General features: G+C 40.9%; 9 protein-coding genes, 2 long non-coding RNA genes and 3 other non-coding genes across 21 annotated transcripts; 6 read left to right on the forward strand and 8 right to left on the reverse strand.

Moving 5' to 3' along the window:
- Positions 1-8,684: 8,684 nt before the first annotated feature.
- LOC127785864 (DNA-directed RNA polymerase subunit beta-like) lies at positions 8,685-10,854 on the forward strand (the record flags this gene model as incomplete). Its single annotated transcript, XM_052313226.1, has 2 exons — positions 8,685-10,216; positions 10,404-10,854. Coding segments are annotated over 2 exons (1,764 nt in total), but the record flags the coding sequence as incomplete, so codon positions are not given.
- On the forward strand, positions 10,636-13,445 carry LOC127785865 (photosystem II D2 protein-like). Its single transcript, XM_052313227.1, is given in 3 exon segments — positions 10,636-10,678; positions 10,754-11,077; positions 11,080-13,445. Coding segments are annotated over 3 exon segments (780 nt in total). The 3' UTR covers positions 11,493-13,445.
- Positions 13,033-13,120, reverse strand: TRNAS-UGA (transfer RNA serine (anticodon UGA)). Its single transcript has one exon. It is a non-coding gene; the product is annotated as a tRNA-Ser (tRNA).
- Positions 13,446-13,860: 415 nt separating the features above from the next.
- Positions 13,861-13,931, forward strand: TRNAG-GCC (transfer RNA glycine (anticodon GCC)). The gene has a single exon. It is a non-coding gene; the product is annotated as a tRNA-Gly (tRNA).
- A 433-nt stretch (positions 13,932-14,364) lies between these two features.
- TRNAM-CAU (transfer RNA methionine (anticodon CAU)) lies at positions 14,365-14,438 on the reverse strand. Its single transcript has one exon. It is a non-coding gene; the product is annotated as a tRNA-Met (tRNA).
- Positions 14,439-21,163: 6,725 nt separating this feature from the next.
- Positions 21,164-24,284, reverse strand: LOC127753063 (uncharacterized). 2 transcript variants are annotated; one of them, XR_008012464.1, is made up of 4 exons: positions 23,824-24,284; positions 23,108-23,172; positions 22,949-23,008; positions 21,164-22,080 (listed from the first exon to the last, which is right to left on the reverse strand). It is a non-coding gene; the product is annotated as an uncharacterized LOC127753063 (long non-coding RNA). The 2 variants fall into 2 exon arrangements; XR_008012463.1 differs by having other exon boundaries at positions 22,949-23,005; positions 23,824-24,282.
- A 7,747-nt stretch (positions 24,285-32,031) lies between these two features.
- Positions 32,032-34,905, reverse strand: LOC127786451 (uncharacterized). The gene is made up of 3 exons (XR_008019974.1): positions 34,889-34,905; positions 34,690-34,798; positions 32,032-34,136 (listed from the first exon to the last, which is right to left on the reverse strand). It is a non-coding gene; the product is annotated as an uncharacterized LOC127786451 (long non-coding RNA).
- A 1,580-nt stretch (positions 34,906-36,485) lies between these two features.
- Positions 36,486-40,284, reverse strand: LOC127786450 (pentatricopeptide repeat-containing protein At4g31850, chloroplastic). The gene is made up of 2 exons (XM_052313862.1): positions 40,164-40,284; positions 36,486-39,922 (listed from the first exon to the last, which is right to left on the reverse strand). The coding sequence occupies exon 2, from the start codon at positions 39,897-39,899 to the stop codon at positions 36,660-36,662; it is 3,240 nt and encodes a 1,079-aa protein (XP_052169822.1). The 5' UTR covers positions 39,900-39,922; positions 40,164-40,284; the 3' UTR covers positions 36,486-36,659.
- A 3,142-nt stretch (positions 40,285-43,426) lies between these two features.
- LOC127752811 (protein NETWORKED 1D-like) lies at positions 43,427-52,147 on the reverse strand. The gene is made up of 6 exons (XM_052278229.1): positions 51,934-52,147; positions 51,217-51,282; positions 50,819-51,123; positions 47,109-50,134; positions 45,159-47,000; positions 43,427-44,839 (listed from the first exon to the last, which is right to left on the reverse strand). The coding sequence occupies exons 3-6, from the start codon at positions 50,916-50,918 to the stop codon at positions 43,706-43,708; spliced, it is 6,102 nt and encodes a 2,033-aa protein (XP_052134189.1). The 5' UTR covers positions 50,919-51,123; positions 51,217-51,282; positions 51,934-52,147; the 3' UTR covers positions 43,427-43,705.
- An 8,583-nt stretch (positions 52,148-60,730) lies between these two features.
- LOC127752787 (homocysteine S-methyltransferase 2-like) lies at positions 60,731-63,793 on the forward strand. The gene is made up of 7 exons (XM_052278196.1): positions 60,731-60,968; positions 61,660-61,716; positions 61,800-62,026; positions 62,175-62,304; positions 62,752-62,955; positions 63,031-63,102; positions 63,371-63,793. Exons 1-7 carry the CDS (start codon positions 60,792-60,794, stop codon positions 63,509-63,511), a joined length of 1,008 nt encoding a protein of 335 aa, XP_052134156.1. The 5' UTR covers positions 60,731-60,791; the 3' UTR covers positions 63,512-63,793.
- An 881-nt stretch (positions 63,794-64,674) lies between these two features.
- On the forward strand, positions 64,675-68,580 carry LOC127752788 (pentatricopeptide repeat-containing protein At5g61370, mitochondrial-like). The gene is made up of 7 exons (XM_052278197.1): positions 64,675-66,130; positions 66,621-66,700; positions 66,779-66,892; positions 67,118-67,396; positions 67,502-67,615; positions 68,109-68,181; positions 68,281-68,580. Exons 1-7 carry the CDS (start codon positions 64,741-64,743, stop codon positions 68,316-68,318), a joined length of 2,088 nt encoding a protein of 695 aa, XP_052134157.1. The 5' UTR covers positions 64,675-64,740; the 3' UTR covers positions 68,319-68,580.
- Positions 68,581-75,003: 6,423 nt separating this feature from the next.
- Positions 75,004-79,793, forward strand: LOC127785775 (type I inositol polyphosphate 5-phosphatase 4-like). Of its 4 annotated transcripts, none has more exons than XR_008019880.1 (13): positions 75,004-75,410; positions 75,565-75,664; positions 76,023-76,100; positions 76,286-76,373; positions 76,482-76,586; positions 76,942-77,493; positions 77,646-77,781; positions 77,920-78,110; positions 78,209-78,317; positions 78,531-78,679; positions 78,753-79,180; positions 79,246-79,337; positions 79,416-79,793. XR_008019880.1 is itself a non-coding variant. In XM_052313170.1 (11 exons), the coding sequence occupies exons 1-11, from the start codon at positions 75,384-75,386 to the stop codon at positions 78,997-78,999; spliced, it is 1,782 nt and encodes a 593-aa protein (XP_052169130.1). In that variant the 5' UTR covers positions 75,004-75,383; the 3' UTR covers positions 79,000-79,793. The 4 variants fall into 4 exon arrangements, 1 of the variants encoding a protein (XP_052169130.1); XR_008019881.1 differs by having other exon boundaries at positions 79,274-79,337; XR_008019879.1 differs by having other exon boundaries at positions 78,753-79,337.
- Positions 79,794-84,057: 4,264 nt separating this feature from the next.
- Positions 84,058-90,776, reverse strand: LOC127752487 (pentatricopeptide repeat-containing protein At1g03100, mitochondrial). 4 transcript variants are annotated; one of them, XM_052277884.1, is made up of 4 exons: positions 90,412-90,776; positions 87,021-89,485; positions 85,823-85,951; positions 84,058-84,868 (listed from the first exon to the last, which is right to left on the reverse strand). In XM_052277884.1, the coding sequence occupies exon 2, from the start codon at positions 89,479-89,481 to the stop codon at positions 87,166-87,168; it is 2,316 nt and encodes a 771-aa protein (XP_052133844.1). In that variant the 5' UTR covers positions 89,482-89,485; positions 90,412-90,776; the 3' UTR covers positions 84,058-84,868; positions 85,823-85,951; positions 87,021-87,165. The 4 variants fall into 4 exon arrangements, with proteins under 4 accessions (XP_052133844.1, XP_052133842.1, XP_052133843.1 ...); XM_052277882.1 differs by having other exon boundaries at positions 84,058-84,407; positions 84,495-84,868; positions 87,021-90,776; XM_052277883.1 differs by adding an exon at positions 86,529-86,597 and having other exon boundaries at positions 87,021-90,776.
- A 566-nt stretch (positions 90,777-91,342) lies between these two features.
- Positions 91,343-93,637, reverse strand: LOC127785788 (FCS-Like Zinc finger 8-like). Its single transcript, XM_052313182.1, has 3 exons — positions 93,456-93,637; positions 92,527-93,333; positions 91,343-91,973 (listed from the first exon to the last, which is right to left on the reverse strand). The coding sequence occupies exons 2-3, from the start codon at positions 93,288-93,290 to the stop codon at positions 91,898-91,900; spliced, it is 840 nt and encodes a 279-aa protein (XP_052169142.1). The 5' UTR covers positions 93,291-93,333; positions 93,456-93,637; the 3' UTR covers positions 91,343-91,897.
- Positions 93,638-106,009: the final 12,372 nt, after the last annotated feature.

Below are 106,009 nucleotides of genomic sequence, written 5' to 3' on the forward strand. Positions count from 1 at the left end.
TTTTGGTCCTTTTTCGTATTAATTGTGATGCACTCTAGTCTTATTTACACTTCATCTCATTTGTTAGTATGATCCAAGAAAATTACTGTATGGCTCGAGTTTGTCCATGGCATAATCTGTTATAATGTATCATTTGATGAAGATGTACAAAACATCACGTTGCCTAGTTCTTCTTTTGATTGTTGATCTAATTATTGGGCACATCATAGCTGAAAATAGGACTTGATTACTGATTGCACAAGGTTTAAAATCTTTCTATCTCATGGCCGTTGAATTGTTAATCTTTTCCCTGTACACATGATTTATTTTCTAATTGCAGCTCAAATTCATAGGTGGTATGTTTTTCCTTCAGGTATAAGCTGCACAGTAAGAAGAGCAAAGTTGGCAATTTACCTTGAAGGAAACTCATGATAAATGTAAATCAAGAGAAAATTGCTATAGGTCTCTCCAGTTGCTTCCATGCTGAGTATTTTAGAGATGAAATAACACTCTTTGCAATTCTGTGGCTGGTGGATCAATTAATACATGTAAGACAGATACTAATGCATATTCCAACTTTTCTACATAACATTCAAAGTCGATCTCTATCCAAAAATAGAAGGTACAAAATCTTCGTTAGGTCAAGCTTTGCAGACCCAACTAAGTTGTTCAAGGTCTTTTTGAAGAAGCCTGAAGAATCAGTGGGAATGCAATATTCAGATCCAGAAGGGCTCCACAATAAGAGGTATGCCATTGATTATTGATTCAGTTGATCTTTGGGATAACCAATACATTTTCTAAAAAGCACTATGGCATAATACACTACTATCTGATAAGAATAAGACTAAATGGATAAGACAATGTTTCCTGTTATGCCCCCACACCTCTTCTATGGTCAATGATCCCTTGAAACATGAACTTACAAAGCATATTGGTGTTGATGCCTCCTTTACCCGGTCTCATTGCCATCAGAAAACAATTGCTCTTCAGTATTCCCTTAGAATTGCAAGTAGCAGTTTTTTTTTCACTAAATCGCAAACTCGAGAGCATCATCGGCTTCCTTCATTTACTCAAACCAATGCTTCAGATCCTCCCCTTCCACCTTGAGTTTGAAGGGGGGTGTTAAGTATATCAAACATTCAAGCACATATCTTGTAGGCCCATGTGGCTCATGAGGACTCTGTATAACATCATCATCCCTGAGGGATAATGGTCTTTCTCAAATCTCCAAGGTAATTAACAGACCTTAGAGGGAGCAAAATACACCATGCTAAAGTAGACGATCAGGTTATCACTGTAAAATCAAAGTGTTTTTGATTATTATTCTGTGATGAACAATTGGACATTGGAGATTATTGGTTTTGTTATTTGGAATCTATTCACGAAGTGGTTTTGGAGATGATTGGATTTTACAGGTGAATCGCAGGATCGTCATTTTATGTGACCGGTCAGACCGGGTAGTGTGTGCCGGTCAGACCGGCGTGTAATGCGCGGTCAGACCGGCGCAGCCCGCGGTCTGACCGGCCGACACTGTGTCGGTTTCGGTTTCGAGTTGTTTATTTGGATATCCGAGTTTATTTTATGATTATGACTTCTAGATGGATACTATACGTATGTAATACTATTGTTTGCTGCTAATGAGTCAAGTTGGAGATAGCTTGGTCTCGGAATATGGTTTCTTTGTTTATTTCATGTGTAGGTGACTCGATGTCTCGGGAGAGTATTTGCGGTGATGGACCGGGAGTCAGCTTGGGGATAAGATGACGTCCGTGGTGGTCAGAGATCATGCGGGATACTTAGGCTAGAGTTGATGCACGTGGTTGATGGAGATTCCATATGGCATACAATGGAGTTATTGTGTGCGTATGGATGCGGAGTCGAATTTGGAAGGAGTCCAAATTTGGTACGATTGGTTATGTAAAGTTTCTTTCTTGTACTAGAGGGTTTACTAAGGTGTTTAGAACTCCTAGTATGAGTTTGGTTCGTGGCTTTAGGCTGCCTACCTCATGTATAAATAGAGGGGGAGCGTGAGGCCTCCCGGTATCGCTTTTGAGAGCAATAGAGTTGAGTTTTGAGTTAGGGTTTCGAGCTTAGTCGAGATTTTTGTAAGGAGTGCTGTTGGTGCACTTCAAAAACACAGAGAGAATCAATAAAGTCGTCATGTACTTTAAGAGTTCTTTGATTTGTGTTTCACCGGGTTTCAGCGGTCTAACCGGCGATCTACCGGCGGTCAGACCGGCGACAAGCGGCGGTCAGACCGGTGGGAGCACGGCGGTCAGACCGGCGGCGGCGACAGGCGCGGCAGGCAATCTCGGCGGTCAGACCGGAGATTCAACACCGGTCAGACCAGCGGCATCCACTCGGTCAGACCGGCAGATCAATCTCGGTCAGACCGACTTCCGTCGATTTCGAGGGTAACTTTTATTTCCGCTAAAAGTTTTCGGTTTTTGGGTATACCAACCATTCAACCCCCTCTGGTTGGCTTAGTTCTTGTGATTCGATCCTACAATCACCCCTCATGGTAACCTCTGCACCACCAGGAATTGTACCTTAAAATATAGCAAATGAAGTGAATTACCTTTTCTAAATTCAGGCACAAATGGAATCTCTATGTGTAGTTACTTTATTGATCGCGGTTTATCATTGACTTCATTGTGAACTGGAGATATGCTTTATGTACCAGTATTTTTACTGCCTATTACAGAGAGCAGTGCGCATCAATATCTGTATGTGGAACCTATAATTTCCTATTCCTTTTTGCTAACCGTGGCATTCTTTAGATGTTTTGCTGGGGGATGCATTCGGACATCTTAGATAAGTGGTCTATAACTACATGTGTTCCTACTCATAGTCATATGATTCCTGATATAAGGTAGAGAAAGGGTCTAGGTTCTTAATTTAACAGATGGATAAAATTATTTCTTACTTAAATGTAAGGTGAATGTATTCCTGTTTAGGACTTTCTATAGGCAGGTATTAGAGCCAATCCCTTGGGATGAGCTTTTAATTCATTTTTCTATTCATCGAAAGGGACTGTGTGACCCCAAGCAGTCGCTATGATTTTGGATAGCCAGGGACAAGATGATGATGAGACAATAATTACACAAAGTTAGCACTAGTGCTGACCATAAGAATTTGATGAGATAGTTTCAGCTATATCTTTGTAGCATCAGTCTACTATTCAGAGTTGAGGTATTGATTAGTGCTTGACCATCAAGCAGGTGGTACTTTCACAGTTTCACATGTTCAAAAACAGACGAGTCAACAAATGCCAGCTTACAGTGAGAACCGGTCAACCTGAACATGTTTAACAACTGTAAATGATCTTGTTAGGGATTTACCAATTCGAGTAATCCTCCAATATTAATGGGTACAAATATAGAACGATTCCATGTCATTCCTTGAATAAGAAACACATGAGGAACAATGATTCAACTAAAGTACTCCAGCATTAGGAAATTTCAAGTTACTATTTGCATGATGAATCTTTTTTGCTCTGCTGAGGAAACAGCAACATACAGACTTAATGGGTAACTGGGCTAAGCTAATAAGATACATTAACCTGAGGTGAACGTCGTAGGAGATTGGGACCCCATGAGAAGTGCGAGCGAGTAAAAGTAAATTCAACAGGATAAGGAGAGGGAGATGAAATTCTAGAGAGAGAAAATACGACCACGTTTGTTTGTGATTACGCATGTGCGCCAAATTGCATCCGATGGATCGGAGGGAACATAAGCTAAAACAGAATCTGAGAATTCTTGCTGGTCCATAACAATCTTTTCATATTAATTGTCATATGCTCCAGTCTTATTTATTCCTCATCTCATCTGTGTATGATCAGAGAAAATTAGGGTGTGACATGAGTTTGCTCTGTGCATGCGCTTCTTTGACATGGTATACGTTTTAATATATCATTTGATGAAGCTTATAGCAACATTACTTGATTGCCAAGTAGTTCTTCTGGTGTATAGATTGTATATCTAATTACAGTTCATAGCTGAAACTGAGACTTGATTACTGATAGTCTTTTTTTTTATGGATTACTGATAGTCTTTCTAACTCATGACTAATAAATTGTCATAATATTTTTCACTGTACACATGATTTTTCTTTTTATTACAGCTCAATTCATAGTATCTGGTACGTTTCTTTGTATTTCAGGTATAAGCTCCACAGTAAGAAGAGCAAAGTTGACAATTTGCCTCGAAGGAAACCAGTGATATATGTAAGTCGAGAGAAAGTTGCAATATGCCTCTCCAGGTACTTCTGAGGATTTTAGAAATGAACTAAGACCTCTCTGTAATTCCATGACAGGTGGATCAATGATTAACATGAGACAGATACTGAACTTAAGGTAAAGAACTACATATACCAAGGTCTGTTATACATACCATCCAAAGTCTCACCAAAAACGGTGGAATGTACAAAATCTTCATTAGATCTGTTTTAGAATGCTTTACAGGCCCAACAAAGTCTTCCAGACCATTTGGAAGGAGAAACCTGATGGAACAGTGAAACGAGATATTAAGATCCAGAAGGGCTCCACAATCAGAGGTATGTGTTGATTATTGATTGAATTGTTCTTTGGATAACAAATAACAGAAACTGAAAAGCACTATGGCATAATACACTATCTGACAAGACTAAATGGTTGAGACAATGTTTTGAATTTTCAAACCGTTTAAACCCTTGACCCTAGATGGAGCAAATACACTGCTAAAGTAGATGATTAAGTTTTACTCAGTTATTAGTTATCTAAAACCATGATTCAACCACTGTCTGCCACATCAGCGTTTGTAAAATTTTGTAAGAACTTTCTTTGTATGTGTATCATCAGTCTGCCGCATCACTATATTTGTAACTGCAACCTATAACTTCCTATCCCTTTTTGCTTTTGCTTGAGGGGATACAGTTTGACATCATAGATAAGGGGTCTATAGTTGCATGTTAAGATACGGGGTTCTTGTTGACCTAAATAAGGTAGAAAAAAAGGTTCCAGGTTCACAATTTTAAAAAATGGATAAAAATATTTCTTATTAAAGTGTAAGGTGAAAGTATTCCAGTTTAGGACTTTCTATAGGAAGGGATTAGAGACAATTCCTTCATGGAGCCTTTTTAATTTATTTTTGTTGTTCATCCAAAGGGATGGTGCCTGGTACACCCGAAGCAAACTCAGATTTTGGATTACCATGGGCAAGTTGATGATGATGAGGCAATAATCGATTCCCCCACTCCTTCTTATCACTTTTCCCATGATTTCCTCTCTCAATTCAGCTCTAATTCACTAGATTTAATTGATTTCGATGATGGCCGTTTGACTAGCTTCCCCCGGCCGTTTTTATCCCAAATTTTGCGGATTCACTCCAATTTTGAAAAAAACGGAAAGAGAAGATCGAGTGGATGAAAACTCTCAACTAATTTTGGAAGATCGAGAAAGAATCAATCTGGTTTGGTGGGGAAGATCAGCTCCGGCATCGTAGGGCACAGGACAAGACTGCGTTGCGGAGGTTGAAGACGTCCCGTGGCTTCACTTATGGACTAGGCCAAAGAGATGCAAGCTGATTGGAGGGAGGTAGCGGACTGAGCTAGGGCTAAAAAGAAAGGAAGGAATAAGCTTTCGACCCCAAAACAAAGCAAAGATTTAATGTTTCAATTTAGAAAAGATTTTCACATCTTATACTACACCCTTCGTTCTAAAATATGAGAGATTTTGGACGGATGAGACACTTCTAGTACAATGAATCTGGACAGAGAGCAAATTCAGATTTATTATATTAGAAAGTGTCCCATCCGTTCAAAATCTAGAGATTTTGATGTTCCATCCGTCTAAAATCTCTTAGGATAGAGTATTAGATTGTACTCACTCCTGGATTGTTTTTATTTTGGTATGAAGTACAGCCTACAGGTGAGGGTGTGTTTGGTTGCATGCATGAAACCTGGCTCGCACGCGTGGATGCAGTAGGTCGCTGTTTGGTTGCCTGCAGCTCGCTCCCAGCCTGGTCGAGCGGATGCAAAAAAATCCCCCACAGCCAGGCTGAGCAGAAACGCTCAAGTTGAGCTTCGCTACTCGGCCAGGCCCGCACGATGCAACGCGCTGCATCCGCGCATGCAGCGCCCCGCGCCCGCGTGTGCAAGGGCAAGCGATGGGGTCACCACTCCGCCCCTTGCTCCTCCTCATTTTCCCCCAGCAATCGACATGGCGACGACGAGCTCTGCTAGAGGGAGTGGCGCCCGACGAATCCAACTTGCTGCTGCATCCCCCTCCTCTTCCCACCGTCTCCCACCTTCAATATCCGGCCACCGCCTTGCCCACACGTCCCCGCTGATGGTGTGAGCACTGCCAGATCCAACTAGTGGTGAGGCGGCAAAAAGCTTGACGGTGACGAGCTCAGCGGAGGTCGCGGCGACGAGGACGGCGGATCCACCTTGCTGCCGCATCCCTCCTCCTCTTCCCATCGTATCCCATCTTCAATCGTCGGCCACCGTCGTATCCCACCTTCTTCTGTGCCGGTCAGATCTGGAGCAGAGGAGCGGCAAGCGGCGGATGGAGAGGAGCGCAGGAAGATGGGTGGAGGAACGGCGAGCGGCGGGCAGGTGGGCATGCATGCGGCTGCGGGCGGACGGGAGTTGATGACGACGAAGCGACGGCTGCAACGCCGATCCCCTTCCTTTCTCTCTTTCGTTTCTTTTTTCTCCCCGGGTTTTCTGTTTTCTTTTTCTTTCGTTTCTCACTAGCAAGTACTCCAGCAACAGAGAAGTCAATGTATGCAGAATTACTACTGATAGATTAATTAGTTCCACCGGTTCATCTAGCTTAAAGAAAACCTAGCATAGTGGCGGCCTACGCAGATTGCACGCTAGTATCATTATATTTTCTCTCATATAATAACATATATGTTTTCTTATTATATTATTCAAATATATTAAAATAACATCATAATTTTAAATTTTACAACAACTTTACGAAACTACAAATGTGTAATATTCATATGGTATTTTATATACGTGTTAGTTATTAATTATTTTTAATAGCGAGTTTTAGTTATTTGTAAATTATATATATTCCTACTCTAGACTGGTCTTTTAATAATTCTTTTTTTAATTCCGAATTATTTTGTAAATTGTATTTCTATACTCTACTTCTAATATTCCTTATTTTTTAATTACGAATTTCTATTTTTTTTCTTAATTGTATACCTATATGGACTCTATACTCTACTTCTAATATTCCTTATTTTTAATTTTAAATTTCTATTATTTCCTAATTGTATTTCTATATAGACTCTATACTCTACTTCTAATATTCCTTATTTTTAATTCTGAATTTCAGTTATTTTCTAATTGTATTTCTATACGGACTCAATGCTCTACTTCTAATATTCCTTATTTTTAATTCCGAATTTCAGTTATTTCCCAATTGTATTACTATATGGACTCTATACTCTACTTCTAATATTCCTTATTTTTAATTACGAATTTCAGTTATTTCCTATTTTTTTCTATATGGATTCTATACTCTACTTCTAATATTCCTTATTTTTAATTCCGAATTTCAGTTATTTCCTAATTGTATTTCTATATGGATTCTATACTCTACTTCTAATATTCCTTATTTTTTTAATTCCGAATTTCAGTTATTTCCTAATTGTATTTCTATATGGACTCTAGTCTCCTCTTCTAATATTCCTTATTTTTTTAATTTCAAATTTCAGCTATTTTCTAAATTGTATTTCTACATGGACTCTGCCTTTTCTTTTTCTCCGATTAATGTGAGAATTTCTAGGCCATGAGAGCGAACGTGGAGGCTCATTTTTCTATTCCTTTAATAATATAACTAGCTGGGTGGCCCGCGCAATTGCGCGGCTAGCACCTATACAAAATTATATATTTTTATATGATAAGGTTTGAAAGAACAAACCCTATCATTCCTGTGTTTCTAATTTTATAATTTTACACCAGTTGCTACCCGTTACTTCTGTTATCTCATTTTTTATTTGCTTGCTTGATCTATTATTGTTTCTATTCATTCTTTTTGGAAACTTCTAAAATTGGATCTTATAGTTTTTAGAGTTTATCGTCTCATCGGGCTTCGTTTTTATAATTTATAGAATTCCTGCCAAACGCTGCCATTATACTTCTCTACGGCCCGTCCACTGTCTGTTCTCTTTATTGTCATTGTTATTTTAAAAATCAAACATAATTATCATTTAGGTTCATTTTATTAGTTTCTAGAAGTTTCGTCAAAACGTCAGCGACTTTGTCACTGTACTCTAATACGTGTACTCTAATACGGCTCGCCCGTTGCCTCCATTCTTTATTCTCATTGAGATTTTAAAATCAAACATGATCATCATTGGGGTTTATTTTTTTTACTTTTCAGAAGCCCAAACCTTTTAAAATTGGACCTTATAGTTTTTATAATTTATTGTCTCGTTGGATTTCATTTTTTATAATTTTTAGAAATCCCATGAAACGTTGTCAGTATACTCCTCTACGACCCGTCCGCCGTCTATTCTTTATTGTCATTGGGATTCTAAAAATCGAACATAACTATTGTTGGAATTCTTTTTTTTACTTTCTACGGTAGCTTTGCCAATGTACTCCCGTACAACCCGCCCGCTACCTCTTCTTTTTATTGTCATTGAGATTTTAAAAATCAAATATGATTATCATTGAGGCTTAAGTCCCGCCAACCGCCTTGACCGGTTGCTTCACTTACTGGATCTTTAGCTATTCATGCGAGAATTGATCATTGGTGGGGATCCGTAGAGAGTCCATTTTATGAAATATCTGAGAAAGCAAAGAAAAAAAAAGAGAGACAGGTGGTTTATTTATCACCAAATAGAGATGAGTATTATATGATAGCAGCAGGAAATTCTTTGTCCTTGAATCAGGGTATTCAGGAAGAACAGGTTGTTCCAGCTAGATACCGTCAAGAATTCCTGACTATTGCATGGGAACAGATTCATGTTAGAAGTATTTTTCCTTTCCAATATTTTTCTATTGGGGGTTCTCTCATTCCTTTTATTGAGCATAATGATGCGAATCGAGCTTTAATGAGTTCTAATATGCAGCGCCAAGCAGTTCCGCTTTCTCGGTCCGAGAAGTGCATTGTTGGAACTGGATTGGAACGCCAAACAGCTCTAGATTCGAGGGTTTCTGTTATAGCCGAACGCGAGGGAAAGATCATTTCTACTAATAGTCACAAGATCCTTTTATCAAGTAGTGGGAAGACTATAAGTATTCCTTTAGTTACCCATCGGCGCTCTAACAAAAATACTTGTATGCACCAAAAACCTCGGGTTCCGCGGGGTAAATCCATTAAAAAAGGACAAATTTTAGCGGAGGGGGCTGCTACGGTTGGTGGGGAACTTGCTTTAGGAAAAAACGTATTAGTAGCTTATGTGCCATGGGAAGGTTACAATTTTGAAGACGCAGTATTAATTAGCGAACGTTTGGTATATGAGGATATTTATACTTCTTTTCACATCCGAAAATATGAAATTCAGACAGATACAACAAGCCAAGGCTCCGCTGAAAAAATCACTAAAGAAATACCACATCTAGAAGAACATTTACTCTGCAATTTGGACAGAAATGGAGTTGTGAAGTTGGGGTCCTGGGTAGAAACAGGCGATATTTTAGTAGGTAAATTAACGCCTCAGATAGCGAGCGAATCGTCCTATATCGCGGAAGCTGGATTATTACGGGCCATATTTGGTCTTGAGGTATCCACTTCAAAAGAAACTTCTCTCAAACTACCGATAGGTGGAAGAGGACGCGTTATCGATGTGAAATGGATCCAGAGGGATCCCCTCGACATAATGGTTCGTGTATATATTTTACAAAAACACGAAATCAAAGTTGGGGATAAAGTAGCCGGAAGACACGGGAATAAAGGGATCATTTCCAAAATTTTGCCTAGGCAAGATATGCCCTATTTGCAAGATGGAACGCCTGTTGATATGGTTTTCAATCCCTTAGGAGTACCCTCCCGAATGAATGTGGGACAAATATTTGAAAGCTCGCTCGGATTACCAGGGGATCTGCTAAAGAAACATTATAGAATAGCACCCTTTGATGAGAGATATGAGCAAGAGGCTTCAAGAAAACTTGTGTTTTCAGAATTATATGAAGCCAGTAAACAAACAAAAAATCCGTGGGTATTTGAACCCGAGTACCCGGGAAAAAGCAGAATATTTGATGGAAGAACAGGAGAGTTAGCGATCCCGGCTCTGTGAGTTCTTTCTTCCGTGATGAACTGTCGGCACCAGTCCTCCATTTTTTCTCTGTGGACCGAGGAGAAAGGGGGCTCAGCAGGAAGAGGATTGTACCATGAGAGAAGCACAGAGGTCAACCCTCTTCAAATATGGATTCTGGCAATGCAACGTAGTTGGGTCCTCATATCGATCCGAATGAATCAGTCTTTCTACAGAGGTCAATCTTTGCCTATTAGGCAAGAGGATAGCAAGTTCGAAATTCTGTCTCGGTAGGACATGGATTTCTATTACTATGAAATTCATAAATGAAAATGAAGTAGTTAATGGGAGGGCTACCATTATCCTTTTTCTTGTATGTGTTCCTAAGAGAAGGAATTTGTCCATTTCATGTTTCGAGGTCTCAAAAAAGGGCGTGGAAACAGATAGAAACTCTTGAATGGAAATTGAAAAGAAATGTAGCCCCAGTTCCTTCGGAAATGGTAAGATCTTTGGCGCAAGAAGAAGGGGCGACCCATATCATCTTGACTTGGTTCTGCTTCCCCTCTTTTTTTAAGAATACCGAGTCGGGTTCTTCTCCTACCAGTATCGAATAGAACATGCTGAACAAGATCTTCTTCATGGAAACCTGCTCGATTTAGATCGGGAAAATCGTACAGATTTTGCAATTTCATTCTTTGGCCCAATCGTTGTTTTTGTTTTCGTATTCCTGATTTATCCACTGGGGCAATCCGGTTGGTTCTTTGCGCCGAGTTTTGGCGTAGCAGCGATATTTCGATTCATCCTCTTCTTCCAAGGATTTCATAATTGGATGTTGAACCCATTTCATATGATGGGAGTTGCCGGAGTATTAGGCGCGGCTCTGCTATGCGCTATTCATGGGCAACCGTGGAAAACACTCTATTTGAGGACGGTGATGGTGCAAATACCTTCCGCGCTTTTAACCCAACTCAAGCTGAAGAAACTTATTCAATGGTCACCGCTAATCGCTTTTGGTCCCAAATCTTTGGTGTTGCTTTTTCCAATAAACGTTGGTTACATTTCTTTATGCTATTTGTACCGGTCACCGGTTTATGGATGAGTGCTATTGGCGTAGTCGGCCTGGCTCTGAACCTACGTGCCTATGACTTTGTTTCCCAGGAAATCCGTGCAGCGGAAGATCCTGAATTTGAGACTTTCTACACCAAAAATATTCTTTTAAACGAGGGTATTCGTGCGTGGATGGCAGCTCAGGATCAGCCTCATGAAAATCTTATATTCCTTGAGGAGGTTCTACCACGTGGAAACGCTCTTTAATGGAACTTTTGTTTTAGCTGGTCGTGACCAAGAAACCACCAGTTTTGCTTGGTGGGCCGGGAATTCCAGACTTATCAATTTGTCGGGTAAACTACTTGGAGCTCACGTAGCCCATGCAGGATTAATCGTATTCTGGGCCGGAGCAATGAACCTATTTGAAGTGGCCCATTTCGTACCAGAAAAACCCATGTATGAACAAGGGTTGATTTTACTTCCGCACTTAGCTACTCTAGGTTGGGGAGTAGGGCCCGGGGAGAAGTTCTAGATACTTTTCCGTACTTTGTATCTGGAGTACTTCATCTAATTTCCTCCGCAGTCTTAGGCTTCGGTGGCATTTATCACGCGCTTCTGGGACCGGAGACTCTTGAAGAATCTTTTCCATTCTTTGGTTATGTGTGGAAAGATAGAAATAAAATGACTACAATTTTGGGTATTCACCTAATTTTGTTAGGTATAGGTGCTTTTCTTCTAGTACTCAAAGCTCTTTATTTTGGCGGTATATATGATACCTGGGCTCCTGGGGGAGGAGATGTAAGAAAAATTACCAATTTGACCCTTAGCCCCAGTGTTATATTTGGTTATTTACTAAAATCCCCTTTTGGGGGAGAGGGTTGGATTGTTAGTGTGGATGATTTAGAAGATATAATTGGGGGACATGTATGGTTGGGTTTCATTTGTGTATTTGGCGGAATTTGGCATATCTTAACCAAACCCTTCGCATGGGCTCGCCGTGCATTTGTATGGTCTGGAGAAGCTTACTTGTCTTATAGTTTAGGCGCTTTATCTGTCTTTGGTTTTATCGCTTGTTGTTTTGTCTGGTTCAATAATACAGCTTATCCGAGTGAGTTTTATGGACCTACTGGGCCAGAAGCTTCTCAAGCTCAAGCATTTACTTTTCTAGTTAGAGATTAGCGTCTTGGAGCTAATGTGGGATCTGCCCAAGGACCCACAGGTTTAGGTAAATATCTAATGCGTTCCCCAATGGGAGAGGTTATTTTTGGAGGGGAAACTATGTGTTTTTGGGACCTTCGTGCTCCATGGTTAGAACCTCTAAGGGGCCCCAACGGTTTGGACTTGAGTAGGTTGAAAAAAGACATACAACCTTGGCAAGAACGACGTTCGGCAGAATATATGACCCATGCTCCTTTAGGCTCTTTAAATTCTGTGGGTGGCGTAGCTACCGAGATCAATGCAGTTAATTATGTTTCTCCTAGAAGTTGGTTAGCGACTTCCCATTTTGTTCTAGGATTCTTCTTTTTTGTGGGCCATTTGTGGCATGCAGGAAGAGCCCGGGCTGCTGCAGCAGGATTTGAAAAGGGAATCGATCGTGATTTGGAGCCTGTTCTTTACATGACCCCTCTTAACTAAGATTTTCTTATTTATACCTGTTCTACTGTTTTTTTCTGTTCTGGCTCGGTTATTCTATCTAGCCGAGCCATTCATTCCTTTCTATGAAAGAAAGATAAGGGGACAGAACAAAAAAAACAAATAAAGAAACAAACGTATTCAATACGCAAAAGAAAAGAGAGAGGAAAGCAAAAGGAGAGAGAGGGATTCGAACCCTCGATAGTTTCTAGAACTATACCGGTTTTCAAGACCGGAGCTATCAACCACTCAGCCATCTCTCCACAGCCTAATCCTTATTTTATTCCTACAAATAGAACATAGCCATACGAAATGACTCACTAACCTCTAGAAACATCTCAAATACAAATCCCTTTTCGATATATTTCTGTATACTGTATCCATGTATACAGGATCCGCTATATCCGCTTGTGAAATAAAGCATAAAACCCCCTCAACCCCATATCCAAATAAAAAAAGTGGTGAGTAATAAGTTTTAAAGAGAAGAATCAATGGATTCATGATTAAACCCCTCCTACTTCTTGTATTTTATTACAATTTTGATTAAGTGAGGGATCAAATATAATATGTAGTCAACTTTATTTGATGGTAACTTGGAGGGTTAGAAATATGACTATTGCTTTCCAATTAGCTGTTTTTGCATTAATTGTGACTTCCTCAGTCTTAGTCATTAGTGTACCCCTTGTATTTGCTTCTCCTCATGGTTGGTCAAACAATAAAAACATTGTATTTTCCGGTACATCATTATGGATTGGACTGGTCTTTCTGGTAGCTATTCTAAATTCTCTCATTTCTTAAATGTGTTTAGTATTTAGTAGCCCGATACAAAATAAAAAAGGGCCGTTTATTCGGATTGTGAGACGCATTAAAATGCAATTTGCGCCCCGAATTGATTGACAGACAATTAAATTAATAAAAAGAAAACTCAAATAGAAAATGAAACGGTCGACCCAGACATAGACGGTCGACCCAGGCGGATACACCCTATAAAGTATAGGACGTAGCGAGCGTAGTTCAATGGTAAAACATCTCCTTGCCAAGGAGAAGATACGGGTTCGATTCCCGCCGCTCGCCAGCTTAATTTAGTAAGGTACTATGATAAAAAATTTAGTCTACTTTTATTAAAGTAATAGGTGTTAGTCTAGTACCGTACCCCTTTACTATCTTAGCCCCCTTTGCACCCCACTCAAAAAAAGAGCACTACAGCGGCGGGAATCGATCTCGGCAACAGGGTTCCCTAAACCGGGGATTCACCGAAACAAACAACCAGCAAACAGCTTTTAAAGGGAAGGGAGATAGACTGTGCCTTTCTTTCATTTATTTTTTCTTTTCTGCAAGGTAGGGGGCCTTGAGAGTTCCTCTTGTGGTAGCAAGTTACTTCGCAACCTGCTCAATTTGGCCTTATAGGGTCGGGAACTAATGAATAAAAAGGGTTGGATACCGCCCAACCACCCAGCCCTCTACCATATCTAGACAAATAGAATAGTCCTTTTATACAGACTGCTAAGTGCGGAGACGGGAATCGAACCCGTGACCTCAAGGTTATGAGCCTCGTGAGCTACCAAACTGCTCTACTCCGCTCTGGAGCGCTGGAAACCGGTGGACGAAAAAGGTTGAATACAGGCCTCTACCATGTCTAGACAAATAGAATAGTTATTTTATACAGAATGGAGCGGGTAGCGGGAATCGAACCCGCATCGTTAGCTTGGAAGGCTAGGGGTTATAGTCGACGTTGGTTGATTATTATTAACGTCTCTAATTCAAAACCGAACATGAAATTTTGATTTCATTCGGCTCCTTTATGGGTATTCTCACCACTTAACATCTAAGTCAGCTTTTTTGTCTGAATGGAACCAAGGCTCTCTGCTTTCTAGATGATCCCTAAAGAGTAGGAGATAGAATTTTGCCTAAATCTATCTAATCTAATTACTTCATTCCCTAATTTCATTTAAGAGATCCTGAGGAAAAGAATTGGGTTTCCATCGAGCTGAAACAATATGCTGATGGTTCTAGTAAACCAAAACTACCGTTTTTTAGCTATTTGGCTTCCATTTCCTTTTTTAACAAAAGAAGATTTAGTTACGATTGGAAATAATGATGGACGGCCTGCGCAATTGCGCGGCTAGCATCAATTTAAAATTATTTTTTTACACATGATTTTACTTAAAATTACCAATCCCATGATTCTAATAATTTTATAGTTTTTAAAAGCCACGTCAGTCGTTAGCCCTTACTCCTTTGTCACCTTTTTATTTGCTTACTTGGTCTATCACTACTTCTATTCATCATCTTTATAACTTTAAAAATTAGGCATTATAGGTTTTAGAGTTCATTATCTTATTGGGTTTCATTTTCATAATTTGTAGAAGTATCGTCGAACATCGCCAATTTACTACTCTACGGCCCATCCACTACCATCTCTCTTTATTATCATTGAGATTTTAAAAATCGAATATAATTATTGTTTGTGTTCTTTTTTACTTTCTATAAGTCTCGCCAAATCGTTAATGGCTTCGCCACTGTACTCCTCTACAGCCTACCCGCTGCCTCCCCTTCTTATTGTCATTAAGATTTTAAAAATCAAACATGATTATCATTGGGGTTTATTTTTACTCTTCATAAGTCCCGTCAACCGTCGTGACCATGTTGCTTAACGGCATGCCCATCGTCAGTCCTCTTAATCGTCATTAGGATTCTATTTGAGGTTTTGTTTATAGTTTTTAGATATCCCATCAACCACCAGCACTCTACTCCTTTACATGCCTATTGCTTCTCCTCTATTTATTGTCATTTGTCATTGTTGTGTTCTAGATGGACTTTTTGTTTATAAAAAATGCATATTTTTCATCTCGATAATTTTTATTCATACAATATATTCCTACTTGAACTCTTATAATTATTTTTCTATTTTTGAAATTTGTTTTATTTGTTATTTCGAACTTTAATTAATCTCCTCATGTGTTCTAGATTGTCTCTTATTTCAATAGTCTTTAATTTTTTTTTACAAACTTTAGTTATTTATAAATTGTATTATAGTTGAGCTCTTATTTTTATTTTTTCTATTTTCTGAATTTATTTTACTTTTTTATTTCGAATTTTAATTAATCTCGTATTGTGTTCTATATAGACTATTCTTTTAATATTTCTTATTTTTATTTACAATTTTAATTGTTACAAAATTGTATTCCTACTTGAACTCTCTTTTTTTATTTTTTTTTCTAATTTTGGATTTCATTTGATTTTTTATTTTGAATTTTAATTAATATCGTATTGGTTTCTTATATGGACTCTTCTTTTAATATTGCTTATTTTTAATTTCGAATTGTAGCTATTTTCAAATTGTATTCCTACGTGAACTCTTCTTTATTTTTTTTCTAATTTTGGGTTTTATTTTATTTTTATTCCGAATTGCAGTTATTTTTAAATTGTATTCCTATTTTGACTTTTTTTTCCTAATTTTGGATTTTATTTAATTTTTATTCTGAATTTTGATTAATCTCGTATTGGGTTCTTATGTAGACTCTTCTTTCTATATTGCTTATTTTAATTCCGAATTTTAGCTATTTTTAAATTGTATTTCTACTTGGACTCTTCTTTTCTTTTTCTCCGATTAATGTAGGAATTTCTAGCCACTACAGCGAATATGGTGGCTTCTTTCAAGGCTGCCCGCGCAATTGCGCGGCTAGCACCTATACAAAATTATATATTTTTATATGATAAGGTTTGAAAGACCAAACCCTATCATTCCTGTGTTTCTAATTTTATAATTTTACACCAGTTGCTACCCGTTACTTCTGTTATCTCATTTTTTATTTGCTTGCTTGAGCTATAATTGTTTTTATTCATTCTCTTTGGAAACTTTTAAAATTGGATCTTATAGTTTTTAGAGTTTATCGTCTCATCGGGCTTCGTTTTTATAATTTATAGAATTCCTGCCAAACGCTGCCATTATACTTCTCTACGGCCCGTCCACTGTCTGTTCTCTTTATTGTCATTGTTATTTTAAAAATCAAACATAATTATCATTTAGGTTCATTTTATTAGTTTCTAGAAGTTTCGTCAAAACGTCAGCGACTTTGTCACTGTACTCTAATACGGCTCGCCCGCTGCCTCCATTCTTTATTCTCATTGAGATTTTAAAATCAAACATGATCATCATTGGGGTTTATTTTTTTTACTTTTCAGAAGCCCAAACCTTTTAAAATTGGACCTTATAGTTTTTATAATTTATTGTCTCGTTGGATTTCATTTTTTATAATCTTTAGAAATCCCATGAAACGTTGTCAGTATACTCCTCTACGACCCGTCCGCCGTCTATTCTTTATTGTCATTGGGATTCTAAAAATCGAACATAACCATTGTTGGAATTCTTTTTTTTACTTTCTACGGTAGCTTTGCCAATGTACTCCCGTACAACCCGCCCGCTGCCTCTTCTTTTTATTGTCATTGAGATTTTAAAAATCAAATATGATTATCATTGAGGCTTTTTTTTTTACTTTCTAGAAGTCCCGCCAACCGCCTTGACCGGTTGCTTCACTACCTACCCGCCATCATTCTATTTCGTGTTTTATTAATAGTTTTTAGATGTCCCATTAACCGCCACCACTCTACTCCTTTATAGGTCTATTACTTAATTAATCACGTCATGTGTTTTAGATGGTCTTTTCTTCCAATAGTCTTTATTTTTATCACCAATTTTAGATATTTATAAATTGTATTCCTAGTTGAAATCTTATTTTTCTTTTTCTAATTTTAGAGTTTATTTTATTTTTTATTTCGAATTTTAACTAATAATGTACTGTGTTCTTTTAATATTTTATTTTTTATTTTCAATTTTAGTCGTTTTAAAATTGTATTCCTACTTGAACTCTCTTTTTAATTTGTCTAATTTTGGATTTTATTTTATTTTTCATTCCGAATCTTAATTAATCTCGTATTGGGTTCTTATATTTACTCTTATTTCAATATTGCTTATATTCAATTCCGAATTTCAGTTAATTTTAAATCGTACTCCTTGCTGAACTCTTCTATTATTTTTTTTCTAATTTCGATTTTTTATTTTTTTTATTTTGAATTTTAATTAATCTCGTATTGGATTTTTATATGTACTCTTCTTCCAATATTTCTTAATTTTAATTCCGAATTTCAGTTGTTTTTAAATTGTATTCCTACTCGAAGTCCTCTTTTTTCTTTTTCTAATTTCGAAATTTATTTTATTTTCATTCCGAATTTTAATTAATCACATATTGGGTTCCTATATGGACTCCTCTTCCAATATTGCATATTTTTAATTCCGAATTTCAGCTATTTTTTTTATTATATTTGTTATTTTTAAATTGTATTCCTACTCGAAGTCCTCTTTTTTCTTTTTCTAATTTCAAATTTTATTTTATTTTTATTTCGAATTTTAATTAATCACGTATTGGGTTCCTATATGGACTCCTCTTTCAATATTGCATATTTTTAATTCCGAATTTCAGCTTTTTTTTTATTGTATTTCTATTTGGACTCTTCTTTTCTTTTTCTCCGATTAATGTGGGAATTTCTAGCCTCCACAGCGAACGTGGTGCCTCCTTTCAAGGCTGTTTTAATAATATAATAGATAGATAGATAGATAGATAGATAACCTTTTTCTTCTTTTTCGTACCACTGATTCGGTGTGAAAAGTTGGCCGACTTATTTTATGTAGATAATAGAGTGATTTTGCAGTATCATTCGCATATGTAAGTGAATATTCAATTGGTTAAATCAAAATACTCTTATTATTTGTTATATATATTGTAGAGGTAACCTCACCCAACTAAATGAAGAGGTAAACAACACTCACATCCATGCAACCAACCAAACAAAATCCCTTTCAAACCGTATCTCTCATACAAGTAACCAAACAAAATCTCATACTAGCCTGGCTAGACCAATGCAACCAACCAAACAACTGCATATGTATACTCTTAGCCAGATCAAACTCAGCCTGGATGCGAGAAATGAGCCAGGCTAGGGGAATATGGGCAACCAAACACACACTAAAGAGATGCACTTCACTTCAGAAAGGATATATGATTGGTTGCAAGCTGACCAGTTCAGGCAACAACGACAACAAATTGAACATAAGAAAAAAACGACAAGAAATCGATCTTTGGAATTAAAATTCTTCTATCTGCAGAAATTGGAACTTCAAATTTACAAAAAAAAAAAGAAAAAGAAATTCTACTACTATTACGTGACTCTCCATTTCCAACCTAAAAGTCTCAGAAACCCTCCACCTATGGTGTCACACTTACTTTTAGTTCGAATCAGACATTCTGTTAATAACATCAAGCTTTTAAAATAAAATCTCAAATATTTAAATAAAATTGGTTGCAGCCAAACGATGCTTTTTTTCAGCACAACTATATACATTTTTTGGAGGGGCTCATAAAAAGTAGGATGTGCTCCCTTCAAAAAAAAAAGTAGGATGTTTGGACACATGCATGGAGCATTAAATGTGGATGAAAAAAAGTTAGTTGCACAGTTTGCATATAAATTGCGAGACGAATCTTTTAAGCCTAATTACGCCATGATTTGACAATGTGGTGCTACAATAAACATTTGCTAATGATGGATTAATTAGGCTTAAATAGATTCGTCTCGCGGTTTACACACGAAATCTGTAATTTGTTTTGTTATTAGTCTACGTTTAATACTTCAAATGTCAGTGGTGGACGCAAGATTTTGAAGATGGGGGTACAAAGTTATCAAATCGTTGTTCCATAAAGAAACTAAAGCTTAGTAGTAGGAAAAGTAATGAGCAAGTTTTTCTTGCTACAACAAATAAAAATAGAAACATTTTAAAATAGCTAAAGATTTGCGCGTTCGTGAAAAGAATAGCTAAAGAAAAATTAAATCTTGGAGAAGAGATACTATGTTTTCATCCCAAACACTCCATAGAGATTTTTGCACTACCATCTAACTCTTTTTGACTCCTCTACCATATAAATTCAGATATGCACATTAATCAAATTTCCTAAAAGCAACCATCAATTGAATCAAACATGAACTACAGGAAGAATAGTTGGGAGCCTAAAAAAATATATGATACGAACACATTCAATCCATTGAGCCATGAGGTTGCTTCTCCAGTGCAGCGGCTTGTCGATCAGCTGCTTGTTCTTGGCTTCTCTCCGTGACCACGAGCAGCGCCTGCACACGGCTGCCATTGGTTGGTTGTTCCAAACCATAGGAAGGCATACGATATCTCGGTATTCTGGTTGTAAGCCCCATATACAAACCAGAGATTCAAGGTCATGAGACGAGATCGATGAGCTTGAGGAGCTTGTGTTGGTCTGCCTGAGCCGTTTTCTGTGAGTTGTATTGTAATTTTAGGCTAGAGAATAGCTGTTTTGCCCCAACTAATGATATATATACAGGTAATATACCTATTAATCCAAAGATTATTTGTCAAATTTTTTGGGGGTACAGCTGTACCCTCATGTCCCACACTAGGTTCGCCCCTGTCAAATGTGTGTCCGTGTACATTAAAAATTTTTTTTTGCCAAAACAACTAAACACGGCCAATTGGTTGCAAGCTACAGCTGACAGTCCAATCACCATGACGACACGAAATCTATTGATTTTCGAGGCTTCATGTCATTTTCCTTGTCGGTTGGATACATTACTTGGCCAACCTAGGGGATAACTAAATGTGATAACCTCTTGTCTCTTTTATATGTCGTTTTCATATGTCGTTGTTCTTTAATTTGAAATCATCAGTGAAACCGTTAACTTGGATATTTGTACATCCTCGAGCCAAAAAAAGTTCTTTTTTTTCCAAAGAAAAGTGTATGTAGTCAACCTATTTGGCCTTAGTTATTTTTAAGAATTTTTTTTATAAAAATAATATACAAAGTGTTTCGTTACAAATACTTTCATACAAGTTATAAGACTTATTTATATATAAACGGAAAAGGGAATTTGTTGGTCAAAATTGTTTTCTGTTTATTTCGTGAAAATCCTTTCCTGACCAACAAATGGAGCAATTTTTTTGAAGCTCATGTGACGCCGCTCATCTGCACGCTTTGGTTCGTTTCAAGCTCACGTGGCACGTGTTGACTGAGTCCAAGTGCAAATATAGGCTCAAGAAAGGGCCTTTCTGTAATTGTGTTTGTAATCTTGGACTCTTGGTCCTCTTTCATGACCTGTTTAGCTTTTGCATATTGGGATTGTGAAACCGACCTGTTGTATGATCATGATGGTGACTTCAGTTTTGCAATGTCATTCCTGGTCGAACACCCTGAAAGAAGCTGTAAAATAAAAAACCTGTATGTCGTTGTTGCTGTTACCACATGAAAGCAAAAGGAATCATCGTTAGTTGTTTACTAGTGTGTTTCTTATTCAAGGAATGATATGGAAGTTGGCTACTCCGCAATTTGTGCACGTTGATACTCCAAGATTTCTTGAAATGGTAAATTCCTAGCAAATTCATTTACAGTTTTGCAATTCATGTTCACGTTCTGGATTGAAAGCTGGCATTGGTAGAGAGACTTGAGACATCACATATGTTTTCACTCAGCAATTGGACAAAAAAAAAGGTCAGGTGAAGTTGCGAAAAGCACCACCTGCTTGATGGTCAAACATCAATCACCACCTCAACTCCAAAAGCTAAAACTGTCTCACCAAATTCATATGGTCCTCATCTTGCACCTACGGATCTCCTTCACCACCAATGACCATCATTTGCCCAAAAACGTCCAAAGAAAAACATTCATATTAGTGCAAACCAAGAGAATAACCAAGTGCTGTCAGCATCCAATTAAGTACTCAGTACTGTTCTCAGCTACCACAAAGTACTGCGAGAGAACAAGGCACTCTGCGGTTCATCTCTTTTTTCAACAAGAACCACACCAAAAAATATATCAAATAAATGAACCAGATAAAATCATGTTAATCTTGTACCATAAGCCAGGCCCAACGAAAGTTAGGACTCTTTGGCATGGCTCCAACCTCTAGCTCCCTTCTTAGCTTGACCATTGGAGTTGGAAATGCATTTTCTGAAGTTTTTTTTTTTTGGAAGAAGGCAAAAGCTTTGAGGTAAAGATTTTTTTTTTTTTGAAGTTTGCACCATAAAGTGGCCCTTAAAAACCAGAACAAATAAGCATTATATGGTTAACCTTGACTTGCGAACTCTGCCACAAGGACAACAAACGATTCTCTTGATGTATTACGACTCTATCGCATCTGAATCCTCCTGCAATAACGCATTCAAAAGAAACAAATGAACAATCTGCATGAAAAAAAAGTGCCCCAAAATTCAACCATCCTTGCATGTCCATTGGTTTCAGTCTTAATTGATGTGAAAATGAAAGATTCTCCTTTGCTTTCAGGTTATCCAAATCTCTAAGCATTTGGTTGGGCATGTGTATTAGGCACAGCCCCTTTGGATGAACAGATAAATGAATTGAAAGTTCCAAAAAGGGATTGGCTTTATCCCTCTGCCTATTGAAAATTCTAAAGTAGAATGTTTCACCTTAAATTTAAATAATTTACCCATGTTTTGAATTATGAACCTAGAACCCTTTCTCTACCTTATAGCAGGAGTATCATGCTAACTGCATCCCTCAAGTAGAACATCCAAAGAGTGCCAAAGGTCAGCAAAAAGGGGCAGATACAGTTGATGCGCACTGCTCTCTGTAAGAGGCAGTAAAAAAGCACTGGTACATAAGGCATAACTCCAGGTCACGTCAATGATAAACTAGCTACTCTTAGAGATACCATGTACTTCCGTCAAAAAAAGAGATACCATGTACTTCCTCCGTTCCAAAAAAAATCAATTTAGAAAGAGATATGATCTTTCATAGGACAATGTAAAAACACTGAGGTTACCAACGAGGGGTCATAGGCAGTTAGGCACAACTTTGACCATCTACCGTCGCATGGTGTATTCATGGTGTATTCGGTACATCCAGGATCAAGGATGTAAAAGTTTTGAAATTCAAAAATATTGTCTTGGCCATTTAGTCCTATCAGCCAATCAAAATAAATATTATGTCATGGAGCCTTTTCAGTTTCTAACATTGGTTTTCTACAATATAATTCAATCAATAATCAAAGCATACCTCTGATGGTGGAACCCTTTTGGATCTCAATATTGGCACTCCCACCGTTCCATCAAACTTCTTCAAAATAAAGGTTGCAAAACGGACACAATGAAGATTTTGTACTTCTTTCATTTTTGGGGAGAGAACTTTAGATGTTATGTAGATTGTAGAACAGACCTTGATATATGCAGTTTCCCCCCCATGAAGTTTAGTATCTGTCTTGCATGTATTAATTGTTCCACCTGTCATAGAAATGCAAAGAGGTCTTATTTCATATAAAAAAATCTCAGTATGGAAGCAACCACCCAGAGAGTGTTGCAACTTTCTCCTGACCTACATATCAGAGATAAGGTGTAATCATATTTATGGGCGCGTACTAACAGATGAAATATGAGGCCTAAATAAGGCCGGAGTACATAACAATTATGAAGCATAAATAATTTTTCAAGCTCTGTTTTAGTTGATGCTCCCTCCTAAATGTTAACCTTGTACATTCAAGAAGATTGAAATGATCAAATATTGTCCCTTCCAAACCAGGATCACATTTTGGAGAGTTTGCATCAAATTCTTTAGCCTACTGCCTGCTAAACTCCTTTTTGCCGGGATGGCTGTCCTAGGAGAGACCATCCAATGGTATTAAGATTGCCTAGTGCTAAACTCCTCAATTTAACCTAGACTAATTCTGTTTGCTTGGGAAGATTTTATCCCAACCAGGATTAATTAATTCTTCCGATACAGCCATCGATGGCGCTGGATCTGGATCTTGTTTGCTCCTCAAGACCTCAACCCTGTGTTGCACATAACACTTGCTGCTGGTAGAACAGCAAGAACAGAAGCATATCCACCTTGCGGAAAGAAATCAGAGGACAGAGGAGGAGACTGGAGAAGCTGACCTGGAACCCTTGGCGGCGGCGGCGGCGGCGCCCGCCATGATGCCCTCGCCGCCGGCGTCCTCCACCGTCTCGGGTTGGGCGGCGCTCTCTCCTCCCACCCCCACGTCGCCCCGATCCTTCCTCCGCCGCCGCTGCTGCATCTTCCATCTGCTTGACAACCATAGAGACATATCGTCAAACAGATGAGAGATAGATAGATAGATAGCTCAGTCTGAATCAGCTATCCCGTAGTACTCCAATAAACAATTGGTGCCATATACTAATATACAAATTAATCAACCAAGAACCAGTCAATGATAATTGATAAACAAATGCGAAATTGTGTGGCATGCAGATCGATCGAATGGACAGCAACGACGAGGGGTGTGGGGTGAGATTCCATTCCACCCAACTCAACACACACCACCACCACCTGCTGTGCTCGACCTCGACTCGATCGAGTTCGAGAACCCCAACCCCAACTACTCCCATTCCTGCCTCCCTTGCGCAAAAGCCCTAACCCTGCTCAACACGGCTCTTGTTGGTGGGCCCCACCCAGGGGAGGTTTTAAACTAAACAAAAAAAAACTTGAGCCAATCAGCATCCTTCTCGCCCTTCGCCAGTAGGACAGGCAAAAAGCAGCTGCAGCATGTTTGGGATGCCACGTCAGCAATTCTAGCTACGACTACGAAATCCTCCAGCAAGAAGAAGAACGCACCATTTCATTTCCTGAGGCTTCTTTATCTCCAAACTCTCCAAAGGCCCGGGCTCACAACAACATCACCGCTACAGTGTACAGGATCGGAGCGCCGCCGTATCGAGTCGAGATCCATGGAGACCTATCAGCCAGGGCGCCGCCTCGCCGCCGACCACCACCGTCGCGGCATCCTCGCTGCAGGTAGTACAAGCTGCTACCCCTACGCCGCTAATCCCTACCGCATGGCGCCGGCGGCGAGCTTGTTGCGCCACGTCGGTGCGGGCGGCGGCGCGATGAACACGGCGTTCACCGAGACGACAACCAACGGCGGCGGCGACGCCTCCTATAGCATCGGGCCAAGCTTGAGCTTGCGCCAGCACCACACCGGTGTGGGCGGCGCCGGCGACCGGACCACGGTGTTCGCCGGCGGCGACGCGCTCGCCGCGAACTACCCCTACAGCTACGCGACACCGGTTCCTTACTCCGCTCAAGGCTGGCACCGCATCGGTGCGGGGGGCGGCCAGAACACGGCGCTCCCCAACTTCGACCACACCTTCGGCGTGCTCGCCCCTTACTTTGCTGCGGCGGATCTCCATCACATCGGTGGAGGTGGCGACCACAACACGGTGTTCTTCCCCAACATCGACGACCTCGCCATGAACGCTTTCAGCCTCGCCGCACCAAACCATTACTCTGCTGCGGAATTCTACTACAACGGTGCAAGCGGTGAGCAGAACATTCAGGAATTCTACTACAATGGTGTGAGTGGTGTACAGAACATGGTGCCCTCCAATGTGGGCACCCTCACCGCGAACACTTTCAGCTTCACCACACCGGGCCATTACTCTGCTACGGAATTCTACTACAACGGTGCAAGCGGTGAGCAGAACATTCAGGAATTCTACTACAATGGTGTGAGTGGTGTACAGAACATGGTGCCCTCCAATGTGGGCACCCTCACCGCGAACACTTTCAGCTTCACCACACCGGGCCATTACTCTGCTACGGAATTCTACTACAACGGTGCAAGCGGTGAGCAGAACATTCAGGAATTCTACTACAACGGTGCGAGTGGTGTACAGAACATGGTGCCCTCCAATGTGGGCACCCTCACCGCGAACACTTTCAGCTTCACCACACCGGGCCATTACTCTGCTACGGAATTCTACTACAACGGTGCAAGCGGTGAGCAGAACATTCAGGAATTCTACTACAACGGTGCGAGTGGTGTACAGAACATGGTGCCCTCCAATGTGGGCACCCTCACCGCGAACACTTTCAGCTTCACCACACCGGGCCATTACTCTGCTACGGAATTCTACTACAACGGTGCAAGCGGTGAGCAGAACATTCAGGAATTCTACTACAACGGTGCGAGTGGTGTGCAGAACATGGTGCCCTCCAATGTGGGCACCCTCACCACGAACACTTTCAGCTTCACCACACCGAGCCATTACTCTGCTACGGAATTCTACTACAATGGTGCAGGCGATGAGCAGAACATCGAGAAATTCTACTACAACAGTGTAGGCGGTGAGCAGAAAACGGTGTCCCCCAACATGGGCACCCTCACCACGAATGCTTTCAGCTTCGCCACACCAGCCCATTACCTTGCTACGGAATTCTACTACAACGGTGTAGGCGGTGAGCAGAACATCGAGGAATTCTACTACAATGGTGTAGGCGGTGAGCAGAACATCGAGGAATTCTACTACAATGGTGCAAGTGGTGAGCAGAATATGGCGTTCCCCACCACGGACACCCATGCAGTGAACATTTTCAGCTTCGCCACACCGGCCCATTACTCTGTCGAGGAATTCCACCAAATCAGTGCAGGCGGCGAGCAGAACATGGTGTCCCCCAACACGGACAACCTCGCCATGAATGCTTTCAGCTTCGCCGCCCCGTTCAATCACTCTGCTGCGGAATTCCTCCACCACATCGGTGCAAGCGGCGAGCGGAACACGGTGTGCCCCAACAACGACACCCCCCTCACCGCGAATGCTTTCAGCTTCGTCGCGCCAGTCCATTACTCCGATGCCAATGCAGACCTCCTTCTCCATGTGGTGGATGCCGGCGGTGAGCAAGACACGGTGGCCGCCAATGTCGACGTGCTCGGCATCCCACCAGCACCACCATCTCCAGAACCGGCAAGCATCACCAATGCCACCGTGAAGAGCGTGTGGCGGGAGAACTACATGGAGCAGTTCAAGCTCGTGGTCGACGCGCTCAACCAACCTCGTCGCCACCTCTACATCGCCGTCGACATGGAGTTCGCCGCCGACGCCGCCACCAACATCCGCCGAAGGCCGGTAACCTCCACCGGTTGCTATCATCACCTGCGCGAGTTTGTGAATCGAGGCGACATAGTCCAAATGGGGCTCACATTCGTGTTCGTCGGTGACGGCGAACAATCCTCCTCCTCCTCCTCGCCGCTGCCGATAACACTAGAGATCAACTTCAAAATCAACATCAAGGCGCGCAAGTACAACAAGAAGTCGATCGCGTTCCTGTCCCGTCAAGGCCATGATCTGAGGGAGCACCGGAGGAGGGGCGTCTCGCCGCGTCGCGTCTACGAGGGGCTCCTGCGCCACCTCCCCTTCGGCGATGGCCGCTCCGTCACCTGGCTAGCTTACCACGGCGACTACGACCTGGGTTTCCTCCTCCGCCTGCTGCAACGCGGAGGCCGCCGCCGCGGAGGCGGCGATCTCCCGTGTCGGCTAGCCACGTTTCTGCGCCGGCTACGGGAGAATTTCCCGGCGTTCTACGACGTCCGCGTGATCAGGCAGCTGTTGGAGGATCATGGCTTCAGCGGGAAGCTCACCGGGCTCGCCGAGCACCTTGGAATCCGGCGTACCGGCGGCGCCGCGCACCATGCCGGCCCCGACGCGCTGCTGACATTGTCGTGTTTCTTCAAGATCTTCAGATCCCTCTCAGGACAGCAGCTGCATCAGCTGGATGCTCGGCGAGGGTTACTCGCTGGGTTAGAGGAGTGGAACATGGCGATCAAATGTGCTCGCCACATTGACGATCGCACTAGAAACATCAAGGTGATCGAGGTGGTGGCAGAAAACCTCGGCGAAGAGGCGCGACGAATCGGAGAGCTGGTGGACAGCAACTTCAGCATCATTGGAGTAGAGGTAAATCAGGTAGTAATCCATCCTCGATTGGACAGGAAGGCTTATGAAATGGTCATCGCGTTCATGAACCCTGAAGGAATGTTGGCTTACGGGCGTGCCTGGAAATTCTGCATCAGTCGTTTCACGTCAGACAATGGCAATGTACTGAATCTGAAACAGCTTGCTGAACTTGTGCAATCTTGTGGAGCAACCGATAACCCTGATGTATCCTGGGTGACATTCCACGGATCGGATGTGATCTGCAGACTGATCAGGTCAGCCAATGGTGGTGTTATTCCTTCATCGATCAGCGGAGAGAGTTTCCTCCCTAGCTTGTATGATGTCGCATTGATCGTTCGTCGATTCCTTGGCATTGGCACACTCCCTACAACCGAGCGCAATGGAGGTATTTTTGATGTTGCTCGAGCGCTGGAACTGAAGGCCAACGAGGCCGACAAGGAGGCAGAGAGGGTTCTTCTTACTCTGAGATGCTTCATGAGATTGGCAGAAATGGAGTCGGCTGTCCAATGGTAGCTTGTGGCGAGCTGCTGCATGCTGGAGCGTTCAGTGTGCAGTGGTACCAAATCTTTGCTTTTTCTTCTTCTCAGACTCATACGTGTGAACTTCATACATATATATGTTGTAACAGTGTGATTTTGTAGCTTTAATTTGTGCTTATATGACTTTCCTTACAACTTGTACAAATTCCTAGCTTGGAATATAATAATAAGGGTGTACATACGTGAATTGCTCTGGGTTTGTATGCTGGTGAAAAAGTAGAGATTAATTGGATGTTGATGGTGGATGGAAACGAAATGCATCATGTTGCTCTTCCGTTTGGCTGGAACATGTTGGCATCTGGCATCTGCTGTTCGATCTCTTCGTAGCTTACAGCCCTTACCTTTTTTTCTTTTCAATGGAGAATTGCTGCTGGAGCTGCCCAGCAAATCGCTCGACGGTGGAAGATGCATGATCGTTCAGTGTGGTACCGAATCATTTCTGTCTGTCAATGTTGTCAGTGTGGTTTTTTAGCTGTTGTTGTGATACAAAAAGGAATTCTCCTTAAGACTCATTCGAGTGAACCTCATATGTTGTAACAGTGTAATTTTGTTGCGTTTGTGCTCATATATGCGACTTTTTTTTCTTCTTCTTTGAAGACTCATACAATTTTTTAGCTTTAAATAGAACTAGCATAGTGGCCCGCGCAGATTGCGTCGCTAGTGTCATTATATTTTCTCTTATATAATAGCATATATGTTTTCTCATTATATTATTCAAATATATTAAAATAACATCATAATTTTAAATTTTGCAATAACTTTATGAAACTACAAATGTGTAATATTCATATTGTATTTTATATACGTGTTAGTTATTAATTATTTTTAATATCAAATTCTAGTTATTTGTAAATTATATATATTCCTATATGGACTCTAGACTCGTCTTTTAATATTTCTTTTTTTTTAATTCCGAATTTTCTGTAAATTGTATTTCTATATAGTCTCTAGGCTCTTCTTACAATATTATTTATTTTTATTTCTGAATTTTTATTATTTATAATTGTATTTCTATGTGGACTCTAAACTCATCTTTCAATATTTTTTAATTTTTAATTTCGAATTTTAGTTACTTCTAAATTGTATTCATATATTGACTTTAAACTCTTCTTCCCATGTTTTTCTTAATTTCGAATTTTAGTTATTTGTAAATTGTATTTTTATACGGACTCAAAACTCTCATTTTAATTTTATTATGTTTATTCCGAATTTTAGTTAGTTTTAAATTCCTATATGGACTCTATATTCTACTCCTAATATTCCTTATTTTTTAATTCCGAATTTCTAATTTTTTTTCTTAATTGTATTTCTATATGGACTCTCTACTCTACTTCTAATATTCCTTATTTTTAATTCCGAGTTTCTATTATTTCCTAATTGTATTTCTATATGAACTCTATACTCTACTTCTAATATTCCTTATTTTTAATTCCGAATTTCAGTTATTTCCTAATTGTATTTCTATATGGACTCTAGCCTCCTCTTCTAATATTCCTTATTTTTTAATTTTGAATTTCAGCTATTTCTAATTTGTATTTCTATATGGACTCTAGTCTCCTCTTCTAATATTCCTTATTTTTTAATTCCGAATTTCAGCTATGTCTAAATTATATTTCTATATGGACTCTGCCTTTTCTTTTTCTCCGATTAATGTGAGAACTTCTAGGCCATGAGAACGAACGTGGATACTCCTTTTTCTATTCCTTTAATAATATAATAGATTTAAATGAGTGTTTGTTTGTGAATTGCATGTTGAATAGCTTCATATTGATTGTGAAAGGGTAAGAGACCTAATATGTAAGTGGAGAAGCTTCTTACCTCATTTACTAGCTTTTAAAGTAGGAAATGCCTTGGTTATGATCCAACAATGTACTTGTTTGTATTGTATGTATGCGCAGATGAATGAGGCGAACGAACTGCATCAGTTTGTAGATGACATTATGAATAATCAACTGCGAGGTGAATGATGTTTGGACCTTGTGGTCCGCTCTGATTACAAGTGAGCAGAAATGCTAGTCGCTAATATGTTGTTAGCAAGCACAATCTGATGCAATCTGTAACAAAACACATCAGTTGTTTTCTTCGACATCTGTCTGAAACAGCGGTCATAACACGATCACAGAGACAGATTCGTAGCAGTGCAAGTTTTCGCGCCAATTAGATGAGATAAACCATATGCCTCTTGTCTCTTTCAAGTGCGCTTGTTATTGACCTCAAATCATCCTGGATTTTTCACATTTTGGTCCTTTTAAAAAGCTTATTTCGCAAATAGACCCCTGAAAAAACTTATCCCAGAAATGGTTCTTTTTGGGTGCCAGAGTGGCTGGCGCCGTCATCCAACGGGACGGCGCCAGCGTCCTCCTGCCACCGTGGCGCACGCGAACCGACGTGGCAGGAGGAGGGCGCCAGCATGGCTGGCGCCACCCCAGGGAGGAGGGCGCCAGCATGGCTGGCGCCGCCGCCTCCATTCCTGTTTCTCTCTATGGAGTTGCAACGGTGTCATTTTTATTTTATTTTTTCGGATTTTTTTTCACACTCAGGATCACGATACAACCAACCACAAAAAAAATTTAAACTCGAACTACCACTTAGCTAAGTCTGAAAATAGCTAGCATACCACTTAGTCTACTTTGCACCTTCACTAAAATTAGACCATAATTCCTTTAGTAAAACCCTTTGATCAGCATGTTAAACATAATGCACTCTACCACTATATGAAATTACTTAATCTAATTTAAAATATAACCACATGAAATGACATATATAAGTTAAACAGTACATAGAGATGCAATTTTTTTTATTTTTATTTCATTTTTTTGATATTTTTTTCACACTTAGGAGAACATAGGAACCAACCGTATAAAAAATAAACTCAAACGGACAAAATATATGACTTGTAGAATTTTCCAAAACTCTACCGAAACGGACAAAATATGTCATCTATTAAAATAGGCGTAACTTTCTCATACGGACTCGGAATCAGGCAAATAATATATGCACGGACATCTACAGAAAAAGTTACATCCAATTCTCCCCTGCTTTGCCGGGTGCGGTGATATTAAAACCTCCAAATTCCGCTTGCAAGATTGTGTTTTCGAGGAGAGAAGTTTTTTGGTAGAGCTTTGGGAAATTCCACATGCCACATATTTCGTCCGTTTGAGTTTATTTTTTACATGGTTGGTTCCTGTGAGTTCCTAAGTATGAAAAAAATATTAAAAAAATAAAATAAAAATAAAAAAGTTGCACATCTCTCCTTTGCACTAGTTTGGAGAGAGAGGAGAGGAGAGGAAAAATTCTATATGTCACATATTATGTCCATTTGAGTTCAATTTTTCTATGGTTGGTTCTTGTGTGTCCCTAAGCGTGAAAAAAATATCAAACAAATAAAACAAAAAAAAATTCGGGGGGGAGGGGGGCGCCAGCCACTCTGGCGCACTCCCCTTAGCCACCTCAGCATCGCCCTGCCACGTCGGCAGGGGGACGGCGCCAGAGAGGCTGGCGCCGTCCTGTTGGACGACGGCGCCAGCCACTCTGGCGCCCCAAAAAGGACCATTTTTGGGATAAGTTTTTCTAGGGATCTATTTGCGAAATAAATTTTTTAAAAGGACCAAAATGTGAAAAATTTAGAATCATCAATATCTCCCTTAACTCGTTTAAAATCTATACCCATGAAATATTTTTTTAAAAAAAAAAACTCTCCCAAAGACAAGTTACAAGTGCAGTCAACCTACCCACGTTAATTTTGGCCATAATTATTTCTAGAATATAGATTTTCTCATAAAAATATTACCATACAAAATTTTTTTGTTGCAAATACCTTCACATGTGTTATCATATTGCATTTTGTGTATTTTTTTCATATTTATGAAAAGGGAATTTGGGTGTTGTAACTATTTGGAAAGGGACATTTGGAAAAGTAGAAACCTTTCTCAAATCTCAACCTTTCCAAGTGATCTCAGTTCACTTGCAAGTGTCAGTCAAGTCAATCGAATGAAACATTGGATTTAGGCGAATCATAGTTGGACTATTATAGTATTATCCTTTTTTTCTGAGCGAGTAGGATATTCTGGCGGACTGGTGGGGCCGCTAGAAATCCTCTCCTCTCCTTTTTTTAAAAAAAAATCTCTTCCTCGCGCGGTTACGTAGGCGTGGGCGCGCTCGTGTTTGCCGTCGCGTCGCGTCGAGTCGCGCCGCCACCAAACCAGAAAAACGCGCCCGAGTCCGCCTCACTCTGTTTCTCGCTTTGGATGGGCGCGCACACACACTGTTTCTCGCTCCCCATCTACTACCTCCTCGCTTTGGATTAGGCTGGAAATTTCATCCCAATCTTTGATATCAAAGCAATGCATGCAATACTTCTCTTTCTCTTCCTGAAATGATTAAAAATTATATGTTGATAGGGTTGACCTCCTGAGAACCTGGATGATCTCCAAGGCTGGAAACAAAAGGGGATCAATTATTATTTAAACTCCTAATAACGAAGTGCATAGCTTTTCGACAACACAGTGCATAATTTCCTGGCTTACTCAAGCTGAGTACTACATAAAATAGAAGCAAGCATTTGCCTTCAGATACAAAATTCAGAAGCAAGCATCAGCAGACACACAATTCAGAAACAAAATTGAGAGTGAACTGAAAGGTGTACATTTGAGTCCCAGTAATACCTATACAAAGAATTTGCAGTTTTGAAATTTAATGGATGCGAGGTTAGGCACACACAAGAGGAAAGTGCACCCAGCAGCTGCTAGGAAACTCAACAAATTTCTTTGTTCAGAGAACATAGTACTACTATGCAGTTTCAGTTATTAAACCTCCTTTTTCTCCCTTTTTAGATAAAAAAAACCATTAAACTTCTATAAGTGGTGTTTAGCTGTGATCAATGGTGATTAGCTGCAAAACTAATCAAATCATCAAACTGAGGAACTTGCATCTGACAGCAATTCAAAATTTTCTTAAGACCCTAGTCAATATATACTCTATATACAGAATAGGTGCAGATGATATACTCCCTCGATAATGGCAAGATGGAATTAAGGTGCTCGCCACAAATGAAATGGTGAGGCTGCATTAGACAAAGCAAGCAATCCGATTAATCCTTACTTATATGAAGGATGCATATAGACGCATGAACATATGCATAGCCTGCCAAGACATTATATTGAATAGCATGACAAGATAGGCACTCAAATTGGCATTGCAGTGCGTAGAAACAAAGCAGAATAAAGTGAAATAACTGATTATATTAATTTGTGTGTTCCCCATATGTGAATTGGCCAGACTTACCCATCAAGCCTAGGTTTTATTCCAGCCATAACAGTGTACACGTCCTTCCATACATATCACCTATTATTGATCACCTCCAAGAAATAATATACTACGACAATTAGTCTTAGTAAGGAGTTCTTTATACTTGTTCAGGCTTACAGTAAGGAGCTCTTTATACTTGTTCGGCGGCATAGGGGCTAAAGCCATCAGTGATCAATGAGACCTTCGCCACCCAGCGGTACTACTGTCAGCTTAGGAATTGTTTTTAGTTGCTAGCATTATGGCTGAGCATGATTGACATTATGGTTTTTAGAGCATAGGCAAATGCCTGTGGAACTCTCTTAATATCACGAAACATAACAATGACAATGACCATAGTTTGTTAATTTGGAAGTCATGACCAGAGTATAGAAATCAAATGTCAAAATCAGTTTACTCTGCCATAAGCCTTTCCTAGGATCGGGAATAACCAATAAACTTTTAATAGAGGGTGAAAATCATCATTTTAACTCTGACCTGGTTTTTGAGAAGCATGCGCCTGAGTGTTGATTCCTAAGTGGCATACTTTTAAAATTGCATCTATAAATACCCACAATTCTACATCATAGTGGATACATAGTTGCACTCAAATCAGAACTATATGAATCATCATTAGCTGATTGGTTCACCTTGACAAAGGAACATTAACCGAATCTACAATAAAAATGTAAGTGAGTGCAGCCTGGAGGAATGTATGCCATGTCAAGGGCATAGAACTGATATTGCATATCAGCCGACAAGGCTGGGCAGGGCATATCGCCGAAGGATATCCAGTAAAATAAATAGAATTAAATATCTTTGCCATCTGTAATAATATGCAATTACGAAATATCTCAAGATATACACAGGTGACATGAATCTATATAACCCGAAGATGTAAACAGTTGATCAGAAGATTGACACGATATTACTTAAATTGAAGATGATGGCATATATGTTATTTAACTTACATAATCCTAGTTTTTAGCCCAATGCTTGAAGTCAACCTGATCAGTTAGTAAGAGTTGTGACCGCATAAAACTATTTGACAGCAGCAGACCATGCAAACAGCTTAACATGATCTATTATTCAAGAACATCATTATTAGCCATCAGCAGGTTGTATAAGGTCCAAAACAAAAGGGAAAGAGACCCAGAGAAATTGTTTCAGTACAGAGAGCCAGGAGGATTAACCTGTTACTGGGCATACAAGAGATCAAGACCCTGACCTTTGTTGTTGGTTCTTTGGCATTGTGATAGCCACGAGTCCATGTTGGCTGGTGATCTGCTTCCTCACTGTGCCGACAGCTTCCAGGGACGAACGGTTTGAAGAGTCGCCTGATAATGAAATATGAAACATGTCAGAAATTTTCTTCTAAAAATACCTCGGGAAAAAAGGGCATAACTGCATCACAGCAACAAGCAGACCAAACTGTTTAGTGGCAGGTGTCTAGGTGATCTCCAACTGCAAACAAAGCAGGGCATCATTGACGCCCAATGCATGAGAAAACAAGCAAGAAGCAACCATGAGAGGAGTAAATTTTCCTTGAATCAAAGTATACAACATCATTTTGTAGGCACAATTGGCAATAGCATGCAGAGGAGTAAATTTTACTATGCTTCATTCTTTTGCATCTGTTTTTTTTCTCGGTCCATGGATCTAAAAGCTCAAATTGTTTTAGCATATTGAAGGAAGGAGATGCTACAACATACCTAGAGAACAGAATATGTATGGCTTTATTGAATCTGTGATGTCCTTCATCATGACAAGAGAAGAGTGCTGGTTAAAAAGAAGCAATACGCATCAACAACAACTTCTGCATATGGATATACCACACCAAACGAATGAAAAACACTCAAGAAGTTAGGTCACTAAAATCAATAGCTTCTTCAGTTCAATACTGAACTCCAAACGCATCCTAAAGGGGACATCCATAACAAACTTCACAGATGCACAGCTGTTCAACTAGAGCTGCAAACTTCTCTTTAGGTAGGCAAGATACACCTTTCTTTGAATTTCAACGGGAAAAAGATCAAGAAGAGCTTGTTACCAGACAAATTTACAATCTAAAACCAGAAAACAAAACTGAGCACCACAAGAAAGCTTTGAATAAATAGATCAAGATGAATGTTCCCTAGTAGTAGCTTGAGTTTGGAACAAAAAAACATTTGATCAGGGTATATCAAGGTATTACGAATGTCAAATTGTCAATTACTTCAGTTTAACATGCAAGTTTACATTCTCATGATCAACAGCCCAACACCGTAAAATATAGAAATATACCATGATGAACCCCAAAACAAAGAGAGAATATATCATAGATACAACGAGAAAATATAGTCAAACAAATTGGCATATAAGCAAGATCAACAAATTAATCTAGAGTTCTAGACTCAAGAGAAATGAAAATAAATTCAGAAACTTAGCGATACTTTTTCTAGTAAAAATCACCGTAAACTTACAGATTAGACACAACCAAACTAAAGGAAATAGTAAAATTGAATTTGCATTGGCTGCTCATTGAAAATTTGCATGAAGGAAATTGGCCATTCCAGTGTTGTAATTATGGTCTACAAGAAATGAGCACATCTTTTGGCCCAAAGTGTGCAAAATGCTACCAATTCACTATCATGTGAACAAAGAAACTTTTGGAAAGGAAGCAGCTAACTGCATTTCCATGTATTGCAACAATAAAGAACCTTCTCAAGCAGTCCATTGGCAGTGCTATATCATATGAGAAAAAGGTGAATCAGGGAAAAAGTTGATTGTTGCTAAGCAGCGTAACACTGTGAAACTGAACCATTAGCTCAACTTCCTAAAGATGCGCACACATCAGTAAACCTATACAGGCAGTGAAACTGAACTATGTCACAAGCATTTGGCTGAGGAGACATACCAGTAGAAAGAAAATGAGCAATGTGCACACAGATCAGTTGTACTTGAACCACATATAATGGATGGACTTGATAAGAGTTTAAAAACTGTAACCTCACAATGTCAGTTAAATTGAACAGATGATTCAAGTGATCAAGTCAGCTATGTATTGAATAATTTTCTTCCATCAAGTACAAAAATATAGTGTAGAACAAGAACCAGCAGAACCCTCAGATATACTGAAGTGGACTATCTACAGTTGATCCTTTTCCTTTTATAGACAAAACTATACAGAAGAAGTACATTCAGTCACTAACTAGTTAGTCACAGCTGATTTGGGAGCTGCATGTACGTGCTTGAATTGGGTAGGCACCCGCCAACAATCATCCGACCATAGGCAGCATAGGCACTATCAGTACTGCCGGAAACACTGTATCCCCTAATAAGAGCGTTATACGTGAAAACGTTAGGCTTCCAGCCTTTCGTCAGTAGCTCTTCATACATTTCCCCAGCTTCAGCAGCCTTCCCTGCTTTTCCTAAGTGGAGAATTAGTGAATTATAAGTGTACAAGTTCGGGACAATTCCCTTCTTCTGCATCTCATTGAATAGAGAAACTGCTTCCTCTAATCTTTTTGATTTTCCAAGACCATCAATGAGCAAATTGTAAGTAATTAGATCAGGTTCAAGGCCCATCACTAATAATTGCCTAAAATATGTTAGACCATCATTTAACTGTCCTGCCTTGCAGAGTGTGTCAATAATAATCGTGTAGGATTTTATATCTGGGTTTATTCCCTGGTCAACCATATCCTGAAACAAATGACAGACCTTCTCTGTATTACCAGCTATTCGATGTCCATTCAGTAGTATATTATAGATAGTGCAATTGGCCTTGCATCCATACTCCAGCATCTCATTGAAAAGATTTTCTGCATCTTCTATCCTTCCAGCTTTTAACAGGCCATCAAGAAGAGGGCCATATGTGCATGGTGTGGGTGAGAAACCTTGGCTCATCAAGTTGTAGTACAAATTAATAGCCTGCTCCAACCTTCTTGACTTTACAAGACCTGAAATGATTGTGTTATAAGTAACATAAGTTGATTCATATCCCTTGCGATGCATCTCTTCTTGAACTTTTAGCATTTCCTCTATCCGCATTGACTTTCCCATGGCATCAAGAAGTAAGTTGTAAGTAAACTCATCTGGACCACAACCGAGTTCCTTCATTTCAGCAAACAAGCCTTCAGCAATATCTATTAGGTTTTCATCAACAAGGCCACAAATCAAAGAATTATACGATCCAGTTTTTAGTGAAACTCCAAAGCTCTTGAACTTTTTGACAAGTTCATGTGCTTCAAGAGCTTTCTTCTGCTTACAGAGATGCTTAATTAATGGGCACAAAAAGAAATCATCCAAGGTAATACCACTTGATGCTATGATCTCAGCAAACTCAATTGACTTTTCGGTGCCAGCCTTCTTTAGTATCCCTTCCATTAGTGAATGGCATGAAGACCTATCTGTTTTGGAACCAGGTTGGAGGAAGTATTCCTTGATAATATGCAGAGCTTCCTTCATCAGTCCAATTTTCACAAAACTTGGGAGGATAGTACACAGTGTTGCATAATCTGGAATAAGAACCTTCTTCATCTGACAAAAAATACTGAATGCCTCATTATATCTTTCTTCTTTAACAAGGCCATATATAACAGTGTTGTAAGACGAAAGATCAGGTATGCATCCTTTCGTAGTCATACTGTATAGCATATCAAGTGCATCATTAACTGCCCCGTTTTTGCAGAGACAGTCAAGAATCGTATTGTATGTTATCAAATTAGGAGGATAATTACTGTGGTACATTTCTTCAAGCAGATGCATTACCTCCTTGACTTTACCTTCCCTTCCCAATCCTGCCAAAAGTGTATTGTAAGTCCCATCTGTTGGCTCTAGATTCATTTCTTTTAGTTGATAAAAGATCCGCCAGGCTTCATCACCCCTGCCTGCCTTGTAGAGTGTATCAATCAAAGAATTCACGGCAAGAACATCAGGAACACAATTATTTTCAATCATATCATAGAAAATCTTCACAGCTTCATCAAATTTTGATGCCTTGCTGCAACACTTGATCATCATAGTGTAGGTGATAGTATCCGGAGAAACCCCCATAGCTTTTAATTCATGAAATACCCTTTTTGCCATGCCAAGTCGACCAGATTTGGCAAGACCAAACAAAACAGCATTACCAGCAACAACATCTGGAACAATCCCTTTGCTCTTCATTAGTTCATATCTTTGTATTGCCTTTATAGATTCACCAGATTTTCCATAGTAATTTATGAAAAGAACATGCGTGTAACCATTTGGTTTAGGTCCATGGATATCCATATATTTAAACAGCTCTAAGGCATCACCAAATCTATCAGCTTTAAGAAACCCCGATATCAGCGAGTTGTATGAATACTGCTCAGGCACTATACCCTTTTGTTTCATCTCATCAAACATTTCCAAAGCTTCAAAGACCCTCCCAACTTGGCACAATGCATCAATAACTGCTGTATAAGCAACAACATTGTCATTGTACCCATCAGCTTTCATTGCATTCCAAATTTCCATCACTGATTGCGACTCACCACTGTCACCAAACTTATCTAACAGAGTAATGTAGGTCACTCGATCAGGTTTTTGATCACTCTTTTTCATCTTCCAAAAAACATCCTTGGCATCACTGATACGGCCAGCATCGCAAAGAACCTGTATAAGCACAGTATGGGTAATGACATCCGGCTTACACCCCTCATTCTCCATTTTCGCAAGTATCCGATAAGCTTCATCGAATCTTTTGGCTTGTCCAAGAACTCGAATACAGATGGTGTAGCTATACACATTCGGCTTCACGCCATGAGCCTCCATTTCACGCAACAACCAAAGAACCGTCTCGACATCCCTCCTCTTCCCGAACGCCACCATCAGCACGGAGTAGGTTCTCACACTAGGCACAACACCATCCACCATCATCACCTTATAAACCTCCAATGCCTCCCTATCAAACCCAGACTTCACAAGGAAATAAACCAAGCCATTGTACGTGTACGTGCTCAAGACGATCCCAGCCTCCTTCATAACCGGCAACGCCACCGGCGCGCTCCGGAGTCCCCCCTCCACACCGAGCCCTCCGAAGATCGCGGCGAACGTGCCCACGTTCGCCTTGACGATCTGCCTCTGCATTACGTCGAACACCTCGGCCATGTCCCCGACCCGGCCATGGTCGCGCATGAGGTCGAGCATGTAGTTGCACGACGCGGTCGTGTGGGCCACCCTGGGCCGCCGCGCCGCCGACCTGAACCGCTCCAGCGCCTCGGCGGGGCCATCCGCCGACCTGAGCGCGTGGATGACGTCCTCCGCCGCCCTCCGCTCGTCGCGCGGCGGCGCGCGCGGCTGCGCCCGGGCGCGGCCGATTCGCCGCTTACTGGGCCGAGACGGCGATACTCCAGGTGAGGAAACCCCCGCAGTCCTCGACGACGGCGGCGACCCGCCGAGGACGCCGGAGCAGCAGCAGACCTCCAACATCCGGCGAGCAGCAACAACACCACCTAAAAATTCCCAAGAAGCACCAAGAAACCGAGAAAATTGCAAGAAACATCAGTGAGAAAAGCTGCATATACACAACAGGGGCGAATCCAACTTGAGACGAACAAACAAACTGTTACTACTTGTATTAAGGTTAAGTATCAGAAATTAAGAGAAGAGCTTAACGAACGCAAGCAAATTCCAGGCAAAGGTAGTCCCGGTGGGGAGAGAGGGATGAATCAGGAAGAGGATGCGGATGCTCACCAGGATCCCCTCCCCTCCCTTGCTCTGCTCGCCAGATGGAGATCGGCGCCCCTCCCCTCCCCTGTTCAGCCGAGGAGACGAGACGGGAGATATTTTTCTTTTACGCCAGGGAAGGGGAAGATAGGGGAGAAGTATCCGAGAAGAGGTGAACAGTGGAAAATGATTAGATAAGGCCATAAGCGAGAGAGAGCCTCAGGTAGAGGGATAGCAACGGGTGCATACCTTGGGGGTCCCTTGTGGGGTACAAAATATCTAAATATTTCTATTTAAATACCCATATCCGTCGCGGGTATAAAATCGTTCTCATACCCATATCCGTGCGGTGCGGGTAACAGGTACCCATACTCATATAATCGACTTGTAGTATTTATAGTTTTCTACTATAAGTAGCCATATTAGAGTTATAAATCATCAATATTTTCTCTAGCAACAATGTTATTAATATTAGTGTTATTAATATTAGTGTTCAAAGGCGAGTAAAAAAAATATACAACCACATTACATAATCAAGAAATCAAATAATAATTTCATATAACTATACTAGAACAATGCTTAAGATGTGAAAGGAGTTTTATGCTATGATTTAGTAGTCGTTGAGACTTATATTGCTCATAGTTTTAGACTTAATCAACGGGTTTTTTTCACTCGCGGTTGGTGGGTACGGGTGGGTAAAGAAAAGACCCATACCCACGTACCCAATGGGTAAGAGTTTTCGCCTGTCAGTAGACCCATTAGTATAAGAGTTAGAACATGATTAGTTTCTTGTAGAGTAAAAACCCGTCGGATCTCGGGTTATGGATCCCCATTGTCATCCCTAGGCATAGTAGATTGGTGGGGTGAAGAGAACGGAAGGGCTCAAAACATTTTGACACATATTATAGGGACATTTTGCATTTGTCAAGCAAGAGAATAGGAAAGTGCTCCAATCTACGGCGTCCATTTCAGATCTAAAGGCTAGCAATAGCATGTCAGCATTCTCCCACCGAGAAGTACTATTGTACCGGATACTTCCTACTTCCCAGATATTCCCTTCATCCCATAATATAAGGGATTATTCTCCACTGGGTAAGAATAAAATACTATAATACCCTATTAAATCAGATTTGCTTATGGGTGATTAGGTAGTTGGGAGTTGTAGAAATTTGGACCCGCTCTCTTCCAAATTCGTAGTATTAGGATGTGTCGCATCCACCTAAAATTTTTTATATATTGGGACGGAGGGAGTAAAAAGGTAAAAGTTATACACCGATTTAAAACCACACAGTAAGGTAATAAATAATTATTAAGTGTAATTCTTTTTTGATGAAAACCTTAATATAACACTAATAATAATTACATCACATGATGTTTATAGATTTTGTATGATAGTAATACAAACAACGAAAATTGATGAATAAAATAGCCTGTGCGTTGTATAAGGAAATAAAAACATTTTGAAGCTAATAAAGTTCATGCGTTCACCACACCACGCGTCTACGTCTGATCCTACTGCTAAAACAAAATATGCACACAACACCTCTAAGGAATATGACTTCTAAACGACGCCTCCAAGGAGAAAAACGATAGCGAAAGCGTCGCCGCCGCCCGTCCTAGAGAACCAGGACGTGGTTTTCACCTAAAGAACCCATTGGGAAACGATAGAAAACACAGCAACGCCCCAGGGAAAAAAGGGCGTCCGCAGGTGTCGCCGTTGCCGGCTCGCCTGTTGTTCTACTCTCCCACGCTAAAGAGTGCATGCCAGTTCAGCAGAACCACCCTCTAATCCCCTTCGACGCGCAACCACCGCGCCGACGCCTCGCCGCCGCCCGGCCATCAAAGAAGAGTCTCAACCCTTGTTGCGCTTCAAGTCCACCCACGTGATTGGGTTGGAGAGGGAGAGGGTGAGAGAAGAATGGATCCCCTCTCCCCCGCAAAAGGGAAGATGCCAGGAAGTAAGCTCGCCGCAGGCTTCAACACCCCCCTCACAACATGACCGTCGTCACAGCCTCGACCAGGCCGCTCGTGTTCCAACGGATGCCTGGTCGCATCGCCGTTGCCTCCGTTCTCTCATTGCGGCAGCCTCCGTCCTCCTCACCGTCCACTGCCGACCACCAGGAGCGTCACCACCGCCGACGGGCTTCACACCGCCCTCGCCCGCTCCATCACGTTGTTTAGTCGTCTCCTGTCACCGGCCGCGCGCGCCAGTTTCTGCCGCCGCCGGCCGCGCCTCTACTGCCTCCCCCACCGCGGCCTCCGCCGCCAGCCGCCAGACGGCGCCAGCCGCCAGACGCCGCCAGCCACCAGCCGCGGCTTGCTCCGGCCAGATCCGGATCTACCTGCGGGGAGGCCAGATCCAGCCACGCCGGTGCCAAATCCGCCGCCTCCACGCCGCGTCTTCAACCTCGCTCCGCGCGCCGGCCCGCCTTCCATGCGCAAAGCGCCGTCAAGGTTTGGCCTCGCCGCCGCCGTCCCAGCGGCCGCTCGGGTCTCCGGCAGCGGCGAGGGGAGGGAGAGGAGGAGAGAGTGGCGGCGGCAGTGCTAGGTTTTCCCCCGAGTCGTCCGCGCGTGGGCGACCTACTACATTTCTGAATTCTTTAACCTAAAGGAATGCGGAGATAACCTTTCTGAATCTTGAAGCCGGAAGATGTTGCTTACAGGAGATACTGACATGAAGCTTAGGCGATATGAGTTTGCAAGTAACGAAGTTGATGAAATGATAAGGTTTGGGTGTTTCTTTTCTCCCCCTGGAGCACTCTTCATGGAGAACTGCATTCGTGAGTAAATTCATCGACTCTAAATTCATAGTGGGCTTGTGTTTAAATTGCTGAGTTGCATCTGTAATAATTCATGAATACTGTAATTTGAATGTGACCATTCGTCTGAAATGTTCAACCTGAAAGAATTATAATCCATTGCATAACTTCTACATGAAGATTGGTCTATCGATGTCTTTCCTGTGATTATTGACATGAACACATACTGCCTGACAGGAAACGTTAAGTCCTTGAATTTAAATTAAATGTTATTTTTACAGCCTGATATCCTGCCGTCATCTGATACCCCAGCAAACAAGATAGACATTGTTATCCTCAGTCGTTGAAAGCACAGAAGACGCAGCAGAATCATTGGCATTCAGAGCATGACAGTAGCGAGCCACAGGAAATGTGAAACTCTATCAGAAAGAGAATCAAAATCCAATGAGAGTAGCAAACTCTACCTGTTTTTGTAGCCTGAGACCTTGATGTTAAAAAATGAATTGCAGAAGCCACCCAAATGCAGCATAGTTTGAAATAAAATGCCTTGCTATATTATACCTATATCATATTTGCTATGGAAAGAAAACTATAACATATTGAACTAAGCTTAGATGGCCTCATTTAGACAGGAAAGCCAAAATTTTAGATACATATGCTTTGTTTTGAGCACTAAAATACTAACTCAATTACAATGGGGATGAACCCAAGAACATGGCCTGCTCAAAGCAGTGCTACAGCCTCTTGGAGCTGACATCTCTCATCTTTCCTTTTCATTTTATAGCTAATTTCCCGCCAGAACAAAATGGTTCAAGTCTCAGTTCTTGATTGCACACAGCCACAGAAAGGCGCCCTCTTCTTTTTCTTCTGCGCACCGCCGCGCTTCTCCTTCCTTCCATACAGATAATCCCTCAGAAGAACCCGAGTGCGCTTATCGGAGACCTTGAGCCTCCTGTACTCATGCTCCTCTTCAAGCTTTAGCAGGACATACTGTATCTTCTGAAGTTCCAATTCCAATCTCCCCACGTTTTCCGATCCTTTCTGGACCTGTCCAGATATTTTCCTCCTACTGGGGTACCCTTCTTGCTCCGCGTTCATGCTATCTGATAGCGCGGGATAGTTCTCAACCCGCTTTGTCAATTTGTTGTTGTAATTGATCTGTTCCAAGACACATCCCTCGGTATCGAGTAGCTGAGTGCTGACAGTGTTGTATTCGGAGTTCATGGGCGATTTCCCGTTTGATGGGCTCCCCATTTTCCGCTTCAGCTCCTCGATGCTCACTTGGATGCTCTGCAACCTCTGAGCATCAGAAGAGAGCTTCTCCAGTACATTGTTGCTCCATTGCTCATGAGGCTCTACAGATGATGTCGACACCTCAAGCTTATTGATTCCAAGGTCTCTTCCCCTTGCTAGCTCAGAGGAAGGGTACTCACTCTTCACCTCCTCAACCGCTTCTATGTCGTGCTCAGCTGATGAGGATTTGGATGTTTGGTTTTTGCAGCTCCTCTCGGCAGCTTCCCACAGCTGCAGCATCTCGTCATCCATCCCAGCATTCGCGCCATTCTTAAGTGGGTAGAGCGCAGCTCCAGTGCCATATGGTGGACATGTGGATATTTGATCAAGTTCGATATCCTTCATCATCTGTACCTGCTTCCCTTTGGATCCCTCGATGTTGTTCAGCTTCTCATTGTCAGAGTATATTTCCCTTGCCTCCATCTGCGACCCGCCTCTTGCTTTAAGCTCTTCAATGTCTCTGTGTGCTGCTGCCAACGTAGCAGCAGACTTGGTTGACTCCTGATCATGAAGATCTTTGGCATTTAGAATAGCAACTTGAAGTGCTCCCATTCTTGCAATTAGCCGCTGTAGCTCTGGAGTTCCTTCCGGCAAGGGGTGAGATTCTGGCCCATGGCTGCGCTCTTGCATAAAAGGTACCTCTGCATCTTCCTATGAAAAAAAGAAGATAAGCTGTTAAATAGGGAGGTGAGAAGTAGACAACGCTAGTTCAAGATGATAAGGTGCCACACCCATGTCGCGTACGAAACTATAATAGAAATATTCAGGTACTACCATTAGATGTTAGGAGGATGATCAGCAGCAAAATTTTCAATAATACTACTATACTACTATTGAGCATTCTATACTGGTGATGTAAGTCTAAATGATGGCTAAATTTTGCTAAAATGTAAGAGCTGCTTGTTGCTTTACCAGGCAAAAAAAAAAAGGAAAATAATTCCTAGTCAACAAGATGAATGAAGAAGCGTACCTTTTTGCTTTCTGTGCTATAGGGCTTTGACAGAGAAAGAGTGTTTTCTTCCAGCTCATTGACATGATCAGACAAAGATGCTATCAGAGCTACATGTGTGCTCAAGTTGGCCTTTAGTTCTGTATTTTCCATCATAAGTTCAAGTGCCTTCTCTTCATAGACTGCAGCATTCACTGAAGAGGTTATCACATCACCCATCAACACAACAAATTCCCCTTCACGTTGTTCAACCTCTTTCGACAGTAATTCATGTGAGGAAGTCATACTGTCTTCCTTGTCTTTTAGGATGTCAGCTTCCACCTGCAGTCTCTCGTTTGCTTGGTGAAGAAGCGAAATTTCACCATCCTTGGTGTTCCCCTCTTCAGTCAACGTTGCGATTTTCTTCTCAAGTTCCTCTTTCACAATTTTAGCCCCTTCAATGGCAACCTGAAGCGAGCCAACAACTCCACATAATTCTCGGTTCTTTCCTTGCAACAAATGAACCTTATCTTCTGCTTCAAGTAGCTCATCATCCTTCTGCGACAGCTGTGCCATGCAGCTCTCAAGTTCACTGGCCAACTCCTGGCAAATGCTTTGGTTGATATTCAAATCAAACTCTGAGAGGGCTAACTGAGCGCTGAGAATCTCTATCAGGTAGATAAAATACTCCTTTAGGTTATTGTTTTCCGATTCAAGCATCATACCTCTTCTGCTAAGCTCTTGGACTTCGCAATCAAGTTCATCCTTACCTACACCCAACAAAGCCATCTCATCAGTAAGAGATCCCAATGCAGTTGCTACCTCATTGTTATGGCCCCTAAGGAACAAAGACAAGTGCTCAAGCCTCATGCATTCTGAAAGAAGGGCTCCATTCTCATCCTCCAAAGCATTATACTTCTCAATCAAAGACTGGTATTCCTTGCACAAGGTCTCATTTTTCTCAGTTAAGCTCACAATTTCATTCTGTGAAGTCTGGTAGGAATCTCTCGAGCAAGATAGCTTCTCTTGTAAAACAAGTATTTCTGCTTTCAGAACCTCTTCCCTTTCACAGCCTTGCTGTAACTCTTGCTTCAGCTGTTCGTTCCACTCCAACATCTGGACATTGTTATTTTGCAATGTAATGAACTCTGCTGCCCTAGTTTCCAATTCTTTCTCAAGGGCACGCTTCTGCAAGTTCAGATCTCTGAGTTCCAGTCCTACTTGCAACATAACTGTTGCAAGAACTGTCAGCTCAGTGTACATGAGCCTGTTTGCATCTTCACTTTGGTCTTTAAGTTTCATGATGTTGGAGGCTTCATCTGAGACAGTCTGCAAAATAATTTCGTCCTCCGCTATATTAGCAGGACCTAGATCCTTGCATATATTTAGGACCTTCATGTGCTGTGAAATCCCTTCTCTTAGTTTCTCAGTATGAATTAGTAAAAATTTCCTCTCATCTTGATGATATCTGGCTTCATCCTTCATCTGTGAAATTAACATCTCTGCGGCATGATTTGCCTCTGCAAACTTTTGGCATTCATTGAAAAGATCAACGTTCTTGTCTTTCAAATCAGCCAAACAGTTCTCCAAGATCACTACATTAATAGAAGCACTCATGTTGTTCTCCTGTTCCTGTTCAAGCAACTCGTTCATGTAATAACTTTTCTTTTGCAGAGAAGAGATCTGCTCCTCAAAGTCATTGACTTGCGTTTGATGTGACTTAACAAATGCTTCATATTCTTCATCCTTTATTCTTAACTGATCCTGCAATTCTCTTATTTGATCATATGCAAGATTCATCTCTTTTGATAAAGAGGAGCTCTTGTCTTCCAAATCGGCATGTTTACTTTCCAGGGCTTTCATAACCACTGTAACGCTCTCCAGCTGAAAAACAAAAGTGACAAAATAATGTTAATTACATACAAGGATTTAAGTTTTAAAATAAACATAGCAAGAATTTATTTCTATTACAGAAGGAACTTCAGTAGTTACCTGAGAGAACACATTGTTCTTTTCGTCAGAAAGAGCTGAGTTATTTGCGAGGTGAGCCTGGCAGGTTTCTTCAGAATCTTTCAGCTTTGTTCTCAAATTTTCAATCTCAGCTTTCATATCAGATATTAAGATATCCAAGTTAGAATTTTTCTCTGAAATATCAGCATAATTTTTACCAAGAGTTTCTAGATCTGATGTAAGGATAGCCTTTTCAGAAACGTGAGAGGAAATTACATCCTTCAGAGAGCCTTCTGAAGCTTCTAACACTTTAATCTTCTCCCTCAGTGAATCCATTTCAGCATTTGCATCTGAAAGTGAGTTCTCCATGAGTGAAAATTCTTCAGAAAGCTTCTCCACCTCTTGAACCTTTTCTGAGAGAAGTGCCTTTTCTACCTCATTCTTCGCACACACTTCCTTCAGTTTTAAGTTCATGATCTGCAAGTCCTCAATCAACTTCTGGTTTGCTGCTGATCTGCTTTTTAAAGTACTCATTTCCTCAGCCATAGAATGGTGTATCCCCTCTAGATTTTGCTTCTCTTCTTTTTGACAAGCAAAGTTTCTCTGAAGTGCTTCCTTTTCGCCTATATGTAACCCCATTTCACTCTCAAGTTTCACATTCAATTCCTTCAGGGCCTCCAATTCATGATGAAGTTCTTTTATCATAAGTTCAGTGGAAACATTCTTTTCACGGAGGACATGGATATCCTCTGTGTGCTTGGCTACGATATTCTCAAGATCTGTATTACTGTTCTCCACCTCACTTAACTTCACTTTCAGCTTCTCAGTTTCCAGGGTCAACCTATTCACTTCCTCCTGAGACTCAGAGTTAAGATTCGTCATTGAAAGGAGAGCTGCTTCACCTTCACTGCGCTTATGGGCTTCATCTTGTATGTTGATTTGGAGACTATCCACTTCTTCTTTCTTATGTTTAAGTTCCTGCTCCAGCATCTGTACTTTCCCTTCAATTTTCTCCAGTTGAGCCTGCAACTTTGAGAGTTCAGACTCCAGATCAGAGATTCTCACCAGGGACTGCTGGTTCTTAAGATCGGTAGCATCTTTCTCGGCATTTAGAAGTAAGATTGTGCTATTAAGTTCAGATGACAAGTTTTCCAATTCATTCAACTTGGAATTAAGTTTCTCAATCTCTAGATGCAATCTATTCACTTCCTCTTGAGACTGAGAATACATATTCTCCATTGAAATGAGTGATGTTTCAGCTTGCACCCTCTTCTCAGTTTCGTCTTTCAGGCTCAACGTCAGGCTGTCCATACTTTCACTCTTCTGTGTGATTTCTAGCTCCAGTAGCTGCATTTTCTGTTCAGAATTCTTCAGTTCCAACTGTGTTTTAGAGAGCTGTAGCTCCAAATCAGATATTTTCGCCAAAGATTGCTGTTGTTGCAGAAGTACTGCATCCTTCTCAGATTTTAAATCTAAGATTGTGCTTTTTAACTCTCTTGATGTGTTTTCCAGGTCTAACTTTGCATTTTCCAACTCTTCCAGTCCCTTTGTTGATCTGTCAAGATTTTCTGTCAGCTTTGTCACTTCCTCTTCCAACTGAGAATGCAGATTCTTAAACCTGTGAAGATCTGCTTCAGTTTGTGTGTGCCTATTGCATTCATCTTGCAGCTGGGCATGGGCATTATCTGCTTCCTGTCTCTTCTGTTCAAGATCTTGCATCAGCATCTGAACCTTCTGTTCAATTTCTTCCAGCTCAGGCTGTAGCTTCAGGAGTTGAGATTCCAGATCAGAAACTCTTTCAACAGACTGCTGGTGTTGAAATAGGGCTGCATCCTTCTCGGTGTTTAACTGTGAAATGGTGCTCCTAAGGCTTTGGATTTCATTTTGAAGTTCGTTCCTTGAATCCGTCAGAGAATTAATTTCATCACGAAGTTCTTGTATAAGCAGCTCAGAGGAGCGGTTTTGTTCAGTAAGGCTCTCAACTTCTTTCTTCAGCTCAGAAACAGCATTCTCAAGATTTACTTTGGTCTGCTTGAGCTCATTCAACTTTTCATTTGCCATCTGGATTTCCATAGTCAGCCTTTGTACTTCTTCTTGACATTGAGCAAGCTCTTTCCCCTCTGAAAGCAGAGCACTTTCAGCCTGCAGGCGCTTATCCTGTTCTTCTTGGAAGGTTAAGTTGAAGCTTTTCAGTTCCTTCTGCTTTTGTTCAAGTTCTTCTTGCTGCATCTTCACCTTTTGATCCAAAGCCTCAAGCTCAAACTGTATTTCACTATTGCGTGCTTCAGCGCTACTCAGCTTCTGAACTTCTGTAGCCATTTCATCAGTTAGCTTCTTGAGGTCATCCTGGGCCTTAGAAAGCTCAGACTCCAGAGTAGATAACCGCTCAGTGGACTGATTATATTGCAGCAGAGACGTGTCTTTGTCAGAATTCAATTTCAAGACGGTATCCTTTAGAACCTGGATTTCATTTTCAGCTTTGTTTGCCCTCTCAGATTCTGATAATATCTGTTGTTTCATGCTGTTGCTCTCAGCTAATAATCTTGAAATCTCTTGTTGCAAATTTACCATCTCATTGCTGATGGCATCACTGCCTTTAACTTCTGGGCTTCCAAAGCTTAGGCCTTTACGCACTTTCACATCAAAACCTTTTCGATTTGGCAGTGCAATGGCTTCCTCAGGGTGTGTACCATTCCTCTTGGAGGTGAATTGTTGTGGTGACACACCTATTCCATCCTTCTGCAGGTCATCCAAATCAAAAGGGAGACGGGTGAAAGTGGGCAGGTCTGGAGTATGTGGTTCCACTTCTTGGCCCGAAGAAGCGGGTGACTCATCAGACATTGGTGGCATCTGATTGGGAAATGCTTCAGAAATTGATTTATGGGCCTGTCGAAGTGCACCGGTGGCCTGATCATACCTTTCTGCCAATGCACGGTAAGCTCGGTAGAACTCCTCCACCAGTTTCATTAGCTCTGGGCGTTTCTTGTAGTACATCTCTGCTCTTCGTGCAAAAGAATCAGCATCTTCATTGAGAAGTTTGATCATAGCTTTAACCTTTGAGTCCATGTCTGTTGCATAAAACAAGATTAGCTTCAACCTTGGTTATTGACTTGTTGCTAAATGATATGAGTGAATATGCAGGCATCAAACTGAAATTCAACTACAAAATCATCTAAGTGTTTCAACCCCATGGGAAAACAGTTAAATGGAAAATGGGGCCCTAAGAAGAAAACCCGGAACCCCAATCATTATTTATCCAAGAAAAGGCATGCACATATACTACAGATAGCTCAAGGCATAGTCTTAAATTGCTTTCAAAAGTTCGAGGGACAACAGAAGATGGCACAAGTCACAGAATCATACAATATAAGTTCATGAATCAAAACTGAGAGATTAAAATATTACTTCATTTACTTGCAGCATAAATATGTCAGGATTTAGCTTATATTTTACAAGATTTACCTAATACTATTTAAAAAATCATATGCATACTCAAATTGCTAAATTAGATACAGACTGTGTTGAACCTGGCATCAAGGCTAATCAGGACGGGGATAAAAAAAAGAAAAAGCGTTTTGCATGCACACCATGTGCCTTGGAAATGTATTGCTAAATAGAAACAATTAAAGAATAGCATACTACTGACGGTTTGGTGAGCAAATATAAAGTGCAGTGCTAATTACAATTTCATGATATGGATCAAAGAAATGCATAAACATGACTAAATGAGCTAAACACAGAAGAAGACCCACCATTGAGATTTTCTTGGAGCCATTTGGAGTTCTTGGGGCTGATATGACTAACCCACCACCATGAATACTGCCTCGCGTCATGACCGACCAAGGCCGCCATTGGTGCCACAAAAGCAAAACTCCAAACAATAATTAAGACCTCACTTCCTCAGCACTTGAATTATGCAACAATGCAATATTCTGCAGCTCCCAAAGCTAAGAACTGCCTTAATTTTTTTCCCCCACTCTTCAGAACAGGAGCGAAACCGAAATTAAGAGAATGAAAGGCACAGAGAACAGCCACTGCAATTTGGCAATGATTGTACCTACAATATCAGAAACAGAAATGGTACAGATAATATCAACTAAACAAGTTGTATACACAGCTATGAGCAACAGTAGTCTAGAGTAGTACTTACAGGTTCTAATTCTCCAATTAATTGAAAGGGCAGGAAGATACACTGGCAGGTCGCAACTCCCTGAAACTGAATCATAAAAATGTATCAAGTAACTATAAGATGAGGAAAAATAAGAAAGAATAATTGTTGCATGCACAAAAAAGCAAACACACCACCAGAGTAGCCACCTTATCCTCTAATAACACAGAATTCCCATCCTCCGGTGTAACCAAACACAGAATTCTCTCAACGATGACCGGTAAAACCGGGCAGGATTCCAAAACAGAAGAATAGCCCCAGAGTCAAAATTCCATAAGCTCCTCGAGGAAATCGCGAACAGCGATGTTACGGAAGAAGAACACCAGAAAGAAACGAGATCGTACGAACCACGAACCAAGCAATCCAACCAAATCATCAAGAAGAAAAGGGCAAGAAACCGGGGGGAAGGAAATTCATCACATGATCAAATTCCACACAAACATTCCTTAGGCTTGGCACCGACTGCTCTTCTTTTGTCCCACCAACCAAACCAAACCACCACCACCCCGTCAACACCAAACAATTCCTCCCCAGCAGAAACAAATCACATAAACACCACCAAGAACCACAAAAATAATCGGATCTTTCAAGCACCAACAAACAAAGATCAATAAACCAGTAACCGGAGCAGAAAAGAAAAACCAAAGATCCAATCCTGCAAATCGAGGGGATATAGAAAGGGAGAGAAGAGAAGCATACCAAGTGGAATCCCAGCAGCAGCAAAGCAAAAGCAGTGGCCTCCTTGGATCCACCAAGTCGCCTCCTTTCTTCCTCCTCCTCCTCCTCAACCCATCCTGCCTCCCCTTCTCTCACAGTCTGGACTCTGCCTTCTTGCTCTGCGCTGTGCAGTGCTTGCTTCGATGCCACCAAGAAGTAAGGCTGCCTCACCACTACTGAAGGTGGTGGTAGGTCCCAACAAGAGAGAGAGAAAAAAAAAACTGAGCAAGAAGAATAAAAAAGAACCAATCTTTGGAGAAGGGGAGAAGGAGAAACTTTTCTTCAGGAGCAGTGACTGCGAGTGATTCCAGTGATTTGATTTGCTGCCTAATAATACTAATGCGATGAGCTGTGATTTTTTTTTTTTTGGAATAACTGCGTCATTATTGGGATTGGAGTATTTATTTGGGTGAAATCTAAAACTAAATGCTGGTGCAACGGTTTTAATATTTGGAATTGATGGTTTTTGGTTAAGCAAACTCTGTATTGGGTTGTTGGCATTTCTCTTTTGTTTGACTACTGAAAAAAAGTTAGCTTTTTTGTTTATTCGAATCGAAATGATGGGTTTTATAGGGGGGTGTCTGAAATTTGTCTTGATTTTTTTGGCATTTAATTGAACAGAATTTTTCATGTTATGGACAACCCTTTGTGGCATTTTCCTATTGTACAGGAATCTTTTAGTAGATAAGTAAAGAAAACTTAAAAAGCATGCTGAACTTTGTATGATACTATATGATAAAAGTGCACCGTAACTTTGCTCTCACACTAAGCATTTTCATGCTTAGTCCGCATCCTTCGTTTCATACTACTTTTTAATGCGTAACCCATCATGTGCATATTACCCGGTTAGTATGCTAACTATGATTTTGTGTGTAAGCAAAGTATATATGTAGCTCATTAGTAAGCAGTTAAGCGCTACATTAAATGGTGGTTCCAGCAAGATTTATAGAGTATAATAAAGACGTAGAAATTTTTAGAGTACAATAAAGATGTGGATTTAATCCATGAGCTTATCAAATGGTTTCCATTGTCTTATTGGTTTTAAAATTATATGCACCTAAAATTTATTTTCTTAAAATTTAATATTATAATTGATTTTGGGACATTTTTTATTTTTCATCGCGAGTTTTTAAACCGTTAATAATACAGATATAGAGTTTTATCTTAAAAATAAGTTTCGTTCATTTTTCTACTGCTTACATTTCATCTCAGCCTTTAAAATGACATTTGGTTTTGCCATGTATTTTATTTTTTTAATCACTACTAAAATGCAGTATCACTCCTCGAGTAACCAATATGATTAACTTTTGTCATGTCCATGTGATCCAACCTCCAAGCCTCCCCACTGTGATTGTGTCACTCAACAATGTTCTTTCTTGGGTTCTCCATCAGGACAAGTTGCCAGAGTCCATTCCAGACCAGAGCTGGTAGTATTGTCTACTCCTAATAATTAATTAAGCCGTTTACCAAGGGATTTGCTTCTATTGGATCATTGTAGGCCGCTGGCTTATCCGATTGATTAGAGCAAGTTGTTTAATAGTATAGCCAACTACTGGCTTCAATTTATATATAGCCAATCTAATAGCTCATTTATATAATAGTTACATACTACATTATTAATACTTGCTCTTCTTGTACCTGCTCTTAGTCTAATCGAGAGAGATGAAGACACGCGGCAGAAATAATGATCCCCATGTGAGCTCCTTGTGGCTGCAGAGTTGTCCGTGACAAATTTCACGTTGCTTGGAACTTTTGCTTCCGTCAGTAGCATGCTGCAATGTACAGAAAGGCATATCTTTTTTTGTTCCTAATGTAGAAATTATGGCAAAATTGGTTATAGAAAATTGTGTTTCTGGTAGAATTTGGATGAAATTTATCTGTAACTCTTACTCGCAAGGTAAAAACGACGCCAATATACAGGCCATCAGAGCAGTCATAATTACTCTTTTTTTAGGATATATAGATTTTTTAAGTAAATACTATAGATTAAATTAACGGTACTATGAGGGTCAACAATAGTAGAGAAGTACTACTACTAGTAGAGAAGTACTAGTATCTTCTAATCATGATGCTATCATTATCAATGTGCATCACATTGTTTTATTGGAAGACTCTTATACATAATATAATAGAGCGGATGATTAACTTTGCTACATGAAATGGTAGGCGAAAATCGATCGGGTGTGCAAAAAAAATTGCTGAAAAAAAAAGCTCCTATGGCTGCGTGCCGCCATTTCCGACCTTGAACCGATTTATTCTTCTCATGGATACCCCAGGAGAACGACGGTTTTAATTATCTCTCACACTAAATCAAACCCATTTTTAATCCCGCGGTGGAATTTTAAAGCCTGGCCGGTGGGCGCCGCCAGGCGGCGGCCATGTGGGCCCCACCCACAGCGAGTGCAGCCACATCATCCTTGTGATGCCATTGCCAGCATTGCAGCAAGAGAAAATTAATGTTTTTCCCCTTTGTAGATGAACACTGTTCTTGGCTGTGACAGTATCATGTTTCAGATTAGCAGTTCTTCTTCAGAAGAAATGAGAATTTCCTTTTTGGGTCATTTTTCAGCAAAACTCCAAGATAGATGTTGTACCAACTGATTTTTTATGCCCTTTTTAGTTCTGGGGTGAAAAGTTTTACGCGTGTCACATTGAATATACAGACACACATTTAAAGTATTAAACGTAATCTAATAACAAAACAAATTACAAATTACAGATTCCGCCTGTAAACTGCGAGACAAATTTATTAAACCTAATTAATACGTTATTAGCAAAATGTTTACTGTAGCACTATATTGTCAAATCATTGCGCGATTAGACTTAAAAGATTTATCTCGTAATTTACACGCAATCTGTGTAATTAGTTTTTCTTTTCGTCTATATTTAATATTATATGCACGTGTCCAAACATTTTATATGATATGGTGAAGAGTTTTGGCGTGGGACCTAAATAGTACCTTATTATACTTAATAAGTTACTTTTCATCTGCTCGCAAATTTGTAGTCGAGAGACGTAGATGAAATGTTCTTACGATGAAATGAGTTTTTTTTTTTCTTTTCGTGTCATTTTTCAGCAATGTTAGAAATCCAAGATAGATGTTGTACTGTACCAACTGGTTTTTTTATTATACTTGATGACAAGTAAACTTTTTCTGCCCGCAATTTTGTAAAGGGAAATCAATAAAAAGAAACTGATGATGAGCAGAAGAGTGGTTGGTTTGGTTGGTCAGATGATAAGCTGCCGTCAGTCGTTAGCCACCAACAGCAAAGATTCTGACATTTTGGTTCCTTCCAAACAAGTGGCTGCAATTTCTTAAGCTTGAAGAGGCTGATTAGGCGCCGGTCTAGCTAATCTGACAGCGTGGATGGATGGATTGCCACGCTAGGATATAGGCTTGATGGAGCCATGTCTCTGTCTCTGCTGATTAATCTTTGTTTCAGACTTAAATTCATCAGGCTTCAGAAATCAGAATCCAAATGCAACTTGAAGTCTACTACAGTTCTTCCAAGGATCAAACTGCTTTGTGGGTGTTTGAGGTGTCTGTGCAAGAATTGCTTGTGGAAATTTGTCTTTTTGGGAGTTCTTGATGATTTGCCAGCAGCAAGAAATAGATTTCTGAAAGCTTTTTTTTAAAGAACAATAATAGCAGCTTGGCAATTGGCACTGCAAAGCTGAATTGGGCATTTGTTTTCTTCAGAGAGAGAGACCAGGCCATCTAATCAAATCTGATCAAAAGTTCCTCAAAAAGATGTGTGATCAAGGAAGCAAAGCAAGACAAGAAGCCAGTTGGCCGAGATTCCAACAGCTGTTACTCCTAACTGATGGAGTAGTAGAATTTGATACAGTGATCTGTTCAAGAACCACATGCATGCAATGACTGACAGAACATCATTGTAACTTCTGAAATCAGAACAGAAGTTAATTTTATCAGGATCAAGAAAGCCGCACACAAATCAGACAATGATATTACTTCTGTCACCCCAAACCTGAATCAGAATGATCAGTTTGCAATGGTCCACTGCCTCTACCATTGCACCATGTCTCCCCCAAACTGTCTCTGAAATCATGGAAGCGGTCCATCATAGTACCTAGTCATCATCCTCCCCTGCACATCTGGAGCGGCCGACCGCCGTCTGATTTCGATCCAACGGCATATAATGGTTCATCACAATTCACATGGCATGGCCCCAGATAGCTGGGGTTGCGGCTTTTCCAGGCCTGAAATCTCTCATTTGCCGGTCAGAAAACGTCATCAGTAACTTCCCGTTGCTTTGGCAGCAAGTCTTCAGAGAAAGACTTTGTTACCCCATCAGTTTCCAGAATTAAAGAATTGGCCACCAAAAAAAGCAGCTCAACCAGTACAGTCTTAGTGCACAGTAAAAAAATAGCTCAGGCTTAAACACAATCATTAGCATCTAAAAGTTGCCTCCTTTATCCACAGGCCCCATATGTTTAAAAAAAAGAAAAAAAAACACCCACTTACTCGCAATCAAAATTCCTTATAGAACATAAACACAAACAGTCACCGACAAACAGGCCCAGCGACAACATCACGAATCGTGATACGCATCCCACCTATATATTACTACAAGAGAGGTTTTCACAAGAAATCCTTCCAATAATTTATCATCTCTTTTCTCCCAAGCTGGGAAAAATGGAATCTCAATCGATAAAAGAATTCCGAGCAGAAGATCCAAGCCCAACTCGACCGACCCATGGCGTTGCAAGTACCATCATCTCCATTAATGCCAGAAAGGTTGGGTCCGATCGATCCATCCGATCATGGCCAGACAAAGATGTGCATCTGATTGGGTCCCCCCTTGATGGAGACGACTAAGCTTAAGCTAGGAGACGCCCAAATACTTGACAAAGCTTTACATGATAAAAAAGTAGAGATAATTGCACAGGGAATTTGGGCATCGAGAACAAAATGCCTTTCGGCACGCGACGAGAGAGAGCTTTGGATTCGATCGCCTTCTCGCGTGCGCACATGGTGTGTTCGTATGATCCCTGTATAGTTGCGTGGGATTGAGATCATATGACGTACGTTACTGTTTACTGTGACTGACATGTGGGCCCATCACTCTCGGGTCCATATGTCAGCCACCAAATCATAGGGAAGTAACGTCATAGAATCTCAGTCCAGTTGTGTGTATGGCCATTTTTTCTGGAGGTACAGTCGCATCATGGCGAGGTGAGGTCCGCAGTTCTTCTTGAGCCAACGGATGACGGATTATTGTGGGCGCATTTCCTAATATTTTTACGGTTTTGTTAAAAGACTGGCGATAGTTTTTTTTTTGTTGAAACTTTCGATTTTTCAACGTTTGAAGCCGTGCTGGGATTTTTTAACCGTTTGATGTACTTGAAGATTCGTGCTAAGCTGAGAAAAAAATTAGCAAACCTCTCAGTTGATGGGAATCAAACCCAAAACATCTTGTTCACACCACGCGCAGGATACCAACTGAGCTATGAAAGTTTTCTATTAATATACAAGTCATACGTAGTTACACTGCAATTACTTCCTCTGTATTTTATTGTATGACGTCATTGATTACCAACGTTTGACCATTTGTTTTATTCAAGAAATTTATGTAATTATCATTTATTCTATTGTTAATAGATTTATCATCAAATGTTTTTAAGCATGATATAAATATTTTGAATAAGACGAATGGTCAAGCGCTATCCCAAGGCCCAAATAGGTTCCACCGCCAGTGGGCTTAAAATCGATTTGTGAAGCAATTTAGATCCCTGCAGTGGGCTGCCTAAAGCCCATTGGCAGTCCTATAACGACCGTTGGATAAGAAAACAATGGTTTTTTTTTTCTTGCTCTTTGGCTACCTTCATTTATAAGAAGTGACTTATACACCCTCCATCTAAAAAAAACTTAAATATGGATGATACATATCTTGGTATAACAAATTTGGACCTGTACAAATTCGGGAGATAGACAACGAGAGGGGGGCTGCTAGCTGGCGCGTGCAGCGAGCACTCCTCCCCCTAGTCTTAAGTAACTATATTAGTTAATATACTTAACACTAATGATATTAATTAGAAAAGATTCTAGAGATTTTTTTTGGGAGATTTCATTACTAACATATTGAAAATTTTTTAAGTTAGATTTGAAAACTTTCGATTTAAGTTTTAAATTTTAAAATCAAATTTTAAAAACTTTTAACTCAGATTTGAAAACTTTCAACTCGAGAATCGAGATTCGAAAACTTTCATGTCCAGATTTGAAAAATTTAAAAACTTTCAACTCGAGATTTGAAAACTTTCAAATCAAGATTTGAAAATTTTAAAAATTTTCAAATCGAGATTTGAAAACTTTCAAGTCGAGATTTAAAAACTTTCAAGTTTATATTTAAAAAATTTTAACTCAAAAATTAAAAACTTTCAACTCAAAACATGCTAGAGATTAAAAAAATCAAAAAAAGTGGGGGAAAAAAGCAAAAAAACATGGTAAAAAAACGAAAAAAAAGGTGGAGGAGCGCGAGCCCGAAACACGCACCACCAGCGCGCGCATATTAGCTTTTCCGCAAAAAGAGCCAGACGACTGAGCTATACTCAATCAGCTCTAGGCAAGCCAATTGGGCTGAGCCAGGCCAAGTGCCACAAGTGGCCAACTAGCTCGGCTGGTCCTTGCATCAGGAAGCGGGCCAAACAGGCCAAGAGGCCAAAATGATACTAATTTAGAACAGAAAAAAAAGGGCAGGAGAGGAAAGAAAATATAAGAAAAATAATCAAGTAGCAATATGGAGTATAAAATAATACACAAGATTTTATTTTCTATATCCACCCATAATTTGCGTTTCCCACATACATGGCTTTCTCTACGTACATCGCAATTTGTAAACCCATAATTTTTTTTGTTTTTATTTTTGTCCCTGTATTTTCTAAGTTAACCAGACATTTGCCCCTGTTTTTGGCTGAAGTTAGTAGAATGTGATTGTTGGGTTAAAGAAGTAGGAAAAAAAGAAGTAATGATTTCCTATTTGTTTATTCACCTTTATACCCTTTGTCATTTTGATTTAGGGTGTGTTTGGTTGCAAGTCACACTTTGCCACACTTTGTCACGCCTAAGGTTAGGCAAATTTGATAGGTGTTTGGTTGTACCCACGGTTGTGGCAAGATTCCTCTCCAACAAATTGGGTCCCACGTGTCAATGGTTCAAAAAAATGTGGCAAGATTCCTTTAGGCTTAATAAGTTGTGACTAACAATTTGATCACCTCACCTTAGGCAAGGTGTGGCAATTTTTATTGGCAAGTAATGGCAAAGTGTCGCTGGGAACCAAATAGCCCCTTAGCCAATCTGTCGCAAACTACTTCTCCAATCCTTTCTCAATCCTTCTCCAATCTATTGTTGAGCGTGTGAAGGAAGCAGCGGCCGCAGGTCCGTGTGGGGAGAATGCGACAGCGGCAGCTCCATGCGTGGAGAAAGTGCCGATGGCTCGGCGTGAGGAGCATGCAACCACGGCAACGACACCGCATAGGAAGGAAGCGAGGGCGGCGGTGGCTCCACGCGAGGAGGAAGCGAGCGCGGTGGGGGCTCGGTACGAGCAGGAGGTGATGGCTCGGCTAAGCGGTGAGGGTTCAATATGGAGAGGAAGCGATAGCGACATCTCGGTCGCCAGGCGGCGGGAAGGAGACGACGACAATGACGGCTCAGTGCTGGGAGTAGGAGGCCATGGCTCAACGTGAGGAGCCGGAGGCTGCGGTGCCACACCGCGAGCAGAGTGCAAGGGAGGTGCGGTCCTACAACAAGTTGGTCGGGGGGGGGGGGGGAGGTGAATGCGATGGCAAGTGGTGTCGACTCGACTTCGGGACCGGATATTGCTTGATTTTGAGGAAGTGGCAGGGGAGGAGCAACATGCTGTGGGAGTGGATTTGCTTGACTTGTGATTTGGATTTTCTTGACTAAGTGATGCTTGCTACAGTTCTGCTTGTGTAAAATATGTGTCAAAATTGTGCCCTATCATTTTCTTTGTCAAAATGTGTCCAAATTTTATCAATTTGTGGCACAATTATGTCAAATTTTGTTTATATTCTATCAAATTTTTGTCAAACATGCAATAGCAAGTAAGGGTATGGATGTCTTTTTGCCAACGATTTAACACTGTCAATATGTCCATACAACTTAGGGTTAAAACTAAGGTTCGTTTCAGAAAAAAAATAAGGGCAAAATCGAAAACCTAAAAAAGAAGAATAAAATCAATAGTAAACATTAAAAATATGAATAAAATTGCCCCTTTTAATAATGTGATGGTTTGTTTGTAACTGTGTTTTTACTATGTTTCAAAAATTTTAATTAAGCTCATACTTTCTCAGTTCTAAAACATAAGGATTTTTAGGTTATTTAGCACGTACGAAAATTAGGTCAAAACGATTCTTTTTTATCATTTTATGTCAATTTTAAGTTTTAAATTGATTTTTAAGCATCTCATTGTCTTTGGAACCATAGAAATAGAAATGATGAAAATAATAGGATTTAGTGCAAGAATACCTACGTTATGGTATACAATCTTCCCTCTTCTCTTCTCTTTGCCACTCCTACAGTCCTACCCACAGCCTAAACCCAAGGAACCAATGTCCGAAAACCTAAAAAAAACACCTTCCCTGCCGCGTCCACGTACAATGAACCTCATATACCCCCACCTGCAACTGCAAGCTGTCCATGTACAATGCGCATGCTAACGCGGGCCACAGCCGCTGACAACGCGGGCCCACACGATCCCCCCTCTCCCCTGTCTTAAACCCCACACAAACACGACCCAACGCCTTCCTCTCCTCCTCTCTCTCTCCCCCGCTCCTCGCGCCGCCGACATCGCCGGAGAAAATGAGTCAACAAGGGGAGTACCACGCCGACATGATGGCGGAGTTCCTGCGGGGGAGCGGCGGCGCGGCCGTGATTGACGGCGGGCTGGCGACGGAGCTGGAGGCCAACGGCGCCGACCTCAAGGACGCCCTCTGGAGCGCCCGGTGCCTCTTCACCTGCCCCGACCTCATCCGGAAGGTCCGCCTCCGCCTCCTCCTCATCTGCCCCTCTCCCCCTTTGCGCTCTCGGTTGATCCATTCGTACACCTGCTTGCTTCGTCTCGAGTCTTGTCGTGTCTCGTGTGTATTTGGTTCGCTGGATGTGCAATGGGGGATGCAATGCCGAATCTATTATATTGGCCTATTGGGGGAAATGGTTTTTGGCCCGTGTTGGAGCTTTGTCTCAGTGTGGCTTGAGCTATCTCGCCGTTCTGAGAAGCCTAGATGCTGCAGGGATGTGGAATGCCTGATTTTTGCTGCGGAAAAGGAGAGCACTGTCGCCTTTCCAGCAATATCCGATTTCTCTGTAGACTTGTTGTACTTTACAGTGTGGTTGCTGTGTCATATGTGCTCAGCTAGCCTTCTAGGTGTAAGGAAATCAGGAAGCAAGAACTTCAGTTCAATGGTTTAGCAAAAAACAAAAAAAAAGAAAAATATTTCTTTTTTTTAACCTGAATCAAGGTGTACTCCCTCTGTTCCAAAATAAACCAACCACGTGCGGGATGTGACACAATCAGTGTGGTTTTTTTTGGGATGGAGAGAGTAAGCTTGAAGCCATACTGATAAGAAACATATTATAGTGGGTGTTCTTTTTTTCTTTTTGTTGATTCCAACATTGCATGTCATAACTCATGAGGTGAATAGTAATCGCGTTGCCTTTGTTTGAACAGGTTCATTTGGACTATCTTGAAGCTGGGGCAAGTGTTCTGATAACAGGATCATATCAGGTATATATTCATTGGTTTCTCAAACATCCTTCAAGTAAAGTTGATGATAAGCAGCTAATTAGCATGCAACATTGCTATTACAGGCCACAATTCAGGGCTTCCTTTCAAAGGGATTTTCTCAGGAGGAAAGTGAATCATTCCTGAGGAGGAGTGTTGAACTAGCATGTGAAGCACGGGCTATTTACCTGGAAAAATGTTCTAACGGTTCGGACGAGGCCAAAGACGTAACAAAATACAGGAAGCGCCCAATACTAATTGCGGCATCAGTTGGTTCTTATGGAGCATACCTAGCAGATGGCTCTGAGTATAGGTTGGTTAACAATAATGAAATTAATGAGCAATCTGTATCAGTATTTGCTTAATAATGGTTCAGGAAACTTTTTGCCTGAATCAGTTCTGAATTTCTGATTCCGTTGAGAGCTTTCAGATATTTTACATCTGACTAAATTTTTCTGCAGTGGTGACTACGGTAATGAGGGCACTTTGGAGTTCCTCAAAAACTTTCATCTGAGAAGGCTTCAAGTCCTTGCTGAAGCTGGTCCTGATGTTATTGTTTTTGAAACTATTCCAAACAAAATTGAGACTCAGGTATGTTTGGAAAGTGGAACTGTATATTGTAATGCAGATTAAAGTAGTAAGGAACATAAATAGACATAGAAGTGGCAATGCAATTGATACTGAGTTAACACTCATCTTTTTGTACTGGAGTATTTCAGTCAACATAGCATAGTCCATTACCTGTTTAATACTGGACATATATTTCAAACCATGATCCGTGGTCAGTGGGATACTGTAAAAAGTATTTTTGTTGCACAAATTATGTTTGATTTGTTGAAGCTCAGCATTTCTTCCACATTCTTTGCTGATTCTACTTATAGAAAAGGATTTGGCAGTTACGTAAAAAAAAATCTGGCAAGGAAACTTTCTTTTAGTGTACATTTCAACTAGGAGTTCGTCTGTTTCAAACTAACCAAATAAGCGTTGTTGGCCTGATCAATGTAGTTGCAATCAGTGAAATAATATGATCTTTTGCAGGCATATGTTGAACTACTAGAGGAGTGTAAATTACGTATTCCGGCATGGTTTGGTTTCACTTCAAAGGATGGAGTCAATGTAGTAAGTGGTGATTCCCTGATAGAGTGTGCCTCTATTGCCGATTCATGCAAGGAAGTTGCTGCAGTTGGTATTAATTGCACTCCCCCAAGATTTATCCATGAATTAGTTTTATCCATCCGGAAGGTAACTCCTATTATGGTTGTATTGATCCCTAAACATCATTGACCACATAATAAATTTATACTTTCCGTTGCGCAGGTGACAAGTAAACCAATATTAATATACCCAAATAGTGGTGAGAGCTATGATCCTATAAGAAAGGAATGGGTGGTAAGTACCAGTTAAATGAATCATGATGAAGTTGACAATATAGCTACTCATTATTGTGTTCGTGTTGACTTGCAAATGTTAGGAAAAAAAACTATTTCAAAGAAAAAAACAGAGGAACCTCTACTGTCATTAGGATAAAATTTGGTTTTCTTTATACCCATATATGAGAATGAGATGGCAAAATGATAGTATCTTCTATTCAAATATCTGAAGCTAACATTATGTTAATGTGTATACGATTAATACAGCTCTTTGGAACTCCATGCAGGAATGCTCAGGGATTTCAAATGAGGATTTTGTTTCATATGTCAAAAAATGGCATGAGGCTGGGGCCTCACTGATAGGGGGTTGCTGCAGAACAAGTCCAGATACGATAAGAGGAATATCGAAGGCTCTGCGTGGAGTTTAGTTGATGGAGATTGAGTAGAGTTGATAGCCAGTTTTTGGACAGAGTCGCTAACTCACTCTGTTTGCCCGATGTGACACAGGTCTTATTGGTCAGGTAGTCAGATTTCTTATGGAATTTGAATAGCTATTGAGAACAATGATTTAGGAAAAAAAAAACTAATGCTGTGTTGTTCTTTCATTAGCTTGTACCAGCACCTTTATTGATGAGGAAATGATGCCAAATGTTGGCCTAGAAGGAGTTGCTACTCTTCTTAATTCTTTACTTCCTGATTGATTCCCCTCATTTATCCTCCAGCGTTCAACTTCAAGATGCGCGCAGGAGAACAATCGCTTTGCTGTTATTAGTGCATATACCATGACAAATTTTGTGGCAAAAAAATCTAAAGAAACTAGACTAATACTCCCTCCATCCCTAAATATTTGACGCCGTTGGCTTTTTAAAACATGTTTGACCGTTTGTCTTATTTAAAAACTTTTGTGAAATATGTAAAACTATATGTATACATAAAAGTATATTTAAGAATGAATCAAATGATAGGAAAATAATTAAGAATTACTTATTTTTTTTAATAAGATGAACGGTCAAACATGTTTTAAAAAGTCAATGGCGTCAAATATTTAGGGTTGGAGGGAGTATTTCATTAGTACATGATTGTTAGACATATTCCCGTTCATCTATAGAGCAAAGGAGGCAAATTGGAGTTACTGGGTAACTCAGACTTTCTAACACTGATCATGATTTTCATGATGGTAGTATATGGCTACAATTTTCTCATGAAACTTCATTCATATTTGAAACGAGAAACACACAAACTATGTACAGTTCTTGTGGAAGTTATGTTTGGAACTACATAAATTTCGCTCGAATTTCACACTTACTAGTAGGTTCTAAGCACAAAAGCCAAAAAGGGTTAGGAGGATTAATCACCAAAATCAAGGATTGTGAAGGTTCAATGTGCAAATTTGCCTTCGCAGTTAATCAGGTTTAGGTAGGGTTTCCTCCTCCCCTTCCGCCTCCGCCCCAGCGCCGCCGTCGTCCCCCTCCTCTCCGGCGAAGAGCCGCCGTCGCCGCCATCACCGGAGCGAGCCACGGTAGCAACCGCAACCACCACAACCATCACCATCCTCGTGAGCCGTCAAGGTCAGTCCCCACTCCCTCCCGCCTCGACCAACCCATCCATTCCCCCATTCCCCCCCTCCCTCTTCTCTCCTCCCGACCTAGCCACGACCATGATGGCCACGCTCGCGAGGAGATCGATGGTGGCCTTGGGCCGTCGCGCTCTGTGCTCGGGCAGCGACCTGGAGGCGGCGGCGCGCGAAGTCGTGTGCTCCGGGGCGGGGAGCCTCGACGAGGTGGGCGGCGCGCTGGACCGCCTGGGCGTGGCCGTGTCGCCGGCCATGGTGGCGAGGGTGATCGATGCGTGTAGCGAGAGGATGGGTTCAGGGAGGAGGCTGCTGCGGTTCCTGTCCTGGTGCCGGTCCAAGGACGCCGGTGGAATTGGGGACGAGGCGTTGGATAGCGCGATCGCGGCGCTCGCCCGGATGGGGGACCTCACCGCGATGAGGATCGCCGTCGCCGACGCGGAGAAGGATGGCCGGAGGATGTCCCCGGAGACGTTCACCGTTGTCGTCGAGGCACTCGTGAAATTGGGGAAGGAGGATGAGGCTGTTCGGTTGTTTAGAGGCTTGGAGAGGCAGAGGTTGCTGCCTCGGCGCGACGCGGGTGATGGAGGGGAAGGCGTGTGGTCGAGCAGCCTTGCAATGGTGCAGGCATTGTGCATGAAGGGCCATGCTCGCGAGGCGCAGGGCGTCGTGTGGCACCACAAGAGCGAGCTCTCGGTAGAACCCATGGTTAGCATCGTTCAGCGTAGCCTGCTCCACGGGTGGTGCATCCATGGGAATGCGAAGGAAGCTCGGAGAGTCCTTGATGATATCAAGTCTTCGTGTACCCCACTGGGTTTGCCATCATTCAATGATTATCTGCACTGCCTGTGCCATAGGAACCTCAAGTTTAACCCTTCTGCGCTTGTCACTGAGGCTATGGACGTCTTAGCGGAGATGAGGTCCTATGGTGTCACCCCGGATGCATCTAGCCTCAACATCTTGCTTTCTTGTTTGGGACGAGCAAGAAGAGTGAAAGAATCATACAGAATCCTCTACTTGATGAGAGAAGGAAAGGCAGGGTGCTCCCCTGACTGGGTTAGTTACTATCTTGTGGTCAGGGTCCTGTATTTAACAGGGAGAATTATTAGAGGGAAAAGGCTTGTAGATGACATGCTTGAAAGTGGGGTGCTTCCGACTGCAAAGTTTTTCCATGGTCTCATAGGCGTTCTATGCGGGACTGAGAAAGTTGACCATGGGCTTGATATGTTCAGACTTATGAAGAGGTGTCAGTTAGTGGACACACATACCTATGATCTTCTTATAGAAAAGCTTTGTAGGAATGGGAGATTTGAGAATGGAAAGGAGTTGTGGGATGATGCTAAAAAGAATGGCTTTATGTTAGGATGTTCAGAGGATCTTTTGGATCCCCTGAAAACAGAGGTATTCAGACCAGTTTGTGCAGCACAAAAACTGAGTTCGCAGAGCAATAAGCGCTTGGTCCAAAAGAAGAAGATTGGTTCAGTTGAGACAAGAAAGAAGGGAGCTGCTAGAGCAGCCACGAGGAAATAGAGGGTCTAGGTACTACCATGTTTGAGTAGATTTGCTTGTTACTATTTGATTCTGAAATTCTTTTGTGATAACCCTTGTTAACGTGTTACCAGTCACTCAGGCATCGATCTTTTTTCTGAACATGAGCATAATCACCTAAGGTTTAGTTTCGTTAGAGCTGTTACTGTAAAGGCACTGCAAACCATTCACATTACTATGTGCATTTGTTAATTCAATGTAAACTTGTTTTTATATCAGTAAAGCAGCTATTCTTATTGCCAAATAGAAAAACCACCCCACTTATTGATTTGGAAATGAACTTATAATCTTCTTGAGCAGCTACTCCTAATGTTAAAGTTGTTCACAAAGCACAACAATATGGTTGATTTTTATTGTTTGACTGACATCTTATTTCGCTCGTTTTTCTTTCTCCAATGCAGTTTTCGATTGAAGGGCAGTAGGGCACGTTATACTTATGGACTCAACTCAGGAACAACAACAGGATTTTGGTGTGCTACTGAAGCAGGGGGCGGAGGGAGTGAGTCAGGAGTCAATATATTTAGTTGCAATTTCTTACTTTTACTTGTTTGTTCATAGTTTGTTTTGTTTGTTGCAGAGGGTATTTGTTTCAACATTTGTGGGACGGAAGTGTGTAATCAAAGAGCGGTTTTCAAAGAAGTACCGACACCCATTGTTGGACTCAAAGTTGACTCTTAAACGCTTAAATGCTGTCAGTTTCCATAACTAACATGCTTTATTTTTAGATATTCCTGTTTTCTGTGTAGAGCATTTCTCTGATTTTCTTTGTATTAGATAAATCAAAGGCTAAAAGTGTTCAAATATTGATTGAGTTGTAGTAATATGGTAAACTGCAATATTTAGCTAAAAAAGGTTGCACACAACTACTTATGTTGACTGAAATTCGTGTTGGCTTGATTCTCTCTTCAATATGTAGGAAGCTCGATGCATGACAAAAGCAAGAAAGCTTGGTGTTCCCACTCCAGTTCTTTATGCCGTGGACCCACTTCTGCATACATTAACCTTTGAGTATGTGGATGGCTTATCTGTGAAAGATATACTCCTTGGATTTGGGTCAAACGGGATCAATGAAGAACAACTCATTGACATTGCCACACAAATAGGAAATGCAGTTGGCAAACTACATGATGGAGGCCTTGTTCACGGTGATTTGACCACTTCAAATATGATAATCAAGAACAACACCAATCAACTCGTGTGTAGAACTTCCTTTCTGTCAGTTCATGCATTTTCTTGAGTCATTTAATTCAAGACTTACATCCGAGCTATTAATGTGCCACTCAATGTGTTCATATTCCAGGTTCTTATTGATTTTGGTCTGAGTTTCATATCAACTATTCCTGAGGACAAAGCAGTGGACTTATATGTGCTTGAGAGAGCATTGATTTCTATGCATTCGTCATGTGGTGATGTGGTAAGGAATTGCATAAATGATAGTCCCAAATGATATTTACTTTAGTTTGTTTACTTCACTCCTTGATTATTACTTAATTGCATTATGGAATATGGAGTTAAACTCACCCTACAGAAAATTTATGACCATCCTTGTTGGGCTTAACCATTTTTTACGCCTTCACATGCTATTGGTGGAATCATGTTTTGGGTGGACACTTGTGTAGAAAGTACATCTATTTCGTTTAGTCGTTCTGAGATTTGGGGATCTGCTGTATCTGTATTCCATGTCCTATGACTATCTGATTGGTTTATTGACTTCATAATGGCTTAAAGGAGATTATTGTTTAGAGAAATCTTTTGACAAGTGTGGATGGCCATGTTTCCATTCCACGATGTCCCATAAGTCTCAGATGTTCTACGGGAGCATCGCTTATCTATGACAATCACTGCCGTTATTATTATTTTTCTGTTTCGATAAGACGATAACAGCAATCCATTTTATGATGAACTAGATGGAGAAGATTCTCACGGCGTACAGAAAAGTTTCAAAGCAATGGTGCGCTACTACGAACAAGCTAGCTCAAGGTATGGCCATTGTACTGATCCTTAAGCGAAGCACCACACAATCCATCACTCATTTTACCATCTCGCCTTGACTTGCTTCTGTTCTTACCAATTTTACAGTCAGGCAACGTGGCAGAAAGCGAACAATGATTGGATGAAAGTTAAGCTGGAACTTGCTGGACAATACAGTTGCTCGACCAGATGATTCAACACTTTACATTCTCATTCCCTCAATATGTACTAGTTCAGTGGCATTGCTTCATGTAACATTTGAATGGAAAGGAATCGTTAATAGTGATGATTATTTTAGCTTTCACTATGAATCGCAAAAATATTATATCTGCTAATTTAGTGTATCAGATGCTGCGTTAAGGTGAATGGTTTATGGTTGTGAATGGCAGTGCATGTGATTTGGGCTCATTGATCCAGCTAAAAGTAAACATCATATCATATTTCTGTTGGTACATTGACAATTTAACAGAAGAGCACCACAATGATGAAGAACTCCGAAAAGTTAGGATAATGCAGAGCATGCTCTTCGTTGTGAAGACAATAGTTTGCAACTTGTGTCGCTTCAAATAGATTTGATTTGTCAGATGGGCCTTTTTTTTTTGTGCTAATTTGCACGAGGCTCGTTGCTTGATCAAACCTTGATCACGTCAGGGTAAAACTCTTTGCATAATCTGCTAATTAGTTGCTTTGATTGTCAGCTTGTGCTAGTATAGGCAAGTGCGACCTAACGTTGACCCTGACAGCGGTCAACGGGACCCGTCCGACCTGTGTTTGGGCCGTTCTTGGGCCTGCTGGATAGCGATGATTCGACATAGCCTCAGCATTTATGTTGAGTAAAATTTTTTTTGGGAAGATTTAGTGGCGCTCTCTTTTGTGACATTTTTGCATCAAATTTGGCGTGGAAACATGCAGCATTTTGGGGGTTCAAGCTTACAATATCACAAATTACGGGAACCTTTTCTTTTTTTCAGGGACACTAACTGCAGAACTTGCATTTACATGGACTGATTTGGTACTGGACCTATGACCCCATTCCTCTGCGACTGATGTAATGTGTTTGGTTTGCCATATGAGTGTACGTACTTACGTGTATATGAGAGTGTGCATTTATATTATATTTTCGAAAAAAAAGACGTCTGGACCATACGTGATACGCCCCATATATTGCCGCCTTGGACAACACCATCTGGCTCGGGTTTGGACCTGCTGATGGTCCTAGTAAGACAAGCTCCTCTGATCCTCCAAACCGACCACGCTGAAGCCTATATATATATACCCCCCCCCCCCCCTGTTTTATATTAATTATTATAAGCTATTCTAGGTTTTATCTTAAGTTAAAAACTCCTTTGATTTATGAGATTTGGCAAAGGAGATTTTCATAGGATTTACATTCCTTATTAAACTTTTCCGATATATCCTAGTGATTCATAGGACTTTCCATATGATTGTATTCCCATGCTTCACTTTCGTAGGAAAAACACCAAGATGTATGAGCTCTTTGTAAACTTTTTTTTGTTTTTTGTGTGGCACTATCAAAGGCCTCATATATTTTCTTTCATGTGTGTTTTTTTTTTTGTTCACGTAAGATTGGAGAAGTATACCATTTCAATTCCCCCATTCTTCCTATTCCTGAATTGGTGTCTAAACTTCATCAAATTTAACTATGTTTGTAGAAAGGATAGCAATATTTATAACACCAAAATAAATTTAATTAAATCTAGCATTGAATACATTTTTACGATATATTTATTTTATGTTAGGAATGTTGCTACATTTTCTATAGATTTGGTCAAACTCAGAGTTGTTTGCCTCAGGACAAACCTAAAATAACTTATATAATATATAAAACCTGTTGGAATTTATCTCAACGCAGCGGTGAGACGATCTCTCCCTCTCGATCTGTGCATGTGTGTGTTTGTTGGGAAGAGATTATCAAAAAGGCGCGAATATTAGAGAAAGACCTGATATCAAATAATTAGAAGGGGTGAGACTTCGAATCTAGGTCACCTAGCCCATCACTTTGTGGAGCTAACCAGAAAATCCCTAGGCATTTCTCTGGGAATAGATTATCTCTCTCACCGGAAGGACAAGTGTATATATATGGGCAAGCTGGCCATGCATGCATGAGTCCGGTGCCCTACACGCCCACATGCACTAGTAGAAAATATATCGATCTGCCATTAGCAAGCAAGCAAGCATGATGTGATAAAAGTGTCCTCGTGGACGATGGACAAGGACACCGAAGATTAGATAGCTAATTAAGCTCTCCTCTCTCACGAGCCACGACATGCTCAATGTCGCCACGGCCGGTCAATATGATGCCCTACCTGATCATCGACGCCGTGGTGGGGGCCCACCTGGAAGTGACACGGCGTGCAGAAAGGGCCCCACTCCATTGCTGCATGCAAGGAAGGAATTAATGTCCCATGCAATGCATGCACAAAGAGGAGAGAGAGGAGACGTGTGTAGTAGTGTAGTACATCCTCCATTCTAAAATAAATTTATCTACGGGTTTCTGTGTCTAATATTTAATATCTGTTTTATTTAATTTTTTTAAGATTAGTACTTTTATTGTTATTAGATATAAAACATGAATAATAATTTATGCGTGACTTATTTTTAAATTTTTTTCATAATTTTTTTTAAATAAGACAGACGATCAAATGTTGGACACAGAAGCCTAGAAATGAACTTATTTTGGGACGGAGGACGTAGCTAGTAGGGGAGTGGGGTTGTGATGCCCCTAGCTAGGGCTTGCATTGCATTGGAATTCATGCATGTGGGACAAAAGGAAGGAAAGACAGCAAAGGGTGGGGATTAGGGTGGAATAAAGCTCAAAGAATGCATGCAGTGCAAGGAAGGAGGATGATCGAGGTGATCAGAGAATGGCAGAGATATGCATGGGGCCTCATGATCAATGGTGATATCAATCTCTCTATCTTGGTTAACTTAGTTAGGCTCTTGGGAGTTAGTCCATCTATCAACACATCACTGTCACCTAAGCTAGGCTTCTAGACAGCGACACCAATGAGATAAGGGAGAGAGAGGGGGGAGATCTAAAGGGGAATGTGTACGAGACTGTTAATTAGCGTGTTTGGATGAGCTTATTGTGGCTGCACAACTGTTATACGAAGCTATAGGTAGTACCTGGTAGCTATTCTCTCCATCCAAAAAAAAAGGCAATCTAGGTGGGGATTTGACACCACCTAAAACTATGAATGACCTAGAACTATGAATCTGGACAACCATATGTCCAGATTCATTATCTTAGATGGTGTAAAATCACCATCTAGGTTGGCTTTTTTTTGGGACGAAGGGAGTAGCTAGCAACAATATGCTCAGTTTCCTGTGTCCTAATATATATATAATAAGTGGTTCGGGATACAGTTTGTTTATAATTTGAAATTTTGACCAGTATCCTTACAACAAACAAAATAACTGTCACTTGACCTGTTTATATCTAGCTTCAGACACATCATTGTGGTAACTATATCGGTTTTTCGGAGAAGATCACGTTTTGGTTTGTTCATATTTTATTTTCAAAACTGATATGGGACATGTGTTATATACATATACAACCCATGGTGGTTGCAAGGAGAGGTTGAGTGCAAATCCTACACCCATTTGATAAGGGAGGGAGAGTGGCTGCAAAGCAGAGAAAAGCTGAAAGACATAGAGGGACCCCTTTGCCAAAAGCATGCATGCAAACCTAGATCCTGTTTTGACTGCCCCCACAAAAAAAACATGCTCAATGGAAACTTGAACAATGCCATCATGCCTGTCCTAAATAAGCTCCAAATAGACTCTCCGATCGATTAAGCAAGGGTGCTGCACGCTCAACAGCTCAATTAAACATCGCACTGGGCCCTAATTACCCCCTCTAGAGTAGCTAGCACCGTGCATGCTTAGTTAATCAATATATATACATCAGCATGCATGAACTTTTACAATTTTGTAATCTATAAAGCATAGAGAGGATTATGCATGTTTGGCTAAGGATATATATTTTAGCAACTCCTTGTTCGACTGAGACCGTTGCTGATTTTATTTCTATAGCTTGGATTAATTGAAGTAGATCTTTCCATGTAATTTTGCATAAAACTATATTTTAGAAGTAAATTTAGATTTCATCAAAAGCTTTTAGGTTACTTCTGTTTTCCTAGATGCAATTATCATTTATTACACAACTCTATCAATCAATCTACACAACTATAAATTAATCTAGATCCACCACAACCAAATCCTATATACTTATACAGTTCATCCCCACTAAGTGTAGTTAATGCTATTTCTCTCTTATCTTATTAAGCCACACCACCTCAATTATTTCTAGCCTTTGGATGATAGATCTATGGTTCAAATTGTCTCTTCTTTCCTCTCTCATAACACCATACAATCTTAATTATTTTTAGGCTCAAAAGTTATAAGTATCAATTTGTTTTAGTTTTAATAATTATATTGCATCTTATTTATATACATTATCTAACTTAATTTCCCGCAGCAACGCGGCGGGTATTCATCTAGTAATTAATATGTTTCGTTCCTATTTTTCCTCCAATTAACACAATAATTTCTAGACCTTAAGAGTGAAAAAAATGGTGATTTCTTTTATCCCTCAATATCCATGTGAAATATATTGAACTTTTGAGTGTTATCAAAAAATATGAAATTGCGCGGGAAAAAACATGCTCCTATATAACAGCTTCACCTAGAATTAAAAAGACATGTTTTTTTAAGACTATTACAAAATCTAGTTAGCAAATGCTCGGAAATGAATGTAATACAATCATATATGGCATGGGTCCGGTTTAATTTCCCAACATATGTCAATTGGGGAGGGACATGCGTGACCACAGGATGGCCTTTTCATGTAATCTAGGCCCTGATCAGACTAGCTCTGGCCTGCCATTAGGCTGACACATTTTATGCACTGAATCATTCTTAATTACTTTAATGCCCTACTTGATCCCCTAATTAGGCTCATCAATCCTTTAATAATCCATTGACCTTGGTCAAAATCTTCCCCACAAGACAGGAAGGCCTCTGGCTTTGTCCTTGCAAAGGGAGCAGCAGGGCTAAGCTAGCTCTAGCCAGGAATGTACTTTATATATAGTTTGATTAATAACTAACTAGGGTACTTTGGGGGTCTAATCCTAGCTAGATTGTGTGCTTTAGAGAAATTAGCCATCTTTATCGACCGCTCGTGCAGTCGACCCCGTTGCATGCTTAATTTGGTCACAAGGTAGGGCTGTAGGACCTCATGAATTCAAGGTAATTTATATTGTCTTGAGCTCGATCGGCCACATTTGCCAAAAAAAGAATACGGTCAATCTGTTAAAAATATTTGTTTTATGTCTCTTAAAGAAGATACCATAATTTTAGTGTTAATTTGCACTACCTTCTGGTTTTTAACATTGAGAAGGTGTTAAATTTTACACTGAAAAATTCTCATGAACCATAAAAACGTCTTAATAATACTGGTAATATTTTGGGTGCATCTTGACATGTTCTATGACAACTAGGATGCAAAAACAAAAGGAATGTAATTTGAATATGTAAGTTTTATAGAATGCAAAATTGTGTTTAGAAGGCCTAACGAAGTTTATAGTTTTTTTTTTGCATTTTTTTTATTTTTTGCCCAGGGGATTGATTTGCACATTTTTGTTCGAGAATAGGTTCCTTTATAGAGTTTGTAAACAAAATCCGTGTCTCAATGTTGGCAACCACAATACAACCAACTAACAAATGATCCAATAACATGCTTGTAAGATTGAGAATGGTGCCAAGATGGTGGTTGAGGCAATAGCGATAGTGACTAGAAACGGGAAAGTGTATGAAGAAAAAAACCTATTGTGAAGGTTTGTCAAATAAGAAAGAAATTAGGGGTAACACTACGATTAATAGGGTGGAGACATGCCTAGTGTAGCTAGGGATTGAGCCCTAGGCCACCTTTAAAACCGTGCTTAAATTATTGTTAAATACCATATAAATCCTGAAGAAAACCAACACTTCATTAGTTAAGTCCTATTTTATCCCTAGTCTTTTATAATTTCTGACTCTGCCACTAGCTATGAAGGTGGTGGTTTAAATAGCAGTGGAGCTGTTTGTCATCACTCATGAGTAGACGAATGTGCAAGAGAGAGATTATGTGGGTTGCAGAGAAGGTACTAAGGTAGTAGGCTAGAATTTGGGGAAAAAAACCGTCCGGCGCGCATTCACGTCCGAAAAAACCATGGCAGTTTTCCTACTTTCCTACTACTTTCAGCTCAGTAGATGCCATTTAGAAACTCAAGGTCTAAATCCAACACGGCAATACACTTACAAACCAGTGAAAATTCAGGGTGGTGGCCGTTTCTGCCCAACTGATGAACTGATCTCCAGTCGGCTGGTTTTTTTGTTTAGGTCGCCCCTGTAACTGAAGCACCAGCAGCTGAAGCAACACTAGCCGTACGTCCAATAATCCAGCTACTTAGCAAAACAAAACGGCCTCCCCTAATCTCGCGTGTCCGGCCAATTGCACTGCCGTTTCGTCTATTCTGGCCACACTAAACAATGAGCAATCTGCAAAAATGAATGCAAAAATTCAGCCATTAGAATTAGAATACCTTCTGTTTTTGCCTGACTCGAAAGAGAATTGAAATGTTTCGCGCTGGTAATTTACTGTATATATAATAATAATAATATTATCCCCTCTCTCACTCTCACTCTAACTTTACTCTGTCTCTCATTCTCTCTCTAGAAATGGAGACAGTGAGACGGCTACCTCGCTTTAGGCCCTTTACCTCCTAGAAGTAGCAGACAGCAGCAGTAGCAGCAGCAGCAGCAGCAGCATCGCTTGCACTTTGCTCACCTTCTCCTCCTACTCCTACACAAGCCATTCCCTTCTTCTTCTTCTTCGTCTTCGTCTTCGTCTTCTTCTTCATCTTCCTCCCCAATAACAAAATCTTTCTTTGGCCAGCCCAAACAGCTCTTGCTGCACTCTCTCTCTCTCTCTCTCTCTATCTGCTCTGCACTTTTCCATCAAATCACAACCTCTGTGCACAGAAAGACAAACAGTGCCCCTGCTTGTCTCTGCCTCACCTTCACCTGTGGCGCCATCTCTTGCAACAGCAGCGTCGTGGCTGAGCAGAGAAGCATCCGTCTCTCTTTGGCTTGTCCTGGCCTGCCTGCCTGCCTGCATGAGTGCTTGCCTGCCTCTCCCCTGAGGAACAATGAGAGATGGCGCCAAGAAGAGCAAGGTGAGTTTCTTTGCTGTTGTTAATTCTTGCTTTCTCTGATGATCTGATCTTCAGACATTGCAAAGAGGCAGATTTTCTTCTCTTTTTCTTTTGGTACCAAATCTTCTCCAACTTCTTGTTGTTGTTGTTGTTGATGATGATGATGCTGATGCAGCTGTCATGGTCCAAGAGCCTTGTGCTGAAGTGGTTCAACATCAGGGGGAAGTCCCATGACTTCCATGGCGATGATGCAGCTGCTGCATTTGGGAGGAGAGGTGAGTGAGTGAGTCTGATGAACTCTGAACAGTAGCTAGCCACGCCCCTCTCTCTCTCACTGACAGAGTGTGTCTAGCTGTGGGGCCCACACTGCCACCCCCCATGGGCCATGGCTACTACTACTACTCCAACTCTCCTACCTCCTGTCTGCCTCTTGGAGATCAGATCACTCTTTTGTTTTGTTTTCTTGCACTGCTGCTGCTGCTGGTCAAAGGCCCCAGCTTTTTCAGTTCTTTTTTCTTTCTTTTGGGTTGGTTTGTGATGGATGGCATGGTGATCCAAATTTGCTGAGACATTCGGGCATTTTGATTGTTTTTTTTTGTTCTCTGATGATGAGAATAATCTGAACTGGAGCAGGAGGAGGAGGAGAGGATGAGTGGAGGAGCAGCAGCTTTTCCAGGAGGGAATCCTGCACGGTCAAGAAGAGCAGGACAGGTGATTCTATTCTAGTACCAATCTGACCGAATTTTTTTATTTTTTTAAAAAATTCGAGTTTTCATATGATTCTGGTTCAATTGGTACCTAGAGTCTGCAAGTGCACGAGAAAGAAGAAAAGAAAACCCCCAGATTTTTATATGATTATGATTGAAGAAAAAAAAAATAATTTCGAATTGTTGCAGAGAGGGCGTCGCGGCGGAGCCACGAGCGGTCTCGCCGGAGCAAGATCGACCTCGACGCCGCGGAGGCCACCGTCACGTTGGACTACAGGTGCGCGTGTGTGCATATCTCCGGCGATCGCCGCCATTGCTGCTGCACCGATCTCCATTGATCCGTAACAATGTCGTCGTCGTCCTCGTTGTTTCTTGCGTTATGTAGGATCTTCGTTGCCACGTGGAACGTGGGCGGCCGCGCGCCGCCGGGGTCGCTGAGCCTCGACGACTGGCTCCGCACCTCGCCGCCGGCCGACATCTACGTCCTCGGGTACGTACACGCCGCCGCCTCTCGCCATTGCCGTTGAAACGTAGCGTTGGAATATAAACTGAATTGCTCGTTTTTTCTCATCAGTTTAAGCTTTTGAATTGAACTAGTGGGTGCATACAACTTACAGTCTTATCTTTTAGCTTATGCTGATTTTGAGGTTTTTTTATCGTAGTTTATTTTTTATTCTTTGTTTTTAGATCGCTAATAACACGTATATAAAAATTTTATTTATAAATTAGTTTACGTTAATAAATATATCATTTCGCTTATTCCATCAATAAGTTAAACGATGGCCTCCTTAATATGGTCAGAGCTTGGATTGGACTGTTCGATACATGCAACTCAATACGTGTAGGTTCCAGGAGATCGTGCCGTTGAACGCCGGCAACGTGCTCGGCGCGGAGGACAATGGCCCGGCGAGGAAGTGGGTGTCTCTGGTGCGGCGGACGCTGAACAGCCTCGCGGGCACGGGCGGTGGCGGCGGAGGCGGAAGTGGCGGGGGCATGAGGACGCCGTCGCCGGCGCCGGACCCGGTGGTGGAGATGGACGACGACTTCGAGGGGTCGTCGTCGAGGCAGAACAACCCGGCGGCGTTCTTCCACCGCCGCTCGTTCAACGCTGGGCTCAGCCGGAGCCTCCGGATGGACGGCGACATCCTCGGCGGCGGCGGCGGCGGCGGCGGCGCGCAGCCGAGGCTGGAGCGCCGGTACAGCGTCAACGACCGCGTCATGTACGGCAGCCGGCCGAGCGACTACGAGGCCAACTGCCGGTGGGGCCACCCGTCGGACGACGGCGAGATCGACGACGGCGGCGGCGAGTCGCCAAGCACGGTGTTCTCGCCGATGTCGTACGGATACGGCGCGCCGCCGTACATGGAAGAGAGCAATGGCGGCGCCGCCCATTCTAGGTGACCACCATTTCTTGGCTTTGGATCTTGAAATTTCAGCCTTTCATCAGGATAATTAAGCTTGATTTCATGGAATTATCCCGAATTTACAGTAGTTTTGATGAGATTTAATTAGGATTTTTATTTTCTAAATAAAATTTGAGGTGATTTAGGTACTGCTTGGTTGCGAGCAAGCAAATGGTTGGATTGTTCCTGATGGTTTGGGCTAGGAGAGAAATAAAAAGTGACATAAGAAATCTCAAGGTGTCTTGTGTAGGGAGAGGATTGATGGGCTATCTTGGAAATAAGGTAACTTATGTTAAAATAATCTGTTGTGATTTTTGGTGTTATATTCCTATCTTATTGCCATTATTGAATTTGAAGAAAAAAGAGTAAGAAATTGTGTTTCAGAAGCTTTGTAAACCAATGAGAAGTTTTTTTTCCCAGGGTTCGATTTCGGTTAGCATGTTGTTGCACCAAACAAGCTTCTGCTTCGTCTGTAGTCACCTCACATCGGGGCAGAAGGATGGTGATGAGCACCGCAGAAACTCCGATGTGATGGAAATTTTGAGAAAAACCAGGTTCCCAATGGTTTATGGACAGTATGAGAGATCACCAGAGACTATTTTGGAGCATGAGTAAGCAAAACACCTTAGCATCCCTCAACTCTTGTAAATTAAAAACTTGCAATCACAAATATTGTGTAATATATCCTTCACCTTCGCCATTTTCTTAGTCGGATCATTTGGCTTGGGGACCTAAATTATCGGATAGCGCTTTCCTACCGATCGGTGAAGGCTCTTGTGGAGATGCGCAATTGGAAAGCATTGCTTGAGAAAGATCAGGTATGAGCTTAGCAACAAACTTTGAAAGACACAATGCAGATCTCCAATAGTGGTAAAATTCTTCCAATAGTAGTTTGCTTGTGACAGAGGCAATCATTGCTTTATATCCTGTCATTCTTTTGCTTTGGTGACGTTACAAGACTTCATTAGTTTGGCAAAACAGAAGGCCAAGAATAATTGTGATGAGAAGGCATGAATTGCTTATACTTTCAGCTGAGGAGCGAGCAAAGAGGCGGCCGCGTATTTCCTGGTTGGAATGAGGGGAGGATATATTTTCCTCCTACTTACAAATACTCAAATAATTCCGACAGATATGCAGGGGATGACATGAACCAGAAAGAAAAGAGGAGAACTCCAGCATGGTAAGTAAAGCACATTGCCAGATTTTTGCCATATTTCGTACAGTTCAGCAATTTCAGTGATCTTGTTTTACAGGTGCGACCGCATTTTATGGTATGGAAGGGGTCTTAGCCAACTCTCATATGTTCGAGGAGAGTCCCGCTTCTCGGATCATAGGCCTGTCTACAGCATGTTTAGTGCAGAAGTAGAATCGATCAATCACAGCCGAATTCAGAAAATGAGTTGTTCAAGCTCGCAATTGGACATCGAAGAATTGCTGCCCTACTCATATGGTTACACCGATATCAACCCATATGGATACACCGACCTCAACTTCTATTGAAATGGGCTCAAAAGGTTTAGCTTCATCATGAGTTCTGTGAGTCTTAGAAGCATCAGGAAATGTATTTCCAGTCCTGCTCTGAAACACCTATAGTTAGCTTTGTCAATTCTCTGTCAACAACGGACAGTGTTGATAGACCTGAAGACCTGAACCGAACTAAGGTTCTCCTTCCGATGAACTGGTGAGCTGCATTTGCACATCGTAGTTATGAAAGTTTTTTTGTGTAGACAGCTCACATGAGTTCAGAAAAATACCATATGATGTTCATATTCAGTCATCTTCAGAAGTTCTCTGAATGTTCAGATAGATGCCAAGATCCTTTTTCCTATCCAGACAAGGTACATACCTGGTCCATGTACATCATTTGCATGTGGTGAACAAGGAACCTGATGATCAAATATATGGACTTTTTACAGGTACCATCCATTAACTAATTAGTAGAAGAGATTTTCCACTGACTCCACAAAAGAAAAAGGAAAACAACTACAAGACTAACATCAAGAGAAGCATTGCTCATATGATGAGCAAGATAGTACTGGCCATTCAAATCTGAAGCTCAGATGACTTTGGCCAAAGCAAAGAGATGCATGCCAGACAACAACAGCAGCAAGCGTGCATCAGTTTATTTTTCTTCACCCCCCTGTACATTGTAGGCCAATTTCTTTCATTCTCTTTGGTTGCTTTGACAATGTAAACGATCGAAAAACGACAAGTGTCGATCTGTACAACTCTTGTGTTCTTGGCTTTTGAAAGCTGAAAAAAAAGGGTCAATGAATGCATGCAATGCCCATACTCATTCCTCTGGATGGAGAAAAAAGAAGAAGCAAGTGTAAGTCATGATCATCCTGTGTTGCAATTGCAGTAGGAGCATTTCCTCATCGGTGAGCTGACAGAAAAAGGCTACTGGTCACATTTCAGCCTTCCTTCACTCTGCAGGAAAATGTGTTGCTACCCCCTTTCCCTCCTTTTGCTGTTCTGAGTTTCTCTGAAGGAATAGTGAACAAAAGACACAAAAGGCTCTGTGTTGCTGGAATCTGCAGGGAGGTTTTAAATTCTTGTTTCCTGTGTTTGAGCATCTTTCAAACTTCCTCAGCCCATTATAGCTTAGCACAATTGGAGGTAGCTTCTGCATTCTGGAACTGTTCATTGATCAATTGCATCTTCAGTCTCTGAGAATGTGTGCTTCTATCAGTTATGCACTCATTTATGATTTATCATGAGATCTTGCTGCAATGAGACCCAAACATCATGCAATCTCTCTCCTCCTCACTTAGGGGGTCCTCTTTTTGACACATTCTTTAGAAAGAAAAAAATATATGAGGCAAAATTAAATGTCTGAATTTTCACCATGAAAGGTAGAGAATTCAGAGAAAAGGCAACAGCATTCCTAAAAACTATCACATCTCAGACGTGTATGTACCAATATTATTCCAGCAAAGCCTCAGTAGGCCACTTTAACCATGCACGTTGGCAGCCTTACAAATTATACTTCTTTTCACGAAAACAGTGCTTAGTAGTAGCTCTAACATAAAGATGCGAGTACTCTGCTGTCTTAAAAGGTGCATACAACGTTCTTGTCACTGACATATGGATCCATGCAATTCAGAACATGCGAAAATATTCTTGGCACATTTACATGATGTTTAAGGTTCAGAATGAACATATTTAGGGCTTGTTTAGATCCCACCCCAATTTTTTTTACCATGTCACATCAAACATTTGAACATCTGCATTAAGTATTAAATATAGGTTCAAAAAGTAACTAATTGCACAGATTACGACTAATTTGCGAGACGAATCTTTTAAGCCTAATTGCTCCATAATTTGACAATATGGTACTACAGTAAATATTTGTTAATGACGGATTAATTAGGCTTAATAAATTCGTCTCGCGGTTTACTGACGGATTCTGTAATTAGTTTTTTTTATTAGTGTCCGAACACCCCATGCGACGCCCTATATAATATCTGATGTGATACGCCAAAACTTGACACCCCTGAATATAAACACCCCCTTAGCAAGAAAAATATGTTCATGGAAAGTTTCACAATGACCATATTGACCACAAGAAAAAAGGGGTTACACTCAGCTTGAGTTTGTTAGGAATCAGGAGTTCATAAATAAAGATGAAAGAGCACAAAACACTGGTCTATCTTGAAATTGTTGTGAGAAATAGACATAGTAGGTGCACAAAAGGCAGACAATCATTGTGGGAGAGGAGAGTAAGTAGGAAATTTCATTTTTAGCCTCTCCCCTTTTTTGTGGGGAATACAGTCTTGGTGGGCTAGCCAGCTTGGGATCATGCCTCACCACCGGGCTAGCCAGCTTGGGATCATGCCTCACCACCTCAGAAGGAAAGAAAATCGAAAAGGAGAAATATTTGTGTTCTTAGTTAACCTAGTATTAGTATATGCTAGACAAGGTTTCGTATATCAAATTACGGAAAAATATGGTAACCGACTCAGATAAAAGTCTATATCCAAAATTTTTTAATTCAGAAACTAGTTACCGTAACTTATCTGATAAAAGTCTATATCCAAAATTTTTAATTCAAAAACCCGTTACCGCGATAGCCGGCTGGATATTGGACCAATAATTGGTTGTACTTGAATTCAAAATTTTTTGTTCAAATTTTTTACACGAGTACCCCCTATTTTTTCAGAGATCCAACATACAAAAATGTATTAACATACTTAAACATGAAGGTACAAGAAAATATATGTATTGTACAATGTGAAATTTTAATTTCAAATTCTATATTTAATTTTGAATAGTTCCAATTAGTATATCAGTAACAAGTAGAAGTAGGTGGCTTAGGATGGTAGGACCGGTTAACGATGAGATTTAGCACCCTGATACTAGGTAGGGATGAAAATGATCAAAATATACACGAACAATTCCCATAACCATTTTTTTTTCTTTGAAACAGAATTGGAGTGGTAGAGCTGGAAACGATGACGATATTGATACTACTGGAACATAAAAAATATCGGGAACATAAAAAACAGAACAACATATCACAAGGGCAAGCAAGTCATATTCAAATTTAATTTAAACTCCTCATTTTCAAAATATAAGGCATAACTACTTTTTCAGATATTTCATAATATATGCCGGGCATGCATGTATGCATGCAACTAACTAGCACATTCTCTCCATCAAATTATTATTATTTAAATCATTTACTCTCAAGATCTCTGATTTGGATGCATGCACTGTATTTATTAGAGTGATCCAAACGAGGAGGTGATAATAAATATATATTGTGTCTACAGATTAAGGGTGGTTATGCCTTATATTTTGAAATGGAGAGAGTAACTATTAGTGAAGACTCAAATTAAAGCATTAAGTAACTAACTTGAATATTTTATAACGATATTAATTATAACATCTCCATTAACAACACAGGGTTATGGTAATCGGTAGGTTTCTCTTATCCTAATTGTTTGTCAGTACTATACGCTAATTTCTTCGGAAATTCCGAATGAAAATGGTATACCGTCAAAATGGCCGGAAAAATACCTCTACAATTTTTGTTCCATTTCTAAACAATACAAAATCAGAATAAAACGATTGGTAAAAAAACAGAAACAACAGCCACTATGGTTGGGCAATCTCCGTACCATTTTCACCACTAATACCAGGTATGACTATGAGGGCACCGGCTGAAGGATAGTTCAGCATCCATCAGCATGTGAGCAGAACAAGAAAGAAAAGAAGAGAAGAAAAGAATGAAGAATAAGAAGACAACGACAGCGAAGGCTGAGTTATATGGCAATTTTTTTACCAATCCTTTGGGCATGGAAATGACTGGAGTGAAAGCAAAGAGAAGACATGACCCTTGATATGAGAGAGGAGAGATGGATCCATGCAACCCTAGCTATCTAGTCTCCTAGAGGCCTAAAGCCATCCATGGCAGCAAGGTGGCCGGCCTAGCCGAAAGCACAAAGCTCAGAAGTACATTTTTTGCATGGGGCCAAGCCAAAACGATCTCATGGACAGTGCACAGCAAATGATGCTAGTTTGGTGAATGGTGATCATGCATATGGATTGAAGGAAAAAAATTGCAAAATCAAGAACTAGAGATCCATTGTTCATTCCAAAACAGAGCTAGTAGATTTTTTCCACACAATTTTGCACGAGGCTGGTTTTAAAAGTAGAAATGGATTAGCTATACAAACTCTTGCTTTTGTTTTAATCAATATAATTGTATTTTGTATGTAACTAAATCAATTAAATCTCTGTTACAATCTAACCTACCACAATCAAACGACATTCTTACCCTTTTCTTCTGATTAAGGTGATAAATTTTTAGGCATTCAGAGAGAACATGGTATTTCTTTTCCTCCATCTCCTTATAATATAGTAATGGAAACAAGCAACCCCATCTCTTCGCTTATGCATATACTTATAAGCTAATATTTGAATTTTAATATTTAATTTACATCATAGTTTATTTGTACATCATTTGTTTTTGAATCGCTAAGAACATGTATATAAAAGTTTTACATTTATTGATTGATAATAAGCCATATGAGAATAAGCACAAGCATAAGAACGATGGGGCTATCCATCCACGGATCCACCATCCACATTCCCTAACCTGCCCTGATTTTGCATGCAGTTCTGAATTGATTATGTCTTCTGCTAATGATTGGGGAGTGCCACAAACTGTCATGACTCATGAGCTGGGGGCTGCTGCTCTTTTCACAGCATCATGTCCTAGCTGCCCTGATAACTGATCTCACCTCCCTCAGGTCAAGGATCAAAAAGACCCTCATTCTGGTCTCTGGCCATGCACAAACAACATAGCCTCATATATTGATTTGCAATAGCTACCAATAATTACATTGCATGGCATTTATGCCTTGTGATTAATCTTTTTTATATCTTGAAGAAATCAGTAGCATGGGAATAAAGGAAGGAGATCTTACATATTGGATCGGAAGGCAATGGAGTGAAAGTGTCACGCAACCAAGATAATTAGCTTGTGATCCTACTTTTAAGACAAGTACGTGCAAAAACACCATCAATTGGCTCACAAGTACGCATGCACGATGAAGAAAAAAAGAGCAAAGTGCTTATTATTCGATCCGGCACGAATCTCGAGGCACGGAAAGTAGTGATATCAGCACGACAGCACCTCACCTTCAACTTACAGCCTTCCAAGGGAAATAAATCCATAGCTCATATCCACTGTTGCCTCAACAAGAAGGCCTACTGCTACTTCACAAATACTGCATTCTTTTCTCCAACTTAGCTGTAGTGCTTTGTCATGAAGAATTATGGATCGAAATGCACCTGCTTTTGATCAAATGGTAAATGCAATTTGAACTACATGAAAAGAGGACGCCGCGAAAACAAAGCTTCAGTTGGTACCCATAGCCAAAGAACATTTCAGGAGCACCCTAGACAAGGCAACCAGCACATCAGCCTTTTGGGTTGAAAGGACTTCGGAATCGGAATTGGAGAAGAACTTGTGAAGTGAAGCCCACCTTTTTTTTTTTTTTGGAAATGGGAGTTTTGCTTGGAGAGAGAGAGAAGCAGCCGGGAGAAGCAACTGTAGGGTTTTATCCTCTCTAAGAGCAAGGATAATAATACAGCTAGCTGTTACTGTATAGATCTTTATAGTCTATCTCTCAGCTCACTTATATAGTGGTTAACTCTTCACTATAAATATATAGCCCACCTGTCTGTATCACAGATTTTCTTGGTTCCTGCGCCTAAGCCGACTGTAAACTTACAGCCCGCTTCTCATCTCTCTCCTCTGCTCTCTCATCAACCTCAGCATTCAGCCTTTTTATAGCCCTCTTACTTGCTCTAATCAGTCTAATGTATGGAGAAACTTCACTCTGAATTTCTGTTGTTCCTGGACAGATAAGAACACATCATGCATGTTAGTCCACTAGTAAATAGTAACACTCAAAAACAGGTTTGCACTCGATATTTACTCTTGTACACAAACTGCGTTTGGTTCTTGAAGCTGCATCAAGCCACCAACCATCTTTTGGTGGTTTTTACAGACAAGAGTTCCAAGTTAATTGTTAGCCTGAAGACCTTAGCATACTGGAGACAATCTACCTAGTGTGCATTTGCCAGGCAATACCTCAGTACATATTTGATAACAAACTAGATCTTTATGACTGCTGCAAGTAGCACAAACTAAGTTTTTTCTTTTAGGCAATGCTTATAAATTGGCAGTTTGGGAAAGCTTTTTGTAGAAGTGAACTCAGCTGGATTCATGCATTTCATAGTTATCTACAGTACAAAGAACACACTCATTTGAACATGTTTCTCAAAAATCAGCATTAAGTTAAAAATAAACACTAAACATAGTAGTACTGAACTTTATAATAAAATATCCTTAAAATTCTCGATAATCATATTGCCTATTGAAACGGTTAACTACATGGTCGTGCAGTAAAGATTACTTGAGTAGCAGCATTGCAGCACAACAAGCTTCGAGTGGCAGATTGTGAAGATAATAAGAGCAGTCAGATCAACCAAAGGTGTAACTTTTATTACCACGGCTATGTTCAAAATCATTATGGTGAGCATTGTGCTCATTGAGATCTCCCCTAGGCACTAGCTAGCTATTTCATTCATGTTCTGGATCTAGTAGTTGAAGTGACATTGTTTTCAAGACAGTTCCTTTTGTAACTTGACTTTTCCGTCTAATGTGCAAATATGTTAAAGGCATCTGCCTCTGGCTGAGCCAATCTCTCTTTTTGAAAGAAGATAAAACAGCCTGCGTTTGTTGATGAAGGACTGTGCACCAGGAAGGAACTATCAAGAGAAGCTGTCAAGAAAGATATAGAAATACCTTTATCAACAAATTGCCCCTTTCCCCAATTGAGCTCATAGTGTTTGTGTGCTAAGAAACCATATATTTCATATGCACCAGGCCCATTTGGAAAAGAAGCCTTCTGCCTTCATGTATGTCACTTTGTGACTGGCAAAAAAGGAAGAAAATTTAGTAGATACTACTAAAGTTGTTAGTATATGAAAAAAGTAAGTGCATTTGAAGTAGTAGTGCTTGTTAAACATTTTCATTGGAAATTAATTATTAAGAGAACAGTAGGGGAAACCCTATAGTAATATAATATAAAAAGCGCACAGATGATCTACAAGACTGACAAGGAAACTTAATAAAAGCACTAACAACGCCTAAGCTAACAGCACAAAAGAGTTATGGAGTAAGGCCTGATCTAAGCTTTAGTGCCCAATACAAGGTACATAAATTGTTAATAATTATGGTGACTATTGTTTGACGCTACATATCCATGCCATAATGTCATGCTTGACGCAGATACATTATTAGTGTCACAGTGTCTCTGATGTAAGAGAAATAAAAGTGACGCTAACGAGATAGAAGATCAGGTCCAGAATGGATGTTATATTGATAATTGTAGTCACCAATATTTGGGCCCATATGTTAGTAATGACTTTTTCTTGAGATTTGAAGTGGTTTTTCAGTACGGCTCTTCCCTACTGGGCACTATGCAAATGGAACAAATTTAGGAGAATACCACAGGTACACCATAATATGGGAAGTAGCCACTGCTGTCTGAGGTGTTCATTGCAGCAAACAGAACAACCTAATATCAATATAGAATCAAGATATTATTTCTGATTATGAACCTCACTAGCAGGAATTTACAAAATATCTTAATTATGACAAGTTGTATCTGTCATTAGTAGTTGACATTGCGAATTAAGTGTGATGCATGCTACATTGTTTTGAATCCGCTTTTCCTGTTATTATGCTACAAATCAAGCCATGATAAATCCCCATGCTAATAATAGAAGAGATTCTTACAAACACATGATAGCAGTAGACATGTGCAATGAAATACAATATTTTCAATGAAGCAATGTATCATAAATGTATGCCTACGTATAGACTTATCTGCATAGTTAAGTTAAGGGGTGCAAGACATTGAATAATCCTTCCAATTTTAGAGCAGAAAGATGTGCACCCTATTAATACTACCAATCCTTGTTATGTAAGATTTTATTACCAGAGGTTTCCATACAGTGGTGTCCATCCATACAGTGGTAGCAAACCATGCTGATACCAGAACATCTCCTATGACATACAGTGAACAAAAGCAGCAGAGCTATCTACCAGGCTTAGTGTTTTCAAGGACCTGTGCTCTGTAGTTTTCATGTTAATCCAATCCATCTCTTGAAATGCAATGCTGCTTCCCTCCGTTTCAGTTGTGCTTCTGTTTGCACTTTAGGAGCCTTACCTTTGTACAATGTTCTGTGGTATTTAAGCCACAGGGACTTGTACTTGTATTTGTCTATAAATATCTTGCCTTTTTCCATCATTTCTATAACTTCCATGGCTCGAAGGAAGAAACCGCCTCTCACAAAGCAATACAGCAGAGAGTCCAGGAGCTCTTGATCAAAATTCATTGAACTTGAGGTGGCCAAAACTTTCATTTCACCCCACAAATCTGTCACCTCTACATATTTACCACCAACAGCAGCATAACCAGTTACTAAAGAATGGAATGTCTGTGCATTTGGCGTGTGTCCTAAAGCTTTCATCTTGCCAAGTGCTTTGTGAGCATCATGCATCAATCTCTTCTTGCAGAAGAAATGGATAACATTATTCCAGTCATGAATAGCATGATTAACCGGGTGGCCACTTCTGACTTCCTCCACTAGCTTAGTTGTCAAAGCAGCTCCATTGTTATTGCAGCCTTGTACTAACATCTCAAATTCATTCTGACCAGCTTTCAAAATATTCAAACTCTTCAACTCTTTAAAAAGATTGAGAGCACCTGTGGTATTATTGTGATGTGCTCTGGATTGTATCAAATCCTCATAGCAGCTTGGATCAAGCTGAATACCTGCTTGTTGAGCGTCTTTCAGAAGTGCAGCTATGTCATCTTCATGATGGCCCTCTTTGCAATATGCCTTTAGGAGAGATGAATAAATGGTAGAACCAACTCTAATTCCAGAAAATCTCATCTCGTCAAGAAGGTCATGTGCTTGCTCTAACCACCCAAGAGAAATACATGCATTTATCACTTGAACAACAAAGGAGCTTTCAACAGAGACAGGAGAATCCTCTTTGCTTGCTTTCACAAGAAATGATGCCAATGCACTGATCTTGTCTGCTTCCAGAAAAGCTTTAACAAGCTTGGCATACATTGTTTCAGTTGGATAGAGGATACCATATTCAGATTTTACTAGCCCAACTTGTTCCTGAAGCTTACCTGATAATAGCTTGAGTAATTCTCTCGCATCTAACTCAAGCCTTGCAAAGCTCTTATCTTTGAAGAATGAAATATAGTTTAGCATTTGACTGTCAGTACATACAGATTTGTTCGAGGAACCTGAATTAACAGGCTTGGTTTTCTCATAAGGAAGATAAATTTTGTTGTTTTCAACTGCTTCAAGAACTGCTTTAGCTGCTTCAAGTGAACGTTTCGTATTTTTACCCTTTTTAAGCATATCCAATATCATATCCACTGCAGAATCCAGATCTCCAAATTTCAAGTGGCAGGAGAGCAAGCAATCATAAAACTGCCTGAGCTCTGATTCACTAAGGCCACAGGCCTCATTAACATGTCTCCTCAGCTTCTGGATCTCATCTCTGTGCCCATTCTGTTCATATATCCGGGCCATAACAATCAACGAGCTGACGTCAGGCTTCAACCCTATCCTAGGCATTAATTCAAGAAGCTGCTCCGCCTTTTTTGTAGTGCCAAACAGAAGGGATGCAGTCAGAATTATGTTGAAGGTCAATGAATTGGGCTTCATTAATAGCAATGGACGGTTGCTCTTCTTCCGTGGATCAACCCTATTATTCTGGAAAAGGTAGCCAATCTCCATTACCATGTCAGCAGCAAGAAATGCACCAGTTGCAGTTTGGCACATATGCGCTATGATAGCCGACCATGCTGCAACAGGTGGGTATGCTTCCATCTTTATCAACTTCCTCACAACATTTATAGAAAGATTAGGAAGAGAAGACCGTGCGAGTGCAAGAGAGAGGAAAATAAGGGGCTCCTTCTCCAACAGTTTGCTCTTCTCTTCAAATGCATGATTAACCACATTGTAGGACTGGTTCAGCCAGTGAGCATCACAGGTCTCTGCGAAGCCAGTGATGAGCTTACTCAAAACAGACTTTCTGGGGACTCCATCCATGTGAATATGCTTCTCATAAGCCCTCCATGCATCATCAAACCTCTGCTGATCAATTGCATTCTCTATCTCCAATGCTAGCAGGGATGGGTCATGAGCTTGGACCAGAATTGTTTCAGTAAGAGTTGATAAGCATGGACCATAACTACCAATATTTAGCTTTGTGTTCAGGAACCCAATTGCACCAGTCCGGTTAGTCCAACAACACTTGGAGCCCAAGAAATGTGGGCTTTCATGACCAGTCAAATGTCTTGGACCCACCAGGAATGAAGAAACAGCACGGGTTGAAGATCTTGAACAAATTCTCCCAACACGAAGCATTTGCCTGCCATGGACAAGGAGGATCACAACAGAACAAAAAGAACTCAGACTAATATAGCAAATGTTAGAATTCTGCATCGTGTTAGCTGGATTCAACAAAATAACTAGCAAGCAAATAATGTATTGGACACATGGTTGATGCATTATTCAGTGTTACTCCTCCCATCCTCTGCCCAATTACAACAAGGCAATCACAACAGAACCCAAAAGAGATATGCAATGCAAACTATAAAGATCTGTTATTGTGGAACATTGTTGCAACTAAAGGGAGCTTGCAAGGGTACAATAACCACAGCCAGAATCATCAGTCTGGGTTAATCAAACCACCCCAGTGCATGTCCACTAATTAGGGAAGATTGTCCTTCAGCCTGATAAACCAGCCCCAGTGCTGTCCGCTAAGCAGGGCGGAATGCCACTCAGACTAGATAATTGAGTGACATTTCGCAGAGAAGCTCAATTGCAATGTACATAGAGAAGAAAATCTAAAAGAAAATGTCATAAAGTTTCTCTCATAGTGTTCCTCTAGAACAAGCTTGCAAACAATGCTACTCTACAAACCGCAAATTTGCTCTAACAGCACTCCTAAACTCTTCTGTTTCTCACTACCCAGCATTCTATTATATTAGTTCCCATCTAATTCCCTTTTCCTCAACATAAAACCTCCACCACCACCAGCGCCCTAAGCGATTCCAGCATTCTAGCACCACACAGCAGTAGAGGAGCCATGAAATTTTCATTGAGTGCGTGTCACAACGACTCAACAAAGATTGATTTTACACAATACAATCTGCGCCAAACAAATTAAAAAATGTACACACATATTGACAGATACTCCACAACAGTGAGACAACAGCTAATTAATTAGCTGCAGATTACCACCGGAAAATAAATGGCTGAAAGTACGATGGGAATTGAGAGTAAACCGCATACGAGTAGGGGGCAAGCACAGGCTAGGTGCCCGCGCAGGGTGGCGCTCGGCCGGCGCCCAGTGGGGGCAAGCGAGGGCCGGCAGGCTGCAGCCTTCACCCTGCCACGGCGCCCGCGGTGGCGAGGCGCTCCTCACCGGAGAAGGGCGGGCGGGCGGGGGGGGAGTCACCGAGTCAGGAGTGCGCGCGAGGACGGGGGTGAGGCGGCGCGCAGGCTCACGAGCCGCGACGGCGGGCTACGCGTGAGCAGAGCGCGAGCATGCCAGAGTCCGCGTCCGCGTCCGCCGCGAGGGGAGGGGATCCCGGCGACGGCGAGCCGGCGGCGCGCGCCGCCTCTCTCTCTCTCCGACGCAGCGTGCGCCGGCCGGAGAAGACGAGTGGGCTGAAATAAAACGAAACGCCAGGCAGATGTAAGATTGGGCTTTTGTTATCGTCCTAGTGGGCCCACCGAAGCCCAAGTTTGTTACAAAAGCCCATGTAGGCCCATCCGATGGGCTGGGACTTAATCGCACGGCCCAGCTAGGTTTTAGAAAACAAATCGGCCTGAACTAGGATAAAAATCAAGTTTCGTTGAAAACAAAATCTTTTCAATTTTGGAGGAAAACAGAGGACTTATAAATTGATAATACTAGCAAGTTCTGGATCGAGAGGCAAAGAGCTCATCTGAACCATACTTTTTTTATGCTGTTGAGTGCTACTATTGCTTATCCAATTGAAAACCATGGTCCATGATTTTCTTTCTGGATTTTTGTACTGTTCTTTTTTTAGGTTGTTCTCAATGACTTTGGATAATTCTCTGTTAATACATATAGCTAATACTCTCGATTCATGTTTCAACAAAAGCAAATTATGGTTTTTTTTTCCTACAAGAACCATTAACAACATGTTCAGATGATTCAGATTTCCTCTCTAACAAACGATTTACAAAGCATCCATGCACAGAATTGCTTGTAAAACTGAACAGCTATCAGCAATAAGCTAGAGGCAGAGACCAAATGCAACACTGTACACTTGCTGCTTAGAGATGGACAGTCCAATCAATCCGTACCACTATTACCACACTGACCCACTAGAACTGCCATTAGTGCTGGTCACTAGCACTAATGACATCACTGACATGCAAATCATGGAACGCAACAGTTGCATGAACCACTCTTATACATACTTAAACAAAAACAGGGCCAATGCCAATCTCTGAAGGCGACATGGATCTCAACTCTGAAGTCTGAACACTAGCTCCTAATTGCTCACCTAATGAGCTTAGCTACCACTCTACAAGAACCAGAAAAGGGAGCAGATTAATTAAGATGATCTGACAAAGACCAAATATCTGAACATTTGCCATTTGGAATTGAGGAGGGAGAGGCCTTGAGCCACTTCCAGTTTCAGGATCACGCTGATCTTCTTCTCCAATTTCTGAAAATTAACCTGGCTGATTGAATCAGCAAGTTGGAGTTTACAAAATAGAAGATCTGGCGAGTCGATCGGTGTCAGAGTTCTTCGATGCCCTCGTCGAATAGCATCTCGTGGTAGCGGCATTCGTGGCTGCAGAAGGCCTTCTCACCCCTGAATTAAGAAGAAGATCAGGCATTCTGATATTCAGAATTGGTCACTTTATCAATTCTTCTGTAGATAATGATCACTTGATCAAATGGCATCAAACAGTGTGAAGAACTTAACAATATTTGTAGTATCTTTTTGCAAGTGCCAGGTGATACTTGACAGTAGTTTAATTAGTTAGTTGGCGATGTGGTTATCAATGTGCATAAATGTCCATATTAAACTCTATGGAAGTACAGACATGATAGGCTTTTCACTGAATCATCACCGTCGCCAAATTGCTTAGAGCATCAGGAAAGTTTTAATTCATTGTAAATTAACTCCAAATTGCTTAGAGCATCAGGAAAGCTTTAATTAATTTTAAATTAACTAATCAAGCAGGTTTATAGATGAGACATACTTTTCGGCTTTTCGCTCATTATCTTTCTTTCAGAAAAAAATTCAACTCCAAAAAACTTAAAAAGATTTTTCAAATCTTTGATATTGAAAATGATACTGAAATCTGAAGGTGATCGGATGAACACTCTATTCAGTTCAGAGAAATGAAGAGTAGAGTGACCTGTACATGAAGATGTCCTTGCCTAGGCCAAGGTCCTTGCTGCAGCCATGGCAGTAGCGCAAGAAGTCGCCGTCGCCGTCGCCGTCGCCCTTGCCGGCGGCGCTCGGTGGCCAGAGCTCCGGCGGGAAGTACTCGCCGTCGCCGGAGCTCTCGACGACGCGGTTGTCGAAGATGTGCGTCGTCCTCGGGTTGGCCCCGCGCGCGATGACGCAGGTGTAGTCCTCCGACATCTCCTCCATCATCTCCCTCGGCAACATCCACCGGCGGCGAGGAGGAGGCGCGTACTGCACGGCGGCGCCGCCGCTCTTGACGCCGAACTCCGTGCACGGCGCGTAGTAGTTCGTCTGGACCCGGAGCCTGATCTGCCCGGTCAGGACAGACGATGCCGCGGCGTCGCCGGGGGCGGCGTCGACCTCTCCGTCGTCGTCGTCCTCGTCGTCGTTCAGGGCGCCGACGAGCCCGAGCCCGACGGGCCTCGTCGCGTCCCAAGGGCGGCGGCGGCGGGAGAACGGGACGGCCGTGGCGGCGGCGCCGGTGGTACGTCCACTACACGGGGACGTCGCGCTGGCCGTCTGGAGAGTGGAGGTGGGGCTCATCAGGACGGCCTCCGGCGAGGCCTCGCCGGAGCTAGAAGGCACCAACAGCTTGGGAGCCGAAATGGCAGCCGCGCCGCCGCCGCCGCCGCCGTGATCAAACGCAATCTCGTGCTGCTGCTTGTTGCTGCCTCCACTACTGCTACTTGGCTTAGCTCTCTTCCTCAACATGCTAATACTAGCATCAAAATCAATAATTACCACAGCAACAATCCTGCAAAAGAATCAACGCCATGAACGCATCAGAAGATTGTGCAAGAACCAGTGGGAGATCTCGTGGACGGACGCATGCATGCACGCGCGATGAACAAGATGAAAGAAATCGATTTCGTTTACCTGCAGCTAGCTAGGCTAGCCAAGCATGCAGAGCTGGCTGTTATCTTCAGTTTTCGCAGGAGATCAGCAGCATGTACAGTGTGTGTAGCTAGCTACGATGTCGCCATTAGCGAAACTCCAGTTGTGTCTGTTAAATACATGCATGCAGATGCAGTTGATGCAGTGCAGCTAAGCTTCTCTCCGGTTTTGACTGCAGCTGGATATATGGAACGCGAGCAGGTAAGCGAGCTAGCTAGGCCCTAGAGGACTGTGCAACACACTGACACGTGGGACCGAGGGTGTGGCAGGGATGGGCGAGAAAATATAAGGTGGAAACTACGTATATAAAATGTAAACCTGGAAACTACCGTTGAATAAAAAAAATAGACGTATGATATTAGTCCACATCATCACGGGTAAAAATTTTACTCGCAGATTCACTCAGAGTAAAATTTTAACTCATGATGACGTGGACGAATCTCGAACGTCCATTTTTCGATCCAACGGTAATTTTCAAGTTTCCACTGCATATAGGGTTTGCACTACATATTTTCCTGTGATGGGCCGATGGCCCCTCTTGTTGAAACTCAATTTTTAAAATTGATTTTGAGCACTTTAGTTATTATAATCTATTTTCCGGATTTAGTTTTTAAACCGCTAATAATACAAAGGCAAAATTAGTTCCACACCATCAAGCGTTCCCCCACTTTTACTTTATATCACTAAACGTTCCCGGTACACTTTAATACCACCCAAAATTTGCTATGACTGTTAGATATTGTTTTTTTCCTTTTATTTTTGGCTGAAATATGAAGGGATACAACCATATTACCCATGCGCTACACATATAAAACATGAGCCCTAATCAATTCTTTTTATCGATCGTCGGGCATTGCGCATTAGAGAAGCAGCACGAGCGGTGGCGCGCATAGGAGAAGCACGGCGAGCGGCTTCTAGGGCAAGACGTACGAACGACTCCGGCGGGAGTTGTAAAACAATCCTAGAGTTCATTATTAGTTGACGTTAGAGTCTTAACTGTTTGTATGAAAAATAAACGACGTTTTAGCTTTGGTGGGGTTAGTTTGGACTAATCTGAGAAAATTGATATTTTGCCATCTTCGGGATAGGGTTTCCCTGGAATGCTACTCCCGAATATGGCTTCGTTAAAATGTCACTTTCAAACAAAGCCAACTCGCTAAAATGCCATTTCGACCAATTTAGGTTATTTCAAAATGTTTTCACCGTGATCCGACATATTTGCCCCTAGCCATTTCGTTGACTTGCGTGAGAAAGGGGATCGATCCCCACCCAGTCGTCTTCTTCCTCCCATCTTGCCGCCGGCAACCACCACTTCTTCCAACTCCCCCTTTCCATCTTCCCCTTCCTTGCCGGCCACGCCTCTCTCACCACGCCTTCCTCTCCAGTGATCACCTCGGCCGTCGCGCCGCCAAAGAGGAATTGTGAGGTGTCCGTGTCCATGTCTATGGTTGCGTCGTCGGTGGCGGTCCGGCCGCCGATGACGTGAGGGACGTCGTCGCTGCCACACAACCTCCGCGGGTCGCCCATGTGCGGGAGCTCCATGCGCAGGTGCTCAAGCAAGGGCTCCACCTCAACCTGCGCTCCGTGGCGAGGCTGGTGTCCGCCTACGCGCTCCTCCGTCTCCTCCCGCGTCTTCAACGCGGTCCAAGACCCGCACGCCGACGCCTTCCTCGCCAACACCTTGCTCTGTGCCTACGTGCTCGGCGGCGCGCCACGGGACGCGCTCACCACGTTCTCCGCCATGCTGCGCAGGGGGCGTGGCGAGGCACTCAAGGAGGAGGTCGTCGGAGAGGACGGAGATAGGAGCCGACGACGTGGGAGGCGATAGTTGCGAGGTGGAGCAAAGACCGACAAGGGCATTTTGGTCGCAACAAGAGAGCAAAATGGTGGAAAACATATCGGAATCACCTAAAATGCTCGAAATGGCATTCCAGCAAGTTGGCTTCGTTTGAAAGTGGTATTTTAACGAAACCACATTTGGGAGTGGCATTCCAGCGAAACCCCATCCCGAAGTTGGCAAAATGTCAATTTTCTCTCCAATTTACCCCCTTGCATGCATGCAAAACACATTAAGCTAGCCACATAGATTGATAGATATATTTAATATGGGTATAATAGGAAATAGTCACTCTAATTAATTACTCATTGGTATTTGAACTCTTAACTAAAGCGTCAATTAATAAGGAACCGGAGGACTAGTTTTTAATATGTCTTCAACCTATTACACTTTGACCATTAGTTTTTTTCCATATATAATACATTATCAACAGCTACAAAATTAACATCATAAAAATTTCAAATACAAATATAGTGACGCTAAACATATATATACTCGCTCTGTTTTTAAGAATTGACGACTTTGACTTTCCCATTTAAACTTTGATCATTAATCACTCTTAAATTGTTAACAAACATTTCAATTCTTATATTTAGGACATAACATAATTTAATAGCATGGCCTTATTTCTAGTGTTTGTAAATATTAAGAAAAGATGAGTAGTTAAAGTTTAAAATTGTACAACGCTCACAGTTATTTTAAAACAGAGGAAATACGTTGTTAGTTTAATTATCAATCAAAATTTCCAGATACTGATTTTCCTGAATACTGTATATAACACATACTTCCTTCGTCACAGAATATAGAAATCTAAAACCGAATATGATTTAACTTATGGCTATAAATCTATACATGATCTGTGTCCTGATTTATAGTACTAGATTGAGGGCCTGTTTGGCATAGCTCCAGCTCCAACTCCACCCCTCCTGGAGCTGGAGCTCAGCCAAACAGTTTCAGCTCCACTAAAATTGAGAATGGAGTTGGGTGGAGCTCTTTCACAAAATGTACTAGAGTTGTGGAGCTGGGTTTAGGCATCTCCACAACTCCACTCCAGACGAGTTATATTTAGGAGTTGGAGCTGTACCAAACAAGCCCTGAGTCCTATCCGTTCATATATGGTGTCTTCCTGGCTAGCTGCACATCCGAACAAACGTACACACTGTCTCGCCGTACTCCGGCCGGTGCATGCATGCGATCTCTCGCTCTCTCACGTACGGTCTCTGAGTCTCTCTCGTGTGTACTGTGCAATACGAGTACTCCAGTGTGTAGTGGTAGGCTAGCTAGGATTGCAATGTTGCAGCCAAAGGATGGATGCAGCTAGCTAGAAAAGGGACAAATGCTGCGTGAAATGGAGACAAAGCATATGGTTATGTAGCAGGCATTAATTACAAATGTATGCATGCAATGCCAGTAGGCCTTTTCAGGTCTCCTTTGGAACAATATGGAAAAATATTGGAATTTTGGAGGGTTGTTGGTTCCTATGAAAAAAGTTTATATGTGGTCTTTTGGAACAAAGGAATAGTTTCTCTCGATTTCTTTTGAAATTACTATGGATTGAGATGTTGCATATGAATTTTAGAGGAATCGATCTAGCATGAGTTTCTACCTCATATTTTTCTCTCCCAATAACACAAAGTTCCTGTGGTTATACCTCGATCTATATCTCTTTGTTTTCCATTCCTATGTTTTACACTGAGATTCATTTCATATTCCTATATATACTTTTCCTATCCTATGCCCTTTCTATCCTATGTTTTTCCTATCTTGTAATCCAAATGAGCCCTGACCGATGTACTTCCTCCGTCCCAAAATACAGTAATCAAGTAATCAGTACTAGATTAGACACAAGTACTATGAATCTTGTGTCTTATTTAGGGTGTGTTTGGTTGCTAGTCACACTTTGCTATAATTAAGGTTAGGTAAGTTGTGGCAGCCGTAAAAGTGTGGGAGATAAATTGTTAGCCACAAAGTGTGGTAAAGTTGACAGGAAAATTGAGTCTATGACGTGTGGGACATGCTATTGAAAAGTAGTAACAACTGTGGCAGTAAACCAAACGCATATCTAACAAACTGTGGTAGCCAAAAGTGTGGTGTGGCAAAGTGTGGCCAATCAAACACCCCTTTAGTACGTACTAAGTTGCTATGTTTGGGACGGATGAAGTACTATTTAAAGGAATAGGGATAGATTATTTCAGTAAAGATTAAGAATAGGGATAATTATTTTCTCCAGTCATATTGTTAGTCAAATTGTAAATTTTGAATCGCTTGGAGTCCCCACAAATCATTTGATTACCTGAAAATGCTATACTCAGTGCTATAGAATTAGTGTCACAGAAATGCTTATGTTACATACAGAAATGATTATAATTGTGAACGGAGAGAGTATATACATGTTCTTGGAAAACCTCCTCCGTCGTTGCTTGGTGTAAGTGTAATTTGTATTTTTTTTCTTAGGTTTACCTTTTGTTTGTCAAGATTTGTCACTTGATCGAGAAGTGGGGTTTAAGCCCTCGACTGCGAACATATTCCTAGAATACAATGAAAATGATAATCATTAAAATTTTCTAATCGGGTAATAGTGTTACTTATCTCTTCCCAGAACTAGCAAGGTCGAATTTTATCTTCGGAGATACACCAAAACAAAAATTCCAATTGCAGATTGGACTGCACTTTTTTTGGCCTAATTTGTTATTTGAGTTATTTTGGTTAATTTCTTCATGTCAACTTAAACGGTTACTCCTATATATGTAAGATTTTTAAAGAAACTTTTGTAATTATTTGGGTCGCATGCAAAAGAAAATGATGGCTTAAAACACTTCCCAGTTTTATTGGCACTCTATGTATGCGTACATTTTGTTTATTAATAATTTATGATGTTCCCCTGCATAGTGAATATATCAGGCAAATTCTGGACAACTGGAGTAAAAAAAAAAAGAACATATTATATTGTCGTGGCAATTGTGACTTTTAAAATTTAAATAGTGTCGCAAAACGTTATTCATCACCAGATAAAACCGATCGGTCCGTAGGATCTTGCAAAAAAAAAAAAAAAAAAGGTGTTGCTGCTGTTTGCAGCAGGTCAGACTTTAAAGACTTCTTGAGGAGCAGACACCACATGGGTCTTGTTTCTAACAGAACCAATAATATGGGTGGTTCATATGTGCAAAACGGAGATGGTTCAGGATACATTCACTTATAAAATCCTAAGCTAGGAGTAGTAAGTAGTAACCACTTCCTCCGTTTCACAATATATTCTCTATCTAGATTCATTAACATCAATATGAATGTGGGAAATGCTAGAATGACTTATATTGTGAAACGGAGGGAGTACTTATTTATTATATACTCCCTCCTTTCCTGAATGTTTGACGCCGTTGATTTTTTTAAACATGTTTGACCATTCGTCTTATTCAAAAACTTTTGTGAAATGTGTAAAACTATATGTATACATAAAAGTATATTTAACAATAAATCAAATGATAGGAAAAGAAGCAATAATTACTTAAATTTTTTAATAAGACAAACGGTCAAACATTTTTAAAAAAGTTAACGGCGTCAAACATTTTGGGATGGAAGGAGTATATCATTTATCCATTTCAATTTCTCGTAATAGGTATTCGTGTCAATTCGAACCGGCCATAATATCCATCAACCAGCCACAACGAAAACAGAGCAGGAAGTTAAAAAAAAATATAATAAAGATCATATATTGACTATGTGCAATAAAATCCGAAATAACACTTGCAAAAACATCACATTGAGAAAACATTCATAGCCATTTGTTTTCCCCCATATGATCTCATGCTCATATGGATATTACAGTAGAAACGTTCTCAATTATTTATCATAAATACCCCCTTAAAAACAATTCAAAACAATGTTCTTGCTCTGCTTGATTTGTAAAGATAGACACAGGTATACGGCACTAATTGACACTTGTCTTTGGCAATGAACAATTGACACGTAAGGAGTGTGCCCATCACAGTGAAAAGGGCATTTGGAATGGAGCAGGCATCAAAATCAAAGTCACAGATGCTATCCAATTCAAACTGTATCCGTATTTCTCTGCATCATATGGTGCATATGTATGCTTCTCAATAATTTAAGATATGAGCCTCTCATTTTTTTCTTAAAAAAAACTGACAGATTTGTTTGGGCATGAATCGATTGATGTATGTGTGTCTGATTATTGGACGAGTAAATGCCAATGCCAATGCTCACTCTGCTAGTACTCTGGTAGCTGATCAATTATTGTGCTTCTGCAGTGGGATTGGTCATAGGATGGGCCAGCAATGATCAGCTATGGCCTTGCTAGTACTTCCATGATCATGTTGTTCTTGGTGTACATGCGATGACAGTTTTTACATTCAGATATGGTTCTTGAGTGGGTACCAATAGGTATAAGAAAATTATAGTACCTTCTACTACTTCTCAAGGATCATATAATCACTCATATAAGAAAAAAAATCTTTGATTCAAAGCTTGACATGAACAAGACTGTAAAGATTATAGAGCAAAGAACAGAGCTGGTTTTCTTCAAAAAAAAAAAAACCCAAAGAACAGAGCTGGTGTTGTGACAATCCTGAAGTACATTTCATGACCAAGCATACATGAATGAAATGTTCTCTTGTTGGACAGTAGATTTCAACCCTATTCATCAATCATCAGGGTATTGTATCAGAACATTTTACTACAAGCTAGTGGTAGAATTTTTCTGTTGTGTTATTCCACAGACTAGCTTCAGTTGAGAGTGCATGAGCCTGGGTAGTGATGCTGCATTGAGAAAAGCACTATGGAAGATGGTCCAGATCAGAAAGAGAGCTGAGTGACAAAAATGCAGAGCTGCTGGCTGGACCATGGCCACTGCAAGTCCAAACAGTGCCAGCACTTAATTGATGGATGAATAGCACAATGGGTCCTTCTTCTCTTGTGGGTGAAAATCTCTGAAAACTTTGGGTCTAGACCTCTTTGACCATGACCTAGATAGGGATCAAAGTAATTGGGGTCCCTCATTCTAGTAGCTATCATCTGAAGAATGGATAGACACTATATATTATATGGCCTTATTAACTGCCATGCTACTTCACTGTGGTGGGGGCACTCTAGCCATGCAGAAACTTTTGGCATTGTCTAAGCCATTTTCACCTCAGGTTTATTCCTGGCACATTCTCTCCGGTGAAAGAATTTGTAACTGGATAGTGGCTCAATAATTCCTTGCTATCAAGATGAAGCGGCTAAATTATATACAAGGAATATATTGTACATTCTCCATCCCAACATATAATGCGCCTACAATTTTAGGAAAATCAATATTTGCAAATTTTGGCTAATAATTAAACCAACAATGTATATAGTTAGTGTCATCATGCATGTGACATTATTAGATTTGTATCTGAAAGTACTTTTGTATGTTGTCTATTAATAATATACTCCGTATTATGAAAACACGAATGGTCAAGAGACTGTAAAAAAACGTATACTTTTTTGCAGTTCTGCTAAAGAGTATGAAGGCATGTTCCTTTTTTACTTTGGCTCGATAGACATAGATTAAAAAAATGTGAGTTTTCCATGGAGAAAAGGCCTGCAGATTGTCCAGTATTTTTTTATTTAATTCAATATAGATGAAAAACAGGAGTTTTATATGGAACAAGAAACATAAACCTTCCTTCATTTTGTTTCTAAAAAGACAACCTGCTGCTAAAAATGCAATTGAAGAAACCTCTATACAGAAACAGTGTCTAAATTTTTCACATGATACAAATACAAGATTCCGCAGCTATATCGATTTTTCAGGAATAGGAAATTCATGCCTAGACAAAAATGGCGTCCGAATTACACTTATTGGCCATCATCACTCATTAACACGACACCCTAAACCGATGCCTAGTGAAGAGATCAGAAAAATTCAGAACAGAAGGGAGAAAAATGATAGCAGCATCTATCAGCTTTTTTCCTCTCTGTTTCTACCACTTTCATTTGGCCCCCAATCACATGCTCAAACAGTCACCGGACAAGCCTGCTCTATCTAACTCTCCCTTTCGATTTCACGAGCAATGATGCCTCGAGGCTCCATGCATCCATGCGTGCATGTCCCTGAACACACTACTCCAATCTTTCATCTTTTTGGTGTTCAGTTCAAGCTTCTAACTCTGAAACTCTCTCTGCAATTGTAGTTGTAGGTCACTGTCCCTGTAGTCTGCATCTTTGTGTGCATGTCTACTTGATGGTGGACAGGTGGATATATATCGATCAATCGATTGATGCAACCATATGCCCCTCCCATCTTTGGATTTCAGTGATCACATCATCAATGGAATCGCTAATTGCTTTTCTTTCACAAAAGTAGGGAGGGGTTTATCTGAACCAACAGAGTATTGGAGCTAAGCATATGTACTGATTCATGCATGGATGGAAATCGTTATGAAGTGTCGAATTAAATTTAAAAATATATTGTTTGTTCATTTTTTTCAGAAATATTCGGGATACAATTTTTTTTACAGAAATATATTGTTGATTTCGCACAATAGTTGTGCGAAAATGACGCAGACGTGACGTCGCGAGCAGTATCATACCGTGAAAGTGCGACACGCGGTCTCACAGAATGGTCTTGCCGATGGAAACAGCGACACCGTCTCGCTGATGAACGTCTCCACTTTAAAGGTAATTAAACACTAATTAACCATTTGAATCACTATAGCAGTCCGGTATCGTTGTCTGGTTCAGCGAAACCGTTCAGTCTCAAAAAAAACACCCTATAGCGTGGTCACGGTCCTCGGCGTCTAGGGTTTCCTAGGCGACTCGGGGTTTTCGTCTCTTCCCACCCTCTGTCGTCTCTTCCCTCTCTTCTGCAGCCAGAAAACCCTAGATCTGCTAGCCTTTTGGTGATCCGTTGGGGAGATCGGCTGGTTGTCTCGGCCCATGGGGTCGTGGGCGATCATGATGGAGATGGAGAAAGGAGTCGTGGCGATCAAGGAGAAGACGATGGATAGTGTGGAGGGGTTGATGAGGCAGATGAAACTGACTGATGCTGAGAAGAAGGGAGTGAAGATCGGGGTGGTCTCGGGAGTGAGAAGTGAGGGATCCATGCACCAGGCGATCGGGAAATTGCTGTCAGAGAAGCCAGCTCTCCCGGATATGATCTCACAAACGTTGGGCAAGATCTGGTGCCCGATCAGGGGGATTGAATGTAGGGATTGGGGTGATAATCACTTCTTGATCACTTTTCATCAGGCATCTGGTAAGAAAAAGGCGCTTGATGATGGTCCATGGATGATTTCGAAGGAGTTACTGGTGATTGCAGATTTTGATGGGACCAAGAAAAAGGCGCTTGTAATAATGTTGCGCATGAACTTGCTCGACTTGGTGTGAGTTGGGATCCGGGTCAATCTTATGTGTGGGTTGACCCCCTCCCAGGATTTGTAAGGGCCAAAGTGATTCGTGATTCCACTGAATCCAGGTATTAATAAAGAACCCGGTGGTGAAGTTCAAAAAAAAAAAAAACGTTCAGTCTCGCTCTTCCGTTCCGCGAGACCGTGCGCGATGTTATTTTCACGTAACGATTGTACGATATCGACGGTATATTTCAATAAAAAGATTTACATCCCGAATATTAAAAAAATTAAATGAACAATATATTTTTAAATTTAATTCATGATGTGTCCACACAAGGCTTTTTGCGTGTTTCATCTAAGGAAAGAAATCGTTACGAAACGTCACTGAGAAGGCCGGGCTCGCAAACTCAGAGAGCACCCACCTGTTTGCATGTCAGGGCTTCGCTCACAGTGTCTTCTTTATTACTCCGTCTGTGTCTAAATATTTGACGCCGTTGACTTTTTAAACATGTTTGACCGTTCATCTTATCAAAAAATTTAAGTAATTATTAATTCTTTTCCTATCATTTGATTCATTGTTAAATATACTTTTATGTATACATATAGTTTTACATATTTCGCAAAAGTTTTTGAATAAGACGAACGGTCAAACATATTTAAAAAAGTCAACAGTGTCAAACATTTAGGGACGGAGGGAGTAGAACTAAATGGAAAATAAAAAGAAACTTTGTTTGTAGATGGATCACTTTCCTCCCATGAGCACTGCATCTTAATTTCGTTATGATGAAATTAGGACACGATGAGGCAATCATGTCCCAAGCCTAGCTAGCAGTGTACTGATCCCCTTTGAAGGCTAGATGCAAACCTGTCACCTTGATGGAAAATTACATCTGGCATTATATTAGTAAAAGTAAAGCTAATTGTGGGCGGGCCAGGTGTCGCTTAGCGAGGTCATGCTTGTTTTCTTTTGTCATGATATGAAGAGCCAAACATGTTGTGACTTATGAGAGCCATGCATTAGCTATAATGGTGACAATAGGCAAGTAGGAGTGGTGGTAGTACAAGTAGTTGTTAACTTAGGCACATCTTCACGACATGAAATGTAGGGCCAGATGGTTAACTAAGACTGCACAACAATCAAAGTGACACTAATTATTGGTGCTTGGGTATGGAAATTAAAGTAGAGTGGTAGTATATGTGTGGATAAAGATGGAGAGTGGGTCTGGATCAGTAGGAATTTAGGAGAAGCCTTGCATTGGAAGGCACAAACCCAAGAAAGAAGCCAGGTTTTGAGCCCACTGATCAAACTTTGGAGACAATTTGACATGCTCTAACCCACCAGCTTGCAAGATTTTTATCATTGCTCTCAGATATGTTGAAAAAGCTTTAGGCCGGAATCTGATTCTTGCTGGCCCCCAAGTGGTTGTAACTGATGAATCATGTAAGCAAACAAATATGGTTGTCTCCAAAGTCATAGTGGAAACCAGGAATAAAGTTGTGGCAGTGATTGAGATTAATTTCTCATTATTAGAAGGAAAATGTCCACTTAACCTCATGTAGTTTGGTTGGTCGCGATCGACTTAACACCTCAAGTATGAAGACAGATGTGAAAGGGCATATAGCCTAGTGGTTGCAGTGACCTGAGTAGCACTCTAAGATACTGAGTTCAAATTTTCGTAGAAATGAATTTTAGATTAGGCTATTGGAGGGCTAAGTTTCTATTTTTTTTTTTTAAAAAAAAAGATGCATATATCATCCTCTAAATATGAGAAACAGTTCAAAAGATGTTCTATCCTCTAAATATGAAAATCAATTCAAATAACGTTTATCCTATCAGAAAGAAAGGGGGGGGGGTGGGTGGGTAAAATGGTTAATGCGTTTATGCATAAACAATACCATCCACATAGAAAAACTACTCACAAACTCGTCCCTAGGGGTTGCTTAAACCGGTTTTCATATATTTTCGGGTGAATAGTCAGCACGGTCTTTAAAGTTTCACTTTATAGTCAGTTTAGTCCTTTCAGTTTTAAATCGTCCAAACAAATTCTTCAAATTTATCATTTGATTTAAGATAGTCCTTGGACCCATAAAAACGCCGTGTGGGTGTGCCACTCATTCTTGCATGCAAGGGTAGACATCAAATAACCATTCTACCATATATAAGTATATAACATGGTAAAAAGAGAGAAAAAGGAAAAAAAATAAAACAAACAAAAAATCGAGGGTAGAATGGTTCGGCCTCTTTTGGTTCATTTCTTTTATTTCCTTTTCTTGTTTTATCATGATGTATAAGGGTAGAATGGTTATTTAATTTCTGTCCTTGCATGAGATCAGGATGATGTGGCATGCCCATGTGGTATTTTCGATAAGTCTAACGATCATATTAAACAAAATGATAAATTTTGAGGGCTCGTTTGGACAATTTAATTAAAATATTAGGGAGTAAACTGACCCTAGAATAAAACTTCAAGGACCGTATGGTCTATATCGGTTGATCCACCCTTTTTAAGTAGCATTTGATGTAATACAAGAATCTAACCTTTACTATAGTGGTTATTCTCACAATAAATAAATAAAATAACGTGATGGTCCATATATCTATGTTTAGATCATCCAACATTACAGAAAACCAACTTTAGTTTTTTTTTTTAATAATGGATATCATTCCCACCTTCTACATCTCTTATACATGCAGGGGCGGATCCAACGTGAGTGTAGGGGGGACTTGAGTCCCCGCTACACCCACAAGACCCATGGATATCCTCGGAGTATCCCCTTCGATTTTTTTACCATGAATGATAAACGAAAAGTCCCTAAATGGCTGGAGGTTAAAGAAACTGTATAATCGAGTCCCTCAATTTTTTGTTCCTGGATCCGCCCCTGCATACATGGATGTGCACACAGTCCTCCAAACATTAGTTGTCAGCCCGGCTGGATATTGGAGCTATAGCTTGTCAGGGATCAGGATGACAGCAGCTGGCTAGAAATGGACCGTTTGTTTTTTCTTTCTTGGACTCCATGATAGCCTCCAAGATAATAGGTAGGTTGGTGTGATGATGGAACATGTATGTATGTTTGGTCTGATGATGTCCATTTCTATCAACAATGACACACAGTCCTGATGGATTAGTTATCATGTTATAGTCAAAGGTCCTGTTTGCGAGCTGACATCACAGACACAAGCACCACATAATAATCAGGGCCAATTAGGAGCTAGTAACATTAGTAATTGTTCTTAATCCTATGGAGATAATGCTATTAGTGAACTTATAAGTCAGCAAAGCACTATTCTGACCTTCTTGCTCTGAATATTCAAGTGATAGACTTAGCATCTATACTGCAAGTAGAACCTTACAGTGAAAAAACAG

The sequence above is a fragment of the Oryza glaberrima genome, chromosome 10, assembly GCF_000147395.1.
Source record: "Oryza glaberrima chromosome 10, OglaRS2, whole genome shotgun sequence".
Taxonomy (NCBI): Eukaryota; Viridiplantae; Streptophyta; class Magnoliopsida; order Poales; family Poaceae; genus Oryza; species Oryza glaberrima.

What these genes read in the sequence shown, in the direction of transcription:
- LOC127752788 (XM_052278197.1), top strand. Translation starts at nt 64,741, where the DNA reads ATGATGGCCACGCTCGCGAGGAGATCGATGGTGGCCTTGGGCCGTCGC. An exon ending in TGAAGCAGGGGGCGGAGGGA is followed by an intron (nt 66,701 to 66,778) that starts GTGAGTCAGGAG and finishes TGTTTGTTGCAG; the next exon opens with AGGGTATTTGTTTCAACATT. An exon ending in CTCTTAAACGCTTAAATGCT is followed by an intron (nt 66,893 to 67,117) that starts GTCAGTTTCCAT and finishes TTCAATATGTAG; the next exon opens with GAAGCTCGATGCATGACAAA.
- LOC127785788 (XM_052313182.1), bottom strand. Translation starts at nt 93,290, where the DNA reads ATGTTGAGGAAGAGAGCTAAGCCAAGTAGCAGTAGTGGAGGCAGCAAC. An exon ending in AAGGACATCTTCATGTACAG is followed by an intron (nt 91,974 to 92,526) that starts GTCACTCTACTC and finishes TTCTTAATTCAG; the next exon opens with GGGTGAGAAGGCCTTCTGCA.
- LOC127752787 (XM_052278196.1), top strand. Translation starts at nt 60,792, where the DNA reads ATGAGTCAACAAGGGGAGTACCACGCCGACATGATGGCGGAGTTCCTG. An exon ending in GCCCCGACCTCATCCGGAAG is followed by an intron (nt 60,969 to 61,659) that starts GTCCGCCTCCGC and finishes TTGTTTGAACAG; the next exon opens with GTTCATTTGGACTATCTTGA. An exon ending in TAGTTTTATCCATCCGGAAG is followed by an intron (nt 62,956 to 63,030) that starts GTAACTCCTATT and finishes TCCGTTGCGCAG; the next exon opens with GTGACAAGTAAACCAATATT.
- LOC127785775 (XM_052313170.1), top strand. Translation starts at nt 75,384, where the DNA reads ATGAGAGATGGCGCCAAGAAGAGCAAG. An exon ending in TGCTGCATTTGGGAGGAGAG is followed by an intron (nt 75,665 to 76,022) that starts GTGAGTGAGTGA and finishes GAACTGGAGCAG; the next exon opens with GAGGAGGAGGAGAGGATGAG. An exon ending in GGCGGCGCCGCCCATTCTAG is followed by an intron (nt 77,494 to 77,645) that starts GTGACCACCATT and finishes GAGGTGATTTAG; the next exon opens with GTACTGCTTGGTTGCGAGCA.
- LOC127752487 (XM_052277882.1), bottom strand. Translation starts at nt 89,625, where the DNA reads ATGCATCAACCATGTGTCCAATACATTATTTGCTTGCTAGTTATTTTG.
- LOC127752811 (XM_052278229.1), bottom strand. Translation starts at nt 50,918, where the DNA reads ATGGCGGCCTTGGTCGGTCATGACGCGAGGCAGTATTCATGGTGGTGG. An exon ending in GCTCCAAGAAAATCTCAATG is followed by an intron (nt 50,135 to 50,818) that starts GTGGGTCTTCTT and finishes TTTATGCAACAG; the next exon opens with ACATGGACTCAAAGGTTAAA. An exon ending in AGAACAATGTGTTCTCTCAG is followed by an intron (nt 47,001 to 47,108) that starts GTAACTACTGAA and finishes TTTGTTTTTCAG; the next exon opens with CTGGAGAGCGTTACAGTGGT.
- LOC127786450 (XM_052313862.1), bottom strand. Translation starts at nt 39,899, where the DNA reads ATGTTGGAGGTCTGCTGCTGCTCCGGCGTCCTCGGCGGGTCGCCGCCG.